The 144179-nt window shown below is 38.9% G+C and overlaps 2 protein-coding genes across 4 annotated transcripts; one reads left to right on the top strand and one right to left on the bottom strand.

Annotated features, from left to right (window-relative positions):
- The first annotated feature begins 65205 nt into the window (after positions 1-65205).
- On the top strand, positions 65206-72962 carry SLC16A3 (solute carrier family 16 member 3). Its single transcript, XM_044676322.1, has 4 exons — positions 65206-65425; positions 67511-67654; positions 68747-69511; positions 72653-72962. Exons 1-4 carry the CDS (start codon positions 65206-65208, stop codon positions 72937-72939), a joined length of 1416 nt encoding a protein of 471 aa, XP_044532257.1. The 3' UTR covers positions 72940-72962.
- A 408-nt stretch (positions 72963-73370) lies between these two features.
- CSNK1D (casein kinase 1 delta) lies at positions 73371-135432 on the bottom strand. 3 transcript variants are annotated; one of them, XM_044676324.1, is made up of 9 exons: positions 135339-135414; positions 125434-125544; positions 112060-112208; positions 103664-103892; positions 102850-103020; positions 101999-102147; positions 98164-98335; positions 93025-93164; positions 73371-74428 (listed from the first exon to the last, which is right to left on the bottom strand). In XM_044676324.1, exons 1-9 carry the CDS (start codon positions 135412-135414, stop codon positions 74339-74341), a joined length of 1287 nt encoding a protein of 428 aa, XP_044532259.1. In that variant the 3' UTR covers positions 73371-74338. The 3 variants fall into 3 exon arrangements, with proteins under 3 accessions (XP_044532259.1, XP_044532261.1, XP_044532260.1); XM_044676326.1 differs by lacking the exon at positions 73371-74428 and adding an exon at positions 82754-83062 and having other exon boundaries at positions 135339-135432; XM_044676325.1 differs by lacking the exon at positions 73371-74428 and adding an exon at positions 84935-86628.
- Between the last annotated feature and the right edge of the window lie 8747 nt (positions 135433-144179).

Here is a 144179-nt window from a genome sequence, read left to right as displayed (position 1 = left end):
AAGGAAATCTTGTGCTGCATACGAGAGGTATAGCTTCTTGGAAAAGAGAGATGATAGTTCTATTGTATTTTGTCCTGGCCATAACTCATCTGAAAATTGTGTTCAGTTCTGGGTAACACACTTTAAGAAGGAAGAGGACAACAAGAAAAGTCAAAGGCCTTCGAAGGAAAGGAAATAAGGGGTAAACCTTTAAACAGAACCTCTAGAACTATGTGTCAGATGTGGTGCTTAGTACTTTTAATTTTTTAATCTCATTTGATCTATGGCATATGAAGATCAGTTGAAGGAAATAAGCATATTTACCCTGAAAAAGAGAAAACTCAGGAGAACATGATAGATGTGTTCAAGTATCTGAAAGGCTGTCATATGGAAGAAGGATTAGATTTGTTATGTTTGGCCCCAAAGGAATATGAAGTAATGGGTTGAAATCACAAAGAGGCCAATTTAAGCATGCTTTTTTGGAGAAAAAAAAAACACAAAAAAACCTCCTAACAGTTAGAACTATCTCAAAGTGAACTGGACTGTCTTAAGAAGTGTGTGGGAGGGGTCCCTTCTTAGATATCTTCAACCAGAAGCTAGACGACCACTTAATAATAATAATAATAATGGTGGTGGTAGCAGTAACAGCAACTAGCATTTACATAGTGCTTTAAAGTTCATAGCTAGGTAGCCCAGTGGATAGAATGCCAGGTCTGGAATCTGAGTTCAAATCTGGCCTCAGACACTTACTAGCTATGTGACCCTGAGAAATTATTTGACTCCATTTGCCTCAGTTTCCTCAACTGTAAAACAATCTGAAGAAGGAAATGGCAAACCACTTCTGCCATTACTGAATAGCAATAAAAAAATTAAGGTTTACAAAACATATTTACAAATATTATCTCATTTGATTCTTTCAAAAACCCTGGTGGGAAGGTGTTATTATCTCCATTTTACAGATGAGAAAAGGCAGAGAAAAGTTAAGGGACTTAGTCAGGGTCACACAGTTAGTAAAATTTTGAGGCCATATTTGAACTCAGGACTTTAAAAAAAAACAAACAACTCTTACTTTCTGTCCTAGTAACAATTCTAAAACAGAAGATCAGCAAGGGCTAGGCAAATGGGGTTAAGTGACTTGCCCAATCACACAACTAGGAAATGTGGGCACACAGATTTGAACTCAGGTCCTCTTGACTCCAAGCCTGGTGCTCTATTTAGTCCTACCTGATTGCCCCTGAACTCAGGACTTCTTGACTTATAGGAGTGAAACTTGTCACGTAACAGTTGGACTAAATGGGTATTGATGGTCCCTTGAAACTTTCAAATTTATGTTTCTGTGAATGATTCTGAAGGTGTATTCAAGAGTATCTTACCAAACTGAAGTACACTTCCTACTCATTTCCAATAATTTTGCTTCAAGGGTCAACTCAGATGCAAGTTCCTCCTTCAAGCCTTTCCTGCTTTTCCTTATATCTCTAGTTAGTGGTTTTTAAATTCATTTATAACATATTTATTTATTTATAACATATCTCTAGTTAGTGATTTTTTTAATTTTCAGATTATCTTTATAGAATACTTGTCAGAGATCTAATGTATTTACATTAGAATGTAAGCCCAGTAAGAGCAGGGACTATTTCACTTTTTTATTCTTTTGTCCCCATTAGCAACCAATCTAGCACATAGTAGATATTGATACAAACTAGGATCTTAAAAAATGTTTGTGGAATTGAATTTAGAAATTCTTCTTTGGAGACACAAATATTCCCTGGAAGTATTTAGGTTATCTATGAGTACTTTGATACCTGTTAACTAAATCACATGGCTGACAGGAGAGAGGGATGAGAGGAAGAGACTAGGAGAAAGAAAAGGGGGGAAAAATTATTTGTGTAGATCAAATTACTTCCTCTTAAGGTAACAATGTCAAAGGAGGAAGGCAGTTTAGAGATCATATTGTCTAAGGCTCTCATTTTACAGATGAAGAAATTGAGCACCAAAGAGGAAGTGACTTACCCAAGATCTGACAAATAGGAGGGGATGATGACTCGAAACCTATACTTCTCAAGTCGCTGGGCTCTTTCCATTATACAAATTAGCTTGCTGATGATGTTTAGAAATCTTTATTTATTTAATATTTGCCATGGTTACCTGATTCATTTTTTCTCCCTCCCCCCTCCAGGGCCATACATGTGTTTTGATGACGATTGTGAACTACACTGATCTCTCCTCTGAACTCACTCAGCACTTACAACAGCACTACATTTTGCTGATATTGAGCCGCCATCTTGGCTCTGCCTCCTTTACTACTGCTGTTGAACTTCATTTCTGTCCTAGCTGCACTCTTTTGGTCTTCTCCATCATGCTATATTGTCCCAGGAAACTCCTCATTGGGAAATCTCAGAATCCTTCAAGATCTAATCAGCCTCAGGACTCATACACATCAGTAACCTCTGTCCTATTGGATCCAAAGAGTGGAGCCATGACCTCCAAAACCTCCATTTAAGGAGGGAACCTAGGCCAACCATCTTTTCATTTCTTGGTTTACTCTAATGTGTTTTAGTATCTTAGTTGGACAATCTCCAGGCAGTCCTATAAACCCTGCCATTACATTAGTATGATGAGTGCAAGGTTCCAAGGGAATGGCTTATTTTCACATCTAAGTGTCAGTCATCCTTTCCCATCTTTGCCTTCTTAGGGGCTGAGTTACTCATCTTGAGAATGGTTTTCCTCTTGAATGATTCTCTTAGACCCTCTCCTTTGAAGAGTGACTTTTTGTAAGGCTGCTAGGTAGCTCAGTAGATAGAGAGTCGGATCTGGAGACATGCTGTCCTGGGTTCAAACATGGCCCTCAGACGCTTCCTAGCTGTGTGACCCTGGGCAAGTCATTTGATCCCAATTGCCTAACTCCTATCACTTTTCTGCCTTAGAACTAACACTTAGCATAGATTTTTAAGATAGAAGGTAAGGTTGGTTTTTTTATAAGTAACTTTTCCCTTAAAACTAAGCCCAAGAAAAAGGTGGTTATCTCATCCACTGCTATTGATTCATTTACATAGAGAAAATTTAATAAAAGTATTTATTACCCACTCTTACCCTCCCATCTCCCCACCCACTATCCCACCCCATTACCCCCACCCCACCACCACCACCTCTGGTCCCCGGAAGACATAAAAAAGAATCAACAATTCTCTTGGCTAACTCTTAACTACCGAACAAAGATTTCTAATGGACAAATATGTGAATTTAAATCTCCTTTCTGGGTCCTCTTAATTTCTCCCTCTCAACTGGCATTTGGATCCCAAGTTATAGTGTTTAACAGCTTTATCACATTTGCCAAGTTTAGGAGACAAAAGAAACCTTCAAATAAGAAAGAGTAAATAAAAATCCAAGAAACAAAGATAAGTCTCCCCCAACCCAGGGGAAGATACTAGGCTCAAGTCCTCTTGGAAGTCATGAAAGTGAGGATTTATATTTCATTTCCTTTATTCTTCTCCTCTACCCTTGGGGTCAGTTTGTTTTTTCTAGTACTTCCTTTCCCTTCTTTGCCTGTGGTTTGACACCTGCTCCCCAAGATTTAAAATAAAGACACACAATCAAATAATATGCCCTCAGTCAAGCCTGAGGAGGCTAAAGGAGGGCATTCAGAGAATGAAAGCTTTTGTCTAGCTTCCTGTCTACTCTGTTCAATGGGTGTGATTAATTGATATCTGAAAATATTCTCACTAATTCTATTGATTTATTGTCTAATGACTAAATAAAAGACCAAAACATAAAAATAGGATCTGAGTTTGATTGTCATGTGTCCTGTGTCACAAGAATGTTGGCTTCCAGGCAGGGTATGTTCATTTGGTGCCCAGACTCTTGGAAGCTAAATACTTGAGCTGAGGAGTCCTGGGTAAGAATGTACTTCTGGAAAGGACATGAGGCACAAGCAGAAGTTGTAAGTGGCAGGTGCTGAATGATAGGTCGTAATTGGATATTATTGTAATTCCAGTAGCCAGGGGGTTACTATCCCTGCTTCTCTTCCCCTGCAGAATTGGAGGCAAGAAGAGCAAGGGTAGGGTCCTCTCTCTGGGTCAACAGCTGTTCTCATTTCTGTAAAAATGATGGTGTTAGTCTAGAGGTCAACAGTGTCAAACTCAAATAGAAAGAGACATTTGGTAGATATATATTAACTTGGAAAACTACAAATTAACATTATCTATGTTGCATTGCAATTTTTATTCATTTCATTAAACATTTCTCTATTGCATTTTAATCTGGTTGGGGCAGCAAGTTTTGCAGGAGAATTTGATACTTTAGACCTAGGTGATCTAAGAGTCCTTCCAGAAACTAAATGTAACATGTGAATCTGTATTTCTAAATCTAACCTATATAAGTGATGAGCGTGTTGCCCCTATAGGTTTTGTGTGACCATATGGGTCTGTCTAGATGCAATTTGCAGGGAAGTATGAATAGATATCTCTAAAGTCTCCTCTACTTGCATTAATTTTTTTTTTAAAACCCTTGTACTTCGGTGCATTGTCTCATAGGTGGAAGATTGGTAAGGGTGGGCAATGGGGGTCAAGTGACTTGCCCAGGGTCACACAGCTGGGAAGTGGCTGAGGCCGGGTTTGAACCTAGGACCTCCTGTGCATTAATTTTTTTTAACCCTTAACTTCTGGGTATTGGCTCCTAGGTGGAAGCCCAGGGTCACACAGCTGGGAATTGTCTGAGGCCGGATTTGAACCTAGGACCTCCCATCTCTAGGCCTGACTCTCAATCCACTGAGCTACCCAGCTGTTCCCTAATCCTTACCTTCTGTCTTAGAATCAATACTGAGTATTGGTTCCAAGGCAGATGAGAAGTAAGGGCTAGGCAATGGGGGTTAAGTGACTTGCCCAGAGTCACGCAGCTATGAAGTCTGAGGCCAGATTTGAACCCAGGACCTCCTGTCTCTAGGCCTGGCTCTCAATCCACTGAGCTACCCAGCTGCCTCCTACTTGCATTAATTTTTGCCACAAGTCTGGAAAAGCAGTTGATTGGTACCAGAGACTGACTGTTGAGCTAGAATTATATCTATACATCTCTCTGAACATTGTTAGTATAGGAGAAATAATTTTAGGTTCAAACTGCACTCCTGATCATGATCCCTGAAGGGAGAAGGAATGTCCAAAGTGATACACATACACATACACATGTGTGTGCACACATACATGCATATATTCCCACACTTATGTATGTATATAAATATTACATATTTATTTAATCTGTTTCTAAGGCTTCACTCCCTTTCCACCAAATACCAGTTCCATAATGAACATATATATATGCCAAAGAGCAAATATATGTATTTATTCAAGCTGATAGCAAACAGAAACTAGAGAATATATACCAGACAATTCTCAATAAACGAGTTCTCTCACTTGGAGTGAGCTATCTTTGCTCATCTGAGAGTATCTTACCCAAGGGGAAATATCTCAAAATCTCCAGTATAGTAAGCTAGAGACAGAGACATGACAGAGGTGCCAGTCCTTTTACATGTCTCCTTCTTCTTAGAGGCTTTCTCTTCCTTTAGGGACCTGAAGAAAGTCTGGAACCCCAAAGCTGGAAGCTAAGAGACTGTGGCCTCTTTGGAGCTCTTGCTAATTTCCATTTTATACAGAAAAGGAGAGTTGAGTAGTCTATCTCCACCAATGAGGAGAGTCTTCCAGAAAAGGACTTTGAAATGAGGGTTGCATCCATAGATTCCAAATCAAGATAAAAATTCAACAAACCATTATTAAGCACTTATTGTGTGCCAAAGTTGAACTTCCCCATGGTCCAATAAAGTCCACCAAAAGTGTGGTACCAGTCCTTGAAACCTGACTTATCTGAAGCTGAGACAGGCAAACTATAGTCAAAGAAAGGATGGCGCAAGGCTCCCCAGCTGAGGGTATGAACACATATATTGGACTGATAATTTTCCAATACTGCATGAGTGTGGGGGTAGAGATAGATAGATAGATAGATAGATAGATAGATAGATAGATAGATAGATAGATAGATAGATAGATAGATAGAGAGATGGATGGATGAATGGATGGATGGAGAGATAGATGGATGGATGGATAAATAGATGATAGATGGATGGATAGATAAAAATATAAAAGCATGTAGAAAGATATATATTTTTGTGTGTGTCTAAGACAGGTAGGCCTCTTTAAGGATATAGCTTCTTTCAGACTTTGGCAAATTTGCAGGTAGTAAGGAAAGAAAATTAGGGTTTATGACACATAAAGGTATGCCTTACTTAGAATACCTCCCACCTATCATTCCCACAGCCTTTCAGCTGGGTAATGTTTTACTTTTTAGAGGATAGGAAGCTGTGAATAATTGCACATATGAAAAGGCCAGCAGAGACAATGAACTCTTCCCTTCCCCACCATTTGTTTGCACTAAGAGAGACTAAGAATTAAGAAGAAAATTTTAGAGCTAAAAAACAAACTTGGGACAGCTGGATGGCTCAGTGGATTGAGAACCAGGCCTTGAGATAGGAGGTCCCAGGTTCAAGTCTGAGCTCCAACACCCTAATTGTGTGACTCTGAGCAAGTCACTTACCCCCCATTGCCTAGCCCTTACTGCTCTTGGAACCAATACACAATATTGATTCTTAGATGAAAGGCAAGGGTTTAAAAAAATTTTCCCCCTTTTCCTTTCTTTTCTTTCCTTCCTTCTTCTCTCCTCTTCCTCTCTCCTTTCTTCCCTGGGTGGAAGTGATTTAACAGGGTCATATTTGTTGTTGTTGTTCAGTTGTGTCCAACTCTTCATTGACCCCATTTGGGGTTTTCTTAGCAAAGATACTGGAGTGGCTTGTCATTTCCTTCTCCAGCTCATTTAACATATGAGGAAACTGAGGCAAACAGGGTTAAGTGACTTGACTGGGGTCGCATAGCTAGTAAGTATCTGAGGGCAGATTTGAGCTCAGATCTTCCTAACTCTAGCTTTGTGCTCTATCTACTGTGCCACCTCGTTTCCCATTACATTAGATATAATCATCAGAACTTAAAACATAGTATGAAAAAGAACGCTACCCACATTCAGAGGAAGAAACACAGGAGTGGAAACACAGAAGAAAAACAACCGTTTGAACACATGGGTTGAGGAAGACATGATGGGGGATGTAGACTCGAAACGACCACACCAATGCAACTATCAGCAATTTGGAAATAGGTCTTGATCAATGACACATGTTAAAACCAGCGGAAATGTGCATTAGCTGGGGGGGGGGCGGTCGGGGGTGGTGGTGAAGGGGAAAGTAAGAACATGAATCATGTAACCATGATAACTTTTCTAAAAAATAAAAATTATTAAAAAAAAACTTAAAACATAGGTAGTAATGGACATACTGAGTGCTCTAGGAATATTTGAGGAGAGAGAGAGAGACAGAGAGACAGAGAGAGAGAGAAAAAAAAAGAGAGAGACAGATAGAGAGAGAATAGTTTTAACTGGAGTTGGTTATGGTGATGATAGGTCAGGGCAGTTCACTTAGGTGGCATATGGGATAGCATACTAGACTTGGAGTAAGGAAGATCTGAGTTCAAATCTATTCTTTCCCACTAGCTGTGTGACCTCGGACAAGTCATTTAACTTCTTTCTGCTTTAATTTCCTCATGTGTAAAAATAGGCATAGTAATAGCATCTACCTCCCAGGGTTGTTTCAGAGATCAAATAAAATAATTATAAAGACCTTAGCCCAGTGCTTGGTCCATTGTAAGTGCCATAAAAATGTTAGCAATTATCATTACTATTTTTAAACCCTTTAAAAAATTACATTCTAGCTGAGTGACTCTGGGAAAGTCACTTAATCCCCATTGCCTAGCCATTACTGCTCTTCTGTCTTGAAACCCATATTTAGTATGGATTGTAAGATAGAAGGTAAGTGAATGATATAGTCATATCTGGGGTTTCGGAAGATAATTTTGGCAGCTTCATGAAAGATGTATTAGAGAAAGAAGAGACTAGAGGCAGGGAGACCAATTAGGAGACTATCATAATAGTTCAAATAAGAGGTGATAAAAGTTGGAACTTGTGTGATGGCCGTTTGAGAAGAGAAAAAAAGGAATAGATGCTAAAGAGGTGTTGGATCAACACCAAATCAACGAGACTTGGCAACTGACTGACTGGGGTAGGTAAGGAAAAGAGCAAAGTCATGGATTTAATCTTAGATATCTGGGAGGATGGGCACATCTGTAAGAAGTTTGGAGGAAGAATGGGTTTAGGTGTTCAGTTTTAGATATGTCACATTTAAGATGTAGGTAGGATCTCCAGGTGGCAGCTGGATATGGGACCAGAACTCAGGAGTAAGATAATTGAAATTTTGGAATTATGTATATAAATCTGATTATTGAACCCATGGTCATTAAAGCAATCAGCAAAAGAGATTATCATGAGACACATTTCTTTCTTTTTTTAAAATTTATCTTAAACCATTACCTTTTGACTTAGAACATATAGTAAGTATTGGTTCCAAGGCAAAAAAAGTGGGAAGGGCTTAGCAATTGGGGATAAGTGTCTTGCCCAGGGTCACACACAGCTAGGACATATCTGAGGCCAGATTTGACCCCAGATCTTTCCCACTCCAAACCTGATTGCTCTATCCACTATCCTACCTAACCGATCCACAAAGCCCCTTGCTAGGTTGTTGGGCCCAGAACCTAGAACCACTGCCCCTGAGCTCTGTCTTTCCTTCCATGCTGCTTCCAATGCAGATTCTCTAAATCCTTCCACATGGCCCCTTACCCATGTCATTGTGGTATAGTTTGTGGCAGACAGAATGTAGGGTGATGATGAGATAGAGAAATTGAGAATTTGCTGTGGTTGGTGGTTTAGATATTACAGTGAGCTGTGAATAATTTATTTTTATAAGTGTACCTCAACCCATTTTCTACCAATGGAACTTGGGTCTGACAGCCAAGAACCATAGCAAAAAGAATCTGCAGCATTGCTATGACAACAGTCAGTCCTTAGACTCTTGGAAGTGATCACCCTGTTGGAGCTCAAACGTAGAAGCAGTAAGTCCATATTCCTTCTATCAAGACCAAGAGAAACTAAAGGAGAAGTGAAGCCAAACCCAGAATCCAAAAGAAACTACTTCTATAAAAGCCCAATTCTAATCCAAGGTACTTTCTTTTACCCCTTAAACATGTCTGTAGGATTTGAAGATGGAGGGCACAGTCGCTACCAAGGGGCATAAAAGGAGGAGGGAAGAGAAAAGTAAATTATATTAATTAAATGCCTGTCATGTGCCAAGCATTGTGCTAAGCACTTTACAAACATTATTTAATTTAATCTTCACAACAACCTCGGGAAGCAGGGTGCTATCATCACTCCCATTTTACAGTTGAGGAAGCTGAGGTAAACAGAGGCTAAGTGAGTTGCCCAGGAGCCCATAGCTAGTAAGTGTCTGAGGCAAGGTGAGTACTCAGGTCTTCTTGAATAGCAAGGGCAGCTAGGTGGGGTGACGGATAGAGTATGGACCAAGTCTGGCATCAGAAGAACCTTAACTTTAAAACCAGCCTCAGATACTTCCTAGCTGTGTGACCCTGGACAAGTCACTTGGACTGATTTGCTTTAGTTTCCTCATCTGTTAAATGAGCTGGAGAAGGAAATGGCAAACCACTCCAGTATCCCTACCAATAAAATCCCAAATGGGGTTAGGAAGAGTTGGACACGACTGAACAACAATAAACTTCTTGACTCCGAGTCCAGGGCTCCATCAACTGGACAACCTGGTTAAAGTGCAAAGTGTCACAGGATGGTGAGAGAGAGAAAGAGGAATATATCTGATCTAGCCCTGACCCTAAATCTTTAAAATTGTCCAGCTCTCAGGCACTGTGTGTCAGATTAGTGGCAGTTGTGACTTAGTTTACTAAAATTTCCCTACAATAGCCTGTATGTGACCTAAGCCCAAGAAAAGGAGTTGGGGAGGCAGTGTTCCTCCATCTGTGGAAAATGCCTTCTTTTCTGACCTGGATATTAGTGTTAAAGAACTCTATTGTACCTAGTTTTCATATACAAAATACAAGTTTTCACCCTTTATTACATATATGTGTATATAATCCAAGCATTATATTCGTTCCTCTGCCACACATCCCCAACTCTATTAAATTATAAGCTTTTAAGCAGGTATAGCCTATGTGCCATTAATTACCTTCTGTCTTAGAATTTATGTAAGTATCAGTTCCAGGGCAGAAGAGCAGTAAGGTCTAGGCAAAGGGGGTGAAGTGTCCCACAGCTAGGAAGTTTTTGAGGACAGATTTGAACCCAGGTCCTCTGGATTTTTGACCTGGCACTCTGATCCCCTGAACCACCCAGCCACCCTATGTGTCATTTAAGATAAAAAAAATCCTGTCCAATTCTCCACTTCAGAACGTGTGCAGGTATTCTGTGCCTGCTCCAATACATGGAAAAAAGAAGCAGCAAGTGCTTCCCAGAGCATACGTAACATGTAGTATGGAATGCCTCATACTTTTGGACATATGGATCAAGAAAAGGCATGAGAGGTTTTGGTTTTACAAGATTACGCATTCACAAAAATGAATAATATGTAAATAAGTGTTGCACAATAATACATGTATAACCCAGCAGAATTGCTTGTTGACTCCAGGAGGAAGGAGGGAAGAAAGGAGAGGGATGACATAAATCATATAACTTTGGAAAACTTATATTGAAATTTGTTATTAAAATAAAAGAAAGACATAAAAAAAGAAAGAAAAGAAAGGACCTTAAGAAATAGACTTTTTTGTCTTAAGATGAATGCTGATGTCGCTAACAAGTATATTTGGAGACTATGTTGAAGGTCTTTGGAATTTGGCTGTATTTCCTTTCTGTCTCTGGAAGGAGATAGTAAAAATATAACATATCTTAATGGTGATTCACTATTTCACCAAGTATGTATAAATACATATAGTTGTGGCATGTACAGCAGCTACATCCTGGGTAAAGCTGTCTTGGCAGCCAGGCTAAGCCAGGTTGAGGGTAACTGATAGGCTTCCAAGTCAGAATGGGCAGATAAGAACAATTTGTTCCGATGACCACAAATGCAGCTGAAGCAGGCACTGTGGAGAGCTTAGAACTGGGTCAGACGTGGAAGATGCCAAAGTCATCCACTGCATCCCAGGCCATCACCAGTCATCCTGACTTTTGGCTTGTCACTGGTCTTGGATGACTTGAAGTCAGAGTGAAGCTGATGACTTTGTACAAATCTGCCTCATTTTTATCCAATTTAGGCACAAGTCAAGACCATCATCCCAAGATGCCATTGATGCTCTTAGAAAACAAAGGACAAACAACAACAACAATAAACATATACATATATTTGATGTTTAAAGTCTATACAAATATTTCATTAATAAATATATTTAAGCATATTATAAATAAGAAATATATAAAATAAGTATATAATAAATAATATAAAAGTATAAAATAAACAAGTATATAATAAAGCCAGAAACCAAAAAGCATCTCCTGTCACCAGAGTGTTCCTGGGAAAAACATTTTCCATTGTACAGTGTTTAGGATTCACTCTGTTCAAGATAAAGAATTTGAAATTAACCTATTCAAGGAAATATTGACATTGGCAGGTATTAAGGAGTCTAGAACCACTCCTTACTTTCCATAGTAAGACTTATGGTCTGAATGTTTTATGAAATGCTGAACATTTTGGGAGCTCTGAGATTGTAACAAAAATCTTAGTAGAATTGTGTGTCATTTCTAGAACATGTAGATAGTTCTACCAGGAACCTAACAGTTTCTTACACTATATCTGCTTATGTTTGGGCAGAATGATGCCTACCTATTAGTTTGTCTTTTGGAAAAGCAGAATCCCTGAAGGTAGGGATGCAGCTACTCACCATCAGTAAATTTCTCATTTGAGAGAAAAGTTGAAAGAAGCCTTCCAGTTAGCCACAGCTTTAGTTCATCAAAGCTGAAATAGAAACTGAAAATAATATGGTGTTAGAGGACATTGTCAAGATTTTTTACCAAAGAGACAGAGTTTTGTTGAGAAATCTTGGCAGCTGAGGGATGCATAAATTAGTTCACCAGTGGAATAGAATATAAGAACATTAAGTGCTTACTCTGTAGAAGCACTGTGCTAAGTGCTAAGGATACAAATAGAATTTTAAAAAAAACAAACAACTTTCAAGGAGTTCACCTTCTACCTGGCAGAGATATTACATAAAGGAGAGTTCATGTTTATGTTTAGTTTATGGCAGATGGAAAAATCAGTTAATACCTCTAAAGAGAAAATGACAGGGCAAGTGACTCTCGGGGTACAGATGTAAACCACAGAACAAACTTGTTGAGAGTCCATTTGCCCTTGCTCTTAGACCAGAACTTAATGAAAAAGTTTGTAGTGATCCTAACGATCAGCTTATCCTATCTATCAGAGCAGGAAAAGAACAGAAAAATCAGCCATTCAAAAGGGAACTGGATCCATTAGAACACAAAGACTAATTTATAACTTAAAAAAAAAACAACCTTATCTTCCATTTTAAAATCAATATATTGGGGGGCAGCTGGGTGGCTCAGTGGATTGAGAGTCAGGCCTAGAAATGGGAGGTCCTAGGTTCAAATTTGACCTCATCACTTCCCAGCTGTGTGACCCTGGGTAAGACACTTGACCCCCATTGCCTACCCTTACCTTGGAGCCAATACACAGTATTGACTCCAAGATGGAAGGTAGGGGTTTTAGAAAAATAAATAAATAAAGATAAAATCAATATATTGGTTCCAAGGCAGAAGAGTGGTAAGGGCTAGGCAATGGGAGTTAAGTGACTTGATTAGTCACACAGCCCTGAGGCAAAATTTGGACCCAGGACCTCCTGCCTCCAGGACTGACTCTCTCTATCCAACTGAATCACCTAGCTGCCCCCTTAATTCATGATCATAATTTTAGGTTGATGATGACCTAGTTTACAGGTCATCCTAATAAAAGAGAGGCATGTGTATCCAGGGAACAGTACTAGTGGAAATGTGTTTTGAAGATGATTGAATATTTCTGTTAATTATCCCATGTTTGATATGCTTGTTTATTATTTTGATCTCATGTTTATTTCATTATTTTGTGTTATGTTCATAGGATAGCAATGGTTATCAACTATTTTGCTCAATTTAATTTACATATATGCTAATTATTATGGTTGTATTTTTTTTAAATAAAGACCTTTTGAGTTACTGTTACAGCTAGCTAGCACTGTTAGCCATGTTTTGCTTTGTGGTTTATGATTAATTGCTATGTGCTATGGATATGCGTGTTCGTTTGATCTGCTTGTATTACAATATCCCAACATCAGCTTGGCCAATTAACATCAATTAGTTTTTACCAAAAGATAGTTTACTGATGAGATATAGCAATGTGCAAGTAAGGGTTAGTTTAATAAATTTTTAAGATTCTTTCTAGATTACAATTCTATGATTTTCAAGTATGGTTCTAGTGAAGGAAAAAGGGAAAGGATGAGAAGGGGGAGAGAGAGAGAAAGAAAGAGAGAAAGCGGGGGAAAGAACAGGGTTAAAGGAGGAGCTACAATTTATTTTTATTCTCTCTTTCATATGAAATAGGGAAAAAAGCTGAATTTTTTTGATCCAGTTGACCAACATGTTCCAGCATTCTTAAAGCAATTATTAAAAGCAATAACTTTATTTTGTTAAAGACTTCTTTAAAGTATTTAAGTTTCATAAGAGTTATCCATTTCAAATATAAAGCAATTATTAAAGACAAGCTTGGCAGCTATTCTATTATTGGATTTTTTTCTTTTATGCTAACTTCTCAAGACTAGGTAGGTAATGCGAGAATACCAAATAAATCTTCTTTGAGGAGGCACTCTACGTTGTGTTTTTTTCAAAATTATTTTTGTTGTACAATTGCTTTATATATAGGTTGGAGGTAGTTTAAAGTTTGTTAATAAAATGGCTACATTCTACATGACAAAAAAGAACAGATAAATTTTTTAGAGGTAGAAAAGAAAGCATGATTTATTCTATTTTTCTAACATTGCCATTTTCCAGGTGTTCACCTTTTGATCAGGTTACAGGCAATGATTTTCTAAAGTGGTTTCAGTTGGTGTCTGACATCATTGATGGTACTAGGGAACAATCTTCTAACGAATTAAACTATATCAAATTAAGTGAGCTGGTGGTTGACAAAGAAACCAATAGAGCCCATGGGTAGCCTGAGTATTTTGCTGCTTATTATCTCTTGTATTGGCTGCTCAGAAAAGAAGTAATGGTTCTTAGATTCTATGATATCCTTAACCAGTAGTTCTCAACAATTTTTGTCCTGTGAATCTCTTTCAATAACAACAAAAAAATTTGTTGTGAACACACAGAGTAATTTATTTTATCACTCAGAATATCCTTTTAGATTTATTCATTAATTGCTTACAATTACAATGATAACTTTTGCCCCCTAAAAAGCTATAAATCAGATTTTAAATTCTATTGTAGGAATTAAGAGAAGTAATCCAGTAAGTATGCTTATTACTATCTGTAAGATTTCATATTACAAATTTTTTGTTGAAGATATCAATATTTTAATGCTTAAGTTACAACTTAGAAGATGTCTAAATTTAATAATCACACATAAACTCAATTTTCATCTTGTCCTTTTTGTATGTATTTATTTTATTTATCTTTAAATATTTTATTTTTTCCAATTACATGTAAAATTTTTAACATTAGTTTTCTAAAATGTTGATTTCCAAATATTTACTCCCTCCTTATTCTCCCCCTTCTGTGAAATGGTAAGCAGTTTGATATAGGTTACACATCTTATATCCTACAAATTTATTTCTATATTTTCACATTGTGGAAGAAGACACGTATCCACAAAAACAAAACAAAACAAAACACACACACAAAGAAAATAAAGTGAAAAATAATATGCCTTGAAATAAAAAAGAAAAGATATAGCAAGAAACAAAATACAAAAGTATTTCCCTCAAACCTGATTAATGTCTCTCCTTTACCATTTTGACTACTGGAGGCAAAAAGTTTACACTTAAAATGGTAACTACTAAAACTCACTCTCACTAAGTCCTACTGACCTAAGAACAGCATAACCAATGGGCAGGGTGCTCCTCTGTTGCCAAAAATGGTATCTCAGTAGCTAGGTCAAGCCACTGCTGGGCTGGATTTTATAGGTTGTTTCTTCAGGCTGCATGTCTCATTAGGCTCTGCTGCAGGCAAACTCTGGTATGGATTTCAGTTCCTTGATCTCTTCCAACTTTTTGAAGCTTATTAAGTCATAGCCTCATCTGGTTGGCGTCCTCCAACTTTTTTTGTTATTTATTTGTTTATTTTTAATTTAAATTTTTTATTTTTATGCAAAACACATATCTATACTGGTCACTGTTGTAAGAGCAACATCATACATACACAAAACTCCAAAATAAAACCATAAATACACTGATATGAAAGACGACTCCAATAATTCTTTCTCTGGAGGTGGATAGCATTCTCCATCACAAAACTTTCAGAATTGTTCCAGATCATTGCATTGCTGAGAGTAGCCAAGTTTTCACAGATAATCATCATCCAATATTGCTGTTATTGGGTACAATGTTCTCCTAGTTCTGCTTATTTCACTCTGCATCAGTTCCTATAGATCTTTCCAGGTTTTTCTGAAGTCATCTTGCTTATCATTTTATAGCACAATAGTATTCCATTACCAACATGTACCACAATTTATTCAACCATTCCCCAGCTGATGGACATTCCCTCAATTTCCAATTCCTTGCCTCTACAAAAAGAGTTGCTATAAATATTTTTGTATAAGTAGATCCTTTCCCCTTTTTCATTGTCACTTTGCAATATAGACCTAGTAGTGGTATTACCATATCAAAAGGTATGTATAGTTTTCTAACCCTTTGGACATAGCTCCAAATTGCCCTCCAGAATGGCTGGATTAGCTCACAATTCCACCAACAATGCATTAGTGTCCCAATTTTGCCACATCCCCTCCAACATTCACCACTTTCCTTTACTGCCATATTGGTCAGTTTTTAATTAAAAGAATTGTTCTCTTCTCCACTGAAAGCAATGATGCCCTTTAGCTTCCCAAGAAAAACTTCCATTCAGATTGTCACATTTCATTGTCAAGTTCGTGTTTTCATATGTGAGCTGTCTCTTTAGCCAGGTAGAATTGCCACCGTCTTTTATGTTATGGCCCTGGGACCAAAACAGCTAACCTGGCAACTTTAGTTTTAGGGGTTTCTTTCAAACACAATTGTTGTTTGGGGTTTTGCATTGTTATTGTTGGATTTATTTTGTGACTAGTCTTCATGCTTCCATTTTCTATCTTAGGAGAGAAAAAAATTAAACTGTTTTAACAGGTGGAAAAAGTGTGAGGTGGTACTTCAATATTGTTTAATTTCCATTTCTCTAATCAAGAGTGATTTAGAACATTTTTTATGTGATTATTGATGGCTTTGATTTCTTCATCTGAAAATTGCTTGTTCATGTCCTTTGACCATTTGTCTATTGGGGAATTGGCCTCCAATTTGATTTGACATTTGATCGTGTAGAGCAGAAAAACCAAGCACAAAGTTAAAAAGAAACTGAAACTCCATGTTTTCACTCTACCTAAAGACTTGCAGGATGTCTTCCCTAGAAGAAAAAAGAGGCAAGTTTCTTTCTTAGCTACCTTTTGTATGAATATTCATTTTCGATTCTGCTTCCAATTAAAGGGCTTTTCATTATCAAAGCAGCAAGGGAACAAAAAACAGGCATGGAACAGGCACCAGAGAACACTCTGAATAGAGAGCAATGCCCTTTATTACACATGCCTGGAAACAGATTCTCCAGATTTCCATATGGGTCAGCACCAGGCAGATTCTATTGCATATGCTCCCAAAACTCTTCCCTTATTGTCTAATCTTTTTATTACACACACAGACTCACACACGCACATAAACTTATACACACACGCACATACAATAACACATACGTGCATACATACATTTAAATCAAGCCTTCTTCACTGGAACGATTTCTACTTCATTTCCTAGAAGCAGAAAGACAGATAGCTAGAGAAGCCTCAAGGGCCACCTTTCTACCTCCATTCTGAGCTCTTGTAAACAAATCTGAAGTCCAGAATCTCATTAATCATTACAAAGCAAATCCTAAATGGCATCTGGAAGAGTCAGACACCACTAATTGACTAATAATAATAATTTATCCCAAGGACTGTTAACCTTTTCTGTATACTAGATCCCTTTGTCAGTCTGGTAAAGTCTATAGACCACTTTTCAGAGTGAGTTTAAATGCATAAAATGAAACATATAAGATCATAAAGGAAAACCAATTGTACAGAAATAGTTATCAAATATATTTTTAGAAAAACAAGAAGTTCACAGACTCAAATTAAGAACCCCTGTAATCTATATGGACACACATTTTTAGCTTTGCTTTTTTCACTTTTTTATTCTTCCTCTATTATCTATAATTAGCACCAAAAGTTTTCTCTCATCTAGCATTCCATTTAATCAGCAAACACTGATCTAACTCTGCAGCAATTGAAATTACATTGCCCTTCTTTGCCTTACCCCATTATAGTTCTTGTCTTTTCTTTACAAATACTTGGAAATCTTCTACTTAGTTGAATGCCCATACTTTCCCCTGAAAGTATATAGTCAATTTTGATGCCTTACCGCATTATAGCTAATGTTCCCGTGCTGCTCATCAAAGCAATCTGGCACTGGTTAAGAAATAGAGTGGTACACTTCCCAGCTGTGTGACCCTGGGGCAAGTCACTTGACCCCCATTGCCTACCCTTACCACTCTTCCACCAAGGAGCCAATACACAGAAGTTAAGGGTTTAAAAAAAAAAAGAAAAAAAAAGAAATAGAGTGGCAAATCAATGGAATAGATCAAGTACACAGTGCATTGTAGTAAGTGAGAAGAGTAATCTAGTGCTTACAAACTCAAGATATGCTTTTGGGGCAAAAACTCATTATTTGACAAAAATTGCTAGGAAAATTGGAAATTAGTTTGGCAGGAATTAGTTATAGATCAATATCTCACACCATATACTGAAATAAAGTCAAAATAACTATGTGATTTGGTTTCAAGGCAGAAGGGTGCTAAGAGCTAGGCAACTAGGGTCACACAGCTAGGAAGAATCTGAGGTCATATTTGAACCCAGGACCTCTCATATCCATACATGGTTCTCTATCCCCTGACTCACTTAGCTGCCCCCAAAGAACTTATGATGAAACATGTTATCTACTTCCAGTGAAATAACTGATGGAATCTGAATGCAGATTGAAGTATACTTTTTTACTTTATTTTTATTTTTGAATATGGAAATGTTTTGTATGTCTGTACAAGTATAGTCTATACTGAATTGCTTGTCTTCTCAAGGAGGAGGTAGGGGAAGGAGAGAGAATTTGGAACTCACCATTAAAAAATGTTTAACAAATTTTATATATAATTGAGAAAAAATAAAACAAAATTAAAAAAATATCAACAAGCAGAAAAGTTAATGAACTTTGTTGCTTTTGAAACTAAAAAAGGCATGCCCTTAAATCAGCCACATTGGGGGCAGGGAAGTAGCCAAATAGATATAATTCTAATCTAGTATCTTCTCCCATGAAAGACCTGAAAGGACAGTTTCGTGGTCCTTCTTCTATTCTCCTCCAGGAAGAAATAAAATTGTCCCTAGGAGAAGAGGGGCAGGGTAAGATTCTGGCATATCTATCGTGCTTTCCCTCAAAACCCTTAGATAACCTATATATCTTATTTGAGCAGCACAGGAATTACACATTTTCTTGCATTTTCTAAGCATTTTTCTGCTTAGAAGAAGTGTTCCAACAGAATAACTGTATGCACTCAGACATTTCTTTTTAGCATGAATAAATTTCAAGACACAATTTAGTAATTAATAGTCAATAAAGATTTACTAAGCATTTGCTATATGCTAGACACTATGTAAACCCTGGGGACACAAGGACCAATAAAAAGAAAGACAATCTCTGCCTGCAAGGAATTTACCAGATAATGAGGAAAGATAACACATATAGAAAAAGCTGAAAAGAGAGAGACAGTAGGTACCCAGGAGAGGAACACAATGGAGAAGTTCAACAAAATCCAAAAGCAGTGCATCTGGTAGAGAAGGGAGAAAAGACTACCTCCTCCAATTAAGGTTTTGGAGTTTATGATTCTACTCTTAGTTAGAGGGTCTGATCAGAAGAGCAGAGGATACTGAAGAGATGTGAATGCCAAGGCTGATTCAATCATGCAGGAAAAAGAGATTTCCCAATATATATAATTCTTGAACAAACAAACTTTTACACTGAAGGTTGAGCAAAAGTGCAAAGCTTAGTTAACAGTTCACTTATTTACTTCATCAAACAGAATAGTCACTAAACCATTAAATTTGGTCAAGGGTGGAAATGGCAATAACTTTTACTAGGTTAAGATATTTTCCATTCTAAATATAGCTACCACCCTTCATTCACTTTCCAGGACCTTAGAGTTCATTCTTAACCTTTTGTACAGTTCATCTAAAAGAAAATGATTAGACTTAGGAAGAAAGGGGAGGAAAGATTTAATAGAGGGCATCATTACTATGGTTAAGTACTGATAAGGTTTCCTTCATTTAGGTAAGTCTAAAAAAGGACTTTAGACTATAAAAAATATTTCTTAATAGTTTAATTAACTAAAAAGGGAGCTTTAATATGCTTCCATATGTGGGCCTCTTATCTATGGCCTCCCATAATTTTATCCTCTCCTCTCTGACCACCCCCATCACAGCCTTTTGCATTAACCATCTTGTCACCCATTCTAGAGATCATGCTCTGGACCAGCTTTGGAAAGGGGACTCTTTTCTCTTGATTAGTGACAGCCTTTTCTGGCTTCTTCTCTTCTGAGCTTCCTAAGAAATCCTTCCTTGAATCTAGGTCATCTACCTCTGACAATTGTCTTTATCCTAGGGCCTTCCTAGGAAGCTCAGTGGAGTGATTCTAGTGTCCCTAGATCCAGGCCGCCAAATTTTGACCTCTTTATGCCAGATATTTGCCAGGATGCCTTGCATCAGCCAAAGAACTAAGGCACCTTTGGCCTCTTTGCTTGAGAGATTTTCTAGCAAGATTTGGATCCAGACCACTCATCTATGACTTTGCCCTGGAGCCTCCCTGGAACCTTGACCTACTAACATTGGCCTCTTATCTGGACTTCCCTGGGGCATAACTTCTCCTGGTCCTGATGAGTATTTAGCAAACTTCCTGAGACCTTACAGGATGCAAAATCATTATTTGGTCCAAGCTTATCTCAAGGGAATATCATAGCAAGTCCAGGCACCTGACTCAATAACCTCTCTCCAGCCACTGATCTCTACTTGTACTCTTTCCTAACTGCCTATAAGAGTCACACATCCTCTCACTTCCTGCATCCCAATGGTTGCAGGAATCTTTTACCTTTGAATCTTTTACCTATCAGGAAGTAGACAATATGTTTCATCATTAGTCCTATGGAATCATGATTGGTTATTATGCTGATCAGAGTTCCTAAGTCTTTCCATGCTGTTTCATTTTAAAATATTATTATATAAATTGCTCTCCTAGTTCTGTTCACTACACCAGCTCATACAAGTCTTCCCAAATATCTCTGAAACCATTCCCTTCATCATTTCCTTTAATACAATAGTATTTTCTCACATTTACATATCATAATTTGTTCAACTATTCTCCAATTGATGGGTAACACTTCAGTTTCCAATACTTTGCCACCATACATATTCAAAACAACTATAAATGTGTTTGTACATCTTTAGAGTTTGTTTTGCTTAGGATTAATATTTCCCTTAATCTACCTTCTCTTGAATTCCCCTTTCTCCCTTCTCCTATTTACCTCCTGAGTGAAATGTATTTATATACTCAACTCTGAGTGTGAATGTACCTTTTCTTCCTTTGACCAATTCAGATGAGAGTAAGGTTCAAGTGTCAGCCAATTCCCAACCTTTCCTCCTTGTTTGTATTGTTTTCTACTTCAGCACTCTAATTATGTGAGATAGTTTTACCTAAAACCTTCCTCTCCCTCTTCTTACCTTCCTTCTAGTGTATTGCTCATCCTCCCAGTGTATTCTTTTTCCCTTTTTTCTTTCTTCTTTTAAACTCATCAAGATATAACAGAATCCCACTCTCAGGCTTCTCTCTAATATGACTCCCTCTTATTGACAATTGGATTCAGAGAGGATACATACATAATTTCTCCATATTACAATGTAAGTGATTTATTCCTATTTAGTCCTTCTATGATTATTTGTTTACTTTTTTATGTTTATCTTGACTCTTGTATTTACACTTCAAAGTTTCTACATAACTCTGGATTTTTCATTAAGAATGAATACTTAGAAAAGTGCTCTATTCATTAAAGATCTATTTCCCCTCTGTAAGATTATACTCAGTTTTACTAGGTAAGTTATTTTTGGTTTTAAGTCTCTATGCTTTGCCTTCTGGAATTTTGTATGTCAAGTTCTTCACTCCTTTATATCGATGGCTACTAAATCATGCATGAACCTTGGTATTTGAATTCTTTCTTTTTGACTTCTTCAAGTATTTTTTTTCTTTTGATCTGGAAGCTAGATTTTTGAGTATAATGTTCTTGGGAGTTTTCATTTGGAGGTTTCTTTCATGAGATGAATTGTAGATTATTTCTTTTTCTCCCACATCTTCTATTTCTAAGAGGTCCAGAGAGATTTTTTAAAAATGATTTCTTGAATTTAGGCTTTTTTTTTGTATTCATGGATTTCAAGTAGTCCAATGATCCTTAAATTTTCTCTCCTTGACCTATTTTCCAGGTCAGCTGTCTTTGTTATTATGTATTATATTGCATATAATACAATATAGTATATATATACTAAATATATAAATAAAAAAATATATAACATATATAATATGAGATATTTTACTCACATTTTGTCAGTCTTTTGACTTTATTTTAATATTTCTTGTTGCCTCATAGTTTCTATTTGTTATTTTATTTTTCAAGTTTATTTTTTGACTGGTTTTGTACCTCTTGTGCCAAGTTTTTAGTTCTCTTTCCAGTTCTTCCTTCCATATTTTTCACTTCTTTCCAACACTTTCCTCTGGCACTCTCATTTTATTTATAAAAATATTTAAAACTCTTTTAAATACTCTTGCTTTGTTTTTTCTAAAAATTCTAGTTGAATTTGTGCCAAAGCTGTGTTTTCCTTTTAGGCTTTGCTTGTAAATATTTTGGAGTCATTTTCTTCTGGATTTGTGTCTTGAGTAGCCTTGCCACATAATAACTTCTTACAGTTAAATTCTTTTTTTCATCTTCTTATTCTTTTAGCTTATTTCCTTGATCTTTCCACCAATCACAAATGTTACACTCCCATTTTCATGAATTACAAAATTCTTTTGCAAAAAAAAAAATCTTTTATCAATTCAGCTTTTCTTCTGCCTGGTAACCCTTGACACTAACTTTTGTTTTCTTTTGCCTTGTAACCCTTAACTCTATTCTTTGTTTTCACTATAACTTCCAGTCCTTTCCCCTCAGTTCTCAGGCATCATCCTGCACTCTCCTTCCTTCCCTAACTTTTGACTACTTTGTGAATCAGTTCTATACAATTCCCTATTTTGAGTCTCTTGCCTCTTTGTGCTACCACTGATCATGGCTGAAAAAACTTAAACCTTGGATGATTATCATTATCTTCTGTCTCTACTCTGTATATTGCTGAATAAAACTGGAGAAAGTCACAAAATGGTGCTGACTGGGTTTACTATAAATTTATGTTAAATAATCTTGACTGAACCCTCGCTGCAACCAAGCAATCCTTTTACACATTCCCAGCTAATTTTCCATCTCAAATCATTACAGAAGCTATTCAAAACTTTTTTCATCCTCCATCAAACGTTTGTGCTTTTTTCAACAACATATGTTCCTTTTATGATTGTCATTCTCTCCCTAACCTTCAATCTCTCCCTATCCCCTGGCTCTTTTCCTACTGCCTACAAATATATTCATCTGTCCTCCATCCTAAACAAGCAAAAAACACCTCACTTAATTTGCTCAGCCATGCTAACTACCTGTTCTCTTTTTCCCCTTCTTAAAGTCCATTAGAAAGCCACTTAGACTGAAGCTTCTTCACTTTTTCTCCTCTAACTGGATTCTAAACCCTCTGCAATCTAGCTTCCAAAAAAACGATAGCCGTGCTTCACTTCACTTCCTCTTTTCTTGTCTTTTGATCAACTGCCTTAATATCTGCACATTTTCCTCCTTCTAGTTCTGGAACCATGGAGCATGATCAAGTCATCTCTATCACTGTTCCTGGAAAGGATTCCCTTCTGAAAGTAAATTCCTTAAGGACAGACACTTTCTGTCTCAAGTTATTTCCTTCCAATTCTTTCCTCCAGAGTTTTAATTTAATTTTAGAAATCTCGTGCTCATTTCTTCTAGGCATTTATGTAATCCTAATTGGAAAATTATTTTTTTTCCTCTTAGTCTCTGTTTGTAGTTGTCATGGAGTTATTCTCCATGGATTTTTAGGTGTCTCTGAATCTATTATAATTCTTTATGGTGGTCTTTTTCTTCTTGTGGTTACTTATCTCTCCAGCATTAGTTCCTGAAGTGGGGCTTTGTATCAGGGCTAGGCTGTGCTTCCTGATGAACTTTTGGTTTAGTTGGTTAGCCCTGCATATTCTTGTCCTGGTGATCAAGGTGTCTGGCCACTGTGAACTGCAAACTTTGAGGATTAAACTTCACTGAATCTTCTAGTTTATTTGCCTGGGTTGGTGCTGGATTTTCTGAAAGTTCTTGGTTTGTTGCCCCTGAGCTTTTGCCTAACTTTTTGGGCAGTTCTGGAGTGGAAGGAACAATCTATTATAATCCCCATTTGATTTTTTTGATCATTATTTGGTTTGGTATGATACTTGAGTTTCTGTTGGAGTATATCTATGAAAGTGAAGTTGTCTGCCTTCATAAAAGCAGTCACCTTGGCTGGAAGTCCTTAGCATTCATTTCTTTGATGACATTTTTACTTCTGCCTTTTTTGAAGTTCCTCTGTTATATGTTGCAGCCTATTCACACTTAACCACGTGCTTCTGCCTTCTGTGTTGTTATTTTATGGAGATTACTGCATTCCATGACTCACTGCTGTACAACAATACTGGTAGAATATTGGTATATAAAAAAGGTGGACTTTTGTAGCTAGGATAAGCTTAAAGTCATTAAAAAAAAAAGTCTCACTACTTTCCAAAGGTAATTCAGACCATTCTTCTCTTCCTGTTCAATGTTGAGTCCAACTCTTTGGAGTTTGTCCAGATGCACTGTTTGATTACACACACACACACACACACACACACACACACGTACATATATAGTTAAGAATCAAGTGCTATAGGTTGCCCATCCAAAAGCAGATCATAATCAGGACAATAGACATTCTTCTTCCATTTGGTCTTTCTCTGAGGATGGTCAGGCTAAAACTCTTTAAGTGTTTATAGATATTTTCCAGAAAGTTCTGAAATAGACGTGCTTTGTGAAATCAGCACAGTAAATAGGAACATCTGGACCACCTCACCTTCTGCAAATCATTCTCCTTCTACTTTGACTTTGCATTGTATTTCCTCTATCACAGTGGTTAAACATCTCTGGAAAGTTTACATTTTCCTATCTGATGATTCAAAGGTAATGTTTATGATTAAACCTGATATCTATGAGGATATTTCTGTTGTTAAATCTTTTAAGGAATCTTGAATGATTTTGGTTTGTGAATGGCAGATACCATCTTGCAAAAGAGTCATTGCAGGTAGCCTTTTCCTCTACTCAATCAAATGCTTATCAGAGTTACATACCAGAGGAATGAAAAAGTATTTATTAAGTAGTTACTATGTGGAAATACTAGGATAGCTTTTAGGGATGCAAATAGAAAGACAATTTATGTTCTCAAAGAGCTCACATTCATTTAAATAAGGAAGATAACACAAATAACAAGCATAAATAAGCTATATATTAAAATATAGTTAAAATTCATATTAATAATGCCTGAGATTTTTTTCTGTGACTTGTATCAGTCCCAATGCCTTCATAACTGTGTTTCTTCCAGCAGGGCATTCTTCTACATACACTTAGTCCAATCTGAGTGCTTTCCCAATTTTTATTCTCTTTAGGACCATTATTTGGAGCTGGGTTCTAATTATGCTTCACTTTGATCTTTGCTTATCTCTTTAACTATAAAGCTTCCCAGACCAAAAACCAAACTTAAGGTCTTAATCCTTTCATATTTGGACCTCTACCTTATCCCCATGTCCAATATCCAGCTCTGGAATCATAATGAAATTATTCTAAAATTGTTAATGGAAAAAGTGTGTCAATATTTTTCTGTGGCTCCATTCATTTTTTCAGTTACTTTCTTGACCAAAACATTCCTCCTTTGGACACCAGCTTCTATATTCATTGTCTCCCCTATTCAAATGTAAGCTTCTTGAAGGCAAGGGCTCTTTTTGCTTTTTATTTGTATATTTAGCACTTAACAAAGTGCCTGGCTTTTATAAACACTTAGGAAATGCTTATTGATTAATGGGTGTACAGATAGGTGGATTTTATTTTATTCTATCTCCATGATAAGCACATTTGTGACTTTGATGTTAGGGTCCAAGTGTGGAGGTTCCTGTGTTCTTGATAGTGAAAACTATTATAGTAATCTTTGTGGAGTTTCTTCATTTTCTTCACTTAATTTTCAAACTTCCATTCCCATCTCCCAATGCCTTTGAGATGATTTTGCTTTTAGTTGAGTCCATTCTGTTCTTGGAATTTTTTGAACTTTAAATTTTAAAATAGATTTTATGAATATTTTATTTTTACTTCATCTAGATTTTCTCTTATATCCCCACTGCCTTCCAGAGAATGATCCTTTATAAAAAGAAGCAAAAGTGCAAAGCAAAAGGGAAAATAATCAGTAAAATGATCAGCAAAAGGGGTGGGGAACTGACATTGTAGACACTATTCCACATCCATGCATTCCAAACTCTGCAAAAGAATAGTGAACAAAGAAAGTATCTTCTCATATTTCTTCTTTGAGGCCAAGTTTATTTTTTTATAATTTTATAACATTTAGCTTCTTTAAAGCAACATGTTTGTGAGTCTTATTTTCTTATTCCAAACTGTCATTTTCTTTTATTTTATTGGATCATTTAATCCATTCAAAATTAAAGTTATTCGTCAGATTTATTTTTCCTTTTGTGTTTTTTTCTGGATTAGAATTTTTTCTTTTTTTTTTCAAATTTTCAGAAAATTTTATTTACAATGTATTTTCCCTTTAAACACTTATTATCTTTTATATTCCTTCCTTTTTAAATTGTGAGTTCAAAATTCTCTCCTTCCCTTCCCTACCCAGGAGAAAGCATGCAATTATGATATCAATTACACATGTGAAATTGTAAAAACATATTTCCAATTTACTCAATTGAAAGAAAAAAGAAGAAAAAAAAGTGAGAAAAGCATACTCAGTTTACATTCCGCTAATTATTTCTCTCTCTCTGGAGGTGGATAGCAATTTTTCATCATAAATCCTTTGGAATTATCTTGGAACATTGCATGATCAAAGTAGATAAGTTTTTCACAGTTGATCATCCTTACAACATTGCTGTCACTGTGCACAATGATATCCTGGTTCTTTTCACTTCACTTTGTATCAGTTCATACAGGTCTTGTTGTGTTTTTCTGAAACCACTGCCTTCATCATTTTTTAATAGCATAATGGTACTCCATCAAATTATATGCCACAACTGATTCAACCATTCCCCAATTGATGAGCACCCCCTTGATTTTCAACTTTTTGGCACCCCAAAAAGAGCAGTTATAAAAATTTTCATACATACAGGCCCTTTCCCTTTTTCTTTGATATCTTTGATATCTAGTAGTAGTATTGCTATGTTAAAATAAAGGTTTTATAACTGTTTGGGAACATTTCCAAATTGTTTTCCAGAATGGTTGGAGCAGTTTGCTACTCCTAAACAGTTCATTAGTGTGCCTATTTCCCTCATCCCTTCCAACATTCATTATTTCTGATAAATATGGGGTGGTATCTCAGCTGTTTAATTTGTATTTTTCTAATCAATAGTGACTTAGAGCATTTTTATATGACTATATATATCTTTGATTTCTTCTTCTGAAAACTGTCTATTCTTTTCTTTTGACCATTTATCAATTGGGAATGACTTATTTTATAAATTTGACTCATTTTTATTCTCATATTTGAGAAATGAGGTCTATCAGAAAAACTTCCAGTATATTTTTTATATCACTTCATTGTCTTTGTACGTTTTAGTGGAATGTAATTTCAATGAATATCTCTTTTATTATGTCTATTTTTGCTTTTACTTGTGTGAGTTCATGACTGCTACCCTTATCTTTTTTATTTCTTTTGAAAGATTCTGCTCCAACCCTTTATTTTGACTCTGTATCTTTCTGCTTCAAGTATGTCTCTTATAAACAACATATTGTTGGATTCTGGTTTCTAATCCATTCTACTATTTGCTTCCATTTTGTTGGTAAACTCATCCCATTCACCTTCGCAGTTAGGATTACTATATATTTTCTTCCATCTTATTTTCTTCTTTCTCTCTCTTTGTCTTTCTCTTTCTCTCTCCCTCCCTCCTCAAAAGTCCATTTTGCTTCTAACCACTACCTCCCTTAATCCATCTTTTCCTTTGTAATCTGCCCTCCATTTTTCTTATCCCCTTCTCCTCCTATTTCTCTATTAGATAAACTACATTTCTATACACAACTGAGTGTTTCTTTGAAGCAGTTCTGATAAGAGTGAAGTGAAAGCATTGCTTGCCACCCCTTTTACTTACCCCTTCATTGTAAAAGTGCTTCCATCTTTGTGTCTTTTATGTGAGAAAATTTCCTCATTTTCCTTTTCTCTTCCCCCTTCTCCCATTGCATCTCTCTTTTTCATCTCATAGTTTTTCGAAATTATCCCATTATAGTCAACTCACACCTGTGCCTTCTACCTATTAATACTCCTTGTAACTGCCCTAATAATGATAAATAATAAGAATAAAGTATCATTATTATAATAAAGCTGCTATTTATTATAATAATGATAAAGTTCTTAGTACTACTTAGTAGATGGGTCATCTTCCCAAATAGGAATGTAAACAATTTAATCTAATTGAATCTTTTATAATTTCTCTTTCAATCACTTCTTGTCTTTTGGCTAAGATCAAATTTATAATTTCTCTTTCAAGTTTACCTTTTTATGCTTCGCTTGAGGCTTATATTTGAAAGTCATTTTCTAGTCACTCTGGATTTTCCTCAGGAATGCTTGAAAGTCCTCTATTTCATTAAATATACATGTTTTTTCCTCCTGAAGGATTATAATCAGTTTTGCTGAGTAGGTAGTTTTTGGTTGTAACCCTAGCTCTTTTGTCTTCCGGAATATATTCCAAGACCTCTGACTCTCTAATGTGGAAGGTGCTATATCTTATGTGATCCCCAAAGTGATTTCATGATATTTGAATGTCTTCTTTTTGACTGCCTGAAGTACTTTCTCTATGACCTGGAAGCTCTGGAATTTGACTATAACAGTGATGGGCAAACTTTTTTTAAAGAGGGGGCCAAAGGAAAGGAAATATTCATCTGTCAGTCTGTTTCTAAGGCAACTCTTTTGAAGTTTCATTGTATTGTATCATATTCATTGTATTTGTCAGATTAGGGATAATGTTGTGCAGCTGGATAGAACATTTCAGGGGGCCCACATCTGGCCCACCAACCATAGTTTGCCCATTACTGGACTATAATATTCCTGAATTTTCATTTTACCTCTTTTAGGAGGTGATTGCTAGATTCTTTCATTTTCTATTTTACCCTCTGGAGCTGATATCAGGGTAGGTTTCCTTGATAATTTCTTGAACTATCATATCTAGACTCTTTCTTTGATCATGGTTTTTGAATAGCTCAATAATTCTTAAATTATCTCTTCTCAATATATTTTTCAGGTCAGTTATTTTTCTGATGAAATATTTCACCTTTTCTTCTATTTTTTTCATTCTTTCAACTTTGTTATGTTGTTTTATAATGCTTCATGGAGTCATTACCTTCATCTTGTCTGATTCTGATTTTTTAGAGAATTTTTTCTTTAGTGAATTTTTATACCTCTTTTCCCATGTGATCAATTCTGCTTTTTAAGAAGTTCTTTTCTTCAGTAAATTTTGGTGCCTCTTTTAATTATTAATTATTTTTTCATAATTCTTTTGCATCTTTTCCTAGTTTTTCCTCTATCATTGTTATCTCTTTCTTTAACTCTCCTTTTTGCTGGACTTGGGTCCAATTAGCACTTTTTTTGAGGCTTTTTTTTATAGCTCTTTTCACATTTGTTGTTTTTTCTGAGTTTTTTGGTGTTCCCAGGCACCATACTAATTTTTTATGGTCAAATTGTTTTGATTTTGTGTGCTCATTTTCCCAGCCTATTTCTTTTGTTGTTGTTGTTACTTTTTATTTTTATTTTTAAAAATATATAGTATAATATGTAACATAACAATAATATAATCCATGTGATTTATTATAAATATGTAATAAATTACAATAAATATGCTTATCCAAAAGAAACAAATTCTCACATTAATTATGTCCAAAAACCTATATCTTGTTCTTTTTATCCACCTATTTCCCACCCCTTTCCTCCCCAAGAAGGCAGATAATATGGTTTAGTGCAGTGATGGGCAAACTATGGCCCACGGGCCAGATGTGGGGGGGGGGCCCTGAAATGTTCTATCTGGCTGGGTGACATTATTCCTAATCTGAAGAATACAATGAGTAGAATACAATACAATGAAACTTCGAAAGAATTGCCTTGGAAACAGACTGACAGATAAGCATTTCCTTTGGTTCCCTCTTTAAAAAGTTTACCCATCACTGGCTTAGTATATATATATATATATATATTTATACACACACATAAAACCATATAATGCATATTTCCCTGTTAATCATGTTGTGAATCAAGACACATATTGCTTAAACTAGAGAAAATTCATGGAGGAAATAAAGTCAACAATAGTATTTTTCAATCTGCATTCTATCTGTTCCTTCTGTGGAGGTGGATGTCCTTTTTCATCATGAGTCCCTTGGAGCTGTCCTGGATCCTTACATGGTTGATAATTAGATTTGAATAATTAATAATTAAAATTAGAAGGAAAGAAATAAATTGGGAAATAATTTTTATAGATAGTTTCTTGGAGAGAAGTCTCATATTTAAAATAGAGAACTTTGTCAAATATATAAGAATATGAGCCATTCACCAGCTGAGAAACAGTTTAAAAAGATGTGAACAGACAATTTTTAGATAAAGAAATCAAAGCTATTTATACCTATATGAAAAAGTGCTCTAAATAATTATTGATTAGAGAAACACAAATCAAAACAACTTTGAGATAGCATCTTATACCTTCTGATTGGTTAAAATGATAAAAGGGAAAATGACAAATGTTGGAGAGAATATGGAAAAAAAAGGGACACTAATGCATTGTTGGTGGAACTTTTAACTAACCATTATGGAGAACAATCTGGAATTATATTCAAAGAGTTATTGGGGAATGGCTGAACAAGTTGTGGTATATGATTGTAATGGAATACTGTTGTGCCATAAGAAATGACAAACAAGATAATCACAAAAAAAACCTGGAAAGACTTATATAAAGTGATGTAAGGTGAAATGAGCAGAACCAGGAGAACAGCATACTCTGTAACAACATTAATATATGACAATCAAGTCTATTTCTTGATTTTTAACTTTATGTTAATTTTTTTCTATTAAAAAATGGTGGGGAGGGGGCAGCTGGGTAGCTCAGTGGAGTGAGAGTCAGGCCTAGAGACAGGAGGTCCTAGGTTCAAACCCGGCCTCAGCCACTTCCCAGCTGTGTGACCCTGGGCAAGTCACTTGACCCCCATTGATCTTACCACTCTTCCACCTATGAGACAATACACTGAAGTACAAGGGTTAAAAAAAAAATGGTGGGGAGGCATCATCCCAAGCTTCAGGCTTTTCCATGCTGCTGTTTTCAGAGATAGGTCTGTGGTTTTGCAAGTCATTGGTGCTTTCCAAGGTGATGTGATCCTGGGAGAGGTGTAGTCACCGATTTTCTGGTCTGCATTCTGGTCTTCACCCAGGATTGGCTTCAGGTCTCCTGCAGCTGTACAAGCTAGGACTCCCTTCTGCTTAGGTACTATGACCAGGACCCCTGTTCCTTGTGACCCACTCCCAGTTCTCCTCTCTAACCTGGAATTGTGACCCTGAATACCATATGGCCAATAGAGTTGCCAATTAGTGCAAGGGGTACCCAGTGTCAACTTTTTGTCCCCTGTAATCTCTTTCTGATCAGTTATCCAGCCCTTTCACTATCCCTGGGCTAAGAGCTCCCCAAACAGCTACAGCTGCTGCTGCTTCTGCTTCTCCCTTAGAAAGACCTCCCCTAGACCTCCATTCTGGTGTTACAGACTTCTCCTGTCTGCCTCTTAAGTTTTCTTAGGGCAAAAAACTTTTTTATTGACTCTGCCACTCCAAAATTTGATTTGAGGCATTATCTTAAAATTGTTTGTAAGTATTTTAAAGACTGTTGGAAGAGTTCAGGTAGGTGGCTGCCCATAAACGGCCATCTTGGCTCTGCCCTCCCCTTCTTTTTAAAAGTACTTTATTCTAGAGTATTTTTGATTATTGCTGTATTCTAACTATACTTTCCTCACTTTGGACCCCTCTTCCTTCTACTTACTAATTGTTGATCCACTTTTGGAGTTTTATTTAACTTACAAATTCCTTTTTATTACTTGTTCCTTTTATTTCTCTAATTATTTCCCTCTTTTTTTTTTAACCTCTTCTTAGTTCTTTCCCCGTAAAATAGGTAATTCAAAATTCACTATTTTCTTTCATGACTTTATTTATTATTTTTTCTTTCTTTGACCCTTTATCTAAAAAAGGATATCTTTACTTTGTTCTCTTCATTAACTCTTTTTTAAAATTCAAAGATAATTTATTTTCCCAATTACATGTAATAATAATTTTCAACATATAGTCTCTAAAATTATAAGATCCAGCTTTTATTCTTTCCTCTCTTCCCTCCCTGGAGTTGGAGATGGTAAGCAATTTTTTTCTGGGTCATACATGTTAATACACATTATGTAAAACACACTTCCATATTGGTCATTGTTGTAAGAGCACACTCATATAAAACCAGAACCTCAAAATAAAACCATAAGTAAACTGATGTGAAAGATAGTATGCTTTGATCTGTATCTGACTCCAACAGTTCTTTCTATGGAGGTGGATAGCATTTCCTGTCATAAGTCTTTCAGGATTGTCCCAGATCATTGCATTGCTGAGAGTAGCCAAGTTTTCATTACTATGTACAATGTTCTCCCAGTTCCACTTATTTGTCTCTGCATCAGTTCATGTAGATCAGTGATTCCCAAAGTAGGCGCTAAGGTCCCCTGGTGGGTGCTGCAGCGATTCAGGAGGGCGGTGATGGCAACACTTTTTTTGTATTACATTCTATTCTGAGTTCAATAAATAGTTTCATAATTTCCAGGGGGTGCTAAGTAACATTTTTTCTGGAAAGGGGGTGGTAGGCCAAAAAAGTTTGGGAACCGTTGATGTAGATCTTTCCCTCTTCATTAATTCTTTTTCCTTTTTGCTTACTATAAACTTCATTTTTTGATTCATGGTATGTATATTTAGGCACTCCTTCTTTAGCTTATTTGTATTTCTCATAGCATTAAAGCTTCTAAACTATCCTCTTTTAACCAATTTCTATATGAAAAACATTCAGTTTCAATTAGTTTGTGGTTGCTGTTCTTAACATTTAGAGTTATTTTATATATTGTTTTTCTCTTTACTTACTTTCCTTTGTATCTCTTCACACAAGAATTTCCATACTTATTATCCTCCATCATTTCTTATGTCATAATAATATTCCATTACATTAATGTACCTCAGCTTATTTGGCCATTACCCAGTTGTTGGACATCTACTTACCATACTTTTACCCACCCCCCCACCTCCACAACTTCTAGCTACATAAGGTTACCCAATGTTCTGTTATGACTCCACCTTGAAGCGGAACCCCTTAGGGATGTAAATAACCTACCTGAACTCATTCCTCAATGGTTAATAAACTTACCATCATACTCTTCCCCAGCTCAGTAATTCTGAACCCTTGGATATCATTATTTATACTCCCTGTTCTCCTTTTCCCCCTACAGATCGCTCCCTTATTCACATTCACAGGTTACAAATAAATTTATTACCTTTGGATCATACATTCCATAGACTTAAGTGGAAAAGGCGATCAGCTTTAGAATAGGTTGTTGGGAGCCTTATTTGAAGACTTTCCAACATGATAGAAGTTTGCCAGGGTTTGCCCTCTACAGGCATAACCTTTTAGAAGCTAGGATCACTTACATACCATAACTAAGCTTCAAAGTAGGATTTTGTAGAGGTTCAGTATTAAAATTCTTTTTAAAAGCTGCCTATGCCAGCTGCTGTTTACTTCTTCCCTACCCATTCTCTTCAAACTTGAGTAATCTGGCTTCTATCTAAAATATTCCATTGAAACTTTTCTCAAAGGTAAAGGTCATCATCAACCTCCTAATCACTAAGCCCAATGGCATTTTTTTCCAAACCTCATTTCCTTGACCTTTCTTAAAGTATTTGATAATGTTTCTAACCCAACCCTACACTACCCCCTTTCTTTCTGGATATTTGGCTTTGGAGCTATTGCCTACTCCAAGTTCTCCTATTTACATATTTCTTCTTATTGGACTTTTAAAATGAGTATTTCCTGAAGTTCTATCCTTATCTCTCTTCTCTTCTCTCTGCACTTTCTCCCTTGGCAAATCTCATTTACTCCCAGCTATCACATCTATAAATGTGCCTCTTAAATCCCTATTTCTGGCCCTGTCTTCTCTTTCAAACTTTAGACAAATAGCTCCAACTGCCCGTAGGACATCTCTACTTAGATGACCACTCACACCCCACTTATGATGATCTCAACATATCCAGAAATGAACTTATTCTTTCCATAAAACTTGCTGATCTGAATTTATTATTTCTACCAGTGGCACTGTCAAATTTACTCTTTCTCCCATGTTGGATACCCTGGGGCCGTATTTTACTCTTCTTTCTCAGTCCTTTTTTTTTTTAAACCCTTAACTTCTGTGTATTGTCTCATAGGTGGAGGAGTGGTAAGGGTGGGTGGCAATGGGGGTCAAGTGACTTGCCCAGGGTCACACAGCTGGGAAGTATCTGAGGCCAGATTTGAACCTAGGACCTCCTGTCTCTAGGCCTGACTCTCAATCCACTGAGCTACCCAGCTGCCCCTCTCAGTTCTTCTAACCTTGTTTCTAAGCCCTGTTTATTCTCCCACTCCAGTAGTTATCACATCCACCCCTTCATCATTTTTTGTCACTGCCACCACCTCATTGTAAACTCTCATTTCCCTACATCTGGATTATTACAATAGCCTCTTTTAAAAAAAATTTGGAAAAAATACTGGAGTGGTTTTCCTTTTCCTTCTCCAGCTCATTTTATAGATGAGGAAACTGAAGCAAGCAGAGTTAAGTGCCTTGTCCATGGTCATATAACTAGTAAGTGAATGAAGTCAGATTTGAACTCACAAAGATGAGTCCTCCTGAATTCAGGCCCAGTACTTGATCTGCTGTGCCACCTAACTGACCTCATTAGCTTAAAAAATATTTTTTAATTTTTAAAACCCTACCTTCCATCTTTGAATCAATATGGTTGTTGGTTCTAAAGCAGAAGAGTGGTAAGGGCTAGGCAATAGGGGTTAAGTGACTTGCTCAGGGTCACACAGTTAGGAAGTGTCTGAGACCAAATTTGAACCCAGGACCTCCCATCTCTAGGCATAGCTCTCAATCCACTGAGCCACCTGACTCCCTTAATAGCTTCTTACTAGGACTTCCTGACATCATTTTCTTCTCCCCTCCTCCCCCCAGTAATCCTTCACACAGCTGCCAGAAATATTCCTCTGCTCAAAATTCTTCCTTGGTTCCTGATTGTCTCCTTAATAAAGTTCAGACTACTTAGATCTGTGTCTAGAGTCTTAGGTGACGACAGCCTAGTGTCACTCAGACTTTTCATCCTTGGATTAATCTCCACAATCCAGCCAAATTAGAGTACTATCCATCCCTACACTTTCTGGTCTTTGCTTTTGCTCATGGTATTTTGAAACCTATAAGTCTCTGCCTTTTTTCTCTCCTATTCTAATTGAATTCCCATCTATTTTTTAAAAGCCTAACTCAAATGCCACCTCTTTCCTGCTATTCCCTTAACCCATAGTAATGACTATATCTACTTATAATTTACATAATCCTTTGTTTTCATTTTCTTATATATTTACACAATATTTTGTGCTATTGTATCATGCATATTTATATTTGCTTATAAATTCTGCATGGTCAGGGACTGGCTCTTTTTTTAAAACCCTTACCTTCCATCTTGGAATAAATACTGTGTATTGGTTCCAAGGCAGAAAAGTGGTAAGGGCTCAGCAGTAACTAAATAAGTTAAGTAACTTGCCGAGGGTCAGACAGCTAGGAAGTATCTGAGTTCAAATTTGAACCCAGAACCTACTATCTCTAGGCCTGGCTCTCAATCTACTAAGCCACCCAGCTGCCCCCATAGCATTTTTTAAAATAAAATTTTATTGATATATTTTGGCTTTTATATCACTAGACTTTGTCCCAGTATATTCCTCCCAGAGAATCAAACCATATAACAAAGTTTTTAAAGAAAAAGAGGAGGAAAAGGGAAAAAACCAGCAAAACTAATCAATACATCTTGAAAAAAATCTGAAAATGCAATATATGCAATGCAACATATCCATGGACCACCTCTGAAAAGAGATAGGATAGGGAGCATCTTTTCATCCCTTCTTTAGGGACTTTATTCTTTGTAAATTTGCGGCATTCTCTTTGGATAGTTTTTGGTTGTTTTTTTTTTCATTTACATTGTTGATGCCATTGTGTAAATTGTTTTCTTAGCTATACTTACCTTACTCTGAATCAGTCCATGTAATTTGTAATTTTCTATGCTTATTTGTAGCCCTCATATTCATCATTTCTTATAGCACAGCAATATTCCATTATATTCATGTGCCACAATTTGTTTAGTTACAATTACAAAAAGTGCTGCTATAAATATTTTGGTATAATTAGGGGAGGGACAGTGTATTAACTAAATTTTTAATCTCCCCCAAAGCCGTGTACTTTATTTTTTAAAAATAACTTTTTGTGTATATAGTTTGTCTTTTTTTTATCATTATAGTTTCTTCCAGTATCCTTCCTTTTCCCCCTTCCTAGAGAATCATCCTATATAGCCAATAGTGTTTTTTCGCTAGGCAAACAGGGTGAAGTGACTTGCCAAGGGTCACACCACAAGAAAGTGCCTGAGTCCAGATTTGAACTCAGGAAGATGAGTCTTCTTGACTCCAGACCGGGTACTCTATCTACTATGCCATCTAGCTGCCCCAAAAGAATTATTTTAAGATAGAAAAAGAAAAAGCAGAGGAAAAAAAATCAGCCTAATTGATCAATTCACTAAAAAAGCCTAAAAATATATTCAATATGTGATCTTGTGGACTTTCCACCTTTGCAAAGTGGTAGCATTATCTTCTCATACCTCTTCTTTCAAGCATGCTTGTTTTTTAAATCATTTTGCCATGTTCGTTTTTTTAAAACCTTACTTTCTGTCTTAGTAACAAATCTAAGACAGATGGGCAAGGGCTAAGTGACTTGCCCAGGATTATACAACTAGGAAGTATCTGAGGTCACATTTGAACCCAGGACCCTCCTCTCTAGGCCTGGCTCTCAATCCACTGAGGTACCTAGCTGCCCCCTACCTCACCCCCCAACCATTCTCATTTGACCAATCTACCAGCCCCATTAAAATAAAGGTCAAAGATTTAAATAATTACCTATCATTTGAAATATATTTAACTGAGACAAAGCCTTTTAAAAATTCAACAAATAAGAGAATTAATACATTCATTTAGCAATCATTGATTAAGATCCTACTATGCAGGGCAGCTAGAGCTGCCAGGCCCAAAATTGGAAGAACCTGGATTCAAATCTGGCCTCAGATATTTCCTAACTATGTGACCCTGAGCAAGTCACAACCCTGATGGCTTAGCCCTTGACATTCTTCTGTCTTAGAATTGATACTAGGATAGAAAGCAAGAGTTTAAAAAAAAAAAAAAAAAAAAAGAAGAAGAAGATCCTACCATGTACAAAAAGCATTGTAATTCTCTTAAATGGTGGAGATAAAATAAATATAAACATTTCCCCTGTGTTCAGGGAGCTTATATATTCTACTAGCATAAAAGTGCACATGCATAGATTAATATGAAATAAGATAGGATATTGATGAAGACAAAGAAGAAATCCAGACATTAAGCTAGGGAAAAAAACAAGAATGGAGAGAGTGAATTCAATTGTGGACAATCAGGGAAGATTTAATGAAAATTGTTATCTTCTACACTTGGGTGTTGAAGGAAGTCTTGAAAGGCAGAGATTAGAACAGAATAGATTTTAGGGATAAGATAAAAATGTAAAAAGACAGGAAATGGGGTGCTGAGTTCAAGAAATAATTAGTAATCTAGTTTGGATAGGAAACAGTGCATGAAGGGCAGTAATACAAAATAAGGCTAGAAAAGTATTTTGGAGCTAGATTGTGGAAGGCTTTAAATTCCAGAGTCAGAAGTTTGTATTTTTATCCTTTAGAGTAGACCATAGAGAAAGTATTATAAGCCTTTGAATAAAGAAACGCCATGGTTAGTAAGCCTGTGCAATCAATCAATTGCTCAATCAACAAGCATTTATGAATAACCTGCTATATCTGAGGTACTGCTTTGGGTGTTGAGGATGCAGAAGAATGAAGCAATTCCTATTGTCAAGGTGCTTATAGTCCAACATTCACATGAATTAATTCTTGCTGGTCCATAAATGACACAACAATTGGTGGACAGAGAAGCACTGGGTATTCCAAGGGGAAAGGAAATGGTAACTGTGGAGGTGATAGTCAAGTTGAGGAATACATGAGTAGAGAGAGAAAAGCAGGGGTCACCCAGGTTTTCACAATTCTGCATGGACCCAGTTCTGTTTACCTTCATCCGAAATGGCATTTTACCCAGGCTGCTTCTATATTCTCCTCTGATCAGGATGTCTTATTGAGGACGATAGCATTGGCTGCTCAGGGATGTCCAATTCACTGTACTATCCTGGTTTTCTGTCTTCAGCATCCTCCAGATCCTCTCTCTCTGGCACTCTTGCAAATAAAATTAGGGTCTATCTTTCTTTAAAAAACAAAACAAAACAAAACATTACCTTCTGTCTTAGAATTAATACTAAATGTATCCATTCTATGTAATGCTATGTAAAGCAGAAGAGCAATTTAGAATCAATACTATGTGTCCATTCTAGGAAATACTACATAAAGCAGAAGAACAATAAGGGCTAGACATTTGGGGTTAAGTGACTTGCCCAGGGTTACACAGCTAGGAAGTCTCTGAGAGCCCCTAGAATTATGGTCTCTTCAACCAAGGAAGGTTATCTTACTCTGTTAAATCTCTGACCCAGTGGAAGACTATCCCCAATAAGATCTCTGTACCCATTTTGTAGTTTAAACATTTCCACATGTTGCAGAGTACTGAATTTTAGAAAAGTCTTCCTTTTTTTTGAGCTAAAACCTTCCTCTTCTTCCAGAAAAATTCAATGTTTCCATTATTGTAGACAAAGTCACCCCAAATCTAGATGACAAGAACAAAAGGGCATGTGTTTGTGAATGCCTTGGGGTGGGGGACTAGATTTTTGTTAATAGATAATGAGGGGGGGACAGCTGGGTAGCTCAGTGGATTGAGAGTCAGGCCTAGAGATGGGAGGTCCTAGGTTCAAATCCGGCCTCAGACACTTCCCAGTTGTGTGACCCTGGGCAAGTGACCCCCATTGCCTAGCCCTTACCACTCTTCCACCTAAGAACCAATACACAGAAGTTAAGGGTTTTAAAAAAAATAAATAATGAGGGGAGGTCTAGGCAGCAAGTTGGCTTAGTGGATAAAGAGCCAGACATAGAGACAGGAGGTCCTAGGTTCAAATCTGTATTCAGACACTCCCTAGCCCTGTGACCCTGCACAAGGACATTTAATCCCCATTGCCTAGCCCTGTCTTGGCCAACCTATGGCATGCTCCTTTCCCTCTCTCCATTGCTCCTGAGGACATTTCTCCCATGACCCTCCCCACTGCCCAGCAGCCCAATGGGAATACTTCCCTCTCTGGGGTAAGGTGGGGGGCTTACATATGGTGTGAGGGTTGCAGTTTGGGCACTCAGTGTCTAAAAGGCTCGCCATCACTGACCTAACCCTAACTGCTCTTTTGCCTTAGAACTGATACTTGTATGGATTCTAAGACAGAAAGTAAGAGTTTTAAAAAAGAGGATTGGTCTTAGAAGCAAGAAGAGTTTGGCAGGTTATGGCTTTTCCAGAACACCTAAGAGAGGGCACAGGCATGAACCTCTGGACAGGTATCTTCTGGAAGAAGGCATGAGAAGAGGAAACTGTTGTTTTAGTGGAATTTGGGTTGCCATTCCAAAATCCCTTCTTTTCCAAGCCTTGATGCCATTACCTATCTATCTATCATATACTAAAAAAAGGTACAGTGAATGTGAGCAATCACAGACACCACAAACCATGACAAATATAAAAGGCCAAACATATTTGGGACCCCCTACGGGTATGCTGGTAAATATTTAACAACCAGCTCACTGAGGAGTGGAGGTGGGCAGGATATACCCACAGTATACTTTTAAATTTAATACATACTATTAACAATTTCTCTATCACTTTCTTAAGTCTAGACAATCAACAACAATTAATCCTCAAGAAGATTCCACAGCTCTCCTGCATTGGACCCTCCTATATATGGACAATGGGGCAGCTGGGTGGCTCAGTGGATTGAGAGCCAGGCCTAGAGACTGGAGGTCCTAGGTTCAAGTCCAGCCTCGGACACTTCCAGCTGTGTGACCTTGGGCAAGTCACTTGACCCCTACTGCCCACCCTTACCACTCCTGGGCCAAGGACCGTCCCTAGCCCGGATGAAAAAGGAGGAGGGTTGGGCGTGGGGCTAGCAACCCCACCCTGTAAAAACTACATCTGCTAAAGAAACTGCAACCTAAAGTAGGGGCAGCTGGGCTAGCTCAGTGGATTGAGAGTCAGGCCTAGAGACGAAAGGTCCTAGGTTCAAATCCGGGCTCAGACACTTCCCAGCTGGGTGACCCTGAGCGACCCATTGCCTACTGGTTGTGGCCCTATGCTCCTAGAATAGAGTCCCAGGATAAAAAAATATATATATATGGACAATAAACCTTGAATACTAAATTCATACCTAGAAACATAGAGAATATATAAACATTGAGATGAGTCTATAAACTGGGGAAGGAGGAGAAGGAGTAGGAATATAGGATCTGATGGATAGAGGATGGGAGAGGGCAGGTTTTTGTTTAGTCCAGGAAGACTGAAATTTTCTATCCCTCAGTTTCTTCATCTGTAAAACAGGAGGAAAAATACCTCAATGCTACATGTTTCATAAAGTTGTTGTGAGGTAATAATATATGTAAAAGTGCTTTGCAACATTTAAAATGCTAAATAAGTGTCAGTTACTATTAATCTCCAATTATCATACATAAGAATTACAATTCTCCAAGATTGTTTATATTGGGTGGAGTTTTGCTTTTATTCCTTTGAATTAACAAAATGTGTCATTATTTGTACATACATTTTTTTAAATCTCCAAAATATTCATCTTTAGAAAGGAAAGTTCCATTTTGTTATTATTGCCAAAAGGCTTTATTATTTATTAACTTTATTGGGGTTTTTTAAGTTTTTAATTAGGAGGTTTGGGATTTGGTTGGCTTTGGAATTCCATGGATCCTTCTAAGGATGGAACCCAGTCTGACTAACCCTAGTCTAGATCCCTGAAACCCGCTGCCAGGTAATAGCCATAACCCAGTGAAAGTGTGTTCCAACCATTTTAGCACAAGGAGATTTGCAAGGTAAAGGGATAGAGTTAGGTAACTTTCCCTTCTTTATGTTGCTCAATAGACAGAAAGTTACTGTAGTACTTCCTTGAAACCTCTTGGACTTGTAATGCTTTTATGGTGGGAACAGAGCTTGAAAGATCTGGCAGAAATCTCAGCAGCAGCAGGAGCAGCAGCATTGTTATTATCCTTTATATTCCAGAGAATAATAAAATGTAAGAGCTTGCAAGGGCAACCCAGTCATTTTACCATGGGCCAATGAGGCCCAACAAAGAGCAGGACTTGCTCAGAATCTGAAAGCTGGCCTGTGACTTGACTGAGCTGATACTAAAACCTGGGGCTTCTCCCTTGTATCCTGGGGCTCTAGTAGAGTTTTTAAACTTTAATGAACTCTTTTCACCCTTATCTCTGGTCCTTTTGCAGATGAGTCGACTGATAAAAAGAAATAAGAAGAATGTGACAGGTATGTATGACTGGGGGCTAAAACACAAACAAATGTGCCATGTCCCCAGATATATGCTACTGGAATTGTTCTATGTAACCATTATTTGACTTGGAGTTTGCAGAATAGTTTGTTTCCTGATAGAGAGCTGTGGATTCTTTGAAAGCCCCTCATTTTCTGGGTATAAAAGTTCCCCGTATTGTTTTTTGCATGACAGAGTTCACATTTTTTCATTTGTATTGTTATGGAAGTTAGGAAAAGGGTAAGGCTTAGTAGGAAAGATGATGGGCTCAGTTACTTATGCATATGATAAATTTAAGATGTATATGAATAAAAATAAAATAAAACATTTTTTAAAGGATGTGTATGAGACATATAGTTTGAGATGTCTAATAAACAATTAGAGATGTGAGTCTAGAGTTAGGAAAGAGGTCAGGGCTGGATAAGAAGGTCTGAGAATTCAGCATAGAGATGGAAATTGAATACATGAGAAGTGTTGAGATCACAGAGGGAAAAGAAAAGAGGTCCAGGCCAAAGTTTTGGGGAGCTATAGTTAGTAACTATGACCTAAATAAAGATCCAGCAAAGACTAATAAAGAGTAATCAGATGGGTAGAAGGAAAACCAAGATCATGTCAAAGAAAGCCAAAAAATAAGAGGGGGACTGACAGTGTCAAAGGCTGCAGAGAAGGCAAGAGGATTGAAGAAAGATCATTAATTTTGATTTCTGGGTATTAGTGTATGGGTAAAGGGCAGCTAGATGGCACAGTGGATAGAGTAGCATGCCTAGAGTCAGGAAGACTCATCTTCCTGAGTTTAAATCTGGTCTCTCAGACAAAACTTACTAACTCTAGGCAAGTCACTTAAGCTTGTTTGCCTCATTTTCCTAATCTGTTAAATGAACTAGAGAAGTAAATGGCACTCCAATATCTTTGCCAAGAAAACTCCAGATGGGATCACAAAGAGTAGGATTCGATTGAAATGGGTTCAAAAACAAGGCATCATTTGCTGTATATGCATGCAAGAGTCAGTTTGTATATATGTGTATGGCAGGGTAGGGTCCATCTATGTGTGGGTCCATTTCTGTGTGTATGTTTGCAGAGTGCTTGGATATCTAGTAGCAGGCCTAGTTATAGCTCCTTGGCTCCAATGGGAGACAAGAGCTTAATGAGAACTTTGGAAGTAAAGGAGTCAGAATTTAACTCTTTGGAGTCTCTAAGACTCCTTTAATAGCTCTAGATCCAATTTAGTTAATTAAATATTGATTAAATTCTTACCGTGTACTGAGCACAAGGCTAACCAAGATGCAAAGCTTACATATGACACAATCTCTCCCTCATATGAGAGCTTGCAATCTAGTAGACTGTCCCCTTCAAGTAACTATATGTGATAAAAATATAATAGAATGTAATAAAAAAGTGTTTTACATAGTATGTCCAGTTGCTACCTTAGGTTCTAGGCATGGCCCTATGTGTATCTTCTAAAACTTAACTCACTAGACCCTATCAGTGTGCTTCTCATTAATAATCATTCAGTAGATATTGGTGGTTCTTTAAGAAAGACATTTACTCAAATTCTTTAGTAAGAATAATAATTGTAAAGTAATATAACATTATATATGGACCTTAGCCCCTGCCCAAAACTGGAATGCACTGTCCAATAAATTCTTCTATTGCTGGGTGGGAAACAAACTTAAGGTACAATAGTAGTGAGAAATATGTTCTAGGTGCAAGTGGTCATGACAGCTCCTGACTAGAGAACTACATATCCTTGACTTCCTTTCTTTATCTGGAGAGTCTTCATGAAGTTCACTGCCAGGCAAGGGATAGAGTACCAGCTGGACCATCATTTAGCTGTTAAGCTATCCCCTCACCAGGCTCTGCTGTTGATGGGCCAGACTAGGCAAGATCTTAGGAGGCTGCAGTTAGGCCAAACAAGTCATTTAGCTTCCAGGTAGATTCTGGACAGAACTGGGCAGGTAGCTGGGTTACTAGGCAGCTGCTACCACCCTGGGCCAAGCTGGTCACTTTGGCTTCAGGGCTCTTCCATGGGCATGGCATTTCTGCTGAACTGATTGATCTACCAATTCTTGGTTCCTTTTGTGAAGAACCCTACCTGTATTTATAGTGACCAGTCAGTTTATTTCCAGATTCCTACTGGATTCTTATGTAGATAAGTGGTTGAGGACTAAGGTGTAGTGGCTACATCCTCTTTTTTGTCTGGCCTTTTCATGTGCAATTGAGCTATTCAGTTTTTTGATCCCTTCCAATGCAATCTCCTCTGTCTCTGTCTCTTTGTCAGTCGGTCTGTCAGTCTCTCTCTTTCTCTCTCTCAGCAGAAGAGCAATAAAGGCTAGGCATTGGGGGTTAAGTGACATGTCCAAGAGTATCTGAGGCCAGATTTTAGCCCAGGACCTACCCTAGGCCTGGTTCTCAACCCACTGAGCCACACAGCTGCCCTCTCCTTCATTTCTGAGATTCCCCTTTACATTGAATCTTTGCCTTTGCTCCACTATGCCTTCAGCTTTTTTTGAAGTCATGTTCTTATACATTTATTATCTCATTATTTCATGATGACCTGGCAAAAATAGGCTTTTTAAATTTAGGGTTGAGAAAATTGAGGTTCCAGAGAGGTTATAGGATATATCTATAGTCACTTAGTAAGTATCAGGGATAAGTTTTGAACTCGGATCTCTTCTAATCAGTCTAGTACTCTTTCTACCATATCAATCTTCTATGCCAATTTGGAGGGAGGGTTGAAGGTAACTTTATGAAGGAAATGGCATTCAAATTGGTTTTTTAGGGTGAAGGAAGGAATTCAACTGTGGCAAAGAGAAGAGGAAGGCAAAGATTCTATTCCAAGCATAGGGAATATGAAGATGGAAGATATAGGGGAGGACATTCTAGAGAATAGCTTAAGCTGAGGCACAGGGGTAGAAAAGGGCATAATGTGCAAGCAATCATGAGGTAGTCCATTTTGACTTGAACTCCTCATTGTGGAAGACTTCATGCGTTTGAATCTTATTCAGTGCATAAAGGGAAGACAGGGAAGGGCTTTGAATAGAGGAGTCACATGATAATATCTTATCAATATACATTTACATACAAATATGCATCTGCCTATCATCTACAATCTTCCTATGTAGAGAGATAGCTCTTTACATACAATGCACATACATATGGAAGTTCAGTCTAGAGATTAATTTGGATCTTCAAAGAATGGGAAGGACTTTAAAAGGTGGTGAGAGAAACATGGGAGGTTTAGGTAGAGAAGGGGACAAGAAAACACTAGAATTTCACTCAGATTGGCTTTATGGAATAGAGTCCAAGTACTCTTATCCTGAAAAAGGTGGGATTGTAGTAGGGAATAACGAGGGAATAATGTAGACGTGGAAGGGACAAGATATGGTAGGAGACTGGATAAGTGAAATGAGAGGAGAGCTCAACAGGACCCACGATTGTGCAAATGAGGAGCTGGATAGAGTCATTGGCAAAAATAGCTAAGATCGATGTTTAGAGGAAAAAGATAAGGAACTTCGGAGGATTTCCCACCAGTACTGCCAAACGAGTTTTGGGGCACCTGTGTACATTTCCCAGGATCTTTGCCACCACCCAACCACAAGTCGCCCCAGGCTACCCGGAAACTATGCGAGGTAGGAAGCATTGGGCTTTAGTAGTCGTTCAAGCTCTGCCCTTGGGCGCGGCGCCGGGAAGAAGTGCGGGATGTACTCCACACGTCCACCGAGTTCGGACTCTCAAAGTGCGGAGACCTGGAGCTGGGGACTCCTAGATGGCTCCAGGTCCCTCAAGCTGGCGGGATCCCCAATTGGGAATGTCCAATCCCCAGCCCTACGAGAGCTGACTGGCTCCTGCTCCCTCGGCTGGGGTCAGGGCGCGACGGGCGGGGTGCTGGGGGCGGCGCTACGAGGCGCCCAGCTGGGACCGAGATGGTGACGTGCGCGGGGTACGTGCTCCGCTGAGGCTAGCTAAATGCTTTAAAAATCGCTCTCAAAGCTGCTGCTCCTGCAGCTGGAGAGAGCTGGACCTGGAACCCTTTGGTGTGGCGGGGGCGGAGCCGGGAATCGGAGCCGGAGCTTAAGCCGGCAGGAGGGTCGAGAGCCCTGGGACCAGGAGAGCAGGTACCGCGGGTGGCGCTGGCTGCTGGGGATGCTTCTTTCTGCTCGTCTCAGGCAGCGGCGAGGAAAGCCCTTCTTTCCTCTCTTTTCCGACGGTCTAGGAAGAGCAGGTGGCCGACTTGCCTCGGGCTGGGCGGTCCAGTTTCACCATCGGCGGGGCGCACCCAGGCCCGGGAGCCAAGGCAACCGGGTGCAATTCCTTTTTTGTGGGGTTGAGCTGACAGTTCCAGGCCGGCTGCGGAGGAACTGGGGCCGGGTGGGGAGCACCGAAGGTGCTCAGCCCCCTCTTGCCCCGATTTCTTCTTTCCTCGCTCCCCTCTCCTTGCCTCACCAAGTAGCTGCGTTGCTAAACATCCCAGTTCCCATAATCGGTATGGGAACCAGGGGGACACCCCTTTCAAGGGAACTGCCGGCTCCCTTTCTCGAGGTTCAGAGACTCCCTCGTCCCAAGCCCCTCACACTGTCCCAAGACAACACCTCATCTCTCCACCGTGATCCCATCTCCAACCCATTCGTCTCTCCAGTCCAGAGAGTCTCAGTCCCCATCCCTGCTCAGACCAGCCTAGCTCTCTGGCTCGGGGCCCTTCCCCCACCGTGGTACTTACTCCCTTGCCTCCTCTTAACCTAGAGCCCTGGCCGGGAGTGGAGCTGTCTTCCCTTTCTTTACGGCTAGGAACCTTGGCTTACAGCCCTGGCGAGGCCTCCTCCTGGGGACCTTTACGTCGGGGTCCTGGTTGGCTGGCTTTGGGCTCTGGGCCAGAAGGTTGCCGGACAGTAGCAATGATCAGGCTCGCGTTACTCAGAGAGAGGGAATATAAATAGCTCTCACCTGTGGCTCGCATGGGCTGGGCTTAGGGGCAAAGAACTCTTCCTTCACTCACTCGGAGTCCCTCCACCCCCCAGTCCCACACCAGACTGAAGTGTGGCTTTGACCTGTTGAGGTGCTATATATGGTTCTGCTTTCCGGGGTATCATCTTCATTTGTTCATGGCTCTCATACTGACTCCTCTTCTCCACCCCAACCCCAGGTTTGAAAGAGACCAGGCCTTAGTCTTGAGTGGGTAATTCTCACCAGTGGACCGCGTGGGTTCTGGATTTCCTTCTTGCCTCCTGATCTATGTACTCGGCTCTCTGGAGGTCACATCAGGTTTTTTGCAACATGGTTCTGGGTTTCTAAAAGTGACTTTAGATGACCATCTGAGTCTAATCGTTTCCTTAGATCCACTGCCAGAGGGGAAGAAATGCCCACGTGAGTTGGTTAACTTCTTCCTAGGGAAGGCTGGAGGGAGTATGGCTATACTCCCCTTTTGTCCTCTTTTTCCGTTCTTTTGAATTTGAAAAGCTTCACAATAATTTAACTGCAAATTCACACTGTGAAAGGATGTTTAGTGACTTCAGTTTTCCCAATGTATTCCCAGAATCTGTTCTTATCTAAAAAAGTTTCCATAGGGAGATTTTTCCTACTCGTTTTGACTTAGGATTTCTTTGGTATTAAGGTTAGAGAGCTGGGGTTCTGATGTGTGGGTTGGAGGTGGTAATGGTAGGTGGACCAAGGTAGCTTTTTTTTTTTTTTTTTTTTTTTTTTTTTTTTTTTTTACACAAGGCTGCATAGATGCATCTCTGTATTCTTGTACAAAATATGTATTGGTATTTGGCTTTAACATCTCATTACTGATGTTGAATTAGTGCTTTTATTGGTATTGAGAAAGGTTAATGTTTGTCAATTTCCTCGACCTTGAATTACAAAATTAAGAACTGTTAAATGCTTCTTTCAGCTAGATGTAGAATAGCAGATTATTCCACAAATACAGTAGGTGAAACTAGCTGGCTGAGTGTCTAATCTTAAATTTTCCAGGCTCAGATCCTCTGTCTTTGGGCATGCTGGGATAAAATCAATAGCAACTGAATTCAGCATCCTTACCATTCCTAACAGTTTAACTCTGTTAAACTTAACTCTGTGAAACTTGGGAGTTCCTAATTTTAAACTATTTCTTGTTCCAAGGAGTAACAGAAATGAATCATGAAACCCTAGCCAGAGCAGTTATTAGAACAGGATGAAGGGGTGTTGACATGGAAGAGAATGTCCTGCCCTGCTCCATGCCTTTAAGTTCTTTTGTGGTTGGTGACAAAATGGCTCCTTGTTGGTACTGGTAAGGATCTCTTCTCTGGGACCATGCCACCTTCAGGTATGACTGTTCAGAGATGGAATTCTCCTCTGCTCCTTTGTGATCCATCACCTCCCCATATGAGTTTGCCCCATGTGCCAGTCCACCTAGTTATAGATCTTAATTAGAAAAGAAAAGAACCTTAGAGATGATCTTAGTTCAGCCCTTTATTTTACAAAGGAGGAAACAAACCCAGACCACTGAAGGGCCTTGTCCAAGGTCACATTGCTAGATAGTAGTAGTAGAGTCACTAACCCAGCTGTCTACACTATTAGTCCTGTGCTGCTCCTCCTCCTCCACCATGTGTGTCCACTATTTATCAGAGCCAGTGTCTCAGCTGCATGGCATTTGAGCTAAGGGGGTTCTATGATAGTGAGAAAGGTGAATAAGGATAGCCTGGGAGCCAGGCACTGAGAATTCCAAAGCCCCATCCAGAACCCAGGGTTCCTTTTCCCTTTTTTCAGCACCAGATCCAATCCACTCTAAGGAACATTTATTGAGCACCTACCATATTAAAGACACTATACTTTGGATTGAGGATGCAAAGACAAAATGAAAAGCTAGCCTTACCCTTGATATGTTGACCTAAAAGGAAAGGGTGCAGGTAAAGTGACTTATCTCATTTGAGAAATGCTAAGGTTGACTTTTAGATAGGCATCAATAAGGAGCAGCTAGCTGGCACAGCAAATAAAGCACCAGGCCCGGAATTGAAAGGACCTGGGTTCAAATTTGATCTCAGATACTTTGTGGCTGTGTGACCCAGGGCAAATCATTTAACCCTGATTACCTAACCCTTTTTGCCCTTCTGTATTAGAATTGATACTAAGACAGAAGGTATAGAGGAAGGAAGGAAGGAAGGAAGAAACCAAGAAAAGCATTAATAAGCGAAGATTGAAGATAGGAGAAAATACATGCGGAATTTAAGTTGATTATTTGGAAGGAGTTTTAAAAATCAGAATACCAGAACCTCACACCCAGCTATTTTTCTATTGATCGAAAGATCTGGAAAAAGGCTGGTGGGAAAAAAATTATAGTTTACATATATAAGGCACATAATTTTGTTGAATCCTTACACTGAATTTGTGAAATGGACAGAATGGAGGTAATTTTACAGATAAGCAAATTCAGAGATTTTATCTAAGGTCAAATGGCAAGTGGTAGGCTTGAAGATCAAACCCAAGTCTTTTGACTTCTAAATCTAATAGTCTTTCTTTCTATTAGAACATATTGCCCGATTGGTTTCTGTTTTGAAGAAGGTGTAAGTCTGGAGCCAGTGAATGTGTGAGCACTGGATTTAGAGTTAAGAGGCCTGGGGTTAAAATTCCACATGTGGCGAAAGGGTCCCAAGGGTTTGGCTTTAGATCAGGTTGAGAGCAAAAGGGAGACTCCTGGAATTGAGGAGAAAGTTGAGGGGCACATCTCATTGCTAAACTAAGCAAGGCACTTGGCTAGTTTGGAATCAAAGCCCTAAGATTTTCTATAGGATTCAGGTCTGGAAGGGACCTTAGGGGTCATTTTATGCAATCCCCTCTACCTGCATTTTTCTTTTTTGCAGATGAGGAAATTGGGAACAACATGATAATATATCATTTTACCCTCACTCCCCTTCCATCCACTAGGCCAGCAGTTAGTGTCCAAACTATGTAGCAGTTAGCTAGAAATAGGCTCCCACACTTTAATGGTGGCAAGGAAGGCTTTTTTTTAAATTTTAAACATTTATCAATATTCATTTTTAACATGGTTACATGATTCATGCTCCTACTTTCCCCTTCACCCCCCTTCGCCCCCCCCATGGCCGATGCACATTTCCACTGGTTTTAACGTGTGTCATTGATCAAAACCTATTTCCAAATTGTTGTTAGTTGCATTGGTGTGGTAGTTTCGAGTCTACATCCCCAATCATGTTCATCTCAACCCATACATTCAAGCAGTTGTTTTTCTTATATGTTTCCTCTCCTGCAGATCTTCCTCTGAATGTGGGTAGCATCTTTACCATAAATCCCTCAGAATTGTCCTGTGTCATTGCATTGCTGCTGGTACAGAAGTCCATTACATTCGATTTTACCACAGTATATCAGTCTCTGTGTACAGTGTTCTTCTGGCTCTGCTCCTTTCACTCTGCATCAGTTCCTGGAGGTCTTTCCAGTTCACCTGGAATTCCTCTAGTTTATTATTCCTTTGAGCACAATAGTATTCCATCACCAGCATATACCACAATTTGTTCAGCCAAGGAAGGCTTTTGAAAGTTGGTATGCCTCCTGAATTACAGTCTATCAACTTGGAAGGCACAGGCCAAGTTTCTAGATGGAGAGATACAAACCTTCTTCCAGAGTTCTTCCTTGTCATGCCTATGGAAATTCAGAGTAAGTGTGGGCTCCTCATACCTGTTCTAGAACTGTGCCCAGGCAGAAGAACTATCTGGAATTATTGAGAAGTAGCGATGCCATTGAGAGTAACATTGGCATGTGAGACTCATGGTTTGGTCTTGCTCTTTTTTAATCTGATAAATCAGCCCAGGAAGCACTGTTATCCTAGCTGACAATCAACTAATGACGCAGCTTAATTGCTAGTTTCTAAGGGGACTGATACATAACCATTAGAAATCTAAGTGTTCAAGTCAAGAGTCATCCATGTGGCAAACTTCATTGTGTCTTATTTTCATAAGCTGCCACAGCCTATCCAACCTTCAGCAGCCTCCATTCTGATCAGTGAGCAGCTATTGATATAGAGCCAAGACAATCCATCAAGATTACAACTTGCTGAAGGCTCCAATGATGGCTAGCTTTTTTAAAGTAATAAAGTATTTTTAAACTAAGGTATATACATTTTAAAGACATAATATTATTGCATACTTAATAGACTATAGTGTAAGTGTAACTTTTACATGCAATGGGAAACCAAGAACATTTGTGTGACTTTACCTGAGTGCTTTGGAACTGAACCAACAGTATCTCTGAGGTGTGCTGGTACTATTCTAGCTCTCTGTAGATCATACCTTTTATCAATGCCTGGGAAAAGGGGACCATTTTAGGAAATTAGGAGACTATCATAGGATTGAAGTTTAAAGATAATAGAGACCACTTAGCTCAAGCCTTTTAAAGTGTGTAAACTGAGTCCCATAGAGATTGAAGTGGTCATACTTCAATTAGAATGTGTCAGTGATGGGATCTGAACTTGGGCCTTCCTTATACTGAATCCACACCATATAGCTTGGTGATCCAACATTCCCTCCATTGTACTCAATGTCCTAAGACCCCTGGCCATTATGCTCCTAACTGGCTACATAAACTTTGCTGAGTTCCTTTTACTTCTTTAGTAATCATCACGTCTGTGTCACATTTGGATAATTCTCACAGTATTTGAAACTTTTAAATCATTTTTGTTCTATTTGTTATGGCAATCTATAATCGGTGATCTTTGATGTTACCATTGTAATTGTTCATGCACCATGAACAGATCCTCAATTTATTGCACGTAATATTATTTTTTCAGTCCTTTCCTCTGCAAAATGAAGGGATTGTATTTGATCTCTTCAACCGCTTGTATCTCTAAAGGTTCTATGAATGTCAAAGAAAGCTCCTAGATAATTCCTTTCCTAGGTGAGCAGTAGGGGTAGGGATGGATAAGGGGATTACAGTCAATCAGAGTCACTCAGTTATTTAGGAGAATGGTTGTTATTTCTCAAAAGGGAAACTGGGGAGACTATATTCAGCATCAGGCAGCAGTCATATCCCCAAGATCCTTGTCACTTTTAAGGAAGGAAAGAGAAGTGTTCAGGGAGGCAGGCTATGAGTGTCCTCTGTATTAGTCACAAACTTCTGAGATCCTGGACAGATGTGAGACACTGCTAAAGAAAAAGAGACTTGTCTGGGGGGCAGGGTGAGGGGGAGGTTGTGCCCAGGGTGCCAAGAGAATGAACTGGCTCCAAAATGAGGGCATGACCTGCAGTGATGTCCTCAGCCAGGGCTGGGGCAGCACTGCTGTTTCCGACATGGATGCCTGGAAAGGGTTGTGGGAGGAGGAGGAAGCTGTGGGTATGAAAGATGAATGGGGCTCTGTTGTGCCAACACCTCAAAGTACATAGCAGCTATACTGTTGGGACTCTGGCTGACATATCTTGGGAGGATGGAAATTCCATTTAGGTAAAGGGGTCCAAAGATCTGGCAGGGTAGAGAGGAAGGGGATTTTGAATGATCCGTTCTTTTAAGTTGGTTAGTTGAGAGATCACTATCTGTTGGGGCCAGGAGGTAAGGCTGGTGGCAGCTGGCCGTGTTCAGAGTGGCGAGCAGGGTGGAGTGATCACTTCTCCCAAACACCAGAGCTGGCATGACCAGGCTACAACTGAAGTAGTCTATTTCTGCAATTCGATGGAGTGTATACTCTGGTGAATACAGCTGTGCTAAGTACTGGAGACAATACGGTAGCTGCTCCTTTCTGTTCGTCACGTCCCCCGCGTCCCCTTGCAGCCGGGTTGACTCAGGGGTTTCCTTTGAGTCAGCCGGCTTGGCCAGACCTTCTGAGGGGTGCAGGGAACATTGGGGGGGTGCAGCGTCCCCCTCCCCTTCCTTCTTCTGTAGCTAGATTTCCTAACGTAAATGGGGTATTTAGTAAAATGATAGGATCTGGGAATGTCCACAATGGTCCCAGGTCAGAATGTGCCTGCAGGTGTGGGGCGCAAACACAGCTCCTGGGAACCGGCTCCCCCCTGCCATGGGACAAAGTGGGGTGACAGGGAGGTCAAGAGAAGCCAGACACAGATAGTTTTCTCTTTGCAATTGAGAAAATGATGAGGTAGAAGAAATGGGGTTGATAAGAGCGAGAGCTGGACTAGGTCCAGATTCACTTAGTAATTGGGAAATCTGCTATTGTCCTTGCCTCAAATAAAGCTAGAAAGTTTGAAGGGAACCTGGAGGGAGTTAAATTATAGCTGGAACCCTGCTCATGCCTCAGGGGGCTGAGTTGGGAGATAAGAGGTGCCCCTGGTGAAAACTGACCGGGTCACTCCCTGAAGGGACTTGGAGATAGTTAAATGATGGTGGGTTCTTGGAACTCAAGGGAGTGGCAGCCTCCAAGATTTTCGTCCCCATTGGAGAGGCCAGGATGATAAGGAGGAAGGGGCAGGGAAGGAATCTGGTTGGGATGGTAAGTTAGTACCTTGGGGCCTTTCATTTCACCCTATATCTGTTCTAGTTTGTCAGTGTTCCCCAAGGTAGGATTTACATGCAATCCCATTCCATCTCCATTTTGCCTTTGTGCCTCATTGACCTATTTTAGAGAGTTTTTGGCCAGTCTGATTGGGATTTGTGCCTAATTCATTCATTTAATAAATGTTTGTTGGGTACGGAAATATTGAGCCACGCTTTGGGAGTCAAAGAAGACTTATGTTACCATTCTCAAAGAGCAAATAGGAAAGCTAAGATGCGTACAAAGTGGGAAGGGTTGGTCGTTGGCAGAATTGAGCCATTGCCTGAGTCCTCTGGGCAAGAGTCATGAAAGGCCAAGCAGATCTGCAGATGGCCAAACCACTTGGCCATTCCCAAAGACTTATTGTTTCCCCTACATCCCTCACCCCTGTGAAAAGTACAACCCAGCCAGTCTGGCACTGCCAGACCCAGAGATCCATCCAAAGAACATGAAGATCATAAGCATGGCCCACAAGCGAGGTGCAAAAGGTCACTGAAGCCTGATCCTTTTGGTTGGAGCAGAATAGTTAACTTAGGAGGCTGACATATTGGGAAAGAGATGGGAATAAGAATTCATATAGTGGCTACTTTAGTGCTCTATCCACTTAGCTGGCCCCCACTTAGCTAGAGGATGGCAAGATCAGGGGTATCATTCAGTTGCTTCTGTCTTGTCCAGTCGTGTCCAACTTTGTGACTTCATTTGGGATTTTCTTGGCAAAGATCCTGGAGTGGCTTATGTTGCAAGTAAACTATTTTTTAATAAGTTCTACGTTGTTAGAATTGCCTTATTTTCTAGATTTAACAGGATTGCCAGAATCTCGAGGAAGTGCCAATTAGACCAGCCCTGAGGATACCTCTTCTACATCCTAACCTTTCCATTTCAAAGGAGGCTGCCTCCTTCTCACATATTAAAGGAAGACCCTGTTTCCTGTAACTTAAGCTGTTTCTACTGAGTAGAAATTTACTTCTTTGTCACAGATTCCCTCACTTTTGAAATACTATAAAACATTGTTGCTTGGTTCTTTTCTCTAGCCTGATTCATTGTTCCAGGCTCCAGGCATGAGCCTTAATTCTCTCTTCAATGAAAATAAAGTTATGGCTGTTGATTTTTGTTTGTTTTTTTTAAGAGTTGCCATTTGCCATTTTCTTTCTACAACTCATTTTACAAATAAGAAAATGGAAGTAAATAGAGTTAAGTGACTTGCCCAGACTCACACTGCTTGTACATATCTTGAGGTCAGTTTTGAAAACCATTTAGAGCTGCCCTAGGATCAAGGGTATGAATAGTTGAGGTGGAGTGGAGGGAGTAGAACTGGGAACTGAATAGATTGAGAACAGTGGGGAGGCGGGGAAATAGGGTATTTGAGGAAGCAACATCTTATATAAGGGTGGTAAGCAGTTGGGATGGAAAGAGACTGAGAATATCCTGGAGGTAGATAGCTAATTGTTGCCAGGATCTGTATTTAATGATAATTTTGAAAAGTGTAAACCTCAAAGGAGTAATAATGGTTGCTGAGTGATGGTGTGGGAGAGTAGCAACAGGAAGAAGTGTTTAGCCTCCCCTATCAGAACCCCCAAGTGGGGGGGGGGGGTTTGAATGAAAGTGCAACCAATACAGGAAAAAGGTAGCCAAGGAAGCTGTGTCATCAGTGGGGAGCCAGGTCTGTCTGGGTAAGAGACAGAAGATGGAGGGGGTGAGAAAGGAAAAGGTTTAAGACAAGGGAGGAGCAGTTGATGGCACAGCAATCAGAGTGTCAGACCAGGAATCAGAGGTCCTGATCTGGCCTTAGATACTTCCTAGCTGTGTGACCCTGCATGAGCCACTTAACCCTGTTTGCCTCTGTTTACTCATCTGTTAAATGAGCTGGAGAAGAAAATGGCAAACCATTTTAGTATCTTTGTCGAGAAAACCCCAAGTGGGGTCATGAAGAATCAGACACGCTAAAATGACCATATAATAAGTTTACTATTATGTGTTCTTGGTAGAATGTAAACTCTTTGAAGGCAGGGATTTTTTGTTTTTGTTTTATATAGCCTAGCAAGTAAGTAGGTGCTTAAATGCTTACAGATATGAATAATTTACATTTTAGATAATGAGTTCTTTCAGAATTCTTTATAGTCATCTCATTTTATCTATACAACCACCTGATAAAGAGACTAAGGAAGGTTATGTAGTTTAGCATCCTTATTTTACTATTCCTAATTTAGGAATACTGGGAGGTAGGGTAGTTCAGGAGCAGAGAAGAGCCCCAGGACTTTAGTCAGGAAGACCGGAGTTCAAATTCAGTTTCAGATATTAGCCATGCAATTCTAGGCAAGTCACTTTACTGTTTGCCTCAGTTTCCTTATCTGTAAAATGAACTGGAGAAGGCAATGACAAACCACTCCACTATCTTTGTCAAGAAAACTCCAGAAGAGCATATGAAGAGTCAAACAACTGAAAAATATCTGAATAATCATAATTTTTGAACAGTAGTTTTAAATAAAAAATGGAGAAATTGAGCCTTGGAGAGAGAAAATGACTTATCATACAGGGTTGTTAAGCTTTAGGACTCTAAGCTCAGCATTCTTTTAATTACAGTACTACACTGGTTTAATTTTCCTTTTGGCTCTTGCAAAGACTCCCCAAGGGTTCCTAGAATGGATGGGGCTATTTAAAACTGATTTCTTAGTCTCCAGGGCTGAGCACCCAGGACTCTGCCAGCTTTAGGTAGGAGTGGTTCTGACTTGCTTCTGGACAAGTAGGCTCTATTTACAGGTGCATCCCATCTAGCTAGTCAGCTCCAAAAGAGAATGGGTAAAGAAGTATTCTCTGGAAGAGGTGCCCCAGATTTCTTTTCTTTTTTTAATTGAATTGTCTTTTTTTCAATTATATATGGAAACGATTTTTTGCAATTTTCTGACATTTTGCAAGACAGATTCTTTCCCTTACCCCCTCCCCAAGGCAGTAAATAGTTTGATTAGGTTATATTGGTGCTTTCCATGCAAAACATATTTCCATATTTTCCATGTTTTGGCTGAAGACACATATCATTTATATGATATTAAAAAAAAGACCTCATGAAGGAAGGATGATATGCTTTGATCTATAATCAGATTCCAACAGTTCCTTCTTTAGCTCAGGATTTTTTTTTTTTATCATAAGTCCCTTGGGGTTATCTTGGAACCTTGTTTTGATGATAATGGTTTAATCCTTCACAATATGATATTACAATCACAAATTGATATGTTCAGTATTTTACTATATACTATCTTCCTGGTTCTGCTCACTTTACTTTGTATCAGAGTTCATCTAAGTCTTTCCAGGTTTTTCTGAATTCATCCTGTTCATCATTTCCTAAGGTGCAATAGTTGCCCATTACAACCATATACCATATTTGAAGTTAATTATATTGCCCAAAATCATACAGTTGGAGTAAGATTCAAACCTGTCTCCTACCCTACATTTTTGCATTTACAATCCAGTTGATGGGGAACTCCCTGGTTTAGCTGGCCCTCTGAGGACAATATGAAATCAGCTGGGCCAGGTGCTGGAATAGGGGTGGTAGTCCCAGAGCTAGTTTTGTGGGGGGATGGTCTGGGTTATTTACATAACCTAAGAGTGGGGAGAGGGCGGAATAGTCTTTATGTTGGCCAGGACTATGGGGGGGCCCCTTCCCTAAACTGGAGGCTTACCAGAATTTGGTTTTATAGCGTCTGTAAAGCATCGAGAACATGGACTTTGGTTATGTGGACCCCCAGCTCCATATATGATAAGAGTCAAAAGGATGTTTGGGTCTGACCCAGGGAGGAAAGAGCCATGCATAAATGTAACTGGTGCATGCAGACCACTCCCCTCTCTTCCACTCTCTTTCTCCTAAAAAGAAAGTGACCAGGACTATTATTTCCCTGTAGAGAAACTTGCCTGTGCATAAGGTGTTAGCTGTAGGCATGGGTGGTATTTGGATACACAGTGAATCTGGCATACCTGTGTGACTCCTTTCTTATTATACCCTTTCACAGAACCTTTTCTGTGCTGGTACTCTTTGCCAGGCCGAGCACATCTGGCCTGGCCTCATCTAACTCTTTTTTTTTTTAACGTTTATTAATATTCATTTTTAACATGGTTACATGATTCATGCTCCTACTTTCCCCTTCACCCCCCGTACTTCCCCCACCCATGGCCGATGCACTTTTCCACTGGTTTTAACATGTGTTAAAGATCAAGACCTATTTCCAAATTCTCATCTAACTCTTTTATGCCATACACTTGCTCCCTCCTCCTTCTCCCAGGGGACTTGCTCCTTCTTCAGCAGTGGTAGGCAGGAAAACATTAAGAATTCTATATATGTTTACTCTTTATATATAGCGTGTATTTGTCTCTCCATGAACCTGTTTTCCTCCCAGTAAGTAGAATGTTACTTGAGTGCAGGAATTGTTAAATTGATTTAATTAATTGTTAAATTTATTTTTTAATACCCTTACATTCTATCTTGGAATTAATGCTAAGTATTGGTTCCAAGGCAGAAGACCAAGGTAGGCAATTGGGGTTAAGTGACTTGCCCAGGGTCACATAGCTAAGACGTGTCTGAGGCTGGATTTGAACCCAGGATCTCCTGTCTCTAGATTTGACTCTCCATCCACTGAGCCCAAACTAGGTACCCTGAACAAACATTTATTGAATGCTTATTATGTTCTAGGAATTGTACAAAGACCCCTGGGGAATGATCTCAGCACCATATTCCTTTAGCATACAAGGGTATCCTTCTCCCAGTGCAAGACCTGCTATTGCCCCAGTTCTCTTGGTTAGAAGGCAAGAGTATTGGGGTCAACTGACACTTCAGGGGAAACAATGGGAAGGCTAGGCTAGGCTAGGAGACTGAATCATTGGAGTACCACTCAGCTGACATATGGATGACTTATCCAAGGGCTAGATGGCAGGGTTAAGGTTATGTTTAAATATTCTTGAGCCCCTCTCTATCTGCGTTAGGGGTGGGGAGGGTGATCCAGTCTATAGTAAACTATATATGGTGCAGTAGCAAGGACATACTTCTGGACCCTAAACAAAGCTGAAAGGATGGAGAAAGAAAAGGCTGCTTTGGGGTTGTAGATGGAGTGGGAAGGTGGGAGAAAGTTTTAATTCCTGCTTCAACTGTACGACTATAGGCAATGTGATTAACTTCAAAGCCTGGGATTCTTATTTAAAAAAGGGTTGAGAGATTTAGAGTTGAAAAGGTCCTTAGAATTTATCTGATCCAACCATTTCATTTTACCCAATGAGAAACTAAGGTATGGAGAGGTTGACTTATCCAAAGTCACATTGGTAGGAAATGGCAAAGTTGGGATTTGAACTGAGTTGTGTGGTCTTCAAATCCGGTGTTTGCTGTTGTGGGGAAAGCCTGGCACTACATGTATGTGAGTTGTTACTTTGGGGTGTGTAACCCTGAGAGACTCACTAAACAACTCTCTGTGTCTTAGTCTGCTTCTAAGAAATTGAAGGGAGTTCCCAGTGGAAGATCCTAGCACAGAGGAAATGGCAGAACTTTCCCTGACTCATCCCTGCCAGGCAACTGGGGTGTATTGGGCCACAAGGTTACCTTCTATGGGGTCACTTTCTTCTAGGCCAGGTAGACTGTGGCCAAGGCTGTAGATCTGAGTGGTAGCAATAGCTGGGAGCTTAGTCAAGATCTTTCAGTGAAAGAGGCAGCTAGGCTCTTTGGATAGAAAGCCAGCTCTGGACAGGGGAGGTCTTGGGTTCCATTTTGACCTCAAACACTTCCTAGCTGGGTGGCCCTGGCAAGTCTCTTACTGCTCTTCTGCCTTAGAATCCATACTTTACTATCGATTCTAAGACAGAAGAGAAAGGTTAATAAAAATCTCTTAGTGAGAAGTGTGTCATCCAGAGGTATGGATTTTTTCTTTGGGGAGAAATTTAATGCCTTTGCCTTGACTGTTCACATGCCTGGGATACTGTCCCTCTTGGATCCCTGGCCTTCCTTAATTCAAAGGATCTTTTCTGCTGCCGGTGGTCTTTGTCCACTCCCTGATGTGAGGGCTTTCTCTTCTAAGGCTGTGTCTGTCTATTCTATTTATAACTCGGAAGTACAGATTTATAGCTTTATTGTCTCTCCTGGAGGACAGGGCATGTTCTCTACTTTTTGGGATTTTTTTGGTATCCCAATGTCTAAGCACATAAGTTAGTATCTGGTAAATGCTGAAATGCTGATTGACTGAGTCCTGAGCATTCACCAGTGAAAGAGCCAAAGGTTCTAAGAGAGAAAGAAGCAGAGACAAAGACAAAGAGTGAACTTATAGCTAAATCTCTTTATGTGTAAGGGCACATACATGTGCATGAAAGGCTAGCAGGTTACACGGTTCTTTCCCTTACTTTGAAACTGTGCCTGAGGGGCTGATGCTCATTGTTCTGTCTGCGCAGGTCCAAGTCCTTAGCTGAATGGTGGATGCTCTCCTAGCTGGCATTCCAAGTCTTCTGGATCCTCAGGACCCACTCTTGGCTTTGGGTAGTGAGGCTCAAGCAAGTAGTAAACCATGTAGCCAGGGAATGGGGTCAGAGCAGGGAGAGGGAAAGATGCCTAAGACTGTGGGCAAGAGTAATACAGTAACAGTTAAGACTAGCATGGATCTTTTTTTTTTTTTTTTATCCTTACTCTCTGTCCTACTAACTCTTAAGACATAAGGGCAAAAGCTAGGCAACAGAGGTTAAGTGACTTGCCCAGGGTCACATAGCTAGGAAATGTCTGAGGTCAGGTTTGAACCCAAGACTAGTAGATCTTGAAGATCATATTACAGGGGGAAAACCCACAAAAAACCAAGGTCCAGAGCTGTGAAGAGACTTGTCCAAGATCATGTGGCTTATTAGTAGAAGAGCTAGGACTGGAACCCAGGATTCCTGGTTCCCAGTCCACTGGTCTTTCCACCACAGATTACTGGAAGTTGGGTAAGGTTTGATTTGGCCTGGTGGTCCCAGAAAATCAGTGGGATATAGTAGTATAGAACTCTTCCTGAGTACCCAGACATGCTTCTATAGAGAGTGGAAGAGCAATTTATTTTTAAAAATATGAAAGGTAATCCTTTTGGCTTTGCAGATGAGGTAAGTGTGGGCCTGCTGAGAAGGCAGGCTTTGTGGAATAAGGGAGAGAGTAGGAAGTGTGTGAGATTGCAGAATTCTCCTGCTTACCTTTTGTAAACAGGAAGATTACAAAAGGGAATGGGCCCCTACTGCTTAAAAAAAAAAAAAAAGACTTCTCTTTTTGCTTTGAAAAGTATTTAGTGGTAGCTAGGTGGTTCAGAGGCAAGCCACTGAATCCCATTTGCCTGGCCCTTGCCCTTCTATCTTAAGAGTTGTTGGTGGACAGAAAGTAAGGGTTCTAAAAAAATGAGATAAAACTAACTGGGTATTTGTCAATCTGTGACACTGGAAATCAGCAACGAAACCCATTTGTCTATACTCTTTGCAATAGGGGTATTTTCCTAAGAGTTGAAGAGTATAAGCCTTTAAAGGGAAGCTAGGATGGAAGGACCCAAGAGAAGCAGAACTGAGTGCCATCTTCCTTGCCCCTGTCAGCCGCCTTTTTTGGAAGGCACCAAAAGAGCAGTCCTAAGAATAAAAATAAAAATAGCAGCCCTCAATACTTCCTATCTTCATTTGTGAGATCCCAGAGAGACAAAAGAATCTCCTCAGCTTTCTAAAAAGACACCATCCTCTCTCAAACTTCAATAAGTATTATGGATATGTCTATGTGATCTAAAAGACTCATAAAATCTTATATATTGAAATGATACAAAGGTAGTTGGAAATGGCATCAGATCTGGCTTCCTTTGAACCTTTCACCTTACCTTGAACATCTGGTAGCATTTCCTTTTACCTTGTCATTTTTGTTTTCAGCAGAGAGATTGCCAAGGTCTAGCTCAATCCAGGTAGTTTCGGGGTCTTGGGAGGGTAAGGGGTGAGTTTGGCATGTTGACCACTTTATTTTATTATTTTTTTTAAAACCCTTAACTTCTGTGTATTGGCTTCTTGGTGGAAGAGTGGTAAGGGTGGGAAATGGAGGTCAAGTGACTTGCCCAAGGCCACACAGCTGGGAAGTGTCTGAGGCCAGATTTGAATCCAGGTCCTCCCGACTCCAGAGCTGGAGCTCTCTCCATTAAAGGTACCCAGCTGCTCGTATGCTGGCCATTTCGCATATTTGGCTACTGAATACTTCTCAGAAAAGGAGAGAGGCAAGAGTGGGTACAGAAGAAAGAACATTGACTCTGGAGTCAGACCTAGATTAAATTCTGGTTTCTGTTTTTTACTTGAGTGACCTCAGGAACATCCCTGCCCTTTTCTCTGGGCCTATTTCCTTATGGGTAAAACACATTTTGGTTGGGGGATTGAGGGAGGAGTGCTTGGACGTGTTGATTTCTAAGGACCCTTTCAGGTCTGAAACCTGTGAAACCAAGAACATGGTGGGCATCCCGTCTTGGGAGTTCAGATGTCTGTTGTCACTCAACTCTACGTTACCCACTTGGGAAGGAGGGGAAGTGACCCGATTCTCCCCTGGGCCCCAAGGGAAGGCCTGCTTGGGTTATTTCTGGGTTGGGTATGTGGCTTTCCTATAGATAGGGTGGTTATAAATGTCACCAAAAGGCCACTCAGCTGGCATTTGCACACGTGTGCCCGGCACTCAGGGGTCTGGAGCTTCTTCTTCCCGGCTTTCCTCTGCTCTTATTACAGTGCTCTATGAGGAATCATGCCTTCCTGGCCCACACACGAGTTACCTCAACAAGCCTCTTAGCCCTGTTGGGGAATTGTAGCACAACATGTTCTGCCTTTGAGCCTCTCTCCATGTGAAGCCAGCACAGAATAAAGGATGGCCTAATCTGGCTTTAAACTTTCCTCATCTTCTCTTGCCTAACCTAGACCGGAGGCTCTAGTGTTTATATGTTTTTAGAAAATCCACTTTTTCTGCTAAATTGACTCCAGAATTGTCAGATTGCTGGATCAGTTCCTCCCCCCTCCCTCCCCCCCCCCCCAGCAGGCGTCGCCAAATGGTTGAGTTCATCAGGATCTTGTCATCTCTGTTATTTTTTCAGTGTGCCCTTTCCCAGCCTTTGGGGAGAGATCAGTATTATCCTCCTCTCCATCCCGGCCAGTCACCCAGAAGCTGGGTTAGTCTGGAGGATGGTGAGTTTGTCTGAAATGCAGTTTTGTTCTGGGATGCTGGGCTTTTGGCTTGGTTTGTCATTTACTCTAGGAGCAGCTTAGGAGTAGCAGGCAAAAGCCAGACTTCTACCCCACAGAGACCAAAGACCCAGGTGGACTTCCAGATGGAAGAGTGGTTAACTCAGTGAGACTTGGAGTAGTTTGGTGGCCACATATAGGGGCCCATCATCAAGAATTTTCAGGACAAATCTGAAAACAAAAACAAAAAAATGCCTTACATTTCTTCCTCTATCTAGTTCCCATCACTTGTCGTGGCTGCTGGATAGCTGAATTTCAGGGACTGGGAGGTTTTCTCCTTTTGCATGAACCAGTTCACCTGGATCTTCCCAGACAGGGTCTATGATGAGATGCATCTTCTCGTTTACCGACAGCACAATTCCTCCAAACATGGCCTTCTTTCTGAATTTTAAGAAAATTTCCACGCATTCAAACTTTGTTCCCATCATACTATCTCAGGCTCAGCCAGGAGAGTTAGAAGAAAAGATGTCTAGAGATAGGTGTGCCAGCAATAGAAAGTTTTCTGCATGGTCCTTTTGTTTTCTAGAAGGGGCTTTTGTGGCGTTTGACCCACAGTCTCTAAGGTGTCTGCTTTGTTTCTGCCTCTGTTCTCCAGAGCAAGAAGTTGGGGATTGCTATTCTGTTTAATAAGCACATTGATGACTTGTCAGTAAGTGACCCGTCAATTCTAGTCCAGCAGCAGCTGGCAGACTGTAGTTTTTGCATTTCTTTGGGGGAAGAAAACAGCGGTGACCTGAACTTCTGAAAATAATGCCTTGAAAGATGGGGGCCTAATTGTCCGGGATATCTTGTGGTGGTTCTCCACCCCTCCTGCTCTGTTATTAATGCTTTAGGCAATGGGCTGGGGATTCTGCTAGACTGCTGAGGATACCACAACAAAAACTATCCTTTTCCCTAAAGGTTTTTTGTCTGTTTTGTTTTAGTTTAAAGGGTCCTGAACATTATCTATGCTAGGCCAAACAAGGAACCTCCTCTTGGGCAGAAGAGATCATAGTCTGGAATGTAGTGATGGGATGGAATTGGGAACCTTTTGTCTTTTTCTCCTTTTGAGCAAGGAAGCATTGATTGGAAGTACCCTCTGCTGATTAGTGGGGAGCTCCATGGTATGATAGAGGACTCAACTGAAAATCCTTGGAGACTTAGGCTAGGATGTTTGACCTTGGGCAAGTAATTTCTCTGAGTTTCTGTTTTCTCATTTATAAAGTGAAAGGGCTGAACTAGATGATCTTTGAAGTCTTCCTTCTAGCTCTAACCCTGTCACCTAAAAAAAATAACTCTTACCTTCTATCTTAGAACCAACATATTGGTTCCAAGGGCAGAAGGGCAAGAAGGGCTAGGCAGTTAGAGTTAAGTGACTTGCCCAGAGTCATATGGATAGAAAGTAATGCCTATCATTCTATGAGATGACATGTAAGGCAGTGATTCCAACTATGCCTTAGTGACTTTTGGGGGAGGTTCCTAGCAAGGAGCCCGTAGTTTAAGTGTAGTTTAAGTTAAGCCTTATGTTCTTTTCTTGGGCATGTGTAATGCAGAGATGATATGCATTTAGTTTTTAGTTCTAGTTTTTAAAAACTCTTACCTGCTATCTTAGAATCAATACTAAATATCGATTCTAAGGCAGAAAAACAGTAAGGGCTAGACAGTCAGGGTTAAATGACTTGCTCAGGGTCATAAAGCTAGGCCAGATTTGAACCCAGGATCTTTTGTCTCCAGACCCTGGTGCTCTATCCCGAGCCACCTAGCTGCCCCATATTTAGTTATTAAATCATAGGTAGCCTATCATTTGTTCCAGCACCCAAACTTCAGGTTGGGCACATAATAGACAATCAATAAAATATCCATTATCAATTGATTCTAGTACTTTAATGACTGAACTGTCCAGGGCAAATATTTTTCTGTCCTTTTAAAGGACTTCAGAGGAAGAACACTTCCTTCGCATTCCATTTCAGTGTTTCATTGCCCTAATGGGCAAGACGTGTTCCCTTTTAACTGACAATTCATAAAAATCAACTGCTTTGTTGGCTTTGGAGTAAGATGCTGCTTGAAAAGTGGTGGAGGTCAGAGGAGACAAACTGAGGTGAAGTGGGCATGAAAAATAAAAATTCATCGTAGTTTCTAATCTCAGGCTCTTATATTAAGGCCCTTTTCTAAAGGAATTAGTAATTTTTGTGAAGCCTTAAAAAAAAAAAAAGATTTCTACCCTAAAAGCTATGGGAGGTTGAGAAAGGAGAGAAGCAGGTATAAAATATAGGACTTTTAGGAATCTCAGTCACAGATGCCTCAGCATACTCCTGCCTTCCAGATTTTTAAGGTGAATAAGAGTGGAGGAGGGATTAGCAAAGTATGAATCTAGTGACTTTACTCATAATAAATGAAAAAATTGTTGCTAGATATTGTGGGCCCCTATTTGACTAACTATAAATTGAGGCTGCATTAATTCCAGCCAGCCCTTTGGAAGGGTGGAGAAGAATATTGCATGAATAAGATCCCAGTGGCCTTGGGACTAAAAGTTTTGTGTCTTATTTGATATCTCTGCCTTGTCCTTTAAAAATATTTCAGAGCTAGGGGCAGCTAGGTGGCTCAGTGGATTGAGAGTCAGGCTTAGAGATGGGAGATCCTGGGTTCAAAAATGACCTCAGACACTTCCTAGCTGTATGACCCTGGACAAGTCCCTTAAACCCCACTGCCCTAGTTCTTTTATCACTCTTCTGCCTTGGAACCAATATGCAGTATTAATTCTAAGATGGAAGGTAACGGTTTAAGAAAAAAATCTTGTAGTAGAGACAAAATCTCCGTATTAAATTGTTTGGAAACCTGTTTCCCAGGCCCCTGGCCCCAGGTAGGTTACTGTAAAGTATATCATTGTTATTTCTAGGGTGTCTCTCGAGCAGGTTAACAAGCTTGTCCCTTCCCTAAACCTGCTGTGTCTTAGATGACAGAGTGCCATCTTCTGTGTTTCCTCTTTTTCAGACAGCTTGGAAGCACTATCACGTGACAAGATGGGCATGGTGGTGGTCAGCGATGCCTCTGGTGTCAAGGCTCCAGATGGTGGATGGGGCTGGGCTGTCCTCTTTGGCTGTTTCATCATCACAGGCTTCTCGTACGCCTTCCCCAAAGCGGTCAGCGTCTTCTTTAAGGAGCTCATCCGGGAGTTTGGTGTTGGCTACAGTGACACGGCTTGGATCTCCTCTATCCTGCTGGCCATGCTCTATGGGACAGGTGAGAAGAGGCCAGCTTGCATACAGATGGCATCAGCTCAGAAAATAATTCACTAGAAGAAGCAGGAGTGCTAGAGAGTCAGCAGTTTTAACTGGGATGTGGCAAGTGGGACCCCGGAGGCATAGTGTACCTCTGAATCAAAACATCTCTTCTTATCACTCCCAACTCTGTGAAGAAAGTGCTGTGAGCAGATTAAAAACAGGGCGTGGAAGAAGCAAACCCCATTCACTTAGGGGCATTAGATTGGCTTAGATTGGGGATGACCCATTCTTGAAATTTGTCCCATTTCCATTATAATTAATTACCTTACATCCTTGTTGAGTCCAATTAATTAAATTCATGTAGGAAGCAGGTTGAGTACTATTCTTTCTAATCACAACTTGTAAAACTTAATTTGTGTGATTAAAACATTGATGGGGAAGTCGCGTTTAAGCCCCTTGCACACCCTTTTGTTTTTTTCTTGAGGAGTAGGTTTCAGGAGTTCTTGAATCTGATTCGACTCTGTGCTGTCTCTGTGACTTGATCTTGGTTGCCGAACTTTATACCATAAATTTTTCCTCTGTAAAATGGGCCTTCTATAGCATTGGAGTAGAAAAGGCATTTCATAGAGTCTAGAGAACACAAGTTTGAATTCCAGAGAACTGCTATCTGTGTGCTCTTAACTTATGTGCTTTACTTTACTTCCTCTGTAAAATAAGGGATTTGTACTAGATTATCTCTAAAGTCCCTTTTTAGCTCTTAAGTTCTGTTACCCTCACATATACTACTGAGGGAGCACCTAAAAATATTGCTAGCTTCCCAGCACTAAGTATGCTGATTAGGACTCTGTAATAATTCAAGAGCAGAAATCCAGCAAATGGATTAGTTCTACAAATATGGAAGGTCTATGACATAGACACTGAGGAACAGGGTAGCAAGGCTTCTGTCATTGAAATACAAATAATTCTTGATCATCTGGACTATTGAAGGGGAGAAGTGTTGATAATAATTTTTAAAAGTCTAGATATCTAGATAGATGATTAAAAAAAAATTCTACTGGGCCACACAGTATTCATGGGCATCATGAGACAGCTAAATGGTCCAATGGAGGGGCCTTGGATTTGTGGAATCTAGACGATAGGGGTTCAAATCTGGATTGTAGGACTTACCTGTAGGGCCCTGATCAAATCGCTTTTCCCTTCTGGAGATTAAGATTTCTCCTCTGTAAAATGAGAGGTTTGGAGAAAATGATTTCCAAGATATTTTCTTGTTCTAAAACTCAAGGATTGTACAAAGTTTACTTCAGGAAAATTATATTTTGCTTAGGAATATATTAAGCCAAGTTTGCATTTTCTGAACTCTTTATTCCAAAGACTTTGTGTCTTATTAGACAAAGGTACATTGGCTGGGTATCAAAAACAGCAGGGGAACAACAACCCTCCCGGTGCAGTGTGGCATCTATGAATACCTAGCAGGTACTCAGACACATGCTGAACAAATATTTGCTTACGCATTGAAGGTAAATTAGTCTGGAGTAAAGTGCTTGCCACGAAACCTTCACTTGTGGAAACTCACTGTTATGAGGTACCATAAAAAAGAATGGTTAAGACTATCTGATGGTAACTCTTCCTAAGGAGACTCAAAGTATAGGCTTTTGCACAAATAAGACTTTGCCTGAGCAGTTAAACCAGAGAAGGTCTTTGGTTTGTAAACTCAGAGGGTCAGGGTAATGGGTTCCATCACCCATCCGTGGGTTAGATAGAAAGCATGACTCCATTCCACAGTAACGAAAGCTGCAGTTGCCCCTGATAAAAATCATCTCGGGATTGTGTGCGTGTGGATGGATTAAGCACAAACCCACTACCCCTGCTGGAAAAACTTCAAAGTATTAACAAAAGACTTCATCATTATTAATTATTGCAACTTGTTAGGCCTGAGGACTGTTGCATGTGGCTCAGAAATGGGGGAGAAAATAAAACCAAACTCATGGCAATTAAAGATCCCTGCTTTAGTTCAGTGGTAGGTGGTTTCGAATGTTGGGGAAAGGTGGACAAAAGGACAGACTTCGCTCTTGGGCCACCAATAATCCACGTTGCTGCTTCCCAGGTCCACTGTGCAGTATATGTGTGAACCGATTTGGCTGCCGACCCGTCATGTTGGTGGGCGGCCTCTTTGCCTCGATCGGGATGGTGGCTGCCTCCTTCTGCACCAATATCATTCAGCTCTACTTCACAGCTGGAGTCATCACTGGTAAGTACGGGAGTCCAGAGGAGGGGTGCAAATCACAGGTAGGTGTTAAGCTCCCAGTGATCTGAAAGCCCCTCGAGACATCGTTTGAGCCCCTATCAGCAGAGGGCACAGCAGCTAGGAAGTGACCCCCGACCACCGCCCCAGCGACCAGGGGGGCTCAGTGACCTAGATAATGCGGAAGGGCGCTATGTAAGGGCAACCATTAGCGCGCTTTATGAACGTTGCCTCCTCATCACAGTCCTGGGAGATGGGCAGGTGCCTAGGGCAGCCAGGCCAGCAGTCATTTCCTTCTTGTCTAGTGTTTTCCAGTGAGTCCTCCCGAGCTGAGATCAGCTCAGACTAAAAGATTCCAATGGAAAGGCCACTGATTTATTAGCATCGATTCAACCTGACTTTGCCAGGTATGTCTGGGGTTTCGTGGCCTCTCTGGGGTCCTCTTGCTTTTGGCCATCGTGAGTGACGTTAGGGGTAATGGCATATTACGCTTCAAGAGAGAGCCTGTCTAAAAGACAAGGAGGATTCCAGCAGAGGAGAGACCACTGGACCCAGATTCCTTTTGGCTGAAGCCCAGATTCAGGCACTTTGTGTCAGCTCCATAGGGAAGCCAGTTGGCTTGTCTCTCAATTCTGGTCCCATACAAATGCAGTGACAGGGGCTTAGTATTTGTGAGGAGAAAGTCTTCTGGGGGAATATAATAATATAATCAAGCAGACTAAATGAAAGTCATTTACAAATAGCCTTCTAATAGCATTACAAAATTTTTTGGGGGGGCAGCAGGTTCACCTTTGGAGAGGTATATGCTTTTCTTATGCCGATATTATAAAGATATTTTGCACATTCCCTCCATCTACCCTGACTTCATGGGAAGATGAGACATGCAGGTGAGCTGAGCGGCATGCCACAGAAACTCTGCCCTCTGCGTAATTTTGCCAACACATCTTTATGGAAGGCTGATTTGTAATCATTAAATGGAATAAGAGGAAAAGGCATGGGCAGAATCCCAAGTCCGATGAGGGTTTTGATCTTAGGAAGAAGGGCACAGCCACATTCTTAAGCCTGTTCTTGCTCCTCTTTTTTTTTTTTTTTTTAAAGGCTTGGGCTTGGCCCTCAACTTCCAGCCCTCCCTCATCATGCTCAACTGCTACTTTGACAAGAGGCGCCCGTTAGCCAACGGTCTCTCAGCTGCAGGTAGCCCCGTGTTCCTCTGCATACTCTCCCCACTAGGACAGTTCTTACAGGACTATTATGGATGGCGAGGGGGCTTCCTTATTCTGGGGGCCTTGCTGCTGAACTGCTGTGTCTGTGGGGCCCTGATGAGGCCTCTTGAGGCTCCCAAGAAGAGTGGAGAAGCTAAGCTACAGTCACAGAAGAAAAAAAAGCTTTTGGACTTGAGTGTTTTCAAGAACTGTGGTTTTGTCATCTATACCCTGGCAGCTTCTATTATGGTATTTGGACTCTTTGTACCACCTGTTTTTGTGGTAAGCTATGCCAAAGATATGGGAGTACCAGACACAAAGGCTGCCTTCCTGCTGACTGTTCTTGGCTTCATTGACATTTTTGCCCGGCCCATCTGTGGATTGGTGGCTGGAACCAAGTGGGTCAGACCCCGCTGTGTCTACCTCTTCAGTTTTTCCATGATCTTTAATGGTTTGACTGATCTCCTAGGTGGTTTCTTGGCAGAGTCCTACATGGGCTTAGCAGTCTTCTGTGTTTTTTTTGGCATATCTTATGGCATGGTAGGAGCCTTGCAGTTTGAAGTGCTCATGGCCATCGTTGGCACCCAAAAGTTCTCTAGCGCCATTGGCCTTGTACTATTAATGGAGGCAATTGCTGTGTTAATCGGACCTCCTGGTGCAGGTGAGTGTTTTCTCTTATATTAATTTCATTCCTGTTATTCTCCTTTCCAGAAATGACTCTGAGCTTCCCAGAAGTGTAGATAGGTCAGAGGACGTGTGGCAAGAGGTGGAAGATGCTGCCATATCTATGAGATGCTCAAAAGGATATTTAGTCATCTAATTAATGAGGCCAGTCTTTTGCCCAGTTGGAGAAGCACAGACCAGACCCTTGTGGGCTTTCATTAGATTGTCACACATTACTTTTTATCATTGTGGGCTGTTTCAAGGAGGTGAGAAGAATTCACCCAGGCATAGTAATACCTACGACTAGGTTTAGTAACTATAGTATATGCCCATGACATCTTCTTGCCTTGTAAATTCACTGTCCCAAGGACCTGATTTGCGGTCTCTACTTCTGGGGAAAGGAATGTGGTGGGAGTGATAGTGAATACCTCAGCGGTTCCATGGCCTCAGTGTGGCTAACACCCATCACCCATGCAGATCTTGACTTCCATAATTCTTGTCCATGGCTTTTCACAGAGTGGTTCTACCCAATATGTTGGAAGGACTGCCTCTGGTTCTTTTAATATTTTGTGGCTAACAATGCAGCACTGTTGTTCCTCCTCAAATCCAGCTCAGATCAGGTAATGATAGAGTGTTATCAGAATTTTAGAATAGAGATGACCTCGTCCAACTCCTTCACTTTACAGAGATGATGACTCGGAGGAGTTATGGGTTTTCTCAGAGTCCTGCAGCTAGTTAGTGGCAGTAAATAGGGACTACACCCAGGTCTCCTGTGATCACTTTCCACTACATCAGCTGGTCTTCAGTGTCAAGTTATTAAAATCTGCTCTTCAGCCGCCAGTTGAATCTATTGGGGACGCAGTTTCCAACCTCAAGAAAATTAGCTTGTCCTTTGGTGTCTGAGGCTTGAGTCCAGCTTTGTTCAGGGGGATGGGGAGGAACTTGCTTGTTTGTGCTTCAGTGAGTCCAGGGAGAGAGATGATTTATCCCTGTGAAGGTAATACAAGATATCACCTTGTGACATCAATCAAATATCTCCGTGCTCCTGGACTGGCGAGTAGGATTCCAAGTGGTTAAAACTCATTCTTCAGCTCCTTTCAGAAAAGCAATTAATTGGGATCCCCACAAAGAGGAGCAAGAATAATTGTATAACTGACAGATTCTATTCTCAATTTTCAATAATTTTTTTTTAAACCCTTCTGTCTTAGAATCAATACAGAGTATCAGTTCTGAGGCAGAAGAGTGGTAAGGGCTGGGCAATTAGGGTTAAATGACTTGCATAGGATCACACAGCTAGGAAGCATCTGAGGTTGATTTGAACCCAGGACGTCCTATCTCTAAGGCCTGGCTCTATCTGCTGAGCCACCTACTTGCTCCTATTTTCAATGATTTTTGACATTGCTTAGTTCCATTGTAAGATAAAAAAAAATAAATAAACGGAGTGAGGAATAACCTCATTTTTCATTTTCCCTTTCAGAGGATAAAGTTACACTTTAAAGACTTGAGACTGACTAAAAAAAGCAAGCTTTCTTAAGAGTAAAGGACAGTGGAAGAAGAGGGTGGGTAGAATACATCTTGACCACTGCTACTTAGAAAAATCAGTTGGAAAGATAATTTTAAAATGAGAATTTAAAGTAGTTTGGATCAGAAAGCCTGATCCTGGAAGGAGGAAACCAGCCTCAAATTTTGACTCTTATTTCTACTATGTAATCTTGGATGACTCATTTGATCAGTGCTCAAGCATCTGTTTAATTTGCTAATAGTGGAGATTTGGGAATAAGGTAAATCCTTGCCATTAGAGAGGTGTTCAAGCACAGACAGGCCTGCCATTTTTGGAGATGGTATCCAAGGGAGTTCCTATACTGGAGAGGTCAAATTCTAGATCTCTTTATCGTCATTAGATCCTCATTAGCTTGAGAAACTGAAGAAATTTATAAAAAAATTATTCTCTCTGACCATATTCTGCTTTGATTTAAAAAAAAAGAGGGAAAAAATAGAATTTAACTTAAGAGTCTTGTTTTTGCTCCTCTTAATTTTTATTTGGAGGGAAGTAGTAGACAGTGATATAAGATTGAAGAATCAAGCTGACAAGTCTGTTTTAAAATTTAAACCCTAACTGCCCAAGACAGAAGTCTATGGAGAGGGGTTTTATGAGAGAAGAGGTGGTGCCTTCATGGCTGTTCTTCCTGCTGTTATATTGTGAGCTCGCTGAGGGCAGCCATGGTCTTCTGCCCCTCTCTTATATCCTTGGTGCTTAGCACAGTGCCTACCATGTAATGGGTGGTTCACAAATGTTTCCTGACTGGCTACTGCCTGAGGGTGATGGCCCTGGACACTGGGCCTCAGGTGTATGGGAGCGGGATGGGGAAAATATTTGGCTTCACAAGAAGTAGGTTCTGATGTTCGATTAAGTTTTAGGGCATCTGATTTCTGAAAGGACCATCTAACTTTGCCCAGAGAACCAAAGCAAGTATAACTTTCTGGTGACTTCTTCTAATGCCATCTGAGACAAAAAGAAGCAACCTACTTAATCCAAGTTCTAGCGGTGTTAAGCAGTTCTGATTGGTGCCAGAGCAGGGCTAAGGTTTTGATCCTAAGAGATGTCATACTGGGTCAGGGCAATGAGCCAACCCACTGTTCTGTCTCTGGTATTTGGCACCAAAGAGATATGTTCTATAAGAGCATAATGGTTCTTCCTGGTGTTTTGTCTCAAAAGGTTAGGGACATTCTAACGTCCTTTAATTATGCATTATGCAGAATAAATTCATGAATTTATTTAAACAGTTCTCAAACCTATTAACAATTTTCATCCTGTGTCATCACTCAGATGAACAAGTTCCATATGTTTATACTGAGGAAAAGAAAAGAGGAAAGGCAAGAGGCAGAGAAAATCAGATGACTCGGGGTAGGGGGCAGGGAGGATGGGGAGAGAGGTCGTGGAGGGGAGGGGCCATGCACTGTTCCTGAGAGTCCTCACAAATGTCAGAAACAGACACTAACTAGGCACAATTGATAGATTTTAGTGGGAAAACTCATTCCAGGTTATCTTTCATCAGGTTGCAGCCTATGTGTTAACAATATTTCAACTTGCATGAACAGGGTCCCCTAGTCCTGAGGTGTGACTCTTGTCCTTTTTCAGGCAAACTCCTGGATGCGACTCACATCTACAAGTACGTGTTTATCCTGGCGGGAGCTGAGGTGGTCGCCGCTGCCCTGGTGCTGGCTCTGGGCAACATCTTCTGCATTAAGAAAAAATCAGAAGACCCTCAGACCAAAAAGGAGATTGCAGAGAAGGAGGAGCTCGACAGATTGGCAGACAAGTCTTCTGAGGAGGCTAGAATAGACTCAGTAGAAGTGGAATGCTTCTTGAAAGCAGAACCTGAGAAAAATGGGGAGATTGTGACCAGCCCAGAGACCTCCGTCTGAAGGGGAGCCTGGGCTCTGAGTTAAGGGGAGGGAGAGAGGGTTGAGGGAAAAGGTACAAAGAATTTCAACACTCTTATTTATTTTAGAAATAGGACTAGCTTGGGGGGGGCCATCGGCTTGACTCTGGTTGCCTGCTCGGCGGATCATCACATGATCATTTTTTGCGGGGGTAGGGAAGGGGGCAGGGAGGGGAGGAGATGACTGGGTTGGAAACATCTCATTCCAAATCGGATCTGTGGTGGAGAAGCCAAGCCGCATGGTTACAACATATTTATGCCAGGGAACTAGCCTGTGTCGATCCACTTTAGCAGTTCTGCTACCCATCACTGTGCTGAAGTACCTAGAAACTCACACTTTAAAGAAAAAATGATTTTAATCAGGGTTTGGGGAGGGGAGGTAGGAAAGGGTGGGAACAAGGGGAAGGGGGATAGGAGACTTTTCCTAAGGTTATCTCTTAATGATGCTCAAGTTGTGGCTCTCTTTTCCTTTTTCATTTGTGATGTTATGCTAATGTGTAATTTTCCTCTCAACTTTTTTGGGTCAAGAACAAAGGATCTCGACACTGGGATAGTTGAGGTAAATGTGCACCATGGGATTGAAAGAGTCAGGAACTCAATCCTTTTCTGGGACATCCGTTAAATCTCTCATCTGGGAGACATAATGGCATTACTAGGCTAAGCCCAAATATCCATTTTTTTAAAAATAGATTACTTTTGTTAAGGAGTTATTTCTACCAAATGGTTTCGTTTTCTTGTCTACATGGGTCGCCTTTTAAAGCGGTGTTCTTAATGTGAATTGCACAAGTGACAAAAAAAAAAAGAGTTCATTCTGGACAATGTCTTTGGTATTAAGAAAAAAAATCAGAAGAACTTCAAGAAGAAGAAACCAAAACAGTATTACCTGGAACAGAGCCTGTGGGCCAGCATCTATGCATATCTATGGGGGAGGGGGTTAGGTTGAGGACTTCTACTTTCCAGCCCCTTACAAAACTGAATGGGGCATCTATTCATGGATGGCCAGCCCACACAGGCTTCCTGAGAGCACCGCTTAGGGTACTGGGGGTTTATTTTGAGTCAGAACACGTGTTTTTGTTCCCTGTGTCTAAAAAAATACAACCACCGTCTCTGCTGCCTTCTATTCATGTCTCCCTCTGGTTGACTGTGAGCTGCTACACCTCATTTTGGCCCAGTCCTCTCGTTAACAGCTTCCTCTAGCCTCCCAGTCTCCCGGCTCACTTAGAATAGACCCTCCCCGACCGTCCAGACCAACCCCACCAACCTTCCTACAGTGGTGCCCTAGAATGACACACACCCACCTGCCCTCCTGGCTGGTGGACTGCCTGGGGCCCTGCATGGCTGGCGGAGCCCGGCCTGTGAGAGAAGGCCGGGTGCAGGCCGCCTCAGTACGTGGTGCGGCGGAGGCGCTGAGGACAGCAGCGGGCCCCCTGGCGGGCTGCATGCAGCCGGCGAGATGACATCTCCCTGCTCCTCTGTAAAATGAAAAGCGATAAAGAGCAATAAATCTGGTTTACAGCCACTGAAATAAACTCCACAGAAGAGGCAGTTTTCCCCACCCACTCTCCCTTGCACACGCCACCCCACAACCTCCCAGACTATCTTTGAAATGCCCAAGAATTCCTCTTTCACTCATCCCACTATGGACCTTAAGACCTAGATTCTTGGTTGTGGCCTGCCACTGAAAAGAGGCCAGCCTCCCCAGAATTTAGCTTTGGATGAAGACTACCCTGTTCCACTGGATGGATAATCTAAGGCTTTGGCACCACCGAGCAATTTTGGAGGCAACTGTTAAAAATGCCTCCTCGACAAATACATCTCCCTTTTCTCCCTTCCTGCTAATGTTTTTTTTTTCCTCTCCTCTCCTTTCCTTGCCTTTCCTTTTTTCCCCCCACCTCCCTTTGTCAATGCCTTAAGTCTGCAAATGGCTGCCCTGAGGCCCAGGTAGAGAGCTCTGCTGGTGGCTCTTGGGCCAAAAGAAGTTGTATTAAGCATCCTTGCAATTTGATCTGGCATAGATCTAAGTGACTTCCAAGACTTGCCAAAGCAGCTCCACTGTGATTTAGGGGAAAGTCCAGCCTGAGAAAGCTGTTCCTGCCATTAGAGATGTGGAACAGGGTAGAGAATCCAGCCTCTTGATGCTCAGTCCTCTTGCTAGAAATGAAGAAATGCAAGCATCTCACTTTCCGGTTCTGTCAGTATAGCTATCTCAGTGCTCTGTCTCTAGAGTCTAGGTAGGAAGTGATAAGAATGAGCTCTTAGGAGGGAGAGGAAGAGGCAGGCATAGAAAATAGATGGCCAACCTTGCTTGTTGGCTTGTCCATATGTCCAACTGGAAGGGGGAAAAGGACCTTCTTTGACCTTGGAGTCTAGGGGAAGGAAGAAGGAAAGAGGGAAAGGGCCCAAACTTTATTTCCTTTTCCTTTTATTAGAATAAAAAAAAATAATGGGGCATAAAAAATGGTCAGGTAAGAGAGAGCTACAGACAAAACTGAGTTATTTCCCTTTTAATCTCTTTCCTGTAGGGCCAACATTAATGGCTGGCACCCTCCCAACTTCCAAAATAGGGTTTATTCTGGTGGACTCTTCCTATTTATTAGCTCCTGCCCTGTGTTCTTTCTCTTCCTCGCCCTTGAGTATCTCCCCCATGGCAGCTACGATTGTACTGTACCAGAACAAGTTGCTGAAAAAACTTAAAAGAGGAAGCGCCATCTCATTTGCAGGGGAGGAAACAGCAGGCATTATGTATGTGCCCTTGTTCTCCCACTATGGCTGGGCGAAACAGTAGGTCTAGAGTTTCATGTGGCTCTTGTCCCCCAAATCTTGATTAGTTAGGACAGATCTGGGGAGATGACAGCAACCTAAGAGCCTTTTGTGTTCTATGCCTAGGGACCTGTGGAAGTCCTGCTACTTAAACTAGAAATGTCCAGGGCTCCAGTATACCCTAAATTCAGGAGGCAACTTTGTTAAGACTGCCTTAAGATTTCTCTATATGCAAAATGGTGCAGATGGCTGCAGATGTAGCTGACATTGTTCTCTGCTCCTCTGACTTTGACTTAACCCAATACTTTTTTTTTGGTATTGGTTCCAAGACAGAAGAGCAGTAAGGGCTAAGCAATGGGGGTTAAGTGACTTGCCCAGGGTCACACAGCTGGGAATTATCTGAGGTCACATTGGAACCCAGGACCTCCCATATCTAGGCCTGGCTCTGAATTTACTGAGTCACCCAGCTGCCTCCAACCCAATCCTTTTGCCTTTTATTTTAATTTTAGGGAAAAATACTGTTTTAAAGCAGTTAGTTCTGGACAAAAGTTACATTTCTTTCTGGTTCTATCCCCTGATTTGAAATTTTTATCAAAACTCCCCAAGGGCTGTAGTTAAGTCTGGATCAGGCTCCTTAACCCCCTCTTCTTGCCTTACCCATACCTAAATTCCCCCTTCCTTTTCAGCTCAACTGTAAACTGTCATCATGTAAAACTATTAAATACTTCCCCCTCAGCTCCCCAGTTCCTATACTCACTTACACTGGTGTGAGTAAGGTCTGACCGACCCTACTCTTTCTCCATTCTCATTCTCAAGAGAGCAGAGTTAGGAGGAGTGAGGAAAGGAGACCAGGGGAGTCAGTCAGTCAATCTGGCAACACCATAATTAACAGCTGTATTTGGTCATGCTAAGAAGAACCAGGAAAACTTAAAGCAACTTCTCTAGTTTTCCTAGAGCAGTCTGTTTTTCTGGGAAAAGGTTAAATTAATTCCCAAATCAAGATACTTGAATGTTCTGGGGGTAGGAATGGGGAAGGTGAGTGGTAAGCACCGTACTCAGATAATATGCCAAAGCCTGGCTAGAAAGGTCTGCGATTCTCAGCTCTTAGAACTGAATGCTTTTTGGTAGGCAGTTTCCTTCAGTCTTGCAAGTGAAGAGCTTGGTCTCTAAGGCCTGTGGAACCTCTTATTATGGGTGAACTCTACCAGGGATAAGGAATGCCTGATCCTTCCATAGGTCAGATGGTGCCCAGGCTTGGTCCTCTGGGTCTGTTCCCTTCCCTGTGGCTTACACACTATAAAGTGATTTCAATCTTCTCGTATTCCTACAACCAGTTTCAAATTTAGGAATTGGCAATCACCAAAGATGTAGGAGATAAAATGACAACTACTCTTACCCCACACCACCACCCCCATGAGTGCAAATATAAGGACAAAATTAACTGGAGCCTAGTAAAAGTATTATACTTTGAAATTTAAACTTAAATACTGATAAGATACAAAAAATATCTGAATAGTGTTCAAATTTCTGATGGGCTGCTGCTCCAGAAATGTGAATAAAGGTGTTAAGAAAACTGCCCTTCTCTTATTCTTATTCCATACCTTATTCCACAGGAATAATTTTCCGAGCTATTTGAAGACAGTGGGAAAATCTTTTATACTTAAACCAATCTTCAAAGTTAGGGGGCCATGAATTTGGGTGATTGTGGTTTCTTGAGGAAATAAACTTCCTAAGCATAGCTTTCTCTAGCTCCTAGGTACTAGGAATACTAAAAGTATTCTTTTTTTTTTTTCCTTGTAAATTCTCTATCATTGTGGATCTTCAGTGATCTATACAGGAAAATGTACTGAATAAGGGACCTAATTATTTTAAAAACAAAGCTCTGTGGATGGAGTACATAGGAAAAAAAAACTACAAGCAGGAATTGGGTCAGGAGATATGCTATACAAATGGATTTCTATTCATCACAGATGGTCCAAACATTACAGATGGTGGTTGGTCAATTACATTTATTCTTTTGCTAGGGAAAACCTTTAAAAAATTCTCTGGTCAAGGAGTCGGTTGCTAAACAAAGTCCCTTTTATGGATGCAAAAGCCAAGGTAATAAATGTTTTTAATATTTCCTCCCTTAGAAATGTCCTTTATAGAAGGGGTGGGAAGGAAGGTCAGCGAGAAGATAAATCCACTGTTTTCTCTTAATTAGCCATTGGGGAGTGATGGAGAGTTCGTTCCATGTCCCTGCTGGAGTCCTATGCAAAGGAAGCTAAGCCAGAAACCCAAGTGTGCATTGAACTTTTCCTAAGACAAAATTTTTTTTTCAAATTTATTACATCTGGACAGTAAGTAGGTGGGTCTGAAGGAAGAGAATGAGTGAAGGGATGGGATTAAGGGAGCTTTTGCTCCCCTGCCCCTGGCTTCTGTGTAAATGTACTTTAAAGTGGCATGTGATCTCACAGTGACTTTGTCATCTGCTTTTCTGGCAAACTACGGCACACCTGGTAAATAAATATTTATTCCGTTATAAAGACTTAAGTTGAAAAACACAAAATGACTTAGAAATGGGACATGGGACAATTTGCAGTAACAAGATGGTGTTGCTTTGGTACTGTCACCATAATTTCATTTTATTTTTCAGAATCCCATTTCATTCTCTTCCTCCTCATGAAAAGAGCTGTTAGAAAGGGTCTCTGGTGCTTCTAATTTCTTTAGCTTTACAGTCGACCTCAGATTCAGATACCCTTTCAATAAAACTAGAACCTTTTTATTTCTAATGTGAGTGTTCTACACTTCAGGCCTCCAGTTTCCTGGTGTAGGTATGACAGCTGCTTTCAAATAAATACAAATATTTATAAAACACTAAATGTAGAGCAGAGCAATAAGTTGGTCATGTGAGCGTATCTCAGGTAAGTTGGTTGGGAAGGACTACGTTGGGATGCTTGGAGGTGAGTTGTAGAGTTAAAATTTGGTTTGATAATAAGGAAAAACTTCCTAACAATTGGGGTTGTCCAAAAGTGGAATGCATTGCTTGAGAAGCAGCGGGCTTCCTTTCACTGGTTTTTAAGTGGATTGACCACTTATTCACAATTTTGTTAAAAAAAAAAAAAAAAAAAGATTGTGTAAAGGTTTTCATGGCTATGGCTTCTGAGGTTATTTCCAGAATGGTGATTCTGTTACAACAGTAACACCAGAATGCTCTTTAAACTTAGCACAAAGAAAAAAATTTCCCCCAAAGTAGATCTTGTCAAACATTTAGAGGAAATAGTAGGATCCAATCTTTTTCAACTAATTGTCCTATCCACTCTTGAACTGGGCACCCTGGAGGTGAGTTGGAACCAGAGGGGAAATGACTGCCAAACTATGCCTTCAGTTTCTTTGAATAAGGAATGTGGATTCCTCAGGAAAAAGAGACCTGTAAAGTGAGTGTGATTGCTTGGCTAACTCAACCATTTGAAAAAGAAAATTAGAATCATGGAATAACAGATCTGAAAATGGATCTGGAGAGATCAGCGGGTTCAGCCTCTGCCTTTGCAGTCAAGCCATGTAGGTGAGAGGATTCTTTCCTTGAAGCATTTAGGTTTCTCCTTGGTTTGCTTTAGTCTTTTGTCTAGACTTCAACAGGGATTGGATCCTACAACACCCCAAGTGGTCTGCTTCATATTGATTGATAAAGGGGTCGTTGGGTTCTTTCTGTTTTTAAATTACTAACCCAACTATTTGGAAGGTTTTTCCTCAGACAATGTTGACCAGTTGAATTTGATAACCAAATAAGATCCATTAACACAGTAGAATAGTAAAGCTGAAGAGACCTTAGAAATAATTTAGTGCAACATCGTTTACTTAACCCCCAAAGGAACTGAGCTCCTGGGAGGTTAGGCATCTTGCCCAAGATTTACAGTAATTAGAAATAGTTAGAAGCAGAGCCAGAAGTAGAACTTGGATTTTTACTATCAGGCCAATATTGCACTCCTCATAAATCTCTTTCTGTAAAAGATATCTCTAAGGTAATAGGTTATTCCAAAGCTCACACAATCACTTTTATTATTTCAAAGTGACAACCTTGAATTTAGAGATGGATAAGGGCTTCTCCCTAGCCAGAAGAATGGTGAGTTCCTGGGTTGCAAAATGACTTAATAACTTGACCCTTTAATAGCTAGATTAATGATGAGCTGCTGCATGTACTTCTGGGAAATTCTCAAGCTTGACTGCAGGTGATGGACTTTCAGGATTCAATGCTACTGACTCTACATGACCAGATCCAAAGGAGGACAAAGCAAATGTGGGCACGATAGAGGAGTTTTTGAGGCTCAGTAAAGCTAGCAGAATCAAAATCAGATGCTAGATAACAAGGTCAAATTTTTTGGATACCTTAGAAAAGGAAATGGTACCAGATCCAGGATGGCTTAAAAAAAAAAAGTTAATATCGTTCTGAACCTGCCAAGGATGCCTGGGCCTTCAATGGATTATAGGATTAAGCTGGGACCTTAGAGATACTCTAATTTTACCTTTCCATTTTAGAGGGAAACTGAAGACCAGAAATACTAAAACACTCAAGTAGGGTCACAAATCCCACCTAGGTCTTTTCAGCCTAACTCCATGGTTCCTCTCCCTTCCCCCAGCAAAACATCTGCCTCCAGATAAAGTATTTCTTCTATAGCCAGGTATATGTAAAGGAAGCTAGCTGTGAGCCAAGCTATGGTTGTACCACTAGGTAAGATACAAACTGATAAAAAAAAAAAATCAGTTCACTGACCTATATAAAGCAAAGAATCCTGCATTTTCGCCTCATTCATTTTCCATTGCTTTGAATCATCTCTTAGCAAGGTAGGAATATCATGTGTGCAAATGAGGAATTTTATCTTACAAATATTAAGGCACCTATCATCAAATTCAACTGCTGCTGACCTTCAGATTCTCAGCATTTCTTTCCAATTTTTTTCCCCTTAATAAAATAAATTGGCATTTGGTCTTAGAATTGGCCAAGGATACTCTATAAAGATGGGATGTTATAGGCAGCTGGATAGCATGATGGATTTGAAGTTAGGAAGAGCTGTAGATACTTACTGGCTGTGTGACACCAGGCAAGTCACTTAAACTTCTAAGCCTATCTCTTCATATGTAAAAATGGGAATAACATCTACCTCAGTGTTTTGAGGGTCAAATGAAATAATATATGAAAAGGATTTTACAAACCTTAAAGCACCTTGTATATTTGCTATATAATACTTTTCTTGTTATTCCCAAACAGATGGCCTAGATGACCTGTAAGCTCCCTTCTAAGTATAAAATTATAGGATTATAGGACCTGGATGTGGAATACATGATCAGAAGATAGTGGACACATTAAAAAAAATCCCACGAATCAGAACATAAGCATTCTCTTTACCATTATACTAAGGCAGTATTCCAGAGTGCCAATCTATTTCCTATTGAATGGTCAGTCTAGTGACTATCAAGCAATCTTAATACAAGCACAACTTGCTATTTAAACCCCCTCAGAGCTGTTTTATCTTTGTGACAGAACATGTCCTGCCTTCACATGCCCTCTTGTGGGGGGAAAAGTATTCACCAATACACTTGATGGTTTTTTTAAGATCCAGATGATGATTTAATGTTTACAATGTGTAATAGGGATGGAGTGAGATTCTGGGGTCCTAAACTGGAAAACTAGCCAAGAAGGGTGGAAAAAATTGTGAGTGAATGTGGAACTCCCACATGTTTAAACTCCAGGTGATAGTGAGGGGAGTGCTCAGGAGAGCATCCAGAGGCAAAATGAATGAAAAGGGAATAAATGGACAGGTAATGTTGGATAGTCAGGAGAGCTTGGGTTCCCTGTGCCAGAAAAAGGAAAAGCTGGTGCCATCTGGTGGAGGGAAATTCTTCTTATGCCAACGAAATCAGAGGTCTGGTTGAAGTGGGGAGAAACGGCCAACCACCACCAATCCATCATAAAACACTAACAAGGATAAAAGTACAAGGGTCAAAGGGCTCTCTTGATGATATCAGTCCTATTATGAACTTTGACTTCATTCTGGGGTGGCAGCATAATGGATAGGGCTAATATGAGAACTGCAGACAGAACGGAGAGCTCTGAATGTCCCATTTGGAAGCCAAAAGAATTTTAGACAAAGCTGGAGACAAGAATATGAAGCAGGGGAAGGGCAAGGAGTGATTGAAGTAAGCATAGTAGGTGATGGGGTGGGAGAACACAAAAATATATATAATAAAATTAAATATAATAAGCCATCGATAAATGACAATATCAGGACTGACCTAGTAAGGTGGATGGGATACAGAAAAGAATTAATAGGAAAAACCCCCAAAGGAAGAACATTTAGACTCAGTGGGGCCTTCCATGCAGATGTGGTACAAATAAAATGGAGCCAGGTACCTCTTGTACAAGTACTGAGCGTCATGCAGCTCCTGGGATGTTGAACACGTCCCATATATCACTTGCTTAACATAGCTCCTTGTTTGGTTAAAGAGAAAGTTGACTTGGGAGTGAGCCTCATTCCAGATTTAAGGTACTGACTGACAAGACCAGAGTCCAGTCACCTTAAAAGCAAAGGCCTGTGATTCATGCATGTTAGCTGTGAGAGAGTGAGGGCACTGCTAGTGGCTTCCCTGTGTAATGCGTGAATGACCCTGATTTGTTTGGCTGCAGGCCAAGTCTAGGGATAGTATAGGGGAGGTTCTGAGACTTAAGCATGAAAGGGCAACTACAAATCAAAGTCCCATTCAAGGAAATCATGGCACACCTAAACTCAACTCCCTGGCAATCCTGCAAAGCACTGTTGTGGCTCAAAGGCAATTGCTAGCCTCTTCCAAAGTTGCTTCAGCACATGGGTAGGAAGGGTGTGTAAACATGTTTGTTTGGAGAGGCAGCCTTAAAAAGGCAGGGCGAGCACCTGGGCTTTTGCTCACCCTAGGCAGGCTTGGCAAGCCAAGGGGACAAGGGTAATAATACAAAGGACTTGCAGCAGAAACCCTATGTAAATTAAACAAGTGAGCTTTTTAACATGGTTTGGTAAGCAAAGAACTTAAGAGCGTGAAGCCATTACCTCCGCCAAGGATTTGCTGGGAAGTTGAGTCAAGGGCCCCATTTTGGGGCCCCTGAACTTGTTTTTGTCCTTATAAAGTGGGAGAGATGAATACTCACCACCTTCTTCACAAGGCAGCCGACCAGATTTATGCCCTCTAGGCACAAGGCATTGTCTAAAAGTTTGGTGAGTGGCTCTGAGAAAGCTACAATGCAAACACAAGGGATACTTCTCAAATATGAGTAGTTTATTGTTTTTCAAATCCGTATGTGGGCTGATAACTCTGCCTTGACTCCAGTATTCCCAGAGCTATGGGAGACAACGGAAAGGGAGGCAATCAGGTTTCCAGCACAATAAATTGATCGTTAAAACTTCTTGTTTCTCCTATAAGTTGCCCCTGATTTTCAGACAAAACAGCTCAGGAAGTCAGAGATGAAGTGAAACACCATATACGGTCGGATCTAGAGGATCTTGCTTGAACATATATGTTGACAAGCTCTGACTTCCTATTTTAAACATGAAGCAGCTTATCAAAGAGGGAACAGTAATGTATAAACAGCAGCAGCTCAGCTCTGAGAACTCCTGTTTTAACAGAGCTGGACCACAAGGAAGCTGATCCTTGGGACGTTCAGTTGGACAGGGTGTTGCAGGGCTCTCCTACACCACAGGCAAGCAGAATGATTTCAAGCAGCTTGCCCATCCTTATATTCTTAATCTTTCCAGGGAGTCTCCTCAACCACACTAAATGTAAGCTGGAACAACTCTTCCCAAAAGGGATACTCAAGTCAGTCAGTTCTCTTCCAGAAACAATATATGCCGCTAGAGACTGGGTGGGCCATTTCATTCCTTTGCCTTTCAACTTATGAAATGGCACAGTACAGAAAGTGATAGGAATTAAGTGTTTTAAGTCACTGAAACTGGCAAACCAAGTGCTTAGTTCTATGAGGGTTCTTTGGAAATTTCACCTCTTCCTACTATCTAAATTCATTGGCAAAAACCAAAACACGGGGAATGTTAAACTGATAAGCATCCTAGGCAATGTGTTACTAGATGGGGAGATGAGAATATTCCTTTTTTAGAAAAGTACTCTGAAAACCTTGTGAGAAAACCACTGTGTGCCTAAATCCTTCAAACAGTATGGTACTGTGCAACTTTCAGAAGTCCAAAAGGTCAACCTAGCCAGGGTGCTAACTCTCCCAATTAGCATGCAGTGATAATCAGTAGATTCTCAAAGAATGAATATAGATGAATCCAAATCTCGTTTTCAAAACAATGAGAACCAGTTTTGAAAAAAGTCATTTTCATACTCCCTTGGTGGTTTACCTACACATAGTGAACTATTCTTGAACTGGTGAAATAAAGACGACATGAAAGGGGAGAGGGAGAAATGTAGAAGTCATTATGAATTTATTATTTACACAATTGTTAAAGTACACAAATACAGTGGTAATACAAATGAGCTGTTCAGAGATATTGGTTACCAATACACAGGTTGATACAGACATTCTAACTACATTTGCTGCAGGTAATGGTGGGGAGTTAAATATCACGGAAGGGCAAGAACTGTCCACAAGCAAACACAATCCTAGAAATCTGCATCAGAATTCACTTTTCAAATATACTCTGTCAATTTCAGGTCCTGGATACAGGGAGGAAGAAAGGCTGCCTTTGATATGTCTTTCTGGCATTACATCAGAAACCACAGATTTACAAAGAAAGCACATTTTAGTGCAGGACTGTAGCTGATAATGACATGCCTAAAGGATTAAAACCAAACTTAGTAAGACATTCAGCTACCCAAAAAAACCCCTCCACTAATCAACACTTTTTAAATCTTCCTATTGCACTCCCAAAACTCAGGTCCCCCAAAACCCTGTCAAGTAAACACTCTCCAAAAGCTAATAAAAGCAACCAAATCAGGGCTCTGAAAAACCAATTGTCAGGATTAAATGGAACAACTAGTGGCGATGAAAATGAAAGTGACTGGCCGAACACCGCAACATCAATTTAAAAAAATCAGGTGTCTCCGTGAACAAATGTTTCAGTTCTAGGAAATTGGGGGTACAGGGGAAGGAGACTGTGGGATAAAGGGTGGGTATAGCTTAGCTTCCAAACAGGACAGACTCTCCAATGGGCTGATTAGAAAGAAATATAAAAATACCTATGTATATATATTTATATATATATATATATATATATATTGCACCTTGATTCCCAAGACAGAAAAAGCTCACATCTACTTTGCTTGAGTAAAGATTTGGTATCACTACGGTTCGGTGTTTCTGTGAGTGCTGCAAGATTAACAATAAGAAACATCATTTTACGAAAAGCTACCAAGAGCCGAAGTCCCCGAGAGACTCCAGAGGAAAAAAAAGACGCTGTGTATGGAGGCCATTTGCGTTCTAGTAGATTTTGAATCAACCCTGCATTTCTCTGTTTCTCTTCGGTTCACACATGCAACTCGGGGCTACAAAAAAACCTTGCCCCATAAATGCATGACCATAACCTGTTGGGATGTTAAAATTTTGAACGCAGGTTGGAAGCATCTATTTCTTGGCACTTCTGGGGAGATTCCCCTTCATCCGTTCAGCCCACGAGGGTAAACCTTGGCATCAAATGATGGCAGACCAGTTACTTTCTTTTGAGCACACAGGTGTTACTACAAATGAAGTGCCCATCTGTATTGGTAGCATTTATAGTCCACTTTAAATTTTCCCCAATTCAAAGGTATTCAGGCAACCAACATCGAGATAATCATACACAATCCCCAAGTCTCTCAAATTACAATCTTCTCACAAGAAAACCAGAAACATATACTCAGTTTTTAATCCTAAGAACTCCCAACTGTTCAATTTGGGTCTCAAGAGCCTTGGCCTTCAATATTCTTCAGACTTCTTGTTTCCCTTCCCATCCTCCTTTGGAAAGAGTAGTGTCTTGCATTGTTTGAAAGTATTCCCACACCCTTCAAGCAGCAGTCTTAGCTCTCTGACTGCACTGAAGACTGACAAGAAAGTCAACTGTTTTGCGTTGTAGGGGCATTTTAGTTTTACATAGGGAAGAATGAATAAGACAGCCATAAAGCAAGTTAATGAAACTGCAAGCCACACACATATATTACTCACATATATGTGTACATATATATGTATATAAAACTTTGATGAGAAAACCCCCTCCAAACTGGATTGTACAAAGACAACAACAAAAAAACACAAAAAAATTCTATCATTTTAATTCACATACACTCCCTGCCTGAAACTCCAAGCCAGTGTCTTTGATGCAGGATTCTTCAAAGTCAACATCTTTAAAGTCAGACCGAAAAAAAAAAAAAAAACAGACAAAAAAAATGCAACAATAAAAAGACAGAATTCTTTACATAGATTTAAGCCAATAATTTTTAGCAAAATGATACAAAACTGTCTTAAACCAAGTAAAAGATTTATAGTTACAGTAGAATAATAATAAGGGGTAGCATAAGTTTACCACCAGTGGAGGGAAAAATGAAAAGACTCTCGTATGGGAGTTTGATTCTCTTTGCAAATTGTCTCTCTCACACTCTGGTTTTTCTTCCCAGCCCCGTTTTAACTGAGTTCTTTGTGAGGGGCATCAGGTTTCAGCCCCTGGCGATGGCAGCACTTGGAGTTTGTTCGGTTTAGGGTATTTTTTGTTTCCCCCATGAGCATCGCTGGGTAAAAAGGCCTGGAGAGCTCCTGGTGTTAACGTTTTCTGTTCTAGATCGGGGGACGTTTCACTAGTAAAGCCATTGGTAGGTAACATAGTAGATCAGCCATGCATTGTCTGCCCCTCCACGGCAAAAAGGAGATTTCTCATCGGTGCACGACAGACTGAAGACCACTGGAAGTCACCCGACCGGGAATCTGTCGGAGCCAAAGCACAGGAGAATGTCAGCGTGTAGCCAGAGAAATGCAGGACCAGTCGTGTGGGTGCAAAATACCAAGGTGCTAAAGTCCTGGAAAGATCAGGAGCTCTAGATTCACAAATGCCAACCAGCACCCACTCTAGGTCGCCTCCTCCCACAGCTTGCCGGAAGGGAATTGTAGACGGAAAGCACCTCTGCCACCAGGAAAATGTGCTCAGCAGAATGAGTGACAGAAATCAGGGAAGGAAGAAGGGGCATGCAAACAAGGAAAATCAGGTTATGACTTAGCTGAGCTCTTGAAATTGACCTGATGAGAATTCAAGAGAGCTAGAGATAAACCTGCCCCAATTCCTCCCTCCTAACAAGTGTCTGCCCTTTTGGAAATGGCTACACAAGCTCCAGTCTGAGTGCTAAGACACTCCCCTTTGGGAGAAGATGTGAGAAGCAGCTCCCATCAAGATATTTCCATGACTATAATGTTAAACTACAGGTGTTAAACATCAGGGGCTAGACCTGACCAAAGCTGCAAGGCGGTTGCTGTTCACAGGGAATGCAGAATGTTGAGTTGCCAATGAGAAGTAAGCAGGAGCTCCCAGCCATGCACCAACTGCAGCAAAGGAAAGGGGGTGTGGGAAGAGTAAAGAGCAGGTGGCTACAGCTAGATGGGTTAATACAGACAGTAGCTGTATGGATGAGAAGGTTGGCAGAGTGACTGAATTTGAAAAGAAAAACATGAGAGCACAAAAAGAAATGAAAGGCAGAAAAGAGATGACAGAAGCTAGGAGGCGCAGAGACCATTATTGGGTCTTTCAGTTCATCAAGAACTAAAAGTTTAAACCCCAACCTTAAGCATGGAACTTCTCAGCTAAACACTATAAAACAAAGAACAGCCCAGCCATGTCTGCTTCCAAATAGGTAGATAGATGCCATCATGCCTGCTTAAGATACCAGCCTCAGGACAACCAGGTGCAAATGTGGTGGTGGTGGTACAGGATGCTTGAGTTCCTGCTTCAAATACAAGCCCATCTGAAAACTCTTGGAAAGGGCAGGCAGCAAATAGCAGATCTGAAAAAGTCTGGCAGGGAGAAGCATGGAGTGGGGGAGAGGAAAATGGAAAGAATCTACAACATTAAATGGGTTTCATTCATAAGAAAGCCCTTTGCTTTGATGAGACAATATGGAGGTCACTGTCAAAGGTACAACTGGATTCCAATTCTTGGATTTATTCAGATCCACATCTCTGTGCAGAGATCGCTCTCTCCCATGCAAAGAAACCAGCTGCTTTGAAAGGCACACCAAAAATCCTCAAACTAACTCAAGTACCTGGCATGCAAGCACAGTCCCACCTGGAGACTCCCAAAGGTGGGAGGGACAAGGGAAGGGTGGTCAGTTCCCACCCCAGCCCCTGAGTCTTGCTGGGCTAATGAGACCGGGACCGAATATCAACACACTCACCCAGTGCTGCCTTCCAACGGGTAGACGAGCAGCTATTTGCCGTGGTGTTCGAAAGGAATGCTATTCTGAGTTGGGGGGAAAAGACAGCTGTTGGTAAGAGTTCTGCTGGCCTAACACAGCATCGTGAGGTCATCGTCCCACCTGACTTCCTAAGTGAAGCCCCTATTTCCAAGATCTTCATTTCTCCTAATCTCAAACCAGATCTATAACATACACATGCAGAAACCTCTTTAAAACCAGCTCTGCAAAAGCTTCTATATGCTATTTTTTTTTAAAAAGAAAACATTGGGGAGAGGGGAATCCCAGGTGATGACATGCAAATTATTTTGGTTCCAAGTGTGCTGCCTTGCAAGCATTAGCCAGATTTCTGACCTAAGAGAATATGTATTGCCTCCAAACATTCCCTCACCCACCAAATACTGCTTGTCTTCCAGCTTCAAATTTGGGAAGCTAGTCATTTGTCTTCTGAAAAGCTAATCAATCCATGAGAAGGCAGACAAGAACAGATCCTGAATGAACTTCCTCAATTTTGTTTTCCAAATGCTGGGTGATCTTAACTTCACCCTTAAATACTAAGTTAAGAGAGTTGGATGATGATTGATTGTGGAAGAATAAGTGAAAGAGGATAAATTTCTATATTTCAGTAAATTCCCAGATCAAGCTGTTTGTATCCTTTAGATGTAAAGGCTGTAGTATCTTGATTAACAAGCTCTATTACATATGTCCCCTGAAGGATTATCACCTTAACTAAGAGTCTAGAAAACAGTCCCTAGAGTTTGGCAAAGGAAGTCCTTTCCAAACTGATTCCAGCAGAGAAGCTGGATTACTGTCAAATTCTTGGTAGCATGGAAAAGAATGCCAGCTCTGAAGAATAATTGGCAAAATCAGCAGCGATCCAAAGGACGGGAATTCCAGGACTCAGGTATCTTCTGAGCAGGACTTTTTTGATGACCAGCAGGTTAAGGTAGGCTAATTTCAGAAAGAAGACAATTTTTCTACATTGGTAGTATTTTTCTTTTCCTTAGGATGTAATGGCCACAAGTTAATAATGAATGAACTAGATGTTGATTGCTATTTAACTGAAGGACTTAAAACGAGATTTGTGGGAGAGGGAACAAGGGTAGGAATAACCAGAATCTCAGAGTCACTAGAATTTGAAACCTTGAGCTCATCTTTGTAACCTCAGAGAAAAGGTACTCTTCAGAGATGCCATGTTGGGAAGGGTGAAAGGGGAAGAAGCCGAGCTCCAGGAGTGAAACAGGCTGAAATTTTCCCCTTTTCCTCTTAAATAACGTCTTCTTAAGGCAGCATGCAACCTTCTTTAATGACAAGCAACCAGTTAAAAATAAAGACTTACAAAAGGATAGCTGTTACTGAGATATAATCCATTTCTGCCCTCTTTCTATTCTGAAATTTACACATTTTTCAGACTAAATTACACATTAGATCTTTGAGAAACGAATGAGACCTAGGTCTCTTAAAAGGCTGCAAGTATTTACAATGGTAGTTTATACATTCAGAAATAATTGAAATCTCCAAACTTGAAATACTAGGACGATGCTTTAATACCTTTGAAATACACCTGCTGCTATAAGAATGTTATAGCTGAACAAATAGATGGTTCTAGGCATCAAGAGGGTTATTAATTAGGGAAGATCCTCCCTGCCCCACCATGGGCACATTTTCTGTGCCACAAGATGCTAGAAAGGAAAATCAAAATCAAGATTTAAGGGTAGGCAGCTGCCCCTGGGAAGGCAGTTAGCAGGAAGGAGGTTCCATTAGCTCTTGGGCAGTCCATGGATGTGGTCCAAGAACGAAGGCAACCTATGCCTGACTTAAGTCACTGGATTAATATCTATCTACTTGGCAATATTCTTTGCAAATATCATGGCTGGGTTTTTTTTGTGGTTTGTCAGACTTTGGAACGAGACATATCTGTACATCAATCCTGGTTAGCCTTTCCAAGGCTTGGCAAAAATACCAAAGGCAGATTAGCCAAATAATTATTAGTCAAATCCTTTAACTTAAGTTTATAACCAACTAGTAGAAATTATCATGAATAAAATGATAGGGAAACGAGTGCTATAGTACAAAGAACCCAAAGAACAACCTTTTGTTTTAGGTCTATAGAACTCAAATTTTGGGACCACAAGAAAAAAAAAAGGCTAAGCTAAAATGTTCCCTATAGGCAGGAACCCAGCAGGGTTTTGAGGGGAAGAACACAAAAGTGCTGATAGCACAGGTTTGCATTTGCAGAAGAGGCCTTTTCAGAAATTATCCTTAGCCATACCTCAGAAGATGGAAAATCTTGAAAGATTTGCAGGAGGAAGAAATGTTTCTGATCTAGCTATCACTGGTGTCTTCAGGGAATATTCCCAGATGAAGACAACTGACAAACGCTGAGGCTATCCTCTTTAAAAAGGACTTACTGCTACTCAGTATTACAATCTTTCAAGCATCTTTCCTATATTCAAAGTCCTGGGCTTCCAATCAACACTGCCCTTCTTGGTCAGGTAAAGGGAAAGTAAAATGTAAAATGAACGAGCTGAAAGTTATCCTAACATTCAGCCAATTGAACTATTCTGAAGGAAGAAAAAGAAACAGAAACTCTTTGCCAATAAAATATTGTTCAGTTTCCTGGATAACATTTAGGAACTTTGCAAGAGGAACAGGGCACTCCCTACATATCAGGGCTGTAGTTATGTCAACATCAAAGGTAGGCAGGAGAGGTTAATGAACTTTGATCTAAGAATTGGTCCAACACCTTTGACAGCCTGAATACTGACTATAATTTACTTTTAGATTCAAATTCTTAGATTGATATTTTTGCTTTATTTTTAAAAATTAGGTATTCCAATCCTGCTAGTCAAATGTTACTTGGCCAGGTTGCCAGACAATGTGAAACAATCCTACATATATGTGTCACACACAATTTTTAGACCCCTAAAACCATGCCAGAACACTACTCTAGTCAGGACCTATTCTGAGGTGGAAGTTCACAGGAAGAAGGAAGAACTAGATCCCCTCCTTCACTACAATTTACTCTAATTTCTGAAAGTTCTCCAAAAGTACTATGGGAGTACTTAAGTGGTCTTTGAATTAATATGAAGTCTGGAATTATAAAACGGAAATGATCTATATAATAGCATGTATATTACATTCCACATTACGCAATCTCATGGTTTTGTGGGGGAAAAGGCATACTAGGCCAATTCTATGTGTTGGGGTCAGGAAGTGGTATATGAATGATTATATTACAAAATACTTTCAAAGTCTAAATTTCAGTACTATCCATAAGGTTAGTTTGCTCTAGATCTTACTATCCCCTAATGGAGAAACTGGCTACTTCACCAATATTGTTTGCCATTCCCAGGAATGGTCAAACATGGTTATACGCGCCCCTCCTTCACTAAATCAATGATCATTTAAAAAATGAAAAGTCACCATTGTAAATTGTAAAGCAATTTTCTTACCTCCACAAGGCAAAACTATATAGCTACAATTTTGGATGAATGCAGGGCTTATTCTTGGTCATTCTATGTTCTGTCACCCAATATATTTAACTTACTAACCAAACTACAGTACTTTCATTTAAGCAAGAAGGGCAAAAAGCTTCCCTAAATCAGAAACCAAAAGACATCACAATTTTAAAAAGGATGTCATTTCAAGAGCCACCAAAAGAACCAATCTGCAAGCTAATCTTTAAAACTGACATGTCAAGTCTAGAATTCCAGTAATGACCAGAGTAACTCACATCTTGTACTTATGTACACAAGTACATAAGGACATCTGCCAATAACCAAGTTGTGAATAAGCAAGGAGTCAAGTAACCAAGAACCAAAAGAGAGATTTTGCTTTGGTCTCTTCTAATTACTCAAAGGGCACTACAAATAAACAGGAACAGGGGAAAAAAGTAAAAAAGGCTGTTTGGGGGAAAAAATTCGTAACACCTTTAAAGATTTGTCCTTGTTTGTTGAGGTAAGTATGTCATAGTATGCATCAAAGCAGAGTGAGGAGAAAGAATGTGCATGGAGTAAAGTGGTTAAGAGGGAGAAATCTGAGGCCTAGTTTGGAGCTGAGGATTCTTCACCATGGTTCTACTGCCTCCACCATGCAGAAAGTTTATATTTATTTCAATCAGTAAGTTCTCAATAATGAAGGGAGCAAATGTGACACAGAGATAGTACAAAATCAAATTAAATCCAATTCTATAATACTGTACTGGGAAAAGAAAGTTCATGTTATCCACTGTGGAACAATGTGCACCCAGGACTTGATAGGTGTCCAAAGGGCAAAAGGACACCTGCTCACTGCATAGTGATTCATGCTACAAGCCATTAACTCTTTTGTTATCAATACCATGACTTGTCTTGCTCTTTACCAGGCTTAGTCCTCCAATTAAAAAGAATGAGGAAAACTTTTCTAGGCAGGGCTAGATGTGCTTGTAATAATGTCATATGGACAAGAAGTACAGGCAAGTCTGTGTTTAGAGTATATCTATAAAAGACAAAAGTCCAGGGCCATGATCAGAGTACTCAATAGGAGGCAAACACAGGAGGGATTAAACAAGAACCCTCCCCCCCCCCCCCCCCACAGTCCTTTCTTTGCTCATTGGATCCTTTAAAGAAAGGGATTTTTTTAAAGTATGGTTCAACTTCTTTTGAGATTCTCCACCTTGGAAGGAAAACAGCAATTGCAAATCTGAGTCCCCAGAAACTGGGAAGACTTTAAGGATTCCAAATAGACTTTACTTCATTCATATCTTTGAGGTAAAGGGAACAAAAAACGAAACCTCAAATCACACACGATACAGGGGGATTAATTTTGTCTAATAAGTGCAGGGAAATCATTGGATTAAAAATGAGGAGTCACATTTACACACATTACCATGGTTTGGCCCCTAGCTCTCCCCCAGGTAAGGTGTGCCCAAATCCCGTACCTGTGAGGTTGACATGCGAGAGGTATCTTGTCGGCCTGTTAAATCAGACGAAGAGATATTGACTGGGGCACCACGATGCAGTCTCATACTCACTTTCCGCTCTCTTTCCATTCCAGAGACAGGCCGAGGAGAGGTGTTAGCTGGATGAAAAGATACCAATGGAGTAAAACTATAAGGTCTTTCTCTATTCACTTATTTTAGAATCTGGCTTCAAATTCTTTTATTGACCATATTTTGCTTTTAAAATCAGTTTCAACAAGTTCCTTTGATGCTTTTTATATCAAGTACATGAAAAGCTTTATATATCACTGGTATCTTGCAACCTCAGAGTTCAAACCATGGACAAGTTTGATGGAATAACTATGGACAAAGCTGGTCCATTTGCAAGATGTTGCAATGCATCAGACCACCTGTTTATTCAAATGATTAAAATAAGATGATGGCTATTATGGAAGTTTGCCTCATCTTAGCACCAAAATCATCAGAATCATTCTGAAACCAGAAAATATCTTGTAGCAAAAGAAAGAAGACTGGGAACCTATGCATAGAATCATGGATTTAGGACTGCCAGGAACCGTGGAGATGATCAACCTAAAGTTAGACCCTCCGACTTTGCAGAGGAAGAAACTGAGACTCAAAAGGTTGTTACTTGCCCCAAATGGTTATCAAGTTCTTGAGGCAGAACTAGAATCAGGTTTTCCTGATTCTAAGACCAGTACTCTTCTTTTTGCTATCTAGCTATCAACTATCAAAAGAACCAAGATTTTTTAGAAAGGAAAAGCACTTTTTAAATATGAGCAATAATGTTAGGGGGAAAAGGGTAGGGCAAGGTTTAGTGATAATTTCATCCTTCAAAATTTCAAGGAGAAATTCTATTTTGGTTAAGACTCTCACCTAACGGAGAAAAGTGGGTTAGGAATGAAAATGATGGGAACCTTGTGGGCAAGCAACTATTCCATATTAAAGTTTATGATACAGAAGGAGAAAATCTGACTATGCACTATATTTTGGGAAAGCAGAATTCTTTTCTTATTTTTGAAAAAGTCCGGGTCTCCTCATGGGCCCAATCTCACTATTCATCAGTGTGGGAATTTCAATTTGCTCCATTTTCTGAACTTGGCATAATCTTCTATAGCTCAGAACCACTGAGATCAAGAGATTTATCAGCCCCTGTAGTTAGGATTACAGGCTTGTACTCCCCCATCCTTGTCTAGGAAAGTAATTTTAAAGAATTCAGAGCAAGGACAGGTAGGATCCCATGAACTAAAATGTTTCATGGGATATAAGCTCAGGAGGGATAATAGATGCTCAGGAAAGAAATTCTAAAGATACAAAAGCAAACAAATCTGCTGAGGAAGAAAATAGCCTTTGTTCTGAAGAGATATATGTGAAAATATAGGAGTTCACCAACCAAATTAGATTTTTCAAAATGAATGTGTAGAAGATGGAAAAAAGGTCAAGTAATATTAAATGTAAAACTGTGACACAGTCCTGTAAAAATAGCATTAGGAAACTTCTGAATGAGCTTATAAGGGAAGTTAAGTAAAACAAAAACTTATTTTTAGCTGTACCTGAAGGCAAAAGGAAAACCAAAGAAGGTATAAGATCTATAGGGTGAATAGAATGTTAGTAAAAAGAAAGCAAGCAGAATTTTTCAACTTTTCTCATATTTTCTACAAGAGAATGGTCTTTACATTGGAAATAAAAGAATAAAAATGACTAATAGGAAGTTGATACCCAAAGTAAGTAAGATTAAGGTACTCCAGACCAGATGATATCTTCAGGCCCAGAAAGAACTGGTTGCTGTGACTGTTGAGTTTCTTTCTGTAAAAACTTATACTTGAAAGACTATGGAAAATATAGAAGAGCCTTGCAAACTACAAGGTCAGTGAGTTTGACTTTGGTTTCTAGGAAAATTCTAGAATGGATCATTAAAGAGACGGCTGGTGCATATTTAGAAAGGGAAGCAATGATGCCAAAGAGCCAGTATGGGTTCAATTTTAAAAGGATTACTAAAACAGGAGATGGGAGAGATGCTATAGATATAGTTTATAGACTTGGGCAACTTTTGATGAAGTATTTCATACTATTCTTGTGGAGAGAAGTGGATTAGACAGATGATAATACAATCAGATGAAATCAAAACTAGTTGGACGGTTGGCCCCAAGAGTAATTGTTTATAAACGCTTGCTATGAATCAGCATTGTGTTAAGTGCTTTACAAATATTTCATTGACCCTCACAACCAACCCTGTTGGGTAGAAATTATTAACCCTATTTTAGAGTTGAGGAAACTGAGGCCAAATCTGAACTCAGGTCTTTCTGACTCTAGGCCCAGCAGTCCATTCACTCTATTATCTAGCTTTCCAGTAGAGTACCCCAAAGATTTATTTGGCCTAATGACTCGATAGAGACATAAATGGTATGCTCATTAAATCTGCATTTGATTCACAGCTATCCCTCAAAGGAAGGATACTTCAAATATCATTTCAAGACAATCATGAACTACAGAGTGTCCCGAGGAGGGTAAAGGGCCCTGACTCTATGATATATGTAAGCTTGCTGCAGAAACTGACATGTTTAACTTGGAGAAAAGAAGATTCTTAGGGGATATAACGGTGTTCAAATATTTGATTTATGTGCATTTATTTTGTATCCTGCAACTTTGCTAAAGTTGTTGATTATTTCCACTAGCTTTTTACTTGATTCTCTAGGATTTTTTAATATATATATATTTTTATTTTTTAAACCCTTAACTTCTGTGTATTGGCTCCAAGGCAGAAGAGTGGTAAGGGTGGGCAATGGGGGTCAAGTGACTTGCCCAGGGTCACAGAGCTGGCAAGTGTCTGAGGCCAGCTTTGAACCTAGGGCCTCTCGTCTTTAGGCCTGACTCTCAATTCACTGAGCTAACTAGCTACCCCTCTAGGATTTTTTAAAGTAGATCATCATGTTCAAATATTTAAAATGGAAAAGGGATTAGATTTGTTCTCTAGGAGGCTGAACCAGGAGCAATGAATGGGTAGAAGTTGCAGAGGTCAATTTAGGCTTGATGTTAGGAAAACTTCTTTAAATTTAGAGCTGGCCAAAAGTGGCCTGGCCTGACCCTGAGGGGCTCTCTAAGTAGAGGCTGGATGACCACTTCGGGTATATATTACAATGGGATTCCTTTTGAATACAGGTATGAGTTATACGAGATGGCTTTTGAGATCTCTTCTAACAATTAGATTTTGTGGTTCTGTGACATGCTTCCCTATTTTTTCAGAGACAATGATCATCTACTTGGGGTGGGGTAGGGGGAAGGTAATGAACAGAGTAAACCTTGTTGATAAATAATATTCAATATTGACTTAAAATCTGTTAACAATTAAATCATGATAGTTGGTTAGTTGATTGTCGTCCTTTGTCCTCAGACAGGACCAAAATGATTTCACTATGTCAGGGTCAATGCATAGTGTGACCAACTATCGCCGATCAGACCAATATGAGCTCAGAAGATTCTACCACAGGTTGGACACAAATAGCCTGTATAAGTATCTGTAATGGAGATGTCTCTAAATTTGCATATCTCATGTTTCCTTTGAGCTACTACAATCTTGCTTTGCTCATAGAGCACAATGCCTTTTTTGATGCAGGTACACCATGCTGGATGGTTGATTCTAAAGTTGGTGTCTAATACCTTATCTTGCCAGGTGATTTCCAGAATTTTCCAGAGACAATTCAAATGGAAATTATTTCAGTTTTCTGGCATGGAGTTGATAGAGTTGTCCAGATTTCACAGACATACAGCAGAGCACAACAGCTCCTAGACCTTCAGTTTAGTAGCAGACTAATACCTCTTCTCTCCCACAAATTCTTTTGGAGCCCCACAATCACTCGGCTAGCTCTGGATATATATATCTCTCAACTTCATCATCTATGCAGACATCCCTGGAAAGTATACTGCTGCCAAAGTAAGTGAACTTATCCACAACATTCAAAGAGTCCATTTGCTATAACTGATGGTTCCAAGTATAGATGATGCACTGCTGGTTATTGGAAAATTGTGTTAACTGTCAGGTCAAAATTAGTGCAAGTTAACAGCAATGCAATGACCCAGGACAATTCTGAGGGACTTATGGAAAAGAACGGTACCCACATTCAAAGGAAGAACTACAGGAGTGGAAACACAGAAGAAAAACAATTTCTTGAACATATATGGGTTGATGTGGACATGATTGGGGTTGTAGACTCGAAACTACCATACCAATGCAACTATCAATAATATGGAAATAGGTCTTGATACATTGATGACACATATTAAAACCAGTGGAAATGCGCATTGGCTATGGGGGGTGCTTTGGAGGTGGTGAAGGGAAAGTAAGAACATGAATCACGTAACCATGGAAAATTTTTCTTAAAAAAAAAATTAGTGCAAGTAACAGAATCAATCCACTCTCTGTTGCATTTCAGTCTCAGAGGCTACACTGAATACACAATCATCTTCAAAGAAAGTCATGCAATGACCCCTCTGTGTCCCCATATTTTAGTCTTGGCTTTTCTTTAAAAACAAATAAACAAACAAGCCACCTTTATTTCTGTCTTAGTTAAAAATTCTAAGACAGAAGAGCAAAGGCTAGGCAAACGGGATTCAGCTGGGAAGTATCTGAAGCCACATCTGAACCCAGGATCTCCCACCTCCAGGCCCTGGCACTATATCCACTGTGGCATATACTGTCCCCTAGCCTTTTCAAGTAAAATAATTTACCATCTGTTACTGTAGGTAACTTGATACCATTTAATCCTCATTGAAGCCATCTGACAACATCACGGAAAATATAAAAAGCATGATAGCAAGCACACAGCCCTGCTTTGCTCCACTGGTGACTGGGAAAGTGCTGGAGCATTGTGCATTATCCAGAACCCATGCAAGCATGCTGTCATTGGAGCTGTTGTACAACTAAGTTACATACTTGGGTAAAAGAGGGTTATATTAGGGTCCCAGAATTAATTAGAGCCTGAGCTAGGAAAAGATCTCACAAGTTCTAAATCTAAGACATGGTTCATCTACTCCCTTAAAAAGAGTTAAATAGAAAAACAAACAAACAAAAATCCTACCAGATGAAAAAGGCCTATGGAAAGCAGTTTTTATAGGCTCACTTACCAGTATGTGAGGTAGGGGTGAGGGGAGTGGGAGGAGCTACATCTTGTGTTCCCCTTAGGCGGCCTGATGCGGTGGAAGGGAGACCTCGAGTAGTTGGATTTCGGGAGTGTCTTAATCGCTCCTCTCGATCCCGGCGTTCCCTTTCGGCATCATCAGCTGCTCGGCTGGCACCCTGAAGAAAGTCAACATGATCAGACCTGGCTTAGTACCAATTTTATCAAGATCCCTTTATAATTATTTGGCGATGCAAGAAAACATTCAGCTACATTTGGGGGCAAAGACTGTGAGAGTAACAATAAAACAGAAAAGGTTAGGAGACTTATTTAGTGTCCTCAAAAGGGCAGAATCCTGCTAAATTGCCTACAGGCAGCTGGATGACTCAGTATATAGAATGCTTGCTGAGCTGGGAGTCAAGAAGACTTGAGTTCAAATTCAAACTCAGACACTTATTAGTTGTGTGTTCCCATCTGAAGTCTTCTCTTTGCCTGTTTCCTCAACTGAAAACTGGGGATAACAGCACCTATCTTCTAAGGTTATATATTTATAAAACATTTAACCCACATACCAGGTGCTTAATAAATGGTTATTTTCTTCCTTCCTAAGTAAGAGAAACTATCTAGCAATCATGCAGACAAGGTAAAAACTTTAAAAGCTCCCTCAAGCCCTATAAAACTATTGATTATATATCCCCACCCCCCCTTATTTCCACATATGCCTGCAAATCAGACAAAATGTCCATGTATTGTGATGTGATGTTTTTGGGGAGGTAGAAGTAAGATAGTAAAGGAAGAAATAGATTTCCAAAAGCCAAGCTATATTCAAAAGAAAGGGTATGGGGGGACGTGGGGGGTGTAGAAAGGCAAAATAGGTATGAAACTAAATGTTGCTAAAGTACAGAACATCTGAGTTGGTAGTATCAGGCCAAAGGGTAAGAGAGAGATGTTATTAAGTAAAATACATTTGGGTTGTGTGTGTGTTCAGGTTAAGTAGAACAAAAAAGGCAAAGTACTATCACTAAAAGAGATTACGCCAGGTGAAGATGGATGTGGACGCATGTGGCTCCATTCACAATTCAGCTGGTTTTGCTACACACAATTAAGAAAATGGACCAAATCACGAAGCCATGGGTACATTTCTATGTTGTTATTTTTTACCACTAGGGCACCACCAAAGTGTGTTCTAGGTTTATCAAGTATTTTTGTACACATTTCATTTTAGATACTTAAGCTATGATATCCTTAGTCAACCAATTATTGAGGACTAATAAATATCCTTGATAGAAAACAGCACAGGGAGAAAAGTTACAGGTGACTTCAAAGGCAAGAGAAAATTCTGGGAATCCAAATTCTGAGTAGAGCAGAAGAATCAACAAGTATGTTCAAGCACATAAGGAAGATTTCCATTTTCTTGGTTCTGAAGCTTCCTCCAGGTTTCTAAATCCCCATGGCCATTTTCTTGAGAAATGAAGTGAAATAATGGGAACCATACCTATAGTATATATACCTATATATATTTCTTCACAGAACCAAAAAGAAACCACAACTCTCTCTATAATATGCCCTCCCCCAAAGTATTCATTAGTTTTCACCTAAAAAGCCTAAGAGGGAAGCTCTAGTTGGGAGTATTTGGAACATTATTTTTGATTCTCTAATTGTTGGAAAGCAAGCCCTTCCTTATATTAAATTGAAATATATTTCTTTGCAAATTCTACCCACTGACCCTAATTTTGCCCATGAGGCCAAGAATGAGAACAAGTTGAATTTTTCTTCTACCTGGCACTCTTTTGGATATCTGAAGATGTCTCCTATGGTTTTTCCAAGTATCTGCTCTTCTCTTGACTAAGTATCTTAGCCAGGTAATTCTCCTCCAAGTAATTCTCATTTGGCAAGATTTTAATGCCCAACAACTACTTGGTTGCCTTCACCTCTCCTATCTCTATCTTAAGATGGGATACTCAATATAGAATATTATACTGAATACAGAGAGAAGAACAGAGGATGCAATTTCTCTGCCCAGGACTCTAGGCCTCTCATAATCTATCCCCAGACAGCTTTTGATTTCTTGACTGCCATATATTAACTTATATTGTGCATACGGGTTATAAAAATCTTTGGTTTCTTTTTCATGTGAATATTGCCATGTCTTCCCTATTTTAGATATATGAAGTTGATTTTTTTAAAAAATGAAAATATAGCCTATTTCCCCCTAAATTATATTATTTGGTTCAGCCTATTACTATTCTAGTCTGTGAAGATCTTTCTGAATGCTGATTCTTGCATCCAATTTGTTATCTGTCCCCTCTACCATAATATCATCTGAAAATTAAATAAGTGTACCTTCATTTACAGGTCATTGATTTTTTAAAAAAAGGATGAGTAGACCAGGGCAAAAGACAGGATCTCTAATGCACTTCAATAAAGACCTTCTTCCAAGCTGACGAGAGCGACTATGGGCATTGAACAATCTCATCTCCACCTGAACACGAACACACACACACACACACACACACACACACACACACACACACACACACACACACGAGATATATCTATATCAGATCTCTCCATTTTCACAGGCACAACAGGAACAGCTTTGTCAAATGCACCTACTATTTCTTTAACATCTTCATCTTCCAGTTCAGTTATTGTCAGAACTTTTTTATTTTATTGACACAATTGTTTTTGATGAAGCTATGCTGGCTCTTGTTGGTTACAACTCACCTTTCAATATATTTACAAAGTACTTCTTTAATAATAATATCCAAATTTTCCAGGAACTGAAATTGCTAACACTAGATTCCAACTCTATTCCTCCCTCAAAAAAAAAAAAATCAGTACATTTGGCCCTCTCTCCAGGCCCAAGGCATCTCTTCCATTCTTTATTCTCTTTCAAGGATCACTGTAACAGTGATTCTGACTCTCCCCAGATTGCTTAAATTGGACAAAAATAAAATTGATCTCAAAATCTGAGGCAAAATACTCTTCACATTATTGGTTCACACTTTTTCATCCTGCAAAGTTATTCTAAGGCTTCCTGTTTTTGTGTAGTCTTTGAGGAAGAGGTTTGACTCTGTAGGCTGTAGATTTCGTCACTCTGGAAGGGTTTCAATTTCTGTTCTGAGTTGATAACTGAGTGGAATTAATTCTTAATAAAGAGGAAGTAGGAAATCATCTTAAGCCTGAATTCTAGTTCTGTACCAAGCATCACTGACCCAGTACTGTCAGAGGGAGAGAAAAGGTCAGAGGTTATCGATAAGCAGGAGAGTGTGGCACTGAGATTTACAAAAGGAATAAACAAGGAGGCAGTTGGGTGGCTCAGTGGACTGAGAGCCAGGCATAGAGACCGGAGGTCCTAGGTTCAAATCTGACCTCAGTCACTTCTTAGCTGGGTGACCCAAATGCCTGGCCTTTATCAGTCTTCTGTCTTGGAACCAATAAACAGTATTGTTTAAAAAAAAAAAAAAAAAAAAAAAAGGAATAAACAGACAGTGGCCAAAGGGAGCAAAAACTCCATTGAAAGATGTAAGGCAATACTTGGATAGGACCTGGGACAGGAACACAATTCCCAAGACCCATTACTCTATTTATTGGGGCTGAATTGTCATGATTACCTATAGCACGTATCTAGGCTGCCAGGAAACAGCCATGTGCAGCATAACTACTTGAAAGATCCCAATGTCTTTCCCCTTTTACTCTAGCATTTCAATGTTACCAGGATCACATAATCATCCAGATGACTTTATAAGACAGAAAATAGGAAAATAACTCATTCTCAAAATTACAATCCTATTCATAAACTCTTTAAAAGCTTTAAAAGGAATGACAATGGTACTTACAAATTTGAGCATGTTCCAGTCAAACACATAGTCATAGGAAAAACCCTGGCGATGGAACAGGTTCCTGAAGAGCTGTCTCAGGTAGGAATAGTCAGGTTTGTCATCAAAACGCAACGAACGACAGAAATTCAGGTATGTGGCAAATTCAGCTGCAAAACAATGAAAAACTCAAAGCTGTATTCATGGTATGGAAACCTTGAGTTTTAGTACAATTTTCCTCCTACAGTTTGCTTGCATTTATTTATCTTCCACTGTTCTAAACAGAAAAAACAGAACTATGATCTAAAACACAGATGAAATCTGAGCTATCCATCATTGTTCTGGAACTTAAGATTCCAGAAGGAAATTTATTTTGGGAAGCTCTGCTACTATAAAGGACTATAAAGGTATATATATTCTGGGAAAGCCCAGATGAAGAATACAAAGAAAAGTTAATTGAACAATAGCATCAGGAGCTGAAAGAAGAATTATTTCAGTGGTAAGTGAAATAAGAGGCAAGGCTAGTATGAATAGAATGCTAACCATATAAAAGACAAGGCCAAAGTACTAGGTAAAAACCTCACTGGGTAAGGAGGATAAGGAAAGAGTGTGAAAAGGATTATCTGCCTGCCACTTTACAAAAGTTTCCTTCCACAATCCTTCTTCTAAGGACTGTCAAAAATGGAGGTGCTGAGAAGTAGACCTATTACCATTTTCTTATTATTGGATTACATTTGTTCTGTAGAATATAGTGACAGAACATTCTCATAATTTGACAAGTGAAATTTAACAGTGTGGAAAAGGTAGACTCCCCCCCAAAGACTCAAACTTGTTCATCTCCAACCAAAAGGTCAGATGAAATAGAGACTTACAAGGGTAGCCTTTACATAACACTTCAATGGGAGTGGACATTTTCTTTTCACTAATTCTTTCATATTTTTGTCTCTTGGTAGCAGCCTTCAGCCCCTGCCAAGGGAGGGAGCCCAAATTGAAGTACATCAGCACATAGCCCAGGGACTCCAAGTCATCCCTTCGAGATTGTTCTGAAAAGAAAGGAAAGCATGATAATATGGCAATAGGTATTCATTCACTGTATTCTTAAAAAAATCCTTACTTTGCATCTTAGTAACAACTCTAAGACAGAAGGGCAAAGGCTATGCAAATGGGGCTAAATGTCTAAGGTCAAATTTTAGCCCAAGTCTTCTCAAGTCAAGCCTGGCTTCATTGTGCTACCTGCCCCTATTCACTGTATTTTTTTAAAAAAGTTAAAAATTCACAAAGCAAACAACCACGTCATTTTGGAGAAAAGAAAAATCTGTTAAAAATTCCAAGGGAACTTCTTAGATGCTTTGGATTTATAATAAATTACCATTTTTCTCTTAAATTAATCCAACTAACACTTGGAAAAATAACACCATAACTGATTGCAAATAAAAAGAAACCAGTTACCAGCCCTATAAAATGCTTTCAATTCAATCACTCAGAAGCTACAACCTATATATCACAGGGATTTAATAATGGTCACTGGATCCATAAAATTTGAAGGTTGCACATTCTGATGACTCCCAAGAACACACATTAGTAGCTATTACATTTCCAGATTTGAGATGAGTAGTCTAGAAGGCTCTCTTGGGATCAGTGACTCCTAGTTTTCTAGGTAGAGGAAAATACTACACACAGGCTCACCAATTCCAAGATGAGTGTTGATGGAGGCATAGCGAGCAGTTCCTGTGAGGTTTTTATTCTCACGATAGGGTATGTGCTGATGGGTCCTAGCATCCCGGTACTTCTTGGCCAAGCCAAAGTCTATGATGTAGACCAGGTTACCCTTTTTTCCCAGTCCCATAAGAAAATTATCCGGCTTCACATCTCGGTGGATGAAGTTCTTTGAATGAATGTATTCAATCCGACTAATCTATAAACAAGAAGTAAAAAGAGATGATCAAGATGTGAGCAACGAGATGGATTTTCTCTCATCCCTACAACCTCTCAAACATCTCCAAAACAGAAATTATGTGCCAAAGACAAAACTTCAGTTGTCTCCATGGTCTAGGGCACATACAATCCAAAAGAAAGTAAAAAATAAAAACTCATGATGGTCATTGACACTAAATGTACTTAGTATTCCTCCCCTACTTCTCACATTACTAGTAGCAAAGCAGCTTACTTAAGGGCTTGCAATAAAATCTACTTCCACTCTAGGGACTCCACCCCTCCTTCTCTGTTGCCTTAGAGATTCTGGCTCCAGGCTGCCAAAGTTCACTCCACCATAGGAAGTGCTACAGCAGACCTTTAGGAGCAAAAGTGTGCTGGATGCTGCCACCTTTGCAGCAGAAGCAGACAACTCTGCAGCATGAACACTGCAAAGTTCTGACCTGCTGGGACTGCCAATGCCAGGGTGGACAATTCCATAGCACCAGCACAGCAATTCCTGAATTGCTGGTATTAGGCCAGAGAACTGAAGAACAGAGAGTAGGCAGGATACCAGGTGAAGCAATATGCAGCATTCCATTAAGCCTGAGGAAAGACCTCAACATCTATTTTAAAGTATGTTCTTCTTAGCCAAAAGTCACTTAAGACAGAATTCTGGGCTGATGAAACTTGGAGATCCAGCCCTCAAGACAGAGCCAGAAAATGTGTAGTAGGGAAAAATAAAGAGTGGGGGAGGTCTAAAATTTCCAAAGATCTTGGGAAGAAGAACTCTCAAAAGTCTTGAGCATAAGCAGATACATCAACAAGGAAATCACTTAACAACAGAAGGAAACTAGGCCTCCAGATCTAGTAAATGAGTTCAATCATCTATGAATTATACTGCAAAACAAAAAGAATGATCCAACATATGAGACAGAAAACAATGCAGAATGTGAGGAAAACATGGAATACAACACACTGTTTCTGAGAGGTTCAAAAGAGAAATGAGAAACAGAATTTGTGGACTACATAGCAAAAATGGGCAAAATGGCAAATTGCGCCCCCCAAAATGATAGAACAATAGAAGGGGAATACAAATATACAGAAAAATCACCTAGTAAGGTTAGCTTAAAGGCGAAAAGCCCTAAATTTGACCTAGTCACTAGTTTCTCCCTCAGGGGAAAATCCAATCTCAGAGTCTCAGACTAACAAAGTAGTTTAGGTGGGGAGGGCTAATCCCATAAAGTGTTAAGTATCTCTTTTGTCCCAAAAGTTTCTCCCCTAGTAGGCCAAAATTCTTTACACCAAGGTAGCCCAGCCCTAGGCTGGATTTTCCTTTTTTGTGTCCATGGTAAAGCATCAGCCCCTCACAGTTATTAGAACTCCTATTTTCCTTTGTTACCATTGTAAAGGAAAATAGGAGTTCTAATATCCCTCTCATCCTCAGTCCCTAAGTTCCCCCTAGAAAGGTTTTTAAGCTTTTCACTTTAATGGCCCTTTGGAATTGTCAGCTAGCATGGTGGCACTCCCAGGAGTTTGGTGACCAGAGCTGCCAGGGTCTGGGACTCTGGGTGGGTTGATAGCACATAAGCTCAGTGAGGAAGCCTAATTTTATTGCTAAACTCCTTTCCTTAATTAAATATTTGCTTTTTCTGACATTTAATCGTTCTGTGTTTTTTCCCAATTAACACCCAGAAGAACATAATAAAAACAAAAAAATTACCCAGAACTTCTAGATGTAGAAAATGAAATGTCCATTGAAATAATTTGTAGATCACCTCCAGAAAACAAAAACCAAAAAAACCTAAGGCTTTTACAAACTCTAAGACACAGTGACTAAACTGAACAATTCAATTAAAAAACAAGTTCTAAACACTATTTTTATTTAAAGAATTTACAAAATCAAAAGGGAAAAGACATTCTAATAATGAAAGGCTATTCTGCATCTATCAGAAAACTAAGAGGGAATGGAATACTGGATTTTGAAGAGCAATAGAGCTCAGAATGTAGGCTAGGGTGGCCTACTCTACAAATCTGAGCTTAACTATAAATGGAAAAAAAAAAAGATGGGCATTAAATAATGGAGAAGTCTTTAGAAAGAAAACTAGAACTTGCAGGATTCTTTGCTTCTTTAACATTCCAAACAACAGAAATGCAGATGGAATAAATAAATAGAGCAGCTAAAGATGGCAACAGAATAACAGCCAAGAAGATCAGTAAGAGAATTTTTCCTAAATCTACACAAGGAAATGCAGTTAGGAAGTCTGGTGGAGGTTAACAGTGAAGAGGTAAGGCAGGTCTGAGGCATTATGGAGAGCACTTGGTGACAACCCTGCCTTCCTATAGTCGAATCAATGTTTTTTGTAGAACTACATTACAACATGAGAACATACACAAGGAGGAGGAAGTGGGGAATAGAGAGGAATGTATGATGGGCCAAGGGTCAAATAAAGGGCTGGCAATGAAGGGAAGGTAACTCTGGCCTCAGAATGAGAAAAGCCTGCAAGATGTAGGCAGGGAAGAGGGGGAAAGGGGTAAAAAGGGAGGAAGGGAAGAAAGGAGGCTTTGCTTTGGTGTTGTGAAGGGGGATTCCACTAAAGAATGCTGGGTGTGATCTAGGGGAATTAATGCTTTAAAAATACACATATCCTATCCTCAAGGGAAGAAGAGTCGAAGCAAATGGGGGTGGGTGGGAGGAGTCTCAAGGGAAAAATCATATTCTCAAAAACATACATTTACAAAATAGAAAAGGAGAGGATTGATGATCTAAATATGTATTTTTAACTTATAAAGCCCAAAAGTAAACAAGTCTAAAACAAGTAGAGAAAAGTAAATATTGAAATCCCAACAAACAGAGAAGAGAATTCATAATTCATATATGCTAACAAAACTCAGAACACAAAATAGAGGAATACCTTAAAAAATATAAAATCTTAAATAACCTGATATCAGAAAAGGAAATAAGACTTTGTTGTAAATTACCAAACGGAAAAATACCAGGACCTGATGTAGAATTCTATTCAAACTTTTTGTTTTGTTTTATTTTTTAAATTTATATATAGGTAATATTTATGGGTAATTTTATATATTGGTATTTTTATTGGTAATTTGGTAATATTGGTAATTAAAAAAATATAGATAAGATAGATAACCAATCACACGCATTAACAAATTTCCACACAAGTTTTCCTAAATTATATGATTGAACTTGTCTCCCCTTTCTCCTTTTCCCTTCCTCATCCTGGGGTTGGCAGGCAACTCAATCAGGGTTATACATGTATTATGATGCAAAACATTTCCCTATTGTTCATTTTTGCAAATGAGTAATCTTATGAAACCAAAACCCCAAAACATAAACCCAAATAAACAAGTGGAAAATCATATACTTTCATTTGCATTCTGACTCCAACAGTTCTTTTTCTGAAGGTGAATAGCATTCTTTGACATTAAGTGGCTCATAATTGTCCTGGATCACAGTATTGCTGATAATAGCTAAATCTATCATAGTTGATCATTCCACAATATTGCTATTACTATAAACAATGTTTTCCTGGTTCTTCATCAGTCCATTAAGGTCTTTCCAGCTCTTTATGAAGTCACCCTTTTAATAATTATTTACAGCACAGTAATATTCCATCACCATCATATACAATTTGTTCAGCCATTTCCCAATTGATGAACATCCCTTTAATTTCAAATTCTTTGTCACCACAAAAAGAGCTGCTATAAACATTTTTATCTGTCTAGAATATACCCTGGTAGTGGTAATACTAATCAAAGGGTATGCATCGTTTTATAGTCCTTTGGGCATAGTTCCAAATTGCCAGCAGCAAGCATTAGTGTCCCAATTTTGCCACATCTCCTCCAACATTTATTATTTTCCTTTACTATATATATTGGCCAATCTGATAGGTGTGAAATGATACCTCAGAGTTGTTTTAATTTGCATTTCTCTAATCAAGAGGGATTTAAGAACATTTTTTCATGTAAACTTTGATTTCATCTGAAAACTGCCTATTCATATACTTTGACCATTTGTCAAATGAGGAATGACTTGTATACTTATAAATTTGATTTAATTCTTTATATATTTGAGAAATGAGACCTTTATCAGATAAATGTTATAAAAATTTTTCCCAGTTCATTGTTTCCTTTCTAATCTTGGTTGCATTGGTTTTATTTGTACAAAAGCCTTTTACTTTAATATAATCAAAATTATTCATTTTATATCTAGAAATGTTCTGTCCCTTGTTTGGTCATAAATTCTTCCCTTCTCCATAGATCTGACAGGTAAAATCCCCTATAAGTGTTAAAATTAATGGTTTGGCTAAATATATGAAAATTATAAATCTTTTATTTATAAAAGAGGCGAAAGCAGAGAAATGCAAAAGGGTAGAAAAGACGTTAACCTATCTAACTAAATATCATTCCAGTGTTTGGCTCAGGCAAGACTTGTTAACCTTCAATCAGAATTAAACTATTTCCAGAAGACAGGAAAGGAAAAACCAGCTATCCACTCACCCCCAAGTTCCCTCCTCCAAGAGGCAGGTCAAGACAATGACTGAAGCTGAAGGTGACTCCTGAGACTTTCTTCTTTGAGCCAACCTTCTTTCTTGGAGTGACTCTCTTCTTAGAGTTCACTTTCCACTAGACTCAACTTTACAAGATTGCCTCAACCCAAGTATTTCATGGCTTTTATGGTGGTTTCTGTTCCTGCCCCTGTGGTCAATCAAAGTTACCAAACTGTCCAGCCCTGCCCAGGGGCAGTGTTTGTGGGAATTAGTCCACACCTTCCAGGGGTGAATACTCATCAAAAGGGTTCACACTTTCTGAGGGTGTGAACAAGTTTCTAGTGGAACTCTTCAAGTATCTTGCTGGCTTCTCACCTAGCACTAGGTAGAGTGTGAATTCTCTAAATGGTTTGTGAGCTCTTCCACCTAGTTCAAGCTTGTGTATATTCAAAGTTATTGCCAACCAAAGTGTTAACTCCAACTAGGCAAAGAGAACAAAAGATTCCCTTTTCACAAATGTGAACTCAAAGAGAACCTAGATTCCCTTTTATACCCCCGAATTTATTTATATTACCCTTTATGTCTAAATCATATACCATTTTGACTGTATCTTGGCATAGGCTGTGAGATATTGATCTATACTTAATTTTTCCCATACTGTTTTCCAATTTTCCCAGCATTTTTTGTCAAATAATGAGTTCTTAATCTTTGGGTTTCTCAAACACTAAGTTGTTGAAGTCATTTACCCCTAGTCTATTCCATTGATCCACCCTTCTATATCTTAGTACCAGATTATTTTGATGATTACTGCTTTATAGTCTATTCAAACTTTTAAAGAACAATTAGAACCCAATTATTTCACAAATTATTCTCAAAAATAAGAAACAAGACATTTTACTAGAATTCTTTTATGAAACAAAGATAGTTCTAATATGAAAACCAGGAAAATAGAAAACTATAGGCCAATACCTTTAATGAACAATGACATGAAAGTTTTAAACAAAAGTCTGCCCAATAATTATTCATTATGACCAAGCAGGATTTATAGCAGGGATGTTAATGATGGTTTAACATTAAAAAACAAAAGAAAACAAAACAATCAACATGATTAATCGCATTAAAAATCAAAACATCCCAAATCACAGGAATCTCAATAGATGCAGAAAAACCCTCTGATATCACTTATGCTAAAAACCTTACAAAGTATAAGCACAGAGGGACCTTTCTTTAATATCATAAAAACCATCTATCTAAAACTAAAAGCAAGTATCATACACAATAGGCAAATATTAGAAACTTTTCCAATAAAAGGATGTTTGCTCTCCCAACTATTATCTGATACAGTTCTTGAAATACTAGTTAACAGTTCTAAGTCAAGAGAAGAAAATTAAAGGTATAAAGACAGGTAAAAAGGAGATACAAGTATTCCCAGTTACTGATTATACAATGATTTACTTGGAAAATCCCTGGGAATCAGCAAAGATACTGAGATAATTAATAGCTTTGATGAAATAGCAGGCTACAAAGGAAATCCTCAAAAATCAACAACATAGGGGCAGCTAGATAGCTAAGTGGATTGAGAGCCAGGCCCAGAGATGGGAGGTCCTGGGTTCAAATCTGACCTCAGACACTTCCTAGCTGTGGGACCCTGAGCAAATCACTTAACCCCCATTGCCTAGCCCCTACCACTCTTCTGCCTTGGAACTAATACACAGTATTTATTCTAAGATGAAAGGTAAAGGTTTAAAAAAAAAATCAACAGCATTGACTAGCACCATCTTGCACCATTCATTAAGATAAGATCAAAATGGATACACGATGATCTAGACATAAAAGGAGACATCATAAGAAAATTAGAAGAACAAGGAATACATTAACTGGGAGATTTATGGATAGGAGAGGAATTTATGAGTAAATATGAGATGAAAAGCACTGAGACTATAAAATAGATAATTTTGAGTGCATTAAATTGAAATAGGTTTGTACAAATAAAATAAATATAGAGGGAAAACAGAAAATTGAGAAAAACATGTCACTGTCTCTCAAATGTCTCATATCTAAAATACACATCTTTTGTCAATTTTTATGGGACTAAGCCATCCTCCAATTTATAAATAGGTATAGATACATGAAAAAATGCTCTAAATCACTACTGATTAGGGAAATGCAAAACAAAACACCAATGAAATCAGATAAAATGGGAAAATGACAAATGGAGGAGATGTGGAAAAGTGAGGACACTAATACACTGTTGGTGAAACTGTGAGCTGATCTAAGCAATTTGGAATTTTGCTCAGAAAGCTATAAACTGTGATATAGCCTTACATCCAGCAAAACTATTGACGGGTCTATTTTCCAAGAAATCAGGGGAAAAGGAAAAGAATCTATATGTTCCAAAATATTTACAATTTCTATTGTGGTGGCAAAGAACTGGAAATCAAAGGGATGTCATTAACTGGGAAATAGCTGAACAAATTGTAGTATGATTGTGACAGATTACTACTGTGGTATAAGAAACAATGAGCAGATTGCATTTTTTTAAAACATGGAAAGAACTATATGAGATAATGAAGAGAACATTTATACAGCTACAGATTTAGCATCTGAAGAATAACTTGTGAATGTTCACCTCCATAGAATGAACTGAGAAGTAGAAACATAAAGGATATAATCTATATACATTTTGCTGAATAATGCCTTCTGTGGTTTGGGGAAGGGAAGGATCATTTCTATATAATAACAACAAAACACAAGAAGCAGAGAGAGAATCCCACTACAAAATAATACCTATGTTAATTTTACTGTACAGTACCATGCTCTCTCGCTCCTTGCTTTCAGTTTGGAGTATTTTCTTTCACCAATGCAGATTCCAATTCTTTCCCATCTTGACTGACTGTTGCTATGGCCAAGAGCAGTGATGGGCAAACTTTTTAAAGAGGGGGCCAAAGGAAAGGAAATGCTCATCTGTCAGTCTGTTTCTAAGGCAACTCTTTCGAAGTTTCATTGTATTGTATCCTACTCATTGTATTTGTCAGATTAGGAATAAAGGATAGAACATTTCAGGGGCTTGCATGTGGCCTGCAGGCTGTAGTTTGCCCACCACTGAGCAAGAGTCATCTGGTGGTCAACCTTCTAGTGATGAGTCTCTCTGAACTTTACTAGACTAGTCCTTGGACAACACAGCATGCCCACATTTGAAGTCCTTCCATTTTGATAAGGCCTGCCAGAGCTTGCATTTTCCTGGCATGACCTAGAAGAACCCAGGGTCATCTCCATAAATGTTGAGGCATCAAAGAGGATTTTAATGTAAATCATGTAATAATAACATGACCTTAATGAAGAATTAGTATTGAAGTTTCAGTAAAGATTAATCTGAATGAAAAATTTGATCACAATGGGACAGATCCTATGCAATTTGAGTAAATTTTGCTAGTGTTAAAACTATTAGCAGGATAGAGAAATATAGAATTAATTTATTGAGTATTTTGCTCATTATCAATTCAGAGTATTTATTACTTTCCCCTAAATGTTGCTTGCAATGATGAAAAACAAAAAACCAAAATCTATGTTCTAAAATCAACAACCAACCAATAACATAAATTTATTAAATGTCTACTATATGCTTGCACCTAATTATTTCCATGAAAAATAATTCCTTACCATCTGGTCAGCAAGTAGCAGGACAGTTTTCAGACTGAATTTTCTTGAGCAGAAATTGAAGAGATCTTCAAGGCTTGGTCCCAATAGCTCCATCACCATGACATTATAGTCCCCTTCTGCCCCACACCATTTAATTGTAGGAATGCCCACTGAAAGAAATATAAATTCCATTAGATATGGATAATCTGACTTGTCATTACTAGGCTTAGTTTGCTTCATTTCAATAGATTTATAGATGGACTTCTTATATTAAGGGGGATAGGAAAGTAGAGAGAAGAATTTTATGACAGAAAAAATGTATGTCATTGTCTTCAAGGAGCTTAAGCTGGTAAAAGCTAAATTTTTTTTTTTTTTAACTTTACCTTCTGTCTTAGAAAATCAATACTGTGTATTGGTTCTAAGGTAAAAGAGCAGTAAGGGCTAGGCATCGGGGGTTAAGTGACTTGCCCAGGTTCACACAGCTAGGAAGTGTCTGAAGCTAGATTTGAACCTAGAACCTCCCGTCTTTTAGGCCTGGCTCTCAATCCACTCAATCCATTTGAGCTGCCCTCAAAAGCTAAACTTTTTAAGCCAGTATCAAGTATATAGCAAAATTACAGGCTCCAAAAACTACAAGGGACTTCAGAAGTCAGTTAAGTTCATTCCCACTCAACATTATTTATAGCAAGTAGTCAAGTCTTTGATTGAACATAAAGAATCCATAATAGCATTTTATTTGTATAAAACTGTTTTAATTATAAAGTTCTTCCTTGTGTTTTTAACTATCTATTATCTTCTAACTTCCATTCACTAGTCCAATTACTCACAGAATAAATAAAATCTTCTCCCACACGACAAGTATTTCAAGACAATTAGCGTCTTCTCTTCCTTCTCATTTTAACCCTCTTCCTTTTCTCCATGCTAAATACCATGACAGTTCCATGAACTAATTCTCTAATAACATGATTAACTCTTCACATTTTTGTGACTTCTCTAAATTTTTTCTAGTTTATCTCTTTCATCGCAGAAGAGTTCTGATCAGTGCAAAGTATACAGTAGGGATTACAACCTATTAAATATTTCTATTAATTAAATTTTTTTTGGTAGCTCCAACACACTGTTGATTCAAAGTGAGTTTGAATTCAATTAAATCTTCCAAGTACTTTTCCCCAAAAATGAAATGCCATTTAGTCATCTCTCCTATTTTGTATCTAAATATTCTGAATGAGAAGGATCTCACATTTATTGAATTTTTCAGCTTACTAGAGATGACTAGGGTTTTTTAGCTCCTGACTGTCACTCAACTAAATAACTTTTCTGGTCAGTGCTGTATCATCTTCAGGTATAAGTATATGCCACTATCAAGCTCTTTACTAATAAAAAGTGACTAATAATAAAAGTGTTGAGCAAAAGAGCTTAAGCTAGATTGATGGAACATACTACCAGTAATAGCCTTCCAGGAACACTTGGATCTGCTGATTAACGTTCTTTGGGTACAGGCATTCTATTAATTATGAGTCTGCCTAACTGTAGTATATTAAAACAATGCCCAACTCCAATACAGAATGCCTAGAAGAGTATCTTAAAATGTTTTTAAATGCCATGCTGAAATCCAGATTAAGTGTACTTACAACATTGCTTAGCATATCATCTGGCACATAGTAGGCACTTCATAAATGCTTGTTTCCCTCCTGATCTACCAAACTAGTAGACCTGTCAATGTCAAGTTTTGTTTTTCAAAATTCTTTAAAGACTATTTATGATAGTTCAGCTATTCCATACACAAGCCTTTTCAGTACATCCATGCCTATAATTTATCCCACAGGAGATTAAAACACAAGAGTTGCCAAATTCTAAGCTTTTCCCCAAATCTTAAAAGATTCGATTCACCTTTAATATTCTACCCTTTCCAGTATGAAGATCATTCTACTTTTTCTGTCATTTCTTAACTTGACCTCCATTTGGCTCAAAGTAATGAGTCTCTCTTAGACTTACCTTGGAATAACAAATAAGGCCTTAAAAAACAAAATACATTTTTAAGTTTCAGGTTATTATGATACTTTTAAAGTCACAGGTTTTTGCCTTCCTGACATTACTCTTAGAGCTACAAAGCCATTGTCTTCTTTGATTACATTCCACTGCTTCCACTTTCTGTAGATTTCCTTTTTGAGCCTGAAACCATTAGAATTTATCAGCTTTTTTTGATGTCTCCTCAATTTCTTTTACATGGGTATCATTTCTGATTTTTATCCAGAATTTGATTTTGAGAGACTCTCATCTGTCTGGAGCTAGCTTCTCTTTTATATTCTTTTTTCTCTTTTATTTTATGTCATGCTTCTGTAGATTTTGAAATCTGCTTTTACTAAATAAGTCAAAGGCAATGTCTTGACTCTATTCAGTTTCCTTTCTTTGGCTAATAGTAACTGTTCATTTTATCTCATGGCTCCCATTGCTCCCAGTAAAGCTTCTCTCACTGCTGTTTCTAGCTTCTAAAAGGTAAAACCATTGGCAAGTCAAGTATTTACCATCTGTTCTGCCTTTAGGGGAGTAAGATTTTCAGCAGATGATCATGTTTAATAACCAGTTTTGTGATCTGTATAAGAAACTATCTTCTGGTTGGGTGGTTGATGTTATATTCCCCACAATGATATAACTTCTATGCTCACCCATTCATATTCCACCATGCTCCCCCACTTAGAAGATTTACACAAAAGGTATCGGTTTTCTTGATAGTAATATATCAGCATTCTTTTGAACAAGAGAACCTTCCACTGATACTATATTTATAAGCACTTGTCTCCCCAAGTCTTGGTCCCACTATTGAGCTGAATCTAGAATGAAAATCTCAAGTACATTTTGTTTATGACTCAAAATTCTGTAAACTGAAAGACATCTAAAGCAGCAATCCACTCTCCCTCCCAGTTAATTATTCCTATAAATTAATAGGCACCACTTCTACCACTAATAATCTTTCTACTTTCTACTTAATATCTTCTAGAATTTAATTTAGATATTTTTCTTCCCTTCCCCTTCCATTTTCAGGTCGAGTTTCTTGATCTAAGTGGGAAGTCTCTGCCTATTCTTCCTAGTTTTTATGGGATATATTACATTTATTTTAAACTATGGTCTTAAATTTTATACGCTGTAACCTACTCCTAGTAGTTTTTTATTTCCCAAATATTCTTTTCTTTTCAAAAGTCACAAAGGAGGCAGAGAAATTCTATGTATGCTGACCCTTGAGGCCTTCAATTTTTTTGCCTAGGACACTTTCATAATTCCTTGAAATACTGTAGAGATTTAAGTGAAGTGGCATCACCATTGTGGAGAGTACTGGCTTTGGAGTTGGGAAGACTCGAGTTCAATTGTTGTTCAGATACTACCTATGCAACACTGGGCGAAACACTTACTCATTGAGCCTCAGTTTCTTCAAGTGTAAAATGAAGTTAGATTCAAAGACTTTTAAAGTCCTATGATCTTAAGCATAAATAATGTCACAGGAGTTTAAGGGAAAAAAGTATGATCACTGGGCTAGGGAAGGCTTCATGAAAGAGGTGATATTTGACTTAGGTCTTGAAGAATTAAAGTGGTTTTGGGTAGTCAGAAAGAATATATATTGGAGAGGGAAGATAGAGTGTAAGAGAAGCTGTTATGAATGAAAGAAGTTCATATTGTGAAATATAAAAAAAAAGGACTTAAATAACCATATAGAAAAATGAAGAAATGACTGATGATTTAATAGAAAAAGGCTAGGCCCACTATATCTTATGTAGGAATGAGATCAGATGACTAATTTGGCCATCTTAAAAGCAGGGAAAGATTGGAGATAAGTCTCTCAATAATCCCCACCTGAAGAGACAAGGACTTAGCATTGAATGGTTATCAGTGTAAATTTGAAGGACAGGCCAAATGAGAGACACTTAAAAGAAGAAAAATAAAGATAAAAGTAAGGGAAGAGCAAAAGATGACATCAAGGTTTCAAATCTGGGGGAGGAGGAAAATGGTTATGAAAAGTCAGTGGTGAGAAGGGAAGAGGAAAGGCTTTGTTCAGTTTTTGATTAATTGTGGATAGGTGATGATGGGGCATAAAAATGGAAATATTCTGTGGGCAGATAAAAATGTAGAATCAGATAGGAAAGGAGCCTTAGAATTCATCTAAGTTGAATTTCCTATGAAGGAATGAAAGAATCATAATGAAGTGCTGCTGGAAATATTTAAGTAAAGAAGACTGCAATAACAATGTTTTATTGTTGGCCAGCTTGAAGGTTTTTCCTAATACAGAAACCAATTCAGTCTCCTATAACAACTACACATTGGCTCTATCTATGAACCATTTATAGACAATTCAACTCTAATTTATGAAGCAGCTAATGTCATGTCCTATGCTAAGTTCTATGGAAGATGCAAAAGTAGTATAAAGTCATAGTATTTCCTCATGGAGCTTCTAATACAACTGAGTAGACAAAACTAAGATAAGAAAACTGGAAAAAACACCAGATAGTATATGATTTATTTCTAGGGTGCATGGTATAGATAATAAAAGTGTTTAAAAAATTCAAATAAAAGATTAACATGGACAGAGAAAATACAAAAAGGCTTCCTGGAAGAAGGAAGACTTCAGCTGGGCCAGTATCATGGTACAGCTGTAGAATGAAAATCCAAACATGTAATTCTGGCTCTTGTTCTCTGAGTACTTAGGTTGCCTTTGTCAAGTCATAAAATCTGTGTTCCCCTTTCTGAAAAAAAAATAGGGATAATGAAGTCTTACCTATTTTCATGAAGAATGGCTATGAAGATCAAATGAGAACACAAAAGCCATTTATAAATGGCAAATAACTATATAAATTTAAAATGTATAATCATAATGATAATAAATAGCACACTGAAGTTTGCAGAAGTACGTTACATATCTCACTTGCAATTATCCATAACAACTCTGAGTTAAGTACCAAAAGTATTGTTATTCCTGTTTTTAATGATAAAACTGAGGCTTAAGAGAGGTTATATAATTTTGCCCATGGTAATATAGCCCAAAAGGGTTGAAAGAAAAATCTAAACTTTTACCTTCCTGATTAGAGGACATTCTAGGTTAAAGTAACAGTGTAGTTAAAAGTAACAGTGTAGATGCAGACCCGTCTGAAACAAGAGTTAAGGATGAATAGGAAGAATGGAGTTGAATTACAGAAAATCTAGTAATACAGGCAAAAGAGATTCACATAATTCAATGGTGAGTTTATGTAGATTCTCAAACAGGAGTGACATGATAAAAGTGGTTTCTAGAAAAATTTATCTGCTAGAAGGAGTACTAGAGTCATTGGGACCAAGTGAAAGACAATTTGTTAGGATGGTGGCAGGGTCATAAAGCTGGATATAAGAAAACTTATACATTTTACTTTGCACAAAAATAAGTCTAGATGAATATTGCCTTAAAAAAAGCAGAGATTTAATTAAATGAATGCCTTATCTTTCAAAAAAAGCCACTTGAGGTTTTTAAGGAAGAATAGTACAAAAATTAACGTTCTCTATTGAGAGAACTTGCTAGACTAAAGGAGGTTCTTAATTTTTTTGCATTTTTTGAATTATGAATCACTTAGGTAACAACTGGTAAGAGTCTGTATATGGACCCCTTCTCAAAATGTTCTTAAATTCATAAAACATATAGAATTTCAACAGAAGCTAATTATATTGAAAAATAGTTATCAGAATATTTTTTTAAAAATAAGTCAGCAGATTCCAGGTTAAAAACATCCTGGATTAAAAGAACATTCTTTAGAGATAACTGAAATTTAAAAGATGCTTAGAAATAAACCTCCATGCCTTCTGATCTGGGAATATACCACAGTTCTATTTAAAACTTGGTTATTAGTATCTATTTAAGAGCCCTCCATTAGGGAAGAGAATAAGCAGTTATTAAGTACCTACTCTGTTCCAGGCACTATAAGTGCTTTAAAATATTACCTCATTTGATTTTCACAAGAATGCCATGAGGTAAGTAACAGAAATATGTGGGACTAGATTTAAACTCAAGTCTTTCTTGACTCCAGGCCAGGGCTCCAACCGCATGCCACCTAGGTACTCCATCAATATTTAATTTTCATTTACTTATGCTGTTTCATGAACTTACAATTTTAGGCTATTACAGGAAAGTAAGGGATGATGTCACACTACCCTGTTCTTATGTAATATGTCTCCTAGCAATCCTATCAGAAATTAAATGCTGGATAAAGGAACCATTGTTCTGACTCAGTTCGGTAATTCTAATATTGCTATGTGGATACCACAATAGATCCCAAGGTGTCAATAGGAACAAGATTAACACTGACCCCTACCTGATGAGTCTAATCACCATAATGAAATCTTAGAGTAAGGTCTTGAAATTAAAAAAAAAAATGTATGTATGCATCTCTAACGACACAGAATGTAATGTGGCTATTCAGCTTTGTGTTTCCTCCTATCCTCAGGTTAGACCATTGTAAAGGGGGCTGGATATATAAAGTGTGTGTGTGTGTGTGTGTGTGTGTGTGTGTGTGTGTGTATATGAGATCAGAATATATACTATATATATATATATATATATATATATATATATAAGGAGATATGTAACATATATAAAGAAGATCAGAAATTAACATTTGGGATACCTAGACAAAGAGACCACACCACATACCTAATAGGTTCCTTGGTCTAGTTCCCAAAAAAAGGGAGAAAAACTAAAAGCCAGATTTGTTGTCTCTTTCACAAGGCCTTTCAACAGTGATCTTTCTGGATCAGCTGGATCAGCAATAGACTAGACTACTTAGGTAGCAAAAATCGACAGCTTCTAACAGTTTATAATGGTAGATAAAGTCCAGGTTCATTGCTATATATTTTTTACTCAGAATTTAGCTTTAGCATTGCAACAAGGACGTAGAGTAATATTAAAATGCATGTGACTTGGGGAAAAGAACCTACTTGCACAAAACTACTTTTAGCAGCTCTCTTTGTAGTGGCAAAGAACTGGAAACTGAGTGGGTGTTCATCACTTAGGGAATGGCTATATGGTTCTATATTGCACCATAAGTGGCAAGCATGATGAGTTCAAAAAACCCTGGTAAGCGGGGCAGCTGGGTAGCTCAGTGGATTGAGAGTCAGGCCTAGAGACAGGAGGTCCTAAGTTCAAATCCGGCCTCAAGACACTTCCCAGCTGTGTGACCCTGGGCAAGTCACTTGACCCCCATTGCCCACCCTTACTACTCTTCCACCAAGGAGCCAATACACAGAAGTTAAGGGTTTAAAAAAACAAAAACAAAAACCTGGTAAGACTTAAATGAACAACTGCAAAGTGAAGTGAGCAGAACCAGGACAGTGTATGTACAGTGGCAGAAGAAATATATGATGATCAGCTGGGAAGGACTAAACTATTATCAGCAAAACAAGGCCCCAAGATAACCCCAGAGGTTAAAATAATGCTATCTAAAGCCAAAGAAGGAACTGTTGAAATCTAGATTGAAGATCAAAGCATGCATCTTCTTTCATGGCAAAGCATGCCATCTTTCAATGTATTTCCTTCATGACATTTTTTTTTACTCTATGTATGATGTATGTCTTCTGTCATGGCATGGGGAATATGAAAATATATATTGCATGAAAGCACTGATATAAGCTATAACAGACCATTTACCATCCTGGGAAAGAAGGTTGGGGAAACAGAGAATCTGAATTGCAAAATGTCAGAAAAGAATTTTAAAAAATTATGTTATCTTTATGCCTAGGACTTCAGTCACCCTTGATGTTGCAGTAGGTTGAATGGCCTACGGCCTCTTAATCAATAAGCATTTATTAAATTCCTACTATATCAGACATTTGTTAAGTACTACTCAGCTGCTGGAGAGAAAAAGACAAAAATAAAAGGCTCTGCCTCAAGCTACTTATATTCTATTCAGGGAGACTATACATATAAAAGTATATACAGAATGAAAAATGTAAATTTTATTGTGTGTAATTCAGGAAAAGTTTAATGTAGAAGTTATTGAGAAAAGTTTAAGAAAAAATAGTTCTAAAAGGAGGAGGTCAAGTAAAGCATCCTAGCAATATAGGACAGTGAATGCAAAGGCAAAGAGAGAGGCAATAAAAGTATCAAAAGAGAGAAGGCCTGTTTGCCTATATTGGAGAAAATGTGTGTTGGGAAGGGTTATGTGTGATGTTACGGTATAATGAGGCCATATGGGAACAAAGGCTGAAGCAAAGCTATATCAAAGGCTTTAAAAGATAAATGGAGGCAATAAGGAACCATTAGGATTTATGGAGTATGGGAATGATATGGTCAGACTTGCAATTTAGAAAAATCACTTTAGTGGCTGTGTGAAGAACAGAATGGAAAAGAAGAGACTCCAGGCAGGAAAAACTACCAAGAGTGAGAAACAATGAGGTCTTTAAACTAAGGATAGTGTCTGAATGAATAAAAAGGGGTCAAATGTGAGATATTTTGGAGGTAGAGATAAGATCTAGCAATTGACAGGACATGTAGGGTGAAGAATCAAGGACAATATAAACCAGAGTTACTGGAAGGATGGTGGTACCAAGACTGACGTTGGGAAATTAGGAAGAAGCGGGGGTGAAGATAATGAATTCTGTTTTAGACATGTAGGTACCTATGGAACACTCAGTTTGATACATCTACTAGACAATTAGAAGTTTAAGTTCTGGAGAGAGGTTAGGGAAGTATATATACACTTGGGAGTCATTAGTATAGAGATGATAATTAAGTCCATGAGAGTTAATGAGGTCATCAAATAAGAGACTACAGAGAGAAAATAAAAGGGCATTCAGGCAGAGCTTTGGGATATATTCTTAGTTACTAACATGATATGGATAAGTTAGCAAAGGAGATTGAAAGAAAAGCAGTCAAGTAGGCTGAAGGAGAATCAAGTAAGAGCAGTATCATTAAAATCCAGAGGAAAGGGGATCTAGGAAAGGAGTGTGGTCAACAATGTCAAAAGTTGCAGAGAGGCTGAGACGGAGGACTAAGAAAAAGGCCACTGGATGAAAAGAGAGTATTGATCATTTTGGAAATAAAGAGGAGGTAATGTGTCTGAGTTCAATGTGACAGCCTGATGGGATTCTAGACCCCAGTGAGGCTTTTCAGGATGGATGAGAGAAACTAAGGAGTATTTTCAGGAAACACATAAGGACCCAGTAGATAAGGGAGAGATTAATGATTAGAGAGAAGGTGATGTGGGGTGTAATCTGCTGAAACTGGAAGAGATGAGATCAAGAATATAAGTAGTAGGGGATGTAGACACTAAACGATAACTCTAGCCCAACTATCAATAATATGGAATTAGGTCCTGATCGATGATACTTGTAAAACCCAGTGGAATTGTGCATCGGCTAAGGGAGGTTACGGGGGGGGGGGGGGGGGATGGGGAAAGAACATGAAATATGTAACTATGGGAAAACACCCAAAATAAAAATAAATAAATAACTAGCAAAAAAATAAAATAGAAAATAGAAAAATTATATTTCTACTAAAAAAAAAAGAATATAAGTAGTAGAATTGGCTTTGGTAAGAAAACCCACCTTTTTTTAAATCAGATAATGGAATAAGGAAGAAAACTAAGGATGTAAAAGGATTTGGAAGAGAAGGGAAATCTAATTAAGATGTTTAACTGGAAGCAGTAGGGAATAGTGTAAGAAACTTAAGAAGAAAAGGTTTAGGACAAATTTTAAGAAGTGGGATAGAATTAATTATAGATGAGTAAACGGAATGTACTGCTGAGAGGAGAGCCCATTTGAGACCAAATAACAAATTTATAGTGGACCCAATGCTTTTGTTATCAACTGAAAGGGTTAAGAAAAAAGAGCCAGAAAAAAAAAAAAAGCATAGCCTGTCAATTTTTAGTACATATCTTCTCAACCTTGTGGAATCCTGTTTGGCTTCCAAAAAAGAGAAAATGTAAACTGAATTTTAAAGCTTCCCAAGGCCAAGCTATTCTTTGTCTTTTGGGCCAAATAACTCTCTGTTTAGAACAGAGGTTCTTAGCCTGGGGTCTAAAGATAGATTTCAGGAGATATGAGAACCTCAAAAAAATTTGTATATGTATATAAAACTCTTTTTTAATATAATTGGTTTCCTTTTGTAATCCTAAGCATTTTATGTACTTAAAATAATTTTTTAGAGAAGTGGTACAAAAATGCTTTATCAGATGGTGAACTATAGTACAAAAAAGATTAAGAATCCCAAGTTAGGAACAGCAGTCACTTTAGCTATCTATGCATCTCCTAGGCTTCAGAAGAACTCCCTTCCCATTTCCTCTCTTTGCATTTGAACACACCAGATCATTCTGATTGCTGTTCCATAATAAAGAATACTAACGCCAAGTTTGGAGTTAGCTGCTTTTGTTCTCAATTCTAGCAGAAGATATTATACAAATGAGGCTGCAGGAGCTGAGTTCCCCACTCTTGGGAGGTTATATTTTCCTATGTCAAGGTCAAGGAGAATGTTTTTCCAAAACCAGCAACTCTGGTAGGCTCCAGGTCTCAGAAAGAATTCTCCATCCTCAGAAAAAGACAAAGGAATGTGCTCAGAATTCAGGTAGAAACTCAAAGCTATCAAACTATGGGGCAACTAGAAGGAATCTGGGTCTCGAATTCTTTAATCCCTTGCCCTTGGACCAGCTGGGTAAAATTACAAGGGAGAAGAAACAAATATACCTACAAACTTAAGCTAAGAGTAAGGAAAATTCTCTAAAAAGAAATCAATGGGACGAACCGGAATTAACTCAAGACAAAGGTTTTTAGGCAAAAAAAAATCATGCTAAGAGACATGGGGTATCAAATGGCACAGGGGCATTAGTTATTTCTATTATTCAGTTATCACATTTTGTTAAAGATAGTGTAAGCAGGTTAAAATTTATGTTAAAACATTCCTGTTTACTCCACACAAATCTATAATTCAAAATATAAACATCAATAGAAATCTGGAAATGCTCAAGGGTTTATGAGACATAAAACTTCTAAGACAATTATCAAAAGGGTGAAACATCAATCCTAACTTCTCATCTGATTAGAGAATTATATTACATTATAATATAGACTATATTATAGGATTAGAATAATCCAATCTCAACTTTGGTGAATTATGGGAATGTTTGGCTCCCTGCTCCCAAAACTTGGATGGTCAATGAAAGTACAAAAGTCATCTGAATGGTGGTTACTCTTTTAGGATTTCTCCTAAAAGAAACAATGTTCATTTTTCAGTTTCTAATGTTTAATTCTTCTACAAACTAGATACCTAGTCCTTGCTGAGACTGGCATTTCCTAAGAGCCATTTTTGCTAGGTTACTAGATACATATACTACAATGTTATGCACATATAAAAAACTCTTGAAGGTGCTGCTTATACTATTAAAATTTCCCATAGTTCCTACCATCAGTCTACTACTCTGACATCACCACTGTACTCAAATGAATCTCATGTCTCCTTGTTCTCCAGGCTGTACTCTGGACTCCCTACTCTACAGTGCCCCAGCTCTTTATCCTGAAGCCTCACTCCAATTGTGGAGTTCATTCACCTGAAGTACCATCTATGGCCTTCTCAGCCTTTTCCTCTATGTAGATAGCTCTTCTCAGAACCTCCATTTCAGAAGGGTATCCAGACCAGCTACATCTCACTCTTCTCTAGGATGAACTCAGGACTGCCCCCCCCTTTAAAGTGGGTGACAGATAAATTGTGGAGGGCTTTTAATGCCAGGTTGAGAACTTAGTATTTTATCCTTTAGGCAAGAGACAGGTGAAGATCTCTGGGCAGGGGAATGACAGTCTGAGGAAGGGAATGAGTGTAATACTAATTCAGCAGGTAACAACTCCCATGAAAAGGTTTTGAAGTAGGTATGGGCAGTTCTGGAATTCTACATGCCAGGCTGCCAAAGCAAAAGTTTATGTGACCTCCAGTCTCTTCACTCTTCCGTATTCTATTAGGCCAACACTCCTGCCCTGGATTGACTTTCCTCCCTTCCCAATTTTGATCCCATCTTCTGTTGTCTTCTATGCTGTCCTCTATTCCCCTATCTCTTGCCCTTTTGTCCTAATACTGAACATGCCTTGACAAGATCCAAGGCACTATCTATTTCCTCAGATCCTAATCATATACTCCTGCTTGAGTATCACTAGAGGAAGCAACTATATTGACTGAGCTTTCTATAAATCTGTTACCTAATTTCAACTTCTTAATACAGCAAAGCTTTTATTCTTGCCTAACAGTTGGTCTATCACATTACCAAAAGAGACTATTCTAAACTTTCTTTCCTCAGGTTTCTCTTATCAGCCTAGGTTCTGACCCTCTAAAAAACTTACCTCAAACTTTTACCAAGAAAATTAAGAGCTCCCTCTTTTCCCTTCTCATCCCATACTTTCTTTTCATCTCAAATGCCAATGAGGAATTCCTTCTCTCCATTCACATGCCACTATTCTAATTTAGGCTCTCATTGCCTTTCATGTGAACTATTTCAACAGCCTCTTAATTGGTCTTCTTGCCTCAAGTCTCACCCATTCCCCAATCCATTCTCCATATCACTACCAAAGTGATATTCCTAAAGCAGAGATCTAATCACGTCATTATACTGTACTCCAGCAGCTCCTTATTACTTCTAGAATCAAATATAAACTACCCTGTTTGGCAACTAAATTCTTCAATGATTTGGCTCTAACTTATCTTCCAGGTAGATACATTACTCTCTTCTATATACTCTTCAGTACAGCCAAACTAGCCCACTAGATTCAATATCCTATCTCCTATCTCCTCTCATGCCTGCAATGTACTCCAATATACTCCTTCCTCATCCTCAGAATCCTTTGTTCCCTTCAAAACTCAGCTCAAATGCTAGTTACTTCCTATGAGGTCTTTCCTGATGTCCTCAATTATTGTTCTTTTTGCTCTAAATTTTCCTTTTTATTATGTCATCTTGACCAACAAAATGTAAGCTCCTTAAAGGCAAGGACTTTATTTTATTTTTGCTCTAGTAGCCAGTGTTTGGCATAGACTAGGCACTTAATAAATGCTTCTGATGAACTGATGTGCCAGTTTTCCACATAATAATACAAGTGCAAAGGAAACTGAAGCAACTTGGCAATTTCAGAGAATGTTAGAGCTCTCAAACCTCTCATTTTAGAAAAAGGAAACTGAAACTCATGAAAGATTGTACGAGTTTGATCACAGAGCTAGTTAGTGGCAGTTGCCTGTCTATCAATACAATGTTCTTTATATTGTATCTTGTGATCACCCCAATAAAATACAGAGTAGGGAAAAAAATGTAATCTTGAGACATTCTCCTCCCTCATTCCAAAGCTTAACTTTAGAGTCTATGGGAAAATGCCCTGACACAAAAGTTCAATTTTCCTCTTCACTGTATTGGGTCGTACCTCCTCCCTGCATCATTTTGTAGATTTTGCTCTCAATATGGAGCTGAGGGTGTTTGGTTTTGACACATTCGAGCTTGATGGCAACTTCTTCTCCTGCAGCAATGTCAGTACCTAATGGAAAAAAAAAGTATAAATATTAGTTGCCTGGCTTCAACACACTTGGAGAGGACATTTCTTGCTAATTTTTGTCAATTAAAGTTTAATTACTTTTCTACTTTCTAAGTACTTTACTACTTTTTACGACTGTTTCAGATCTGGTTTAAAAGATAATTTTCCAGGGAGCAGCTAGGTAGCTCAGTGGATTGAGAATCAGGCCTAGAGATGGGAGGTCCTAGGTTCAAATCTGGCCTCAGACACTTGCCAGCTCTGTGACCCTGGGCAAGTCACTTGACCCCCATTGCCCACCCTTACCACTCTTCCACCAAGGAGCCAATACACAGAAGTTAAGGGTTTAAAAAAAAGAAAAAGTAAAAGATAATTTTCTAAATACAGTAAAAAATCCCCTTCTCAATATATCCCATTCAGATAAATATTTATAAGACACTAAGCCATGTGATTTTATCAAAAAAGATAAAAAAACTACGATTATTTTCTTTTTTGGCTTATTCTTTAGCCAGCCTCAATTAGTTGGCTCCTATGTTCAGTCACCCAAGGTATTTTATCTAGTAGTTACATGGCAATTGTGACTATTTGTGTCTTTTTGTAAAATGCTTCATCTACCGGTACTGTACCCTTTTTATAAAAAGGACAAGAATGCTCGCATTTAAAACATAATTTTCTAGTAGTGAGGGTGATTTTCACTGATCTACTTTTATAATCTTAATTTGATCACACTGGAATCTAACAGTACATACCAAATGTCAAAATGTGTGAGTCTAATCATAATTCTAATGAAGGCAGGCAAAGGTTAATTTCCAAACAAGTCTGACTAGAAACAAAGACAACATCTTGCCTCTGCCTCTACCAGGAACTCTGAAAACGTGCTGCTGGTCACAAGGAAGACTAGGCAAGAATACAAAGATCCAAAGCTAGGACAAACCTTTAACTTTTATGGGGAAAAAATTCCAACTGTCTGTACAGCCATCATTAGCATATAATCTGTATATAAAAGAAAGTCCCCTTTGCTCTCTTAGATAAGGCAAAAGCAGCTATTGGTGGGGGGCAGCTAGTTGGCCCAAGGGGATAGAATATGGGACCTGAAGTCAGGAAGACTCACTTTCATGAATTCAAACCTAGCCTTACTTACTAGCTATGTGACCCTGGAAAAGTCACTTAACCCTATTTGCCTCAGTTTTTTCATCTGTAACATGAGCTGGAGAAGAAAAAATGGTAAACTATTCCAATATCTTTGCCAAAAAAACCCCAAATGGAGTCATGTAGAGTCAAGACATAACTGGACAATGACCACCATCTTTTGCCCACTTTTGTCAATGTTGCATATTATTAATATGACTATCATCAGGTTAGGTAATGGAATGAAAATTATTTTATGTAAAGTTGAAATCTCTGTTCCATTTTAAAACAGAGAATGCCCACATCTTTCTTATATTCTCTACCACAAGGTACTAATACCCTAATGTTACAATTACTCACAAAACAAGCAGAAATTAGTCCATAATCCAAAATTTTACACTCAACTAAGCTTTAAGAATAGTGAGTAGGAATGGAAGAGGGAATAGAACATAACACTCAAGTTCTTTCCCTCAAAGGCCACTAAGTCTAAAGGACCACAGAATAGCCAATGCCAAAACAGCCCACCCTGAGATGAGAAGAGTACTAGAATACCTACTATTGACTGCCTCATTATTTAAATGGCTTTGGACAAAACACCACTGTCTCCCCGCCCCGTGCCCCCCCCCTTCAATTTCCCTCTCCATTTAAAACCTGTGAAAAGATATGCTATCTTCTATCAGTTTCAAAAAGATATAGCAGGGATAAATGTTATTATTTTCTATTTTCATACTATTTTGAGATTCTAAGAGCAAAGGTGCCTGCTAACCAATTATCTGGTTTGCAGAAAAAGCTACCTCTCTGACAATTCACATGTTTTATAATTTAGTCATGTCAAAGAAACACTTAAGAGAGTCATGCTTAGTCTGGTTAAGCTGTTCTGAGTTTACTTCTAGCAAAACAGGACATTTGGTTGCTCATGAAAAATGAATTACTGTCCCTCTCTCAAGAATGACAATAATTTAATCATTATTAATGACAATTTGTTGTTCAAGAGATTAATTTACCATTCAACATTGACATTTTTAACATTCTCATAAAAAAAAACCCAAAAACATGGTGTATTAAATACTAAAGCAATTTGTACAATATACCTAGACACAAGTGAAATGAAAATCTCAGAGTAAAAAATAGGTAGAACACTGGACTGAATGTTTCTCCTAAAACTCTACTGAAAATGAATTCACAGATTCAGTTAAGGAATATTAGGACTAGTAGTAACTGCATGATATTATGTCCAATCTTTTAAACTTTTCTAAGAAGCAGAGATAAATCTATGATGACAAACTTGCCAGTATATCACTAAGTACTAGCTGGCAGGAACTCTGACAGGACAGTGGTACAGAACAATGACCAGATGTTATTCCTGAAGATGCTTATTTGATGAAAACAACAACATTACTCAGACTATATCTTCAGCAATAGCAGTTTTTCATCATTTTTGCAGAGTCCCAGGAACCATATGATTTTGAAAAGTAAACAGAGCCAAGCCCAACTAGTCAAACACACAGCCTGGGAGTCAGTTCTGTAATGCATGACCTATAGATGGGAGGGATATCCTGCTCTCATGACTGACTAAAGGGATGTAGTGAGAGACAAGTACTATCTGCCAAACCAGATGTAAGAACAGGTGCTGTATGCACCCTGCTGTTTATTCCCTCTGAGCAGCTTATCTCCCATGGGACAGGCATGTCAAGTCCAGTAGCTATAGTTCAATGAATTCTTTGGTTCTCAGAAGTCACATAAACAAACACCCATGAGCATCACTAAGATTTTCACATTTGTAGTTAGTAAATCTTTCCCACAGTAAAATTCTAACAGTATTCTAAGAGGACTAGATAGTTTAAAAATAAAACTAAGTTCTAAACAGGGTTGATTCATTAATATATGAACATTAAATATGAATTTTTTTACACAGGACCAACAAATGCTCCCCCCCCCTTTTATTTTTTAATAGCTAACCTATGTACTTTATTTTTTATAGATATTTTGTTTTTACCAATTACATAATAACAAATTTTCACATAAGTTTTCAGAAGTTGTATGATTCAAATTGTCTCTTTTCCTCTCTTCCCTTCCCCCTCCTGGAACTGGGAAGCAATTCCATCCAAGTTACACATGTATTATCATGCAAAACATATTTCCATTGTTGTTTTTGTAATATTGGATCATTTTTGTAAGAGAATTATTATATAAAACCAAACCCCCCCCAAATAAAAACCGAAATAAATTAAAGTGAAAAAATCATAGGTTTTAATCTATATTCCAACTCCAACAATTCTTTCTCTGGAAGTAGATAGCATTCATAAGTCCCTCAGAATATTCCTGGATCATTGTATTGCTGAAAGTACCCAAGTCTATTACAGCTGATCACTCCACAATATTGCTGTTACTATGTACAATATTCTCCTGGTTCTGCTTATTTCACTGTGCATCAATTCATTTAAGTCTTTCCCAAAATGCTATGTATATCGACAGTATCTACATCACAGGTTTATACAACCAATATGACCAATAACTTCAGCTTTTTCTCAAACCATTGTTTAACTTCCAAGGCAAACAGGATGTTATTTACCAGAAAGCCAACATAAAAGAAATAATCCAGAAAGCTAAAATGATTGATTACTGCACTGAAAGGGAAATCTGACAAAAAAAAAAAACACTGAGGTACTGAGGAAAACAAACATCAACTCTCCAAGTGCAGAACTATTTAATTTCTTTCTTTGTATGCCCAGGAGCTGGTACATAGTAGATGTTTAATTATGTTTGCTGATTATCTAGATTCCACTAATATTCCACTCTAGTGCATTGTCATTTATTGCACTGATGTGACCATGGATTCTAGAAGGCTATGTTAGGCAAAGTATAAATTATGACAAGCTCTTACCTGTCAAGCTAAAACAGTTTCAAGTATGGATGGTCAAAAACTTTAGGTTCTGCTGCTTGAGGACCAGCCTAGATAAATTTGGAGAGCCTCTTCAGTTGATCTATGACGAATTTTCACTGACAATAACTCAAGAAGACTATCTACTAAGGGATGGGACAAAGGATTCACAATTTGTGTTGGGAGAAAAATATCTTCACTAACAAAATTCTTTACGTATATTTAAAGAAATAGCTGGTTATAGCTACTAACTCTAACATTAAATTATGAGACCATACCAGGTCATACCTTGTCCCTAAAAAAAACAACATTTTAACTAGTGACATTACCAGAGGTTCTACTAATTTTTGTGATGACATAGTATTATACTAACCAAGATGCCAATACCTGGCAGATATACTGATAAGAAAATCTTGGACAAATTCTCAAGTATAATGACAATTATTAAATTGCTATAGATATAGATGAGATTGCTCTTTCTGGAGGAGATATGGACTATTCTTTAAAATAAAAATGAAAAATAAGCCTCCAATGAAGTGAAAGTTTTTCCTGCTCAATTTTCTAACAGGCACTATCCCTAGCGACTAGACCAAAATGCCATAAATGTTTCAGCCTCAAGACAGGACACCAGATATATAATACCATGCCCTTACCACTTAGCCATGACCAAAGGGTTATGTTACATTTTGGCCTGATCCTACTCCACAAGATGTATGACAACTACGAAGTGCTTCCAGCCTGTACTTCTATTAAGTTTTTAATGAAATAGACCCAAGGTTTTAGACCTGAACCTTCAGGGCAGACCTGAAACCACACAGCTCTCTTTGGTCCAACAGGAACACTCCTCAGCCCAGATTAACAAAAGACCCAGGAATTCTGGCTGGGGTAAATGTACTTAAAATAGTGGAGGGCAACTTTTTGATATAATATTTTTGAGTTAGTGCAAACAAATGTAATTTAAATACCCTCTGGCATGCCTTGAGGTACTGTTGAAAACTATACATTCTTCAAAATTCAAGATGTAAAACTGTCTTGGTACTGGAAAAAGCAAATCATGGGTCTGAGAAGCATATTAATGCCCTTTCAATCACATTTCTTGGCTCATCTTCATTATTAGGACAGAGAATGAGTAGTTTGCAGTCCTTTCATATGACTGAACCAGCACAGGTGGCTGCATCAATAAGGCAAGATTGTACTTGTTCATGTAGTTCCACTATCATGTTCTGAGAATGAAGCTTAGCAAACTAAAGGCCTGATTCTTCCTTCAACAAAACTATCAAACATCTGAAAGAGACATGAGGCAGAAACCACCTACCCACCACCAACCCCAAAGAAACAATTGTCATACATAACTCCTGTATAACTGCAATAGTCCTTTCTTAGGTAGTCCCAGGCAACCTGCAATAGCCTTCTCTATACTACTGTGATTGTTATAAATCATCTTAATTATGAACACAGTAATTATTAAACTATGCTCTGATCCAGTCCAGTAAGTGGTGAAATAGATAAGAGCACAAACCTAGGAGACAGGAAGACCAGAGTTCAAATTCAGCCTCAGGTACACCAGATGTATAGCCCTGAACAAGTTATTTAAACTCTGTATGCTTCAATTATATCATCTGTAAAATAGAGATAAAAATAGCATCTCTCAAGATGTTTGAGAGGATAAAATGAGATATTTGAAAATCTTAAAAATGCTAGATAACAATAGTAAAAATAATAATAATCCTCTCAATTATCTGTACTAATGCAATGGAACAGAAGTTTAGGGACCATCTCAGTTAGTTCTATTTCTATCTCCAATGCTTGACAAAGAGAAGTACTTCAATATTTTTTGCATTTATCTATTAATGCATAACAACAGATAATCCTTAAGATTACTCATATTCAAATTTGAGATTTTTAAAAATACAAATCAATAATGATTTCATTAGTGTAAGGAACTCACCAAGGGGAAAGTCCTTCTACTAATACAGATTAATAACTTGTTCTGCAATTTATGGGTTTTAGAAAATTGTGTGAAGTAACTAACGTAGGGTCACACAGACTATGTATGTCAGCATAGAAACCTCAAAATTCCTCAAGGTTTGTACTGCTTCTCATTAGATCCAATTGGGGTAGCATTATGGCAGACTTATCTTTCTACCCATGTTTTCTTTAACTTATTGCTAAAAATGAGTTTTCACTTAGTTGTGGGGGTGGAGTGGCTTGGAAGAAAGCAACAGGAGTAGGAAAGCGACTGCTGTGAATAATACACACATCAGTAAACTAAAATTTATAGTAAGGAAAAGGACATCTAAACATTTAAATTGAAAAAGACTAGAAACTATCACATACATGCCACCAAAAATTTCTGCTAAAATTAAATCAAGCCCCTCAAAGATAAGATTTTATCTACAATTACTATAAAGTCAGAATCACAATCCAAACAGATTCTTAGAACCCAGGTTCTCACAGAAAAATGAACCTCCAATATCAGGCCTCTGACCCCTAGAGAAGGTTGTGAAAGACCCTGCTTTTGGGTAAAGGGGCTAGAGTGGCTAATAGCTAGTCTACTGGTGGACTAGAACCCTAAAGCCAAGGTTAAATTAGTTGCTAAAATCAAGTTTTCTATAAATACGCCAAACAGCTTGCATTTATCCAGCACATTCTGCTTCCAAAGTGAGAATGCATTGGCTGACTACTTAAGATATAAATATTTAAATACTACCACCCGACTATAATGAAGCTTTATGGTTACAAAACTTGCTCCACCTTTCAAGTAGTGCAAAAGTTTTGTTCAAAGATCAACAGAGTTTAAATAAGGAGGGATAGTGTTGGGTAGGGGTGTCATTCTCCAGGCTTACCAGGAACAAAAAATACCATCTTCTGTTTCTCTTCATCTTATAAACTACTTCACATTACTTTGTAATGCTATTAATGTTTGTAAGATCCTCAATTCTTTTTTCCTGGGTTGGAGGGAAAAAACCAGAAAAGTAGAGGGGAAAAAAAAAAGACTTTATCTATAACAGTGAGTACAAAAGCACAACTATTACTGAAATTCAAAATAATATTCCACATGTAGCTAAGCAAAATCCTGAACTACCCAATACAGAAATCACCTTACTCTTTAAATTTATACACAATTTCCCCAAGAACAAGTGACATTACAGAATGGAATTATTTGTGAAAAATACACTTTCTCCCAGAAAAGCTGAGGGGAAAAGTTATATATATTTTAAGTTCCATACTTTCTGCTTTATGTCAGACCCAAGTGTTACGTATTGGTGATATCGATTCCATTCATACTTAGGCTGAAATTTATCCAAGAGGGAGGTTTCCAGAGAAATTATCAAATTACAAATGTAGTACCTTACAAATTTTAACGGTCAAAGGATGGTTTCCAGAGTAGAGAATTTTGGGGTATTAGTCTCTGGTTTTACTCAGGACTAATTCTATATAACTTGCCACCAGTTATTTAAGCCTTTCTGGGTAATGCAAAGGTTTCATTTGGTGCACTATGTTATACCATACCAGTTAACTAAGAACACAACTCTCAGATTTTTAGGGTTTCTTTCCTGTCTTTATAAAAGGAGAGTGACACTGATTAGCACTGCATAAGCTAAGTATATATAAACATATATAAAAACTTCACTGACTAAAGGTTCCAAAAACAATGGTACTGATACCATAGGCCTTTCAGCTTATGGTAAAATCCTTTTAGTACTAGATAAATCTATTTGTGATGATTCTTAATATTCCTAGGGAAGTTGTTATCTAAGCCTCAGGAAAAAAAAATAACTGGTGACAAAAGTTATCCATCCATAGCCATTTATGTTGAGAAAACTGGGACCAAAGAAGGTTTTTCAGTCACTTACTCAAGGTCACAGAGAAATTGGATACAGCACCCTGGGCCTTCTACTTATGACTCTAATCATGGTTGCTACTATGGTAAAGTTTATGTTTAGTAGGAAAAATAGGAACCAAAGCAAGAACGTATCTGTAACAAGGTTGCTGTAGGAACTGCAAGTGTGGAATTTCCGGATTTTTGACTAGTGTAGTTCTCCACCTCCACACTGCATTGGCGTTGTTTTGACATTTTCCCCCACGAGTACAAAACACATGGATTAGGGAACACATGGGGATCCTAGTGAGAGCTGTAAGATGGGGCTGTAGAGTCTTTCTGAAAGAGACATGGCCTTTGTTTATTTTTGGACAACACAGTGGAGAGGTAGCAAAAGCCCTGCCCTTTCCTCTCTAAAAAGCAGAGACACAATTACAGTAATCTGATCACCAGTCTCTCTGATCTTCCACTGGAAATGCAAAGATTTCATTTGGTGCACTGTGTTACACCATATCAGGTCACTAAGAACACAGTTCTCTCAGATATTTAGTTACTGGCAATTGCCTTATAGCAAATAGAGCCATCCAATACAATAAATACTACTCATAATACCATATCTAAAAAATAAAGAAGATAAAACAGAATTGTTATTTGAACTCAAATCCACTGTACTGTTGACACTAAAATTTCTTTCTTCATGCTTAGCTTAACCATATTAATTTCAGGAAGCAATATATTTCTAACTGTTCTAACTTTTGGGAGCTACTGCTGCTATCATCCCTTAACTTCAAAGCCAAAGGAAATAACCTGGTATAAGGGAAAGAGATACTAGTTTGGGAGTGAGAACTGGGTTCTAGTCCAAGCTCTATCACGGACCAAGCTAGCTGTGTGACCTTGGACAGGTACATTACTCTCTCTGGGGTCTCAGTTTTTTAAGCTATAAAAATGAGGGGTCTGGTCTCCTTAACTTGCACCTCTAATATTCATTCTAACAAAACCTAGCTGCCTCCCCCTCTTCCCAAGGGCTGAAGTTTCGCTGATGCAGTGTGAATTAACCCTTCCCCTTGACGTTAAGATCTTTCAAATACATAAATACAAAAATAGATATATAAATTTGGGACTCAAAAGTCAGACCTACAACCAGGAAAAACTTAATATCAGCCCTCAACCGCTCCTACCCCAAATCAGCTTAGGTTCTTGATACTCCAAGCTCGATCTGGTCTCCTAGGGCAGGGCCAGAATCAGGTGAGGGGATGGAGTTGAGAAGAGAGGTAGGATGGATAGTCTAAGCGGTTAGAACCTAAAGCAACAACAGTGGGGCTTCAGTCTATCCAAAGAGTCACCAGATAAGCAGATAATTCGCCCCTCATTCACTCTTGGAAAAGGGATAAAGTAATAAACAGCATCTCAGAACAGGATATAGAAAACGTCCCATAACCTCTAAGTTTAGAGACCGACAGCCCCCCCCACCCCACCAATCACAGCCATTATTAATGGAGATGCCAAAACAAAAGTCCAGCCCGAACCAGGTTTTCCCAAGCAGGTGTCAGTAACTCAAGGTGCTCCAGACTCGAGTTCGATCTTACCCAAAGAGTAAGACATGGACACCTAAGAGTGTCTAATTATGACTAACGTTCAGGCTGTGGCCCAACAAAGGTCCTGGGGTGGGGTGGGGTGTTTTGTCCGGGCAAGGGAAGAGAAGCTAAGATATACAATAGTAGTTTGAGAAAACAGGGATACGGGGGGTTTTAGGAGGAGAGCATCCCCGAATGATAAGGGCTATAGTGGTCCAGGAAGACTGGCGGAAGCGACAAGAGGTTAAGAGGTTGGGGGAGGGGTGTCAATGCGGGGCTGGGGGTGAGGGAAGACGGAAAACGGGAGTGGGGGAGGAAGAGAAGAGAAACGTGTGTGGGGGGGTAGCTGCAGAAGAGGAGAATGTGGGGGAGGGGACAGGGTTTCAATCCTCACCGAGATAGATGTCTCCAAAGGAGCCGCTGCCGATCTTTCGGCCCAGCCGGTACCTGTTTCCAACTCTCAGCTCCATGACGGCGGTGGCTTCGGCTCCGGCCTGGTTCGCTCCCTCCCCTCCCGACCGCTTCCTGGGTCTGCGCTCCGGGGGAGGCGGCGCCGCTGCTGCCGCTAATGCGGGTCCGGCTCCCGGCTCCGCCCCCCTCACGGCCCCGCTTTCACCATCGCTTTCCGGCCGCCCCGCCGCTCCCAGCGCCTCAATATGGGGCGGATGGGACAGTCCGAGCGCCGCCGCCCCTGCTCCGGCCCCCGCCGGCCCCGTTCGCCCTCTCCCCACCACGGATGGACTCGGATCTTCCGGGCCTAAATCCCCCTTCAGCCGCCTAAAGGAGCCGCCGCCATCGCGCTGTGACGTCACTTCCCCTAGCAACCCGGCGGGGCGGGGCCCGCGCTGCTCTGGGGACAGCAGCGGAGCGGGGGTGGGGAGAGAGGAGTGTTGGGGGCTAAGGCAGCCAGAGCCAGGGGTGGGGCGATCTTTTCTGGCTTCTCAGCCTGAGATCAGGCTCAGCTTGGCCCGATCAATTAATTGGCTTTGCTGTCTTGAAGGATAGGCCGCGGTGATTCAATGGGAAATACTGAGCCTTACCTATTAATTGACCCCCACTGTACCCCACGAACCACACTACTCCCGCCCCCCCACCCCGTCATTGACCCATATAGATCCCACAACCTTACACTAATTCTTTCTAAACCAATTCTCCTTCTATCCATCTTTTTCTGTTCCTGAGACCCTCTAAGGCAAGCCACTGAAATGAGGAGAGGGGTTGTAGGAGTCCCAGACACCATTTAATCAATTCTTATTATCTACTTAATCACCACACGGCGAACAACGGTGCGTGGGAAGATTCACAGATTTTGCAGCAGTTTCCCCTCCCAATGCTGGGGCCAAATAGACCTTTCTCCTGAAGGTGATCTTCACTGGCTTCCCTGGCCTACCTCCATATGGGGACAGGGGCAATTCTAAAGGCAAGGAAGTTGGTAACTTCTCTTTTGGGTAAAGGAACATATATAGAATGTTCATTTTGTGCCCTGTTTCTTCCAGCAGCTGAGAGGGAAACCTATCTATTTCTTGGGATAGAGAGGCCCAACCCAGGAGTATCTTTTAAGAAGCTAAAGAAAGTAATGGGCCTTTTGAAGCCCCGAAAGGGTGGGGGGTGGGGGGGGAGATTAAAGTAGCACAGAAATCTTTAAAATCCAAAATAGGGAGAACTCTTTCACCTCAGTCAGACCTGTAGGATGAAAAATAACCACACTGACATCAAAAAACAAAAAACAAGAATGGAGAGAGGGAGTGGAAGGGGGGAAGGAGTAGAGAAGGGATTAGAGTTGACACAACCCCTACAACTGCAGTTCCTTATTATAAGGAATTCAAAATGTGGGATTATTCAGAGGAAGCCTAATGTCCAGTCTTTCTCCTGAATCCCTACTTATATCATACTCCAGGTCTTATTGCTGCCACTTCTAGATTTTTGTACAATTCCATACTTTTCTGTACAACAGATGTTTATATCACTCCTGGACTTCTCATACTGGTATTGTCCTCTGCTTCCTTGGGCCTCTCCCTGGGACTGGCTGATTCCTCCCTAAAACTCCATTTTAAGAAGACTATTCCAGCCAACCAAATCTTATTCCTTTCTAGGCTGAACTTTTTACTCTCCCCAAATTTTCTCTACCATTCCCCATCTTCTCTGGTACCTTGTCTCCCCCTTTTTTTTTTCAGATTATCAATATGTAAAATTTTCAATCATTGTTTTTCTGAGATTTTTCAATCCATGTTTTCTTTCTCCCTCTCGAACCTTCCCTTTCTCCAAGAAGGCAGGCAATTATATCATATAAAATATCATAGATCATATAAAACATGTTTTCTTTAATAAGACATATAACCTGGTTATATATGTCTTACTATACAAAACATGTTTTCATGTTCATCATGTTATAAAAGAAGACACATATCACATACACTAAAGAAAAACTCATGGAAAAAATAAAATGAAGAATAGTATGTTTTAATCTGCATTCAGACTTTGTCAGTTTCTTCTTTAGCAGTAGATAGCCTTTTTTATCATGAGTGTCAGAGTTGTACTGGATTCTTACATTGATGATAATAGTTGTCATTCACAGTTGATCATCATACTTTATTGCTGTTACGATGTAAAGCATTCTACTCACTTCACTTTGCATCACATCATATAAGACTTTGCAAGATTTTTTGTGATCATCTTGTTTGTCATTTCTTATGGCAGAGTAATATTCCATTATAATTATATACAACTTCTTCAGCCATTCCCCAATTGATGGCTGTTCCTTTAGTTTCCGGTTCTTTGATGCCACAAAAAGAGCTACTATAAATATTTTTCTACAAAAAAGTCCTTTTTCAAGGCAGCTGGGTGGCTCAGTGGATTGAGAGCCAGACCTAGAGACAGGAGGCCCTATGTTCAAATCTGGCCTCAGATACTTCCTAGCTATACAGTGACCCTGGGCAAGTCACTTAACACCCATTGCCTAGCCCTTACCACTCTTCTGCCTTAGAACCAATACACAGTAGTGATTCTAAGATGGAAGGTAAGGGTTAAAAAAAAAAATTTAAAAAACAAAGGTCCTTTTCCCCAATTTTTGATCCTTTGGGATACAGACTTAGAAGTAGTATGGTTAGGTCAAAGGATATGTAGTTTTATGACCCTTTGGTTATGATTCCAAATTACTCTCCAAAATGGTTGTATCAATTCACAGCTTCGCTGACAATGTATTAGTGTCTTAATTTTTCCACACCCTCTCCAACATTTATCATTTTCTTTTTTTTTGTCATATTAGCCGGTCTGATAGGTATCTCAGTTGTTTTAATTTAATCACTAATTAATAGTAATTCAAAGAATTTTTTTCATCTGAGAATTGCCTGTTCATATCCTTTGACCATTTATCAATTGGAGAATGCATTGTATTCTTATAAATTTGACAGTTCTTTATATGTTTGAGAAATTAGGCCTTTGTCAGAAACATTTGCTAAAAAATGTTTTTCCAGGTCTGTCCTTCTAATCCTTTTAAAATTTGATGTAGTCAAAGTTATTTTTAAATCTCATGATGTTCTCTGTGCCTTATTTGGACACAAATTCTTCCCTTATCTATAGATCTGACAAGCAACCTTTTTGTTTTGGGGTTTTTTATGTTTATTTTTTTATAGTTTCATCCTTTATCTCTAAATCAATCATGTATTCATTTTGACTTTACTTTGGTTTGTGAGGTGTTGGTCTGTGCCTAGTTTCTACCATACTGTTTTCCAGTTTTCCCAACAGTTTTTATGGAGTAGTGAGTTCTTCCAAAAACTTGGGTCTTTGGATTTGTCTTACACTAGGTTACTATGGTCATTTACTACTGCATATTGAGTGCCTAATCTATTCCATTGATTCACTACTCTGTATCTTAATCAGTACCAGATTGTTTTGATGGTTGTTGCTTTATAACACACTTCGAGATCCAGTATGGCTAAACCACCTTTCATATTTTTTCATTAATTCCCTTCATATTCTTGGCCTTTTGTTCTTCCAGATAAATTTTTTTTTTTCTAGAAAGTAAGCTTCTTGAGAGAGGAACTATTTTTCTTCGGCTTATGTTTGCATTTCCCTGCTTAGCATGGTGTCTAGGACAGAGTAAATACTTAAATGCTTGTTAACTTGACTATTGCATTTGTCCTATGGTTAGTGCTAAGATATTCTAGGAGGTTGATAATTGATAGCAGTTTCCAACTATTATCCAAGATATTTTTTTTCCTTTCAAATAAGCTCACTTGGAAAATTAATGTCAAGAAAGATTGCCTCCTATATAAGGGAGGAACATAATCAGTGAATTGCAATCTGGCCCATTCTAATCATCTTACCCATTACTCCACAACCACACTCTCCACTGCCCAACTATACTGGCCTCATCGCAGACCTCATACTTCATCTCTCATCTTTGTACCATTTCATCAGCTGTTTCAATGCTGTATTCATTTCAATCAATACACTTCCCCCTTCAACTTCCCCCATTTGCCTCTCAATGTTGGAATTCCTGGTTTTCTCCTCTAGTACCACTTTCTGGTCTTTTCTGATCCTCCAGATGTGAATTCTCTCCCTTCAAATACTTTCTTATATTAATTTTGTATATATATATATATATTTCTCCCCCATTAGAACATAAACTCCTTGAGGGAAGGGATCACTTTTTTCAAGCACTATGCCTAGCACCTAGAAGGTAATCCTTGAGGGCAGGGATTATCCTCAATGCTTGGTGATTTTGATTAAATTTCTTGTCTGGGCAAAGATATTGGAGTTGATTTACTATTTCCTTCTCCAGTTCATTTAACAGATTAGGAAATTGAGGCAAACAGGGTTAACTTGCTCAGGGTCACATAGCTAATAATGTCTGAGGCCAGATTTGAAAATAGAAAGATTATTCTTCCTGACTTCTGGCCCAGTACTCTATCCACTGAACCACCTAACTGCCCTTTAGAGCTGACAATACAAAAACAAAAAAAAAGAGTACGTCCTCTCAAGAAACTCACATTCAAGACTCTAGGGCTTTAATATATCATTTCTTGAATCCTGTCTACCAATCTGAAAAATAAGTACATTTATATAAACCTGTGCTGGATTTTAATATTCCTGTGTGCTAGGTGTTGGGAAAACAAATACAATAAGTGAAAAAAATCTCTACTTTCAAGAACTTGCATTCTAATGAAGGAAACAACATGTGTGGGTATACATATATATGTATACATATATTTTTATGTGCAGAACAAACATAACTACAAAATAGTTAACTATTTTAGTTAACTGTAAGATACTTTGGGAATCAAGGAAAGGAGATATTGAAGTTTAGACTGATAGCTGGTCTTCCAAAGACTTTGAACGTCATTTCTATCTGGATGACAGGAGGAAATTGACTCAAATGTATTTGTTTTGAGAAAAAAGGAAAGTGAGATTCTAAAATCTATAAAACAGAAGTATAATGAGTTTTTCTAGAAGGACAAATCAAGCAAATAATAGCTTTTCATGTTTCCTACTATTCTGGATCCTTTAACCCAGAGGAATCAGAAGAATACTAAACCTATCAATAAATATTCATAAACTCAGAAAAACAATACTTTACATTTTATAGTTTTAAAACTTCTTTTTACAGTCATTCTCACCCATCCCTGTGACTTCCCAGCCAGAACCATTTTTCTCTGGCCTCCATTCTTCTGTATGTAGTCACTTCCCCTTATTAGAATGCAAGTTTCTTGAAGTTAGGAACTGTCTCATTTGTATCCTGACACATAGCAAACAACTAACAAATGCTTTTTGATTCATTCATTCAAAATTTATATATCATCTCTTGATAATGAGGCTTCTGAGGTAGGTGCTATTATTATCATCCCCATTTTATAAGTGAGTAAACTGGGGATCAGACATGAAACATGACTTGCCCAAGCTTACACAGTAAGTAAGCAGGTCTTCAATATTACAAGACCAATGATCCTTGTGCCTACTGTGACCTGTACAGGGTACAAAGAAGTACAGGGAGTCTCTAGCTTATAAATGAGTTCTGTTCTGAAAGTTATAAAGTTTCTCCTTTGGAATTTCAAACATGTTTTTTCATTAAGAACAATGTTATAAGTAGCAGTTTTGTTCCCAAGTCAGCCTACAAACCTCCCTCCCCCTCTCTACCCAATGTTAACCCTCAGGTACTAAATAGTATTATTTCAACTCTTCCTACTTGCCACATTCAGCATTTTTCCCTTGGACAAATGCATTTGAAATTCCAGGCTCTGGACACTAGAAATACATATCCTTCCTTTATCTTCATAGGAACATAAGGAAGACAAATTAGATTTTCCTAGACTCCAGTAACTTAATTCTCTATAATTACATAAGAAGATACCTCTCTTCCTCTCTATAAGAATAGTGAGCTTTATTCTTCAATTATTCCCCAAGAAAGGGCAGGTTTTTCTATGTAAGGCAAAGACTCCGGAGTTATTTACATTTACAGGTTCTCAATCTATTTTCATGTGCAGAGAATTTGTAAAATTTTATATAAGGCCATTGACAATGAAAGATGGAAGGAAAATTATAAATCTTCTATTCTCAGACACATGCCAGCTGTGTGACCCTAGAAAAGTCATTTAACCTCTAACCACCTCAGTTTAATCATCTATAAAAAAAAATGGAGATAATAATGGCATCTCTCTCCCAGGGTTGTTGTGGGGATAAAATAAGATGATATTTGTATAACATTTTATAAAACTGCAAGCACCATATAAATTCTAGCTATTATTATTATTTAATTCTTTCACTTAAAAAATTAGGAAACTATCCTTGAGAGATTGTTAGTAGAACTATGCATTTTCTATTACATTAGACTGTGCTCAAAAATGTTGAAATTTGACTGGGAATATAAAAAACTAAATAATAATACAAATGTAGAAAATGTACCTATGATTGAGGCTGACAAAATTAAAGGATGAAGACTTTGATATGCATAAGTAGTTTTCAGTAGAAGAATTCAAGTTAGCAATAGCCATATTAAAAAAAATGCTTTGAATCTAATAATTAGAGAAATACAAATGAAGACAACTCAAGTTTTTCCTAATATTCATCATATTGGGAAAGCTAACTAAAAAAGGGAAAATGACAAATGTTGGAGGGGCTGCGAGGGAAACACACACATTAATTATAGAAACTGTGATTTTGGGTAACCAATCTGGAAAACGATTTGGAACTATGCCTAAAAAATGACCAAACTATGCATATTCTTTGACCCAGCAACATCCCTACTAGGCTCATACTCACTCCAAAGATGTCAAAGCAAGAGGAAAAGAATCCCTAGGGGTGTGCAAAAAATATTCATAGCTGTTCTTTTTGTATTAGCAAAGAACTAGAAACAAAGGGGATACCTATCAATGAGAGAAAAGCTAAACAAAGTATGGTATATGGATGAAATGGAAGACTTTGTAAGAAATGATGAAAGACAATTTCAATGAAACCTAGGAAGATTTATATTAATTGATTCAGAGTGAAATAAAAAGAACAATTTATATAATAACAACTGCATTGTAAAAACAATTTTAAAAGACTTAAGAACTCTGGTCAATGTGATGACCAGCCACCACTCCAGAATACCTATGATAGTGTTATCCACTTTGTCATTCTTTCCCATAGTGATGGACTCAGGTTATAAAATGAGCTGTACTCAGGTTATAAAATGAGCTGTACATTAGTTGGCTATGGCCAGTGCAGGAATATTTTTGCTTGACTATTCATAATTGTTACAAATGTTTTGTTTTTCTTTTTCTTTTAAAATGAAGGAGAAAAATTTTAATTGTTGTTAATTGAAAACTACAATCTAATTTTAAAAAGTACAAAGCTTTGGGACTTTAATTGTCTTTTTGTTGACCTCTTTCTAGTAATTGAAATGAGAAGTATTATTAGAAAATTGTTGATCCATTCACACCTCACTGAAAAATAATGGAATAATAGAATTTCAGAATTGGAAGGAACTATTTAAGCCAGTCCATACTTGGAAAAAGATTAGAACTACAACACTGCTGACAAATGATCATCCAATCTTTGCTTGACAACTTTCAATGAGAAGAAAACAACCTCCTTACAAGGCAACCCATTCAAATAGCAGTCTTATCTTTCTTCTAGGTAACAGTTCTTTGAATACTCAAAGACCAATATCTGATGCTTCTCCATTGTCACTTCAATACTCCTTCTTCCTCCTTCAGAATAAACATCCCCTCTTCCTTCAGCCCATCCTTATATGGTACTAACTACTTCTTTTACCTTCTTAGCTGCTCTCCTCTGGATACTCTTCTTTATCAATAACTTTCCTAAAATGAGGTTCTGAGAACACAATATCCCAATAGTCTGCACAGAGCAAAATATTTTGTTGTTTAGTTGTATCTGATTCTTTGTGGTCCCATTTGGGGATTTTTTGGCGCTGGAATGGGTTTGCCATTTCCTTTTCCAGCTCATTTTACAGATGAGGAACTGAAGCAAACAGAGTTAAATAACTTGCTCAGGATTACACAGCTAGTATCTGAGGCTGGATTTGAATTTAGGCAGATGAGTCTTGACTTCAAGACTGGCACTCTATCCATTGTGCTTCCTAGCTGCCCAGAGCAAAGTATATATTGAAATTATAATTTTATTCCTTGAAGCTTTGCATTTCTTACTGAAACTTAACACTGTTTCACCTTTTTTGGTTGCCATATCACAACTGAGTTTATGCTTCACTAAAAACCCCAGATCTTTTTCAGATGAATTATTCTTCAGTCAGCCCCCCTTCATCTTATGCTTATGAAACTGATTTTTTGAACTCAAGTGTAAGACTTCATTTATACCTATTCAATTTTATCTTATTTGATTCATTCCTGTACCATCCTATTACTTTTCTTCTGAAACCCATCTTATGTTACCAAGCGTTTACTGGATAATGCTACCTGGCTCTCCTGTAGATATCGGAAACTCAGTTTATACAAAGCAGAACTCACTATATTTTCCCTGAAATCCCATCCCTCACCCATAATTCCCAGTTTCTATTGAAAGTATCACCATGCTTTTCAGTCATCCAGATTCACAAACTTAGTTTCATCTCTGAATTTTCTTTCCTTCAACTCTTTTATATGTTCATATGCCAAGTCTTGTTCTCTCTCCACATTATCTACCTTTCTAGTCACATAATTTTCATCAGTTCCTCATCAATTCTGACATCAAAACGAGCCACCTACTTGCCCTCATAACCTATTCTTCATGAATCCATGAA

This window comes from Gracilinanus agilis, chromosome 4 (genome assembly GCF_016433145.1).
Source record: "Gracilinanus agilis isolate LMUSP501 chromosome 4, AgileGrace, whole genome shotgun sequence".
NCBI classification, from domain to species: domain Eukaryota; kingdom Metazoa; phylum Chordata; class Mammalia; order Didelphimorphia; family Didelphidae; genus Gracilinanus; species Gracilinanus agilis.
Note: the sequence above shows the minus strand (reverse complement) of the source record. Positions and strands in the feature narration are given on the sequence as shown.

Bases quoted from the DNA above. Each gene is read 5' to 3' on its own strand.
- CSNK1D (XM_044676326.1), bottom strand. From the start codon at position 135,414: ATGGAGCTGAGAGTTGGAAACAGGTACCGGCTGGGCCGAAAGATCGGC. The intron at 125,545-135,338 runs GTGAGGATTGAA...TTTTTCCATTAG, and splicing joins CTTTGGAGACATCTATCTCG to GTACTGACATTGCTGCAGGA. The intron at 98,336-101,998 runs GTAAGTACCATT...GACTTTCTTCAG, and splicing joins ACTGGAACATGCTCAAATTT to GGTGCCAGCCGAGCAGCTGA.
- SLC16A3 (XM_044676322.1), top strand. From the start codon at position 65,206: ATGGGCATGGTGGTGGTCAGCGATGCCTCTGGTGTCAAGGCTCCAGAT. The intron at 65,426-67,510 runs GTGAGAAGAGGC...GCTGCTTCCCAG, and splicing joins GGCCATGCTCTATGGGACAG to GTCCACTGTGCAGTATATGT. The intron at 67,655-68,746 runs GTAAGTACGGGA...TTTTTTTTAAAG, and splicing joins CACAGCTGGAGTCATCACTG to GCTTGGGCTTGGCCCTCAAC.